This window comes from Dromaius novaehollandiae, chromosome 27 (genome assembly GCF_036370855.1).
Source record: "Dromaius novaehollandiae isolate bDroNov1 chromosome 27, bDroNov1.hap1, whole genome shotgun sequence".
NCBI lineage: Eukaryota > Metazoa > Chordata > Aves > Casuariiformes > Dromaiidae > Dromaius > Dromaius novaehollandiae.
Window position 1 is genome coordinate 4,274,591 of NC_088124.1, and position 125,090 is coordinate 4,399,680.

Sequence of the window (125,090 nt, forward strand, 5' to 3'; positions counted from 1 at the left end):
GACAAGCCAGCATTATCCAGGATCCGGTCAGGCCTGGGAAGCGGAGCAGGGCAGCAGCCCTCGTGCCTTCTTTGGAGGGGCGGGTTGCAGCTGAGCTCAAGGCAGAAACTCTGGTTATTCTGATGTTTCTGGACACTCACGCTGCAGCACGTTCTCCAGGCCACCTCCACCAGCTGAGGCGGATTCCTCTGCAACCAGCTCCCACGCACGACGCCCCGGCGACCTCCTTGGATCTCGCTTAAGCCTCCAATCTGAGCGGCTTGCTTTTTTCCACACGGGGGAAAAGGCTATTCTCCATTATCTGCCAATAGTCCAGTGTCACTATCACTGTGCTCATCTAGTGTCAACGCTTTGCACATATTTTATTCCCTCAGGAGCACTGGGGAGTGTGTGTCCTTTGCTGGATATTGAGACTATAATAAGGCAATTATCTTGTTTGCTAGCAGGATTGATAGAAAGATCAACTTATTAAGATTGGATAAAAGGCAAATTCTGGCTGAAAGCAAAGAGCAGTTATCAAAACGTCAATATACTGAGTGTTATCTGCAGGTCCCCACGGGGACTCGGGCTTGCCAAAAGACAAAGGAAGAAGGTGCCCTCTACAGCACAGAGAAACACATTCTACTTTTCTTGCTTTTTCACCCAAAAATTAAACAACGTTTGTATGTCCAGTCATTTAGTTTAAAGGGGAATCAAGGATTTACAGTTTCTGACAACAACAATCATGTGGGCTTGAGCAGAGCAGGATTCAAACAACATATTTGTCCCCCCAAGCTCCAAGCCCCTTTGAGCAGCACTCACCCAAACTGATCTCTAATGCAGGACTCCTCCTCAGGGCCAAAGCTCTGCCAATTTCCCTTTCTTTGCCTATAGCTTCTTTTCCGTGTTGGTTTAAAGCTTTCATCTCACGTGCAAACATGCTCCAGTCCAGGGAATCCTGTTTCCTCTGCTCACTAGATGACAGCAGACTCTTTACATCCCACGGCCAACTCCTCCGCCCCTCCTGGGACGCTGGAGCTGTGCACAACCAGCGAATGAGATGAGCTGTGATTAGCAGTTTCCTTGCCATCTTGAGGGCTTAAACCATCAACTTTCCACACAAGCCAACAAATCCTGTTAAAATAACAGGCCAAAAAGCCACTGAAGAGGTGGATATTCTACAAAATTCCCATCTCCCCAAACCCACTACCTCTCACAGAGAATTTCACAGGATCACGGATGGGATCTAAAGGAAAATGAGGCGTTCAGCCTCCCTCGTAACCCAAAGACTTCTCCTGCCTGCAGACACCACTGACCAGTGCAGGCTGGGGAGAAAAGCCTTTTCACAAAGAGATTGCAATCCCCTTAACTCCTCCTAGTCTACTCTAGTCTCTGCTCTACTGATGGCAAGCCCATAGAGAAATGACTGGTCCCAACCCCAGGGCAACTTACTACCCTGTTTCCTCGTTTTTTGCCCCAGTCGCAAGATACTGCTATTTATCTCAACAAATGGTTGCATATAACTTAAAAATGAATGTGAGGCTGCCAGGAGATTCCCCTGGTCGTTAGACAAAGCCTGTTGCTCTCACAAGCACCATGTCAGCTAAAACCTTCCTTGAAAGTGCCAAATCCCAACTTGCAGTTAGCAAGCAGAAATCTGGATTTTCCATGCCCTGTAACTCCCCTTGCACGCGCTGGGAGATATGCAGATGGAAAGGGGCAAGAGTTATCAGCCTCATGAAAAGAGGAGAGGGGTGAAGTTAGCTAGCAAGTGTTTCAAGCCTGAGACATTCCTTCATATAATATGTGACCACTTTCTATGCATCTTTTAGCGAACATCTTTGTGCTTAACTTAAGTTTGCTCTTGCTTAGAACAGGCTACTTGTAGGAAGTCTGGTTGTGACACCTGCTTTACCCTCTGTTTTGTTGAGCACGTTCTGGAGTGGAAACCTGTTGGAGTTTTTCTTGTTCTATTTTGTATCATAAAAAAATCAAGAAAAAATCACATTCGCTTTATCTTATTTTTACGGTGTTTTTATTTCTTTGCAGTTGCTTTTGGAAAGAAACCCATACTTCCATCATACACATTTCACAGCAGAGAGGCTGTAAATTTTGCAGACATGGAGGAAGGGAAGAAACTCCAGATGCTCTGACACACACAGGCACGAGGAGCTGCGATGTTGGGTGAGGGGAAGCAGCGACACGGTCAGCGTGGGAGCCGGTTCGGCTTATACGGCAGTGGCAAAGCCCACTCGGTTGTTGTCCTGGTCATAGACGGAGTAGTAAGACCTCAGGAAGACGTCCCCAAGAATCCACAGGGGCTGCCCACTCTCGGATGACAGGTAGGTAGCTTCAATCCCAACGACGCAATAGCTGCTGTCACTCTGTTGAGCAGAAATAATTGTTAAAAAGCTCCAGAGCTCTGGCCGCCACCCACCAGCCACCCACCAGGTGCGGGCGATGCAGGCACAGCTGTGGCCCGTGCACCCACATCCAGACAGCAGCTCTCCCTTAGCAGGAGAGCTTCTGTGCAGGGCAGATGCCACGGAGAGGGGCACACAGGAGCCAGGCGGGCCGTGAGATGACATACCTCGAGCATGTAGGCAGAGGGACTCAAGGGGAAGCTGGTGCCGCTGATGACGAAGGTGAGGGTGGGCAGGCTGTCGATGCTGCTGCAGCTAGCCACGTACTAGGGAAAGAGTAAGCCACAGCTAGTTTATATCTGGTGCACTTGGTACAGGAACAGCTCAGTGTTTCCCAGGATACCAGTGACAGGCTCCCAGAAGGAGCTGTGACTCGGGAATAGAACCAGAAATCCAGACATCCAAATTTTATATATTCTGTCATTTCCTCTGCAGAGATTAGGGCAAAACCTGGAAGATTTCCTAGGTCCCTCCAATCCCACTGCTGAAGGGCATCTGCCTGCCCCAGATGACAGACACATCTCCCTTTTCTGTTTCTTCTGCTGTCTAGCCTGGTCTCCTTACCTCGCCATCGCCAGCATCTTCAGCTCCAATGTACTCCATCAGCTCAGAAAAGATCTCCTGAGGGGCGGTGAGGAGGGAGGTTCCTGTATCGACAATTGCCTGGCAGCCCTCGCTGCACCAGCTGCTCAGTCCACTAACAGAGAAACTACAGAAACAGAGAACAAGCTGCAAGTAAAACATGCTCGAATCTGCTGCAGAACAAATGGAGGACAGGGGCACTGTGTATGAAGAATGCCTGAATGTTTCCTCCAACATCTGCACCTTAAAGAGGGTGAGTTTCTATGGTTATACATAGGCAGTGCCAAGAATAGACCTCAGAGCCCAAACTGTCCAAGATACGAAGTCTCTGAATCATGATCCAGAGTGACTGGACCTGACAGAAAAGTTCTTGTTGTAGCCCCAGGTCTAAGAACAGCTAAAGCTGTTACAGAGGAAACGCGAAAAAGTCCCCTTTTACCTTTCAATCCCAATCTGCCAGTAGGTAGTCTGGATGACGGGAGTCCAGGTGATGTCACCCGTGTACAGGCTGGAGTCGACACCTCCCAGGACAAGCTCACCCCCTTTGCTGCCCTCCTCCCTGCAAGAGCAAAGCACAAGCAAAATACCTGGTTATTTGCGATGATCGACAGCCATCAGCACCAGCCTGCTGGAAGGGGATGCAGACTAGCAAATAGAAGAGGGAGGGGTAAACACTCAATGAACAGGAGAGCAGGAACGAAGTGTAAATTGCCAGGTTCTCCTGAAGGTTTTGGAGATCCAGGAGGTTTGCAGTAAAAGGGAATAGTCTTGGGAAGCACAAAGGCAACATAAGGTAGAAGGAAAAAGGGGAAGAGGCATGTCCTTACCCACTCAGGTAAAAGCTGAAGATGGCGGCATCGAGCAGGTTTTCCTGCACCAAGCCCTGCATCACAGTTTCGGCATTCCCGGCAGAAATGGAAGGATAGGCCAGACCCAGGATGCCGTCAAACTCAGCATACAAAAAGCTGGTGCCAGGCTCAGTCTCACTCAGGCCAAACTCCTGCTTCTTGATGGAAAGGTCCCGGAGCTAGGGCACGAAAGAAAGCAGGCACAGGGCATTATTTGAGTGCAGCACAGGGCATCACTACCCAAGGACAAACAGCGGGTGCACCAGCACAGCCAGGCTACGTCCCGGGAGCACTAAGCTGAAATAGGTGCCTGCCCGACCAAAGAAGGGCTTTGCCATCCTACGACTGTGTCTGAAAGCCGTGTACCACATATACGAAATAAGAGGCTTTGCATTACAGCCAAGCAACAGAGCTCCCCCTTTTGCTCACAAGGGAGCATTTTATGCTTCCAGAAGTGACCAGCCCAGGTTTTCCAGGTACGTGCTCTGGACATGCACTTCACAGGCCTTGGGATGTGGACAAGGTGGCCTTGCTCAGTGCGCTGCTGCTGACCGAAACGCAGCAAAGCCAGAAGCGCCCCTTCCTCTCCCAGCTGAAGCGTCACTTACCCTAACAGTGTCGTAGCCAAAAATCCCCGTGAGGCTGCCGCTTCCATACTCTATGGAGAAGTACTCATCCTCAGTTGAAAACGTGGAGGACTTGCTGGGGTTGAACTCAGTGTGGCTGGCTAAATTGGAAAAGCAAAACAGAAGAGCATGAACTTGCAGCTCACACAAATGGAGGTTTCAGACTCACAGCCAGATGGGGAGACCCTGGTCAGAGACCATGTTCAGTGCAAGTAGCAGGGGAAATCAGAGCATAATTTGCCATCGTCCTCCTTGCACAGGAGTTACTCACTGCAGGCCTCGCTCGAGCAGTACACGGATGGCACCCACAGGTTGGAGGAGCCAGTGTCAAAGAGCACCAAGAAGTCCTGCGCGGGAGTCCCGATGCTGATCTCCCCAAAGTAGGACATCTAGAGGAAAGGGGACGTGTTTCTCAATCCCACATTACTCGTTGGCCAACGGCACTGCCAGGTGCACGTGCTGCTTCTCAGCCCAGGCAACCACCAGCGTTATGGGACCGTGGGTTCCCAATGACAGTTGATGGGACTGGAGGGATTGCCAGTTAATGCTCTTCCTTGATAATTGAGACATTCTTGCTCTAGGAGATTCAATTAAAATGGCCAGGTAAGTTTTGCCTGGCACACAGCAGTTCCTCTCTGCTTGGGTTCTCTAACCAAGAAAAGCAATTGGTGGAAGCCGGGATGGCACAGGCCTGTCTAAAGCAGCTGTGTTTATGAACTGCTCACAAGCATGCTCGTTCTTTACACAAGGCTGTGCGAGCTGGTTTCGGAGTATTTCCAAAACAGAGAATACAGCGCACAGCTGAACAGCTCCCATCCACATTAAAATAAATATTCCCTTTTCCTACAAAACTGTAAGAACTGCTCCTGAAATAAAAGTTGGGCTCAAAGTCTGACATGTAACTTCTGAAATTTCTCTCTCTATTCCTGCTCCATTCCTCTCATCTCTACACTTACTTTTCCTCCCTTATTTTTAGCAGCCAGTGGATACTCACCTCCAGGTTGTTAGACAGGGGCTCGTAGGCGGCAAAGTTACTGAAGAATTTGTAGGCAGGGTCATAGTGACCGCGTTCCTCCAGGTATTTGTGGAGCACTCCCTTCTCCTTCATTGCTTCCTTTATGGACTTGCCTTTCTTCAAAGGAATTCTGCATGCATGCAATTAGCAAAAAGTCATCGAGTCAGCAGGATATCAAGTGGCTCTTCACTTCCCATCAGACCCCCTAATTTTGACTCCTCCTATTCCTTTTCCCTCCTCTTTCTGGTCCTCCCCTGCCTGATTATACTCCTCTATGCAGATTTTCCAGTGTGGTGATTTGCACTGATGAGGGTGTCTCTAGAGGAATATGGTCTAGTCTGGCCACTGGAAAACTCCTGTGCTTTGGATCCCAACCCCTTCAACTAATGCAAAATGAGTTTGACTTTAGGTCTACCACGGCCATGACCCTTATCAGCGTGACCTCTTTGGGATACAATAAGCAGTATCAGGGGAAGCCAAGAATAATGGAAAGACAGTGAGAAATTGCTCAGCATTAATGTGAAAACCATGACCATCTTCTAAAGCCTAAGCCATAATAGTAAGTACTGGTCCAAGACAAAACCTAAGACTCCCAACACACATCTCACATTGCTCCTCTTTCTGACTCACCACCACATTGGAAACAACTAAAATGCTCATGTGGTTATTCCATACTTACCTCAACAACCCCTCAGAGAGGTGGAGACAGACCAAAGTGAGGATCAGCCACTTCATGATGATCTCTTGCAGGCAGTTTTCAAAGAGACCGCCAGGCACCCTGCTTATTCCCGGATCCCACGCTGATGCTGGAGCTCTGCAGCTCCTCCTTATATACCCAAAGATGGTCTTCATTGCCTTACGTCACTGCACATTCACATGCCTTGAGTTTATCAATGCATCCGTTTACACGAAGTATTTACCCCACCGTGCTAAGGACTATCAAGAAAATTCCAGGTCAAATACAAATACGAATGCTGTTCCATTTTCAAGGTATTCCTCGAACAAAGAAGTCGATAAAAATGACTTGATAAGAGTAACCCAAATCCACAAGAGTGAGGTTCGCTACTAACCAACTTCTTTTTGATTCGATAGAGGTATCAAGGTCTTTCTCAAAAGACAAATGAAAGAAAAATTTCATTGTGTTTTCCTGAGATAGGATGGAAAGAATAACACGGGTTATCATCAGTTGTATAATTCTGTTTCCATTCCAGTTCTTACCTCTAGCATTCCAGAAAGTCATGGAATGACCCCAAAGGAAAGAAACACACGGGCTTAGGCTGGAAGGACACTATACACACAGGCATGTTTGCTTAGGAAGACACAAATGGCCCCATTAGCTGTTCTTAAATTGACTCCTGCTGGGGAAAGAGTTTTCAGGAGGGATTTTTATAAGCCAAGGAACTAAACTGTGCATTTTACCAAACAATTAGCGCTCACGTGCTGTAGAGTTTGGAAGAAAAAAAAGAAAAAAAAAAAAAGCAAATCAACTCTCTGCACAGAGCTATTGGCAGAGAACCTGTGTAAAGGCCCCGCACCTGGAGTGGATCAGCATAGCCAGCAAGAGTGAAACAGCATCTTGTTCAACACTGGTTTCATGAGCTAAAGCACCTCATTCCCACCAACCCCCAAATTCTAATCCAAAATATTGCCATAAGTTCCTCACAGTGGAAACAGCATGGCTTAAAGGATGGGTACTCCAGAGAGCATTAATACTCTTACTATGTTTAACCTTTATTCATCAAGTTCCAAGGAAACTTCAAGTCTTCTCATCCACATTCTTGTAACCAACCGTAAGCAATGTCTCTGCCCCAGAATGAGGTTTCATGAAAGAGTAAGTGATTTCAGAGCCTCAGCTCCTGTATCACACAGGTCAGAGAGCCTCATCCAAACCTTTCTGCACCAAGTCCAACTTCCAGCTCAAACAAGCAGCAGGTAGAATTGTCCTGCAAAGATATACCATAGGCGATCAGCCAACAGAGAGGGAAAGGGGCCTGTCTGTGTACACATGCCCGTTTCTTTTTCATTTATTTTTAAACCTACTGCACTATTTTTTATAACTTTTCCTGTTAGCAAAATAAGACTGAATTGCTTCCTTTCTGTTTTCCTCTCCAGACTGTCAGCAGTACATTCTTCAGACTGTCATCATAACTAAGAGACACTCCCTCCTGGGATGCACATTTACCTCCATCCGTGGGAGCAGACAGGGGGGCTGGGGGTGATGGAGAAGTAATATGGTTGCACAGAGCTGTCTACCCAATCTGTCCTCTCCTCCCCCCTGTCCCGGAGACCTCAGCAGTTCAGTTTAAGAACACGTCACATGGCAAGTATTCTGTTCTCTGGCTTATTATTAAAAGGACAAACAATATCTTTTCACTCAAATGTAATCTTATCATCAAGGATCAGAAAAAACAGTAGAAACTGATCACCCCCCTGACCAAAACAAGAGAGGAATGGAAAGAACATGAATGACTGGAGGCATCCGGTGACCAATATTCCTGCACAGACCTAAGTTGTTTTTTATGGAACATGTGTCTCACCTTCAAGGTCTGTAAGAGCACAGATAAGGTACCTGGCTGTGCCCAGTCACGATGGGAGATGCACTGCTTACTAGCCACCTGCAAAAATAACATATTCTAGTAAAGAAGTGGAGGTGGAGGACAAGGGAAAGAAGTGGGATTCAGGGTGGGGGCCTGTGCAATGCTTCAAGCACCACATTGGGTAAGCAGGAATAAGGCAACCTGACCCAGCACTCTCATTTGGCGAGTGTCTTAATGCACAAAGATCCAAGTCCCTCAGATTTTCCATCCTGAATAACATAGGCATACTCGTGCTTACCCATTCTGACACTTTAAGGTGCTTAATTAACACTGTCAAGGTTTCCAGGAACAAAATGAGGGATAAAATTATCTAAACTGGGTTTTTTGGTGAATACTTTCCCAATCTCATTTTTTAAGATTATTTTGCTTTTTTGGCTTTGCTTAATGCTGAACAAAGATCTTCACTAAACCATCTACAGGAATAGATTAGAGATGTGTAATTTCCTAGAACTCAAGTTCAGTAGTATCCATTTTGTTTCCTTCTTCTTGAAGATCAAGCTCAGCTTTGCTTTAAAAACAGTTCTAATACCTAGGTTTATTTGCAAAAATCAAAAATGTGAGCACTGAAGGCTCAAACAGCAGAAGTCAGGTGGGAAACTCCCAACCTTTTAAAATTAGAGGTCATAATGTTTAAGCTATTTTTTGAAAGAAAGCGGAAGGAACCCGATGCAACTTTGAATGCTTGGTCCTCATTGTGTATAGCATAGGTTACACAGCGGATATACTCAGGTCCAGTTCACAGTTGATAAGGTGTTCAAATGCTAAAAATTTACCAAGTGATAGCTGGAAACCAAAGAAACTGACCTTGCAAATCAACCCTCGCCCATGCCCTCATCAGACTTTCTTTAATGGTGCCTGCTTGACTTGGAACAGCCTCTAAAATCCCACAAGCCAACAATTTCCCTCTGCACACACAAATTCAAGAATTATTTTGCTTGTGTGGCCACACTTTTCCTGCCTTTTGGGCATCTCTGTGAGCATAACACAAGAAAGAGCCTCACTTTTCTGAGGAGGCAGTATCATTTGCATTCTGTACTGCGCCTGCTGTTGAGAGACAGCAGAAGAGATCCTCCAGGTAAAAGCAGTATTAATGCTTCATTACCACTGAGTTTGAATCCTTTTCAATATGCCTAATGCAGTGAGACGAGCCAGACAGAAGAGCACAACCATTGCTGCAGGTAGAATACATACGGACATGGACTGAGATACACCAGTCGTTCCTCCAGAGAAGACAGCCCTAGAAAACAAAAGCTGCAAGCAGTCCAGACTGAAGTGCTCAAGGTCAGCTCTTCAGGAGGACTTCAGGGGTGGAGCAGCAAAACCTGCTGTGGGCTGGGTTGAAAGAGTGAGAGCTGCATGTGGGGTCCAGGATTGAAAGGGGGTAAATTGCAAAATGCAAGATGCATGACTCCTGGCCTAGCTATAGAGCTGCCAGGAACCACAGGGCAAGAGAGGGTCTATGTAATCCTATCCAGCTCCCTGGAGCTTTCAATTCTAAATAAAAACTAAAATGCACTTTGAAATGTGACAATTTTCTCTTTGCAACATACAGAAAAGACACCATCACCAGATAATCGTCATATTCTGTTTATTCTGTATACATTCGTAGTGCACGTTAATGTAAGACATGAGCACTCCTCAGGTAACATAGCACTGCTATTGTTCTTCGCCTTTAAGGTTACACCCGGATGAAATATAAAGAGGGACTGAATGCATATCCATAGAAACAACCTGAAGAAGCATTTACACAGCAAGATCAACCTCTATGGTCAGAGCAACTCCGAATCCCCGGTGGCCAGAGCCCCGAAGCACCTTTGTTTTTCTGCCACATCAGAAATGATCAGTATCAGAGACACCAGTACAAGTAACAAGGAGAATCACATGGGAGTAGAGCTTGAGATTACACAGATGCATCTGGGCCTTCCAACTTTAAAATCACCTTTACTTATGAAGGAAAAACAAATTAGATCCCTTCTTTAGAATTAGCCTTTTCTGTACCATGGCCTGTAAGTGCCAACTTCAAAGCTTTCAGGATTTCCCCTAACGTATTCACTCCCGGTCCTGTTCAGTAACAGGAGTCTAAACCTGTTCTGCTACCTGGGCATGGCACTTCAAGATGAGCCTAGCTTGATCGGAAAACAAGCTCCCCACAAAGACTGGCTGCCTGAGCCCGCAGAAGCTGTTACTTGAATTACTAGGAGGCAATGCATTCATTAACAATCACTCATTAATGATACTTCACACGGAAGACAGCAGCAGAGAGGGCTGAGCAGCATTACACGGAGGGACAGAGAGGAGACTTTGGGAGAAGATGGCTAAGAGAGCGCACAGCCCTGATACAGCACTCTCACCCACACATCAGAAAAGCATCGTAGTAAGGTCAGTACCATCCTCCCCATTTTGCCGTGGTAAAAGTGAGACACGGGGACAGGACGCGCTCTGCCCACCGCCGCAGAGCGGGCCAGGGCAGAGCCAGGGCAGCATCGGAGGTCGGGAGCGTGAGCGAGAGCTGGTGCGGAGCCTCCCCGCCGGCAGTGCTGCACGGACCGCTCGCACCTCCCAGCGAGGGGCACGCACACGCAGGTAGCGGCCCTGCTAGCTCAAGACAGCAGTCTGGGAGTTAGAGGTATTTAGTCAGTCATTTCTCACTGGAAACAAAGACAGCAACAGCTGAAGCTGGGTTTGTTTTTCCTCCCAGTGAGCAGCATGGCTTAAGTAATAAAAATAACACTTAGTACTTCAGTAACAACTAACACATTCAAACCTCTTTGCAAAAATATCAATTCTTTAAACCACACGGTTTGGCCTCTCCTTTGCCATCCTCTCCCTGTAAGGCAGGTACAGCTCACAAACGCTCAAATCTCCTTTCCCTAGGAGAAAAAGCAGGCACATAGAATGGGATGAAAGAAAAAACAAAACAAAGCAAAACCCCTTCCACGATAAGAGACAGCCGAGAGCCAGGAAATGCTATATCTCTAATAAGAGATTCTTGGAAAAGGAACAAGGAAAAGATCTATTTATGCAGTCACCAGAGAAGAAATATCGGAGGAGAAAGTCCAGTTGATTAATTCAAAAACTCAGACAAGAGCCACTTAAAGAGGTTAAGTCAAATTCTCTCTGCACAGCACACAGCTGCTCACCAAGACATCCCTTGAGCTTCAATCTTGCAAGCAGGGGAAAGGACACCAGCAAGGATGCAATACGGGCTCCACTGGGGCTACACAAACCTGCTAAGAGGCCAGGTATAAAACCTAACTAGGCCCATGCTGCCAGGTCCTCACCACTATCCAGGCTGGCTTCACGTCACTGCCTAGAGCTTTCCTTACAAACCAAAGAAAGTCTCAGCAAACGCAACAGCTGAACACTGCTCCTTCTTCCAAGTTACCATTCGTAGGCAGAACAGGTCAGCACAAGGGGCAACACTAGCGTGAACCATCTGCCTTCCAGAACCAGGCTTGGGAAAGCAACTGATCTCATGGTTTCAGTTCAGCTTCAGGGACTAACTCCAGAGAAAAGGGTTTCAGACATACACTTGAATATTCATTCCCTCCTAGTCAACTGTGTGGCATCACTTAGATGCACGGAGCCCTGGAAGAATCCCTCAAACTCACCACCAGCTGTACGGATGTGACCACAAAGGGTGAGGTATTCTGCTCTGCAGAGGTCATCTTGGTTGTGCGGGGCGTACCGTGGTTGAAGGGGATAGTGGGAGTCGATGGTTATCCCTAATTTAGTTCCCCATCTAAGAAGTAAGCATGCACATATATAATTAGTATGCATCCATTGGGAAAGTCCAGCATACTCGCATGTAAGGCTCAAAGCAACATCGCTAAGAAAGGAAACCATTATATGGAGACAAAGGCAGAATTACGTGATGGTAAAACGAATTCTAGCCACCTGATGGAATATTCTCTTAAAGAGCCAACTGCTCCCAGCTGTGACTCTACCAAATTTAGTGGCATTACCCCTTGGGTGAATTTGGCCCACAAAAAATAAATTAAGTAGAGACATGAAAGAGGAGAGCAATCTTTGCAAAGTGCCATAAAAACACCACACTTCATAAACATGATTTTCAACCAAAAGAAAATAGTATCAGGGAAAGACTCCAAAGAATTACCAGTAGGAATCACTATTCCTACTGCCCGTTACCCAAATCAAAGAGGAGGGAACTGAAAGAATGAGAAAATATTAATTCAAATACCGTAGCCTTTTCAACCTGCCACTGATTTCTTCTCCCTGAAACGGTTTCAAGTCTGACCACTAGAGGAAGCTGTGAGACTGGTGAGCACCGCTCAGGTTTTAATATTAGGGAAAAATCCAAGGTAACAGCATTTCTGTTCCTGGTGCTCCAAAAACTGCTGCCTCAGAGTTCAAATCTAACTCCAGAATTTTCTTCCCTTTTCACATCACCTGCAAAACTGAGCATTAAGAATTTTTGGAAGGATTCTGGTCACTTAATGAGGATCTTGCTCTTGTGAAGCTATCCACAAAAATGAAAAAGTAAGAAAAGCATTGGCACATGAACATGGTCTGCCCCCTGAAAGCCATAAATGATAAGTGGTTCCCTGCATGAGGTCTCCCATTTAATTGCTTTAACGCTAATCAAAACAAATCCAGTGCAAACAAATAGCTGTGACCAGCTTTACGTCCCCTAAGCTTTCTGGGAGCTTGCAATATCACACGAGCAAAGCCTGCCAAGCCAGCAGTGCTACTCCCTCCACTCAAGGCCACAAGGGAGAACATGAAGTAAAGCAGAGGACAGTGAAGCAAGACTACCAGTCTACTATTCACTGAAACAGCAAAATCAGAAGCAGCCAACACAAGCCCTCCTTTGACCTTACAGAGGAGAAAATTTAATTTTCTCCTTTTTTGAATAGGAGCAGCGTGCACCCCTATAAACAGAATAAGAAACGTCATAAAGGAACAACGGTAGCGTATTTGCTATGTACACACACAGCTATTTCACAGTGGTCTCCTTGTCACTACTGCTTTCTGCATCCTTGTGAGGCACTGTGAGCATTAGCTTCACCAGAAGAAGAAAGGGAGGCACAAGCCAGGCAACATAATTGTCCAGGGGACATGAATGTCAGTGATTTGAACGGTCAAGGCCAGCTTTCCCAAATCAAAGCTAGTTTAGAGGCACCTAAATGGGGTTCCCCTGGGACACACTGGGAAGCCCAGCCTCTGCAAGGCCTCTAGAGAGGAAACACCAGCAACCAAGCTGTGCTGCCCCAATGCCCTGAGCTCCCAACACCTACAGACCCTCACACCAGCCTCACCCCACCGGAGACCCGCAGCAACCCTGGAGGCCACCCGTGCCCACGGGGAGCAGCCCGTGACACCCCGAGGACAGGCAGCCCAGGCCTCTCCTACCTTCTCCCTGGATAGGGGAGCAGTCACCCAGCAGCGGCTTCCCTTGCATTTAACCAACCTGCAGACATAGCAAAAAGCCTCTTCCATGTGGGTGGCAAAGGGCCCTGACATCTTGCTCCATGTAAACATCAAACATTTCATCCTTTTTTTCTTTCTAGGGGGAAGAAGGGAATACATATTTTGCATTTCTCAGCTCAGGCAGTGACACTGGAAAGGCAGGCTCGTCCGGAGGCTCCCAGAGCGCTGCCCCTTGCTGTCACGTCAGGGTTCCTAATGCTGTCCCAGAGGGTGATACTTAGAGCTTATAAACTCTTTATTTAAATAGCTTCCTTAAAGTTTAATACAGTGGACTTCTCTTTTTTCAAATAAATAATTTCTTCTCTCACTTCCCTAAATGAAACCTAGATTTAGGGGGATACATTACTTGTCTTTTTTCCTTTAAAGTTATTTGGCATACATATAAAAATATATTACTCAGGTTTCCTTTCAGTTACAAAACACATAATGGTTGGGGTGCAGAAAAGAACAGAAGACAAGCACAAGGACTTCCCCACAAAAAGAAAAATCACTGAATTTCAGCAAGTGGTGTACTTTGGATTGCACTGCAATAAACAGCAAGCCAAGAAATGTGTGCTCTGCAGACTCAGGCATGGCATTAGTTATATTTTTATCACTTTTCTTAACTGAGCAGCACACGTCCTTGCTCCCAGAAAGGTCACATTCCAATATGACATTATAGCACTTCAAAAATCTGGAAATCAAGTTTCTGGACCTCAGAATCAGGTTACAATTGGACAGTCAGGTTCTCTCCTCTTTCATCCCAGAGGATCTCTGACTCTGCGAATTGTAAAACATTAGGAACAAGGCGGACACGGCAAAGCTTGGCAACCTTTCTGCCAGGAGTGGGACAACTCGCAGAGCACTGGATCTCTCAACTCGTATTCCAGGGAGGAAGGTGAAGAGTATGGACAGCAAAAAAGTGGGACTCCAAACCCCAAGCACTTCTGTCTCATAGAAACATCTGATAATGGCAAACAGTAATCCGGGAAGGGATTAGGCTGCAGCATGTCACCAGGCACAGAGTGGCGGTGGAGCATCCTGCAATGGGAGAGAAGCAGAGACCCTACAGGCACCTCACACGTAGGCCTGACAGCTCAGCTTGCATTCAGCCCTCGTGTCAATAGATAAACCCACATCAAAGGCCATAGATTTATCCAAGAGCCCAATTTAGCCCTTCCAAGTCTACAGTTGTAGGAAACGAATTGCACATTTAGTCAAAACACTGATCAAATATTTCACGTGGATTCAGCCAGGCACGTGGGGGTAGGCAACAACTTTGATATGACTCCAAGCTTGGCTGCTTTGCAACTCCGCTCGCACTCGCGTGTCTCCCATACCATTTCCCACCCACCCTGCAACAGTGAGCCCAGTTAGCAAGTTTTGGATTCACAGCTGCTCTTTTCCCCCTGTGCAGCATGGCAAAGCCACAAACTCTGTTCCGAGATCTGTTCCCCAACAAAGGTTGTGAGCCACTGAGAGGACGTGTTTCATATTGGCACCAGCTTTTGCAATTATCAATGCGATACAAAAGAGCATTAAATAAATAAATAAATAAATAAATAGAGAGTAAACAAATAAATAGCACAAATCAACAGCACTTCTGAACAGCCACCAAAAAGAATCTTTAAAAGCCAAAACACGTAACATACAACTGAAGATTTCTAAACCAAGCCTCAAACTTCTCTCATATTTGCAGTCTTCCCATCCTCTTTTTAAGCAAGGTCCCCTCAGGAAACCAGGTTTATGTGATCACAGTGTCTGTGCCCATGTCTGTCTGTCCTGCTCTGTTAATTTCTGGAGATGCCCAATTCCAATCAAATCTCAGAGAGGGACAGAAGAATCAAAGACTTCTATGGGCTTCAGGAAAATAGGCAAGAGAGCAGAGGGGAGAAAGTAGTAGTGACTTGAGAGGGAGAAAGACTGCACCATGAGCTCCCATGTCACTGGGGACCAGAGAAACTGCAAAGGAAAAAACAGAGTTTGGAATGATCCCACTGGAGAGGCTGCTTCCCCTGGAGCTCACCAGGAGTCACAAGGCATGAAATCCCCAAGAAACGGGCTCAATTTGCAGCCAAGCTCCTAAAGCAACTTACTTTTAGGAACACTCCTCCACCATGCTACTGCCCTGTCTCTACAGCCAGGCTGCTGGCACCGTTCAGGGAGCTGCCAGGAAAGCAGGAGAGCTAACCCTGTTCAAGGTTGTATCCTCACAGTGCCAGCTCTATTGCTGGCACCTTCTGCCCCTCTCTCCAGAAAGAAAATTTAACCCGCAAACAGTGTCTTCAAAAATCACACAAGGCTTTAAAAACAAACTACACAGGAAGAGTGGAGAGGGGAAGACTGGCAAACAGACCAGCCTTAACATCAGCTGTAGGAGCCATCCCATGACACCAGGTAATGGGGCGAACAGGAAAGCAGAAGGCAACAGCAAATGGAAGTCACACCGGGCAATACACTGAAGGGCAGATACCAAAGCCACAACACAGTGCTTGCACTTGGCATTCCCCCTTACAGAGGCAGGTCAGTGCTGTTATGTCGAGTTTTCCTTGAAGTCCCATCATCTCTTGGCAGGGCCCTTTGCAAACTGGACATGGCTGCTGTCTTTTTGAGGTCAATGACCGCATAGGAGTCCGTCCGGCGGGCTTCGTGGGTGGCAGGAGGTGGGGCATGGAGGACCGGCGGGTTCTGATGTCCCTTGTGCGGCTCAGCCTCCAGCTCCACCTGGATGTAGTTGAGCTGCCGCGGCTGCTCTGGACAGGGCCGGGGGAAGTCGAAGTTGAAGACGCTGGACATGCAGTTGCGACGAGGCTTTGGCAGGAAGCCACTGCGCCGCAGGCCGCTGCCCCCGTGCAGCGCAGTGTTTTCTGAGTTCATGTAGTTCTGCAGAGGATCGTCTTCACCAGCCTCAGGGTAGCTGCTGGGGGAAGGTGTCAGCCCATCCCCAGCGTCTGTGTCCTCCTCCCCTCGTCGGAGCGGCTGGCACTCCCACACTGGAGGCAGCGATGGCAAGTTCTCATAGTGCAGCAGAGCCGTTCTGCGATGGGAGCAGCCGGTTAAGCCCAGATCCTCCCGGGTGAATTTCAAGCGCCCACCTCGGCGGAGAGACGTGCTGCTGGGGGGCAGCAAGCCGTTGACATTCTCGTAGACGCACTGGGGTGAAGGACACTCATCCTCACACTCGTTGTTGTTGTTGTTGGGGGCACAGAAGTGCGTCCTGCACTCCCGGTGGTGCTGACAGATGCTATCCCGTTTCACCATGTGCCTGTAGGTGGATGTGGGACCTAACACAAACTTAACCTCCCCTGGCTGCAGAAAGACTTGGGGATTGCGGTCTTCTAGAGAGCAGCTGTGGTTCCTATGGGGGAAAGGAGGGTGGACTTCAGGCAAGGAGTGCATACAATGTCGGCCCCTCAGCTCCTGATCACCATTGGCTGTGTTCACGTAGGTGTGGGACTGCAAGGAGAGAAGCAGAGGGACAGTGAAAAGAGAAGAGACGAGACGAGAACACAGCAGGTGTCAGCAGCTGAGAAAACAACAGGAAAGGGAACGAGTTGGGTGACTGATGGAGTAGGAAGACAGCAAAGAATTTCAGAACTCGAGAAGATTTGGGGAAGCAAAAAGTCACTGGTGGATTTGTGGATTGAAGGAGGGACAAAAAGGAGTCCAACTATAGAAGACTCAGATCATCTGTTTCATGCTAGATACGCATATATGGGACAGAACAAAAAGCAAAGCCACCAGCAAAATATTTTACTGAGCAGTTTACACTGCAGCTATTGCTGAATTCATACCTACCTAGGTTTACCTGACCTTTGGGACCATAGGATTATGTATCTTAAAATTCTTAAAAATCTAAATCTAAAATTCTAAAAATCTTAAAATTCTAAAACCAAGGAAAGAGATCTGAACATCAAAAATAAAATGCAGAATCTCAACTGTTGCATGCATCTGCATATTGATTTAGAGGTTGTAATAACTGATGGACAGGGCAACATGACTTGGACTCACGTAGAAAATTAAGTGCTGCTGTTAAATAATTGCCAAGGCAATACCAGTGGATTAAGGAAGCCAAGTCAGTCCATCTCAGTAGAGTGTTCCAGTGAAGCATGAGAGAGCAGAAACCTCCAGGACCAAAATGAAGCAAAAGAAACAACAGATAATGAGGTACAAGGATCCCCTGAGCTTTGCTGGAGTAAGAGAGGCCTAGAATTGCACAGGACTGCTAGAGAAACATGCTTGTTGTTCATTGCTTACGATAACAGCATTTAGGAGATCAGGTTTACCTGCTCATCAGGCCCAATGAGGGCATGAGTAGAGTCTTCACCCACAGAAGAATGCCTCAGGCTGCTCACGGAGGGGGGGCGAGCTGTGGAGTAAGATAGGGTTTCTCCAGGGAAGCTGTGAAATCCATTGGGAAATCCTGGGACAGTGTACCCCAGATCTGGGAGAGAATTGAGACAGATAACCATTAGAGCATTAATTTGATACAAAATACAGAGTTGGCTGGTCTCTTAAGTGCACTCTGGAAGGCAGAATCAACATGTCTGGAGAAGACTTCTACCATGAGGCTCATAGTACATACACAAGGGCTAGGCCCCCTTGTTTAAATTTAGGTCACTCCTGGTAGAGGCAGGAGTTGAGCAAACCTAAATTCTTCCAGATGTGTTTTCCTTCCTGAACCACCTGATCCTCATAGGTGCTATTTAAAAAGGCCACTTGGCAGAGGTCCAGAGGAAAACCAACTGAGGCTGACAACTTGCTTAACTATTGAAGGGCTTTTTTTGCCATTTCCTTGGAAACAAAATACCACATTGCAAACAAGTGGGGTCTTAAAATAAACATGCTGCATGGGACGTACACAGATGCAAAGAGACAGGTCAGCAGCGAGCCAGTACACGGGAGAGATCCCGTGGGCTGGAAAGGGCAGCTTTTGCACAAGCAACTGCAGACTGCTCACGTCTCTGCATTCCCCCTCTTCTCCCCAGATATCAAAGAAGTCTTACTGTTGGGTGTCTGGGGAGTCCGGGAAAGCTCCCGCTCTGTGGGGTGACTGTTCCTGGTGATGACAACAGGCTCTTCCACTACGTTGATACTATTACATTGCATCAGGTCCTGAAGCAAATTAAAGATCTCCTCTGCTCTGGAACACTTAAACGCAAAAATTCCTACACAGTAATGAAGAGGAGGGTCAGAAGAGCAAAAAAGCAAATCTGCTTTAACAAGAGTATAATTCTGGACTATAAATAAATAAGCATGATTGCGTTAAACATGTTAAAATCAATCAACCCCTGCAACTCTCAGCCACAGGAGAACAACTAACAACTCAGTGGAATAATGAAAGATCAGACATTTCTGTAAGTCGTGAGAATGCTCATCCTTTCACTGGACAGGATAAAAATTTGTTAGGAGAATGTAAATCCTCATGCTTTAAGTCATAAACTGAACAGATATATGAGCAGGAAAAGAGTCTCCCTTTTGTTATGCGATGACTTGGTAGAAAGTGTCTTGCATCTTTTTTTAAAGGCCCATGGCACTAGCCACTAGCCGAATCAGGACACTGAAGAGCTGCTGGGACCTGGTAAGGCAGTTCCTAGACTCCTTACGAATACGCTGACAATTCATAAGGCAATATTTTGTAAGCCACTTTCTATATTCAATCGCATCCTGACGCAACATTTCTGCATAGCATAACCTATTGCTGCAGCAAAGCAAATACAATGCCACGACAACCACCTGACCAAATGGTGCACTGCTAGAAGAAAAACAGCACCTCAATTATCTTTAACGCGGATTGATCCTACAAGAGCAGAAGTGTGAAACGGACAAGTGAATTGGTCTTGTTCCATCTCTAATTGTCTATTTTAACTCACTTGGCACCCAGTCCAATTCCCACTGCCAGTGGAAAGTCTTTCCAGTGACCGATGGGAGCTGAATGGGGCCCTGAGGAGTGTGCACCTGAGGGAGGGACAAGAGCACCATATTTCAAAAAACATATCAAATTAAACAGTGGCTCCCCAGCTGAGCAGCCCAAACCAGACCTGGTGTGTGCGGAGCGAACCAATCCCAAGCTGGCACGCACACACACGCACATGAGCCATAGCAACAAGAGCAGCATGGCAACAACAGCTCCTACCCCAAAGAAAAATGTTTAAAATACTCTGGCCAAAATACAGCTGTATCTGCCTTATTTAAGATGGGGAGCTGCAGCAGGAAGGAATTCTCCAAATAAAATTAACTGAGCAGAAAAATTTCCTACAAGGAAAGGAAGAAACTAATCAAAATACAGTGGCATCCATCTGATTTTTGCACGCATTAAGACTGATGAGTTAGCATTTGTCTGCTAAAAGGTTTTCTAATACATAAAGAGCAAATAGCTCTGCTTTATCATCACTATCTGGATCTAAACAAAAAAAACAAGGCAGAATTCTAATTACTGATCTGCATCCTGCAAAGGCAAAACAGACCACCAAAGACAAGCAATTCCCATTGCTGGCAACCGATAAGCACACAATTCCAGGAGAGGAAAACCCCACTTACATAAATATTAAAAAGGAGCATACGGCATTACAGATTTGCACAGTACTTCACACAGACACTGAACAGTCATGTGCTACCCTTCTGGATAAGGAGGAGTTTACAAACACATTAATAGAATGAGGAAACACAAACTTTTTTTTCATTGGTCCCATGTGCCAAGAAAATGCTCAGTTTTCTAAAAGCAAGAGACACAGACTGGTAAAGGAACTAATAGGCACCATAGTAAAATTGGAGTCTATTCCCAGCTCTGCTGATGACTTGGCATGTACTCCTGGGTGAGTCACTTCCCTTCTCTATACACAGCATCCCCATGCATAAGATCTGTAAAACATAAAACTCCTTTGCCCCCATGTTACAAATTGCTGCCAAACAGTAAATACAAAGCATTAAGTAGAACTAGTACTAACTAAGGCAGAGAGAATACACTGAGAAATATAAGAATGCGTTCAAACTACTACTGCTACTGATGCGCATTTGGAAGTGCAGAAATTAGCAACTCCTAAGAGAGAGCTGGAAAAGATGCAGATCATGCCCTTTTACTTTCTCCCTGGAGTTAAAAGATGCTTAAGAAAGCTTTAGTCTTGCGAAAAGCACTTTCTAGCTCCTAGAAGGACATCTCCAGCAACCCCTCCTACCACAGCTAATCATGGTGAGCTCCAAAGCACGGAGCTGACAGTGTAACTAACATCCCGTCCAACACTAAATATGTCCCATCCACTTAAAACTTCAGCTCAAGCCTGTTGTGCCAGTTACCCTATGAGAGCCGATACACTAGTGAAATGAGACCACTAGGTTTATGCCCACGTCCTGAGCCTCAATACTGCTAGAATTAGTGTTTTAATGGGGAGTTTTAACTGTATGCATAGGCACGTTCCAGTATTCTGGTGGAAGAGAGGCTGCAAATGAACATGTTGATTTATTAGATGCAGGGACTTGGGAAGACAAGTGTCAACTCACTCAAGCTTCCTGGGAATAGAAACTTCAGAGCTCCTTCCTCCAGGAAACACAACACTCACCCTGCCCTGTCTGGCAGCGACGTCCACTCTCAAAGGAGAAGAGGTTGGAGTCATAGCCGTAGCGGCGCAAGCAGAGGTAGGGCCACCTGACGGCATCTCGCTTGTGAGTGTGCAAGATGAGCTCCGTCTGCGTCAGTTCCATAATCCCAGATCCCAGCTCGTTACCTTCATCGTCCACGTTCGTTACCTGCAGCGGTGACACTGCTCGCATCAGGGAAATCTGTGCGCTTGTACGCAAAAAAGTGCTACAGGTTTAGGCCTACCCACAAAGATACCACAATTCCCATGGACTCCCCCTTCGTTCACTAAGATGCATTTTTTTCAGTTGAGAGCATGAATTCATTGCTGGCAGAAGGCGCCAAGTCGGCAGCCTTGGAGACTGTATGCTTGGCAGTTCAGCTGATGTCTCTCAACACAGACGCTGGAAGACAGCCCTGAGCAATAAGAGATTTCTCTCCAGTTCTCCATTTCCTTGCTAAGGGAGAAACTCAGTGCAGAGGCAATATCTGAGACCTATTTTTCAAGCAAGGTTTCTTAATTTAAAAAAAAAAATAAGGCAACAACAACATTTTTGCAAATCTCATCACGTGAAAGACTTCATGTGAAAAGCAGAAGTTTGCTTTGCTTTCCTGCCTGGCATCCAACCCAGGCTGGGCTTTCCTAGTAGTTGCTGATGTCACAGATTCCCCTCTGAGGATGGAAGTCCAATACGTACCTTAAATTTGGTGGGATGGTTGTCTGGGATGCTGTCCCTGCACAGACAACTGCAGCAGCTCCCCATGACGTCAGCATAAGAGGTAATCCCTGGGAGCGGACACAAACAGAGGACAATCTTACCTTCAAACCATCTCCTCCATCCTCTCAGAACATACATCATTTACACCCTGTATCCTCCTTAATCACCCTGCATGTGGCCCAGTGTGTTTGAATCTCAACCTTTTTTTGCTTTGAAAACTCTTTAGTGTGTTACTCAGTTAATGGACATCATATAATATAAGGCTGACTAAGAATAACAGCTCTCAGGTGCTACTTTATTCGCTTGTTCATTAATTTGCAATACAGTCTAAAGGATTCCATTTCACCCCTTATGGGAGAGCTGCACCAACAAACATGTATAGTGTGAACCTACCCAAAGCACTCCTGTGGGGATTGAATAAAGTTTTTAACTTTTAATCTCACTTGGTTCTTACCATTAGACAATTGTTTGATCTTTTTGGAGGAGTGGGAAGAAATCCCACTACTGTCCCTCTATCTGCCTCCAGACTTCATGGTAACCAGGCGTTAGAGTCACCTAGAACACAAGGGAAACTGCCCCATCTTCCACCTGACAAGGAGAATACGATTAAACAGATCAACAGATAAAAGACAGAGAATAACAACAGGAATTTGGGGGAGGGGTGTCACTGAATTTCCCTCAAATATCGCACAGAAGGAAAGTGCACATCTTTTTAAATTAACTACCTGCATTTAAATGCATGTAGAAGATAATTCTGCATAGACCACTCCTAAAACACGCAGCGCATCTAACACAGACATCAGGTATGCACACTTGCACTGATATTGCACAGCCAGTGAAAATTATCCTTCATCACTATTCGTGCTGATTTTCTAGCAAATGTATGTCATCAAAAACTCAGCAGAGACACTCACAGGACTTGAAACCATTTGCATCCCAATGGGCAAAGTCTACAGAGTATGTTCAAAAACGTAACTTCTGAAAAACATGCAGTCTACAGCTAAAAAACCCTAAAAGTAAAAGACGTTTTACTTCTTAACTTTGAGATCCTGTCGAGGAGGGTGGTTTATCAGAGCTACCGTAATACAAATAAAATACCGAATGGCAGATGGCTTTAAAGATGTGAGGAATCACACACATCTGCTGCTTAGGAATGTGAAAACATCTTCATTAGATGGAAGGTCCTTAAGGGTCAGAGAACAAGCAGCCTTAAAAGCAAATGAACACAACAGCTGTTGTATGTTGAACTATGAAAAAGGAACAAATGCCAGAAAACAAAAAGATGCAGCTCTCTAGTCTTTTTCAGAGAGTGCAAGCACGCAGGAGCTAGACACTAGCAGTAAGAAAAACTGGCATCTCTGATGCAGTCTTAACAAACTTTGCATCAACTCTAGGGCGCTAGAATCATCAGCAGATAATACAACAGTGTCATGCTTTATTTGGCAAGAATAGCTAATGATCTCTCCATCTGAGGCGTGAGAGAATAAAGCCATATGGATAACCAGCCTGGCACTACAACAGTAAGTAAAATGAAAAGGCTATTGGAAATCTCTCACTCTGGCACGCCAGAGTCTGCCTCACCAGTCGCTCCAAATTAAACACTGAATCATGGAGTTGCATCTGTGTGCAAAACCACATTACACAAAGTGCCCTCAGACTTCCAGGCAGCACGCAGCCCAGCCGCAGTGTCGCGAAGGGATGGGGCAGAGCTGACAGGGAGCTGACCCAGGGGTCCCGTTTCGGTTTTTGCACCAAAACACAATCTAAATTACCTTTGAAGGCAGTGTGATATGAAATTGCCATGGCTTTGACCCCTGAAGAATTCCCAACCCTGTCCTAATCCTTCAAAGTCCTCCACAACCTGACAACTTCCTTCTGGGCAAGTTGGAGGAGCATCGTCCCAAATCAGCCGGCCGCCTGCCTTTTCACACACACCAGTCACCCCAGCCATAACAACGCCACACGCCCCCGTTCAACAGCGCATCCTGGTCAAGTTGTCCTATTTGTTTTTCTAGACTCAGTGTGGATTTACTCCCAGCTGACTTTACAGGCTTTGATCAATAATGTAGCAACAGATTCCTCTCCGTTTCATTTAATCTGGTCACTAGCGGCCTTGTTCTCCACGGTTTCTGTCCTCCCATTCCCACCCTGCTAATTCCCTTGGTTAAAAATAGCTTGCAGAGAACACGTTACCTCTGCCCCCTCTCACTTCTTTATTCCTCTCTCCCCCTGGTGCTTCTTTCGCCCCCCATCTCTCTAACCTGTGAAGGGTTTAGGAAGGAGTGCTGCGGCCTACCCTGAATTGTTATTATGGTTGGAAGTGAACAAATAAGAAAAAACACAGCGAGATCCCCAAGGACTCCCTTGGTACTTCCAGCTCCTCCTCACTCTTGAATTATTTTAGTCGCATCCCTTTCATACAAATACCAAGAGCCTCAAGACTCCAGTCCCTCGCTCAGTGCTTTCAACACGCACCTTTCTGACAGCTGCGTTCGCAGCTTCGAAGCCTTTACTACTTGAACCGAACACACGAGCAGCACCATATGCTCCTCTGCAAGCAAGAGCACATGCCTCCCAAGACCAGCAGCCCCACTCCCCTCCGCTGTCTCCCAAGCTACCGGGACCCACACCGAAATCCTCCTCGAAGTCTTCGCACCCCTCCTCGGCCCACTCTCCGAAGCAGAGCTCACCTCTTCCCATTTCATAGCCACGCTGCTCAACATCCTTGCAAACCTGCGGAGATGCCCTCCACACCTCCAGGCCCGCAGAAGACCCTTCCACGCCTCTGTGCTCGATTATCCTAAAACCGAGCAATGCAGAAGAGGGTCCGTCTAACCCCAGGTGACCCAGGCGCCTGGTCCGAGCACCCCAGTCCGAAGTGCAAAGCGCACGGGGGGCAAACCCAGGCCGACAGCATCGCACGAGGACACTTCGTCTGCGAACGCCCTTCTGATGCCCAGGATCGACAGACCCACCACGCCGCTCGGCAGCCACCGACACGGGGGAGGAGGGAGGGGGCCGCAAGCGCACGCGGCCCCGCTGCGGGAGGGCACCTCTGGGGCGACGGGGGCTGCGGTAAAGGAGAAGGGGGTGCAAGAGGTGGGGCAGCGCAAGGGGGCACCAGGACGGGGCCTGCGGAGGAGACGGGGGGCAGGGGGCTGCACGAAGGGGATGCCGGGGGCGACGGGGGGAGAGCAAGGGGCAAGGGGGGCGCACGGGGGGCTGCGCAAGGGGGCAAGCGGGGGCACGAAGGGGGCAAGCGGGGGCACGAAGGGGGCAACGGGGGGAGGGGGCGCAGTGGGGTGCGGGGGGGGGGTCAGGGGGGCAACCGGGGGCGCGCAGGGGGGAACGGGCACGGGGACAACGGGGCAATGGGACAGGGCGCCCGGGGGGGCCAGGCCCGGCGGCCCGGGCGGGGGTCGGTACCTGAGGCGCTGCCCGGCTCCGCCGTCCGGGAACCGAGGGCCGGGCCCGGCGCGCTGCGCCGGCCCCCGCTGCCGGCCGGCCCCGGCCCGGCCCGTGCCCTGCCCGGCCCGCCGGGTCTGGGACCGGGTCCGGGTCCGGGACCGGGTCCGGGTCGGGCCCCGCCACCGCCGCGTCCCCCCAGCCCGGGCCGGGGCCCGCCGGGAGCAGCGAGTCCGCCGGCCGCCGCCTAGAGCGTCTCCGGCTGGGAGGACCCGGCAAGGCAGGCGCGCGGCCGCTGGGGGGGGCGCGAGGCCCGCGGCGCCTCGGCGGCGGGGGCGGGGCCTGGGCGGGGCTTGGGGGGGCGGGGCAAGAGGGGCAGTGGGGCGGGAGGGGTGACAAGGGGGCAGCGGGGTTGCTGGGGCGTCCATGGGGCAGGAGGGGTGGTGGGTGGATCGGTGGGGCAGGAGGGGGTGCTTGGGATGGGGGTCAGTGGGGCAGGAGGGGTGCTGGGGGGCAGTAGGCGGTGCCGGGGGGTTAGTGGGGCAGGAAGGATGCAGTGGGGTGGGAGGTGGGAGGGGATGTGGGGCTGGGGGCCTGCGGGGGGGGCAGGAGGGGTGCTTGGGGTGAGTGGCAGTGGGGCAGGAGGGGTGCTGGGGGGATCAGTGGGGAGGGACGGGGTGCTGGGGGGGTCCATGGGGCAGGAGGGGGTGCAGGAGGGGGTGCTGGGGCAGCTAATGGGGCAGGAAGGATGCTGTGGGGCAGGAGGTGGTGTGGGGGTGGGGGGGTGCCAGGGGGCAGGAGGTCTCCAGAGGGCTGTGAAGCCGCCCCGAGCACCCGGGCCCCATTGCGCCTTGCGGCCGGGCAGCACTGGCTCCGCCGCCCTGCTCCATTTTGGGGGGCTTTGCAGGCCGCCGGCGGCCTGGCGTCGGGGGGGCCCGTGCGAGCGGCACTCCCCAGCACAGCCGCCTCCGGGGAGGCCGGGAGGCTTCGCCCCGACTCGCCCCAGTGCTGCGGCCAGAGCCGCTCTCGGTGGCATTTTGGGGACGCGTCAGGCGTCAGGAGACGCTCCCCGCTTTCCTGCACCTCCGACTCCGGTCTAGGCAGCAAAACACATCGCGGCGGGTCATAAAAGCCATCGAAACAGCAACGTGGGGCGAAGAACCGAGCAGGGACGGGCGCGGGCGCTCGGAAAACGAGAGGCAGCGAGGAAAACAGCCGTGGCGCGAGCGCGGGCAGGGTTAACGTCCCCCGCCGGCGCTTCCCTCCCCGCCGCCCCCGCCATTGGCTGCCGCTGTGGGTTTAGGCTAAAAAGCCTGTAATTAGGACCCCAGCTGACACAGCTCCAGTTTCCTGGGCAGGCAGATTAAAAAAAAAAAAAAAATCGTTTCCCTACCTCGGCTCGGATGTTTTCCTTTCGCTTCGCGGCGCTGCCCCTGCTCGGCCTCCGCTCCGGCACCTCTGCCGCGGCGGGTCGGGCCGGGCGTCGAGGCCGCCGGCGAGCGGGGCTGGACCGGGCGGCACAGCCCGCCGCAGCGGCAGGTAGGCGAGCGCGGCCCGCTCGAAGCCCCGCCAAAAGTAGGGTTTTTTTCCTTATTTTTCTCGTGCTGGTGGGTTTTCCTTTTTTTCTCGCGCTGCCCAGGCCGTTTCTCAGGGCGGCTGCAACGGTGGGATGCGCTCCGGGGAGTCGGGGGAGAAAATATTGGGGATGGGGGGGAACCAGGCAATTCTCATCTTATTGCAAACAGGAAGATGAGAGAAGCGGGGAAAATTTGAATTTGGGAGGTGTTTTGGCTGGTTCCTCCGTGGGAAAAATAAGCTGGGGGAGCAAAATAGCATCGCTGCCCCCCGCGCGCCCGCGGTCTCTGTGCGCAGCAAACGTCCCCGGGAGCGCGAGACGGCGCCTGCGTTGTCGCCGCCGGGTCCCGGCCGCGCTGGGCAGGTGGATGCGCGTCGTCCCGCTGCCGGGGCTGCTCCCGGTGAGCCAACCAAGCATCCCTGCGAATTCGGCCTCCTCGACCCCAGGAACCGCGGCGCCGGGAGCGGGAGCCCAACGCGCCGGGCCGGCTGGTCCCGCCGGAGCCGGGGACGGCGGAGGAGCCCGACCTGTCGGAGCTGCCTGGCTCCTTCGCAGGGCAGGTGCTTCCCGCTGCCACCGTCTGCTGCTAATTACAGGGAGCCGCCGGCAGCCCAGACGGCTGCCAACCCGCGTAATCGCATCACCCGAGCCAGCCGGGCTCCCCAGCGCGGCCCCCGCGGCCACCCGGGCTCTGCCCTCCCTGCCCTGCCCCAGTCACCCCAGCAGCCACCGGGGACCCGCTGGGATGGGGGCTGATCCCGGCTCCCACGGGAACCCCACGGGGCAACGGCTCCGGGAACCCACCCAGCAGCGAGGCACCGCGGGGAAGCCGGCCGCACGCTGCGCCGCGGCGGTGCCACATCCAAAGGGTCTAATTAAGAGCAAGCCAGATTAGACGCGTGCAGCTTGGAGGCTTAATAAGCCAGGCCAGAGCCAGGCAACGCCATCCAGCTCCTGAGCAAGGAGAAGCGCGTTGCCCACCGGTGCCGGAGACGGCAGAGCCGGGCCGGAGCTGGGCTCACAGAGGTCCCAGCTCAGCACCTCTGCCTCTGGGCAGCCGCAGAGCCACGTCGGGGCAGCCGGGACCCTCTTTAGGCTGCAGCCTTGGGTCGGACGTGCTCAGCCCTCCCCGGGCTCAAGGAGCAAAGTGCAACCAGCCTCGCAGCCGCCCCCCAGCAAACCACAGCTCTGCCCTCACCGGGGCCCTGGGAGCGGGGCATGAAGCCCTTTTTGTTTCATCCCGCTGACTAGCCAATTTGCGGAGTTAATCATTGACCCAGGTGCACCGCGGGAGAGCTGAGCCGCCGGGCTGGTCCCGCCGGAGCAGGCGCTGGGAGCGGGCTGCGGTCGGATGCGAGCTCCAGCGCCCCGGACGCGGCGTGGGAAGGGGCGGCGGGGCTGGAGGGGTGCGATGCGAAGAGGCGTTGGGGTGGGGATGGAGCGCGGGTGGGGGGTAAAACAGATGCACAGGAGCATGGTGGTGCCCAGTTGGCACCCAGACTGCTGCAGCGTGCCCGGCCCCGGGGGGCTCGAGGTGCCCCACGGCCCCTGCGCTTGCCCCGGGCTCAGCCCGGCGCCCTCGGCCCTCCCTGCCCGCGCGGGGCCGGCGCTGGGCCGGCATCCAGGGCGCCCCAGGAGCCGCCGGATCGCCAGCACGCCTTTGTTTTGGAAACCCAAGCGAGGAAGGAAGCGAGCTGCAAAAAAACGCCGCGCGGGGAGGAGGGGACAGGCCGGGTTTGCAGCGTGCAACCAGCAGCCGGGCAAGCTGGTGGCGGCTGGGCGAGCCGGCCGCCCCGGCAGGAACAGCCTGAACAATAGCAGCCCCGGGGGGAATAAGTGACTTTCCACTGAATTGGGCTAGACCTCCATCTCCTCCCACTGCTCCGCTCGGAGCCAGGCCACGAAAGCAGGGATTAACCAGGCCAGCAAAGGGCTGGCAGCAGCCAGGGAAAATCCCCCGCCGCGGCAGAGCCCTCTCCGGAGCTGGCTGAACCTGGCACCGGTTGCTTGCGGTGCTGCCGGGAGAGGGGTGACGCCGGGAGCGTTTCGCTGGCGGTTCGGCCGAGGGTCCCGGCCGGCTGCGAGCCCTCTCGCCTCTCTCCACAGCTCATGTCCCCGCCGAGCCCCGCATGGCCCCGGCGAGACGAGCCGCCCCGCTGCGGCACCGCCGCCAGCCCCCCTGCCGCCTCGTCCGACAGCGACTCCGGCTGCGCCCTGGAGGAGTACCCGGACCCCCCCGAGGTGGGCAGCACCCCGCGCGCCGGCCCCCCGGGATGCACCGCGGGCAGCGAGGGGCTCCGCGGGGCCGGCTGCTCCCCGGGATGCAGCTCCCGGCGCCAGGAGCCTCCTGCACCCGCTACCGGCGCGGGGCGCCTTAATCCCCCGAAAAATCCGCTCGTGTTTCTCTCCGGCCGCAAGGTCCCGGTGCGCTCGGCCGCCCGCTCGTCCCAGCCGGCCCCCGTCGTCTCCGGGAGCGGCCTCCGCGCCAAAGCCCTGCTGCAGCAGCTGCCGCCGCAGGACTGCGATGTAAGAGGTCCCTGGCGAGACGTGTGGCCCTTCCCGGTGCCGCCGGCCTCGCGCCCTCACCGCGTGCCGTCCCGCGCAGGAGCGGTACTGCCCCGGCCTGGCGGAGGAGGAGAGGAGGAGGCTGCAAGCCTTCAGCGCCCGGCGGCGGCGGGAGGCCCTGGGGCAGGGGCTGGCTTGCCCCGTGCCGGGTCCCTGCCACGGGTGTCCCTGCAAGAAGGTGAGCAGCCCCCCGCGCCGTCCCCGGCGGGCACCGTCCCCGCACGGCCGCCGAGTCCCATCCGCGTCCCTTGGCTTTGCAGTGCGGCCGGAGGCTGAACCGCGGCGACCCGGGGGTTTCGGCGTCCGGGCTGGGCGACGAGCTCTGGCACCCGTCCTGCTTCTGCTGCCACTTCTGCCACCAGCCCCTGGTGGACCTCATCTACTTCCAGCAGGACGGCAGGATCTACTGCGGCCGGCACCACGCCGAGCTCTTCCGGCCCCGCTGTGCCTCCTGCGACCAGGTGGGTGCCGCGGGGCTGCACCGCGCCGGGCTCAGCGCGGGTCCCCCGTGCTGCACCGCACCGGGGCGGCTGCATGTGCAACGGGGCAAGGGGGAGGTCTCCTTCCCGCGCCCCGCGGGGACCCCGCGCACGAAGCCCCGTCCTCCGTCTCGGCACAAAAATCCCAGTGCGTTGCAAGCAGTGGGGTTGTTTCGATGGGCGCTCGGAGGGCGGCTGTCCCCCCCACCCCGTTGCAGCTCATCTTCCTGGACGAGTGCATCGAGGCGGAGGGCCGCCGCTGGCACCCCCAGCACTTCTGCTGCCTGGAGTGCGAGGTGCCGCTGCGCGGGCAGCGCTACGTGCTGGCGAGCGGCCGGCCCTGCTGCCGCCGCTGCTTCGAGAGCCTCTACGCCGAGCCGTGCCAGGCCTGCGGCGAGCCCATCGGTAGGTCGCGGCGCCCGCGGGGGCCCCCCCGGCGCCCCGGGGCCGGGCAGAGCCTCCCGCTGAGCCGCGGTCGCCCGGCAGGCGCCGACAGCGAGGAGGCCACGCACCAGGGGCTGCGCTGGCACGCCCGAGCCGCCTGCTTCTGCTGCAGCCGCTGCCGCAAGCCGCTCCGCGGGCAGCCCCTCACCGCCCGCCGCAGCCTGCTCTACTGCTCCGAGGCCTGCAGCCGCCAGCGGGACACCGACGACGACGACACCTTGGCCCCGGACTCGCCGCCCGTCTCCCGCGCCGGCCCTGCCACCCCCAGCACCTCGCCGGCACCCGTGGCCGGGGGCTGCGGGCGGCGGGTGCAAGGCGCCGGTAGGGCTCCTGGCAAACCCCGGCGCTGCCCGGCCCCGGGGTGTTTTGCACAGGGGCCGGGCGCCCGCTGTGAGCAGCAGCCCCGCTCCTGCGGCAGGGCGAGCGGGGGGGAGCGGGGCAGGCTCAGCCCTTTCTCACCCCTCCTCGCTTTCCCTCTCCCAGAGCTGGAGCTGCTGCTGGATGAGGCCCCTGTGCATCCCGCCTTCAGGAGCGCGGACGACCGCGGGGCAGCGGCCGAGGAGAGGAGCGGGGATGTGGGGATGCAGCCCGGCGCGGAGGGTCCGGGCGGCCCTGGAGCCCAGGGCCACCCGGCTGCAGGGAGCCCCGATGCCGGGACGCCGCGGGGTGACAGGGACCTGCGCTGCCCCGGTGGCCTGTCCCCTGCCCGGCCCAGCCCACGGCCGGGGGACGCCGAGCTGCAGGATGGCACGGAAGAGGAAGACTCCTGGTGCCCGACCTGCTCTTCATCCTCGGACTCGGACGAGGAGGGTTTCTTCTTCGGGAAGCCCATCCCCAGGCCTGGGATGAGCCCCCCGGGCAGGGAGCGCCGGGGCCCGGGGTGGGCTGGGGGCCGGCCGGCGAGGCCGCGGGGCGGCAGCCGGCACTGCAGCGTGTCCTAGCACGGGAGCCGGGGTTTCCATCCCATCCCCGTGCGGCTTGGAACCGGCCCGACGCCGGTGGGGAGAAGCCGCGGGGATCCCCTCGCTGGCAGCTGCCGGCCCCGCGCCATCCAGAACAGGTAACGCGAGCGCGGGAGCAGGGAGCAGGCAGCCTGCGCTGGGGCCGGGCCGGTCCTTCTGCCCCCACGGCGGGTGCGACCCCCCTGCAGGAACAGGGCCCTGAAGCCGCGGCCCCGCACCGGCGCCGGGACCACGGGAGGGGAGGGGATGGGAGGGCGGCGGCACTGCTCCCGGCTCCGACACCGGCGCTCCAATAAATCTCGGCCGCGATCTGGACGCGGGAGAGGCAAACGAGTCTGGCCCGTTCCTCCCCCGCCGGGCTGGCTCCGGCGGTAGCTGGTGCTGGAGGCAGGCGCTGGCGCTGCGACGGGGAAGCCAGGGTCGCTGCTGGGGTTTTTTAAGATTTAAAAACTATGTAAAGCGCATGCAGGGCCCCGCGGCTCACGCATGGGTCTGGCAGAGAGCGGGGGGACCCTGCACCCGCGCGGTGCCTCGTGCAAGGGAGGGATGGATGCGACCCCCAGGGCGCAGAGCCACCGTGCAAGCCTGTCCCCCGCCTGTGCCCCCCAGCGAGGGGCGCTGCCCTCGCACCCCCCTTTGCAACCGCCGCCGCACTGGGGAGCAAAAGGCCGGGGGGGCAGCGCAGCAGGGCCGCACAGGCCCCGCCGCCCGCGAGGGAGCCCAGCGCCAGCGCTGCTCCGTGGGCACCGTGGCTTGCCGGCTCCCTGGCACCCCGGGCGAGCGGGGGGCCGCAGTGCCGGGCCGCTGTGGGGAGATGAGAGCTGCCAGGGGCAACGTGCAGCCAAAGCCACCAGCGCCCGGTCGCTGCCTAACGCCGCAGCCGGCCCTGCGCCCCGCTGGGGGCGTCGCCCCCCTCCAGCAGCCCGTGGCGGAGACCCCACCGCCGCTCCGAGGGTTTTCCAAGCCGGCTGCCGGTTTGCATTGCACGGGCACCCCGGCGCTCGGCTGCATGGGAGGGGCTCAGACCCGCAGCCGGCTCGCCCGAGCGCGAGGAAGGGGCCGAGGAAGCAGCGCGGCGGGGCTGCACGCCCGAAGTGCCCGGCTCCGCCGCACCGCCGGGGCTCTGCTCCCCGGGACGCTGCACGACAGCCCCTCCGCCCCCGCTGCGCCTCGCACGGCGCCCGAACCAAGCCAGGCTGCTTGTGCAAGGCTCTGCCGCGGGCACGTTGCACGGGGCTGTGCACCAGGCCGCGCTCCTTGCACCGGGCCGCGCTCCCGCCGCACCCGCGCGCCCTGCACGAGGCTGCGCTCCCGCCCCCCCACGTTGCACGCGGGCGTTTGCACGAGGATGCTGCACGCGCCGGCGTTGCACGAGGATGCTGCACGCGCGGGCGCGCATGCGCGGGGCGGGCCCGGGGAAACGGGATGTCACTGCGCATGCGCCCCCCCGCCCGCTCCGCGCGCCGGAAGTGACGGCGAAGGAGGGCGGCGGGCGGCGGCATGGCGGCGGCGGGCGGGCCGGTGGCGTCGCCGCAGGGGCCGCGCGGGTGGCTGCGGAGCGCCCTGCGCTTCGCCACCGACCGGAGCGACTTCCGCAGGTGGGCGCGGGGCCGGGCGACGCGGGGCCGGGGCTGGGGGGCGGCGCGGGGGCGCGGGGCGCGCGGCCCCACCTCCCCCCGCCTGAGCGCCGGCCTGTCCCGCAGGAACCTGCTGGTGAACCTGGGGCTCTTCGCCGCCGGCGTCTGGGTGGCCCGAAACCTCACGGACATCGACCTCATGGCGCCCCAGCCCGGTGCCTAGCGGCCGCGGTGAGTCCAGCCCCAGCCCCGGCTCGGGCTCAGACGTGAGGAGACCTAAAGATTATAGTGATCTGATTTTGACAAGTTGCCACCTCCTAATTTAATAGACGAGGCTAGAAAGGGTATTGCCTAACTCTCTTTAATTGCAGACCCAGGAAGGAAACGCACCTCTGAGGCAGGAGAGCTCGCCCTCCCTGCGAGCGACGACCAGAAGAGATGCGTTTAGCCGTCAGGCGTGCCAGTACCCTCGTGGTACCCCATGCCGCTCGGTGGTACCTTGTCCACTCTTGCCTGCCGTAGAGCTGCTACTCACACCTCAAAGCTGTTACTTTTGGAGTGATGATGAGGGGTGGAAAGACTTTGGAGTGTGAGAGGGAGAATTTATGTTCAGTTCATTGTGCAAGGTACCATGGGAAGAGTTTTCTCGTGTATGTGAAGCCCTCATGCGTGGAATTTTCTTCTGTACTGCCATCTCACTGTTTAATTAAACATTAAAGTGTGGGGAATAATGACATAACTCACTGGAATTTTATTTTTTAATAAGAAACTTCAGCTTACAAAAACAAAGTGTAAAAAGAGTAAAGATTTACAAAAATCATAAAAACATGATTTATATTTCACACCCGAAAGAGAAAGGAACAAGTCCAGTCCTGGGTTGTAAGCAGGACACATCAGCTATTCATTGAAATGAAAAACAAAACTGTAAAAAGCCCTAGGTAAACTCTAACCACCAGAAAGTTACATGGATAATGTCTGGACGAGATAAAGCTGGTACACTTACTGTAAAGGAATTATAGCTGGATATGGGAAGAAGCCATTTGGTGTTGCATAGCATTTTAGTGCCTTGGACTGAAGTTACAACGTGCCAGGATCAACTTATAGTCCAGCTGTCAGTGGTGAAGCTGTTCGAGGGACAGTGAAAGCACTATGTGAGGCTGACATGGGAGCTGCGTCTTTAACTTAATCAGATATGTTCTGCTACAGCTCCCAGAAGATGCTATTTCCAGCGCAGTAAAACTTCCCAGCCCTGAGCATTATGGCAGTATGGCTGCAGCATGGCTTCGGATTCTTTGGACAGTTATGCACAGCTTTTTAAGATAAGACATTCTTCTGACGTAGCACTGCCTCCATACATTGCGGCTCAGAACTGCCCCCTCACCTGAACAAAGGAGAAACTTATTTCATTGCTGACTAGGAAACTAATTTAAAGAGTGCTGTTTTCCAAACGGGTATTTTAACATCCTGTAAAGAAATTAAGTTCTGAAGCAGGAGTAGTTCAAGTCATGCAGAGACGCTTTATGCAGGAAAAGGGGATTAATTGGAACATTAAGACATATTATAGTTAATCTTAGTTTTGATTTAGAATACGCTAATCTCCTCCTGAGGCCTGGGTTCAGGCAGGGGGCAGTTCATGCAGTTAAGTACATAAGGCTGCCATAGGTGACTTACTGGATGTTGTCTTAACAAACCTTGACTAAAATAAAAGCTGCTGAACCTGCGATTAGGAGCAGTGCTTCCAAGTGCGTTTGCACTGAGCCACGAGACAGCTGGACAGATTGCCAGAAACATTCAGTAATTAATTGGATTCTCTCTTGTCACTTGCTGCTGCCTAGGAGTGTCCTTGAAGCAAAGGCAGTCTCATTTGTGAGCACAGCATGGCATACACCAGCTTAAGTTGTTAGTGACGTAAGTAGCAGAAACTTGAAACAGAAACTAGAGGCTGTTCTGACTTAAAGCCCCCACAGAAGTCACTGAAAAATCAGACACCTGGCCAAGCTCCAGCTTGGATCCTCACCCAAGAAAGCAAAGCAGAATGCTACTGTTGTTTTCACAAGGGCTGCAAGGGATTTCACGTTGAAGGAAAACTGTTCGTGTTCTGCGCAGCCTCTGCCAACAGTACCCTTCCAACAGTCTCAACTTAGAGCAGGATTAACTTTTTAAAGTGCTGAAGATTAGCTTTAATTCTGCTCTAACTCAAGTCAACAGTGAAGCTTCCAAGCCGTTAACAGAAGCAGGGTCTTCCTCCGCAGCAATCTACCCAAGCCTGTCGCACTGCAAGGGAGCTTGTCTAGGCAACACTCCCCTCTGAGAAGCTATTTTAACAATCCTGAGCATTTAAAGTAAGTTTGTTTTAGGGAAACAGGAAAGGCAGGCTTGTAAAAAAAGGTACTGGAAACAAACTTATCCACTTGTTCCTTTCCTATAAACTACTCACTTAGGTAAACATACAGAAGGCTGCGGCTTAAGGAATTTGCGACTGCTTAACCAAAGCTGAAGTGGGGGAAAAAATAGGACCTCATTCTGGGATCTCTCATGGGCTCTAGATTGCCAGTGGCAAGTTACTGTAGTCGGCACGTCTGATAAACTACCGAAAACCTCATTTACACGTGGAAATCAGTGGTTCACCTTGTAGCAGTAAGCATAGGTGCCTTAAGGGCCAGGCCAAGTAACTTCATTTAGTAAGTCTTAGGAGAGTGAAGGTGACACTTGCTATGAAATGTCATTCCTACATCAGAGGTATTGAGTTACACAGATCAGACACTACAGCAATTGTGCAAAAGAGAAGGAGCCACATGGGTGTTTATCCTAATTTGTCAGCCTCAAATTCCATTCAAGAGTGCACACCAAGAGCCTGTGGTAGCATTACTCATCTGCATACCTCAAGCTTGCCCATGCTATAATACATTCCCAAACCTTGTCTATCCACAAATGCTGCACAGATTTAATTTTACTAATGTAGTTGTAACAGTACAAATCATCCCCAGAGTACAGATATGGTTATATAAAGAAATAAGGCTAGCCTAAGTGGGCACTTAGCTCTGCCCGCGTTGAAGGAATGTGTGTGTTCCTCTTGAGCAGGAGCAACATTCAAAAGCCGCACATTCCCATAAAGAGACGCTCATACAGAAAGTGTCTGTAAAGCAGGAACAGAACGAGATAATCTAGTTAACAAACGGAGGCTTTTTCTACCCCAGTTTCCACAAACTTCTGGTTTGACAAGTTTAGGACCCAGCACCCGCTGTTTAGTATGGAAAAAACAATTCCTTCCTGACACCTCTATTGGAAGTATGTTGCCAAGACTAAAAAATACAGATCAAATCTATGTAAAGTCATCAACTGTATCCTTCCTTTCTCACTTCTAGTTATACGAAGCATTTACAGTGACACTGTGGGCTTTAAGTAGGTAGCTCCTTTTTAAAAAACTTGAGAGTTTTGTATACTGTTCCTTAGGAACCGTAATATTTAATGGAAAAGCACCATTTATTTTGCCAGTATGAAATTACTGATAAGAGAAGTTTGTGCCCCAAAACCACTAGGAGCTTGCTGCTAATGAGACTGCATTTGGATTTTGTCATCTGTCTCTGCCTGCAAAATATGCAATCCTCCCATACACAAGGTCCCCTCGTCAAACGCTTCCTGTGTCTCCTAAACTTAGCACAGCTTATTGCTGTGGTCAGCTTGGCTTTGTTAACTGGTTGTTTCCTTCTTCCCAACTCATTCCCTATCCCCAACCTGTACAAAATCAGTAGTATGGCAGTTCAAGAAGAACCCTAAAGGTACAGCAGTTTGCTGCAACTGCGATGCATTCCGTATCATGCACAAGCTTCAAAACAATAAATAGTTAACAGTGGTTAAAGTCAGTCTTGGGCCCATTGGGCTGGTCATTTTTTTTCCTTTTGGAAATATACATTGCAAACAACGCATTTTTAAGAAGACTTGTTCAAGAACTCTTTTCAAAGTATTTTGGCCCACCATACAAAGTTATCCTTAAAACAAGTGGAACCCTTACACACACGCACAAAATAAAATAAGCACAATGGAAGGAGTGGCCTAAAGGCATACCCCTAAAATCAACTAAGACAAATAATCACAAGTTGGTACAGGTGACTAACACATGTAGCTTTTGATCATTTGAGCTGTGCTGTGGTTTTACAAATTTAAAAGCTTGCTAGAATGCTTCACATTCCCATCTGCAATAAACAGGTATCAATATTAATGTAATAGACACCAAAAAACCCACTTGATTGAGGTTTTATATTCCCACAGGCGATACATTCCCTACCTAAGTCCTTCCTATCTGATCTCAAACCAGTTGAAGGGATTAGAGACACACAAAAAGGCAGTGTTCAGAGCAGGTGCTTGGGTTTTACACCTCATTCTTGAGGCAGAGACACTTAGCCACCTTAAGCAACTGTACCTGTTTCGTATTAAATTTATGCAAGCATTACTGTGGCATGCTTTTGCTTACACATGTGGAAGTGTTTGCTACATGGCTAAGCAGAAATCTGTGCAAACACTACCATGGTAAAGGGAACTATATTTTTTACTTCATAAATCAGCAATTATCATTAGATTTATACCGGAAGGTCCTTTCCAAAGCTACAGCTACTCTACCAAAAACCCTGCTGGAGTTTTTATTCCTTGCTCTATGCAGGCTCATTGTACATAAGGTACATGCTTCGACAGACATCATTTTACTGACCTGACTGGAAGGGGCCTGAGTGACATCAAATCTAAGAAGCCAAATCCAATCTGCCTTTGAACAAATTATTACTTGAATTATTACAAATACAGAGATTTCAAACATATTATACTAAAATACTAGCTTCTGAGCTTGCTGGTAAACTTTTTAATTCACATAGATATGAAATGTAAAAACATCAGTGATACTGAGAGTACTTGTGAAAACGCACAGATCTGTCTGTGGCTTCAGTCATGACAGGGGGATTAAAGACTTTTTTCCCAAACATTTCTGTCCCATGCAACATGTAACTGGATACAAGGCACCAAATCTAGGGGACTGTAAAAAATCAGTTCACAAAACTGTATTGGCAAGTATACTGATCTCCCCCTCTTCTCTCCTCCTTACGTAGCTTTCATTCTGCAAAGTATACAGTCAACTTCTGTAGTTTATCCTGGGGTAGTCTGGTAACAGCCAAAAGTTTCACTGATCTCCTCTCTCTCATTGCAATGTAATTAAACATATTCAGGCCTGGGGACTTTATAATCAATAAAAAAAGAGTTTCTAAATTACCACCAAGACAGTATTTATGCTAGAAGCCTTGCCTTCTAAAAGCAAAAATAACTTCTGATAGCGAGTCCATAGGACACACTTGATGCTTTTACCATTTCCAATTTTATTCCTACGCTCAAAAAAAAGTCTGGAAGTCCCAAAGTCAAGGGTGGTACTGCCACCCAGAAGAGGTCGATGTCAAGCATTTAGTATGTATTACTCCATTTACTGCCTCACACTGACAGCTCCAAAGTCAGACTGAGAATTGCTCTGGCCAGAACTAATGGGGGGGAGAGAGGAGGGGGAAGAACACCCCACACTACCAAATTTTTTTTTCAGTGCTTTGCAGTATGCATAGTTTAACTTGGGAACGTACGCAGTAAAAGGGTAACACAAAGGCAAATACACTAACTAACTTGCTAGTGGAGTAAAGTTGGCTAAAATATTTTCCAACTACTACAGCAGATGATCATACTGGCCATGAATTTATACATTAAGATTCTTCAATTTTAAAGACACAAAATTGAGTAAAGTCAGTTTAATTATGAGTTGAACAGACTAAGGACATGTTGAGAATAGCTCTTTATCAAAGGCCACATATTCATGAGCTTAAGAGTCTGCCAAGTGTACAGTGACCTCCTACACCTTCAGAAAACAACCTCCAAATGCCAAGAACCTAGCACTTGCTCTAAGTATCTCTCAAAGCAAGTGACTCCTCCTTACAGGACCAGATTTCCAGCGCAGGAGAGAATGAACAGTGGTGACAGTTTGGTGCACTGTTCTCATGGTATCAGATCAGCATTAGTAGCTGCTTCAGAACCCTGCATTTTGGTTACACATGGTACAAGGACCTTTTGCAAACAGTTTAGTCAAGTCAAGTCTTGGTACAGAGCAAACTTTTTTAAGTTTGTTGCTTGTCTTTTTTTCTTTTTTAATGGGTATTTAATCTGTTTTAAAAGTCCCTAACTGAGAAATTGCAGCTATATATACAGAAACAAATTCTGCTCTCAATTGCACCAAATTAAGGTTCTAATCTTGTAGACACTTCGCTTGCAACTCAGCTGTGGCCACTGAAATCCACGCATGAGTTAAGTTACATCATCTGCTTACGTGTTTGCAGAAGCAGCACCTAAATCTGGAATTATTCTAAATATGCGTCAGTGTATTAGCAGGATTTGAAGCCATGCCATTAGAGGAGGGACAAAGTTTGCCTAATAGGCTACCCTTTGTCAGGCATTCACTTAGGTGGGCTTCACTGTAATTCCAAGTACTATATTCATCTTACTGACTTGAGGTAAACTTCCAATCAGAATTTCTGGCAAACAGGACACTATAAAACAGTGTCCACCATGGAGGGAACATTGGGCTATGCTTATATAAAGAAGCCTGCAGTAGACAAATATAAACCAAACAGCATAAAAAATGCTATACGCTATCGCTTCCAAATAAAAGCTAAATATTACAGAAACCTCACAGTGTTGGAAAAAGCAAGTTTACTTTGAAATATAGTTAATTCCTTCCCTATCAGGGCAATCATTTTTCCGACTGCAGTATCTCCACATCTCAGCGCAACTAGGCTAATGTCACATGGAGAGGCCACTAATGTCAAAAGATGTCAACAGCAAATGCTACGAAATCTGCTTGGGAAATCAGATGCACCAGTGGCTAACGGTACACTCCCAGCTCCCCGTCCCCCTCTGCAACCTACTCAAAGTGACAACTGTATTACTACCTGAATTCAAATGTTAATGCAAAACACTCAGTCAAAAGATGAGCATTCATAGTGAAGAGTCTCGGCTCACTGCAGTAACAACTAATGCTGCATTATGGTTTGCCTTGATATCACGTTTTTATACAAACAGGGCTAGCATGGCTAAGAGATTGAGAAGGTGAACATGCCGTTTGGTAGTCATAGTAAACCATGACCGTCATTTAGAAAAACATAATCCTCTTAAAGGGCGGATAGGCCTGGAAGGACAGATGCACGGGAAAAACACCAGTTTTCCCTTCCACCTCAGAGATTACTAAAAAGGCATTGTTAAACACTATTTTTCTTTTAATTTTCCTTTTGAGACATGCAGTCATCACAAAGCATATGCTTTGCTCTAGCAATGAATCTGTCATGCTTGTAAGTATCTGATAATCACAAGTGCTTGATTTTGATTCTTTCATGAACGTCAACTTCTACCTGCGCTGAACCCAAATCAGCCTCCCCTGCATTCAGTGGAGTCACACTTACTTTTACTGGATTTTAATTTGGCCTGTTGCATTTTATGTTCTGGTTGCACAAAAAATAAAACTACCTAGTAAATACATAGATAAACAGACATTCATAGGAAATTCTTTCAGACCCTGCTACATTTAGAAAAAAAACCACAAAACCTGTCATCAGTTCCCATAGGACTGTTTCAAACTGCCTTGTCTCCAAAAATAAGAGTGTATGATTTCAAAATTATATTTAATTGCCAAAGAGATTGCCAAAGTTTTTGTAGGCTCAAAAAGCTGTACGTTGCTCAGACATACAGGAAATCTAAAACTTTTTTTGGACAGAGGACACCTAGTGTGACACTGTTCTCTAAGAAAGGACAAGACTGTTGATGGCTGTGCTCCTCTCTGCATGGCTGAAATGGTTAACAGCAGCCAGAGAATAAAGTCTGATTTGCCTATATGGCAGGAAATTAAAAGTTGCAGTACTGGCAGTGGAAAGAGAGGAATGGTATTTGGGAAACTTACCTCTTCACCCCTCCAACAATAATGTAGGGTTGTCAGTTTATGTCTGATGGGTAAATGCTGACAAGAATAAAAGGAGAAGAGGGAGGGAGAGAAACACAATTTCAGAACTTCTCTACCTGAATAGTAGATCAAAATTTTTGAAGAATCTCATAATTTTAGAGGACTTCACCTTCAACTGTTCAGAAAATCCCAACAAGATTGAAAGAGGTCATGCCTCTTTGCAGTCACATATTCAGATTTGATTAAAATATGAAATGTGAATAACCAAACTTCAAATTACAAAAACATCTGAGATGCAACTGTAGGCTGAGAAATGACTATACATGGTTGGCTTAGGCCCAATGTTTATCATATGATTCTCAGATCAAGATTATTACAAATACAGATCTTTTTTCTAGACTTCCAAACTCAACATAGAACTTGAGAATTAAACTGGATTTGTTCCCTCAGTAGAAATAAAGACCTCACAAACTAAATTCTATTCCGTACATCTGTGCAACCTCACTGCCTTCAGTGAGTTTGGGCCATATGTGACACTGGAGTTAATGAGCATTTCCATTTGCACAGAAGCAGGAACAGAAACCAGCTCTGTCTCCCATCGTTGTGGTTTTACTTCCACCCTGTTCTCCTAGGGAAAACAAGCCACACTTGTAAAAGTGCTAGTCTGCCAGTGTAAGTTGCCTCCACACCAACTGCTTCTACTATCAGAGCTGTGCAAGCCAGGGCTCAAACTTCATTATAGCCCTGATAAGCAAAGCTATGCCAGCAGAAGCCTGCGGTGTAGGCTTTGTTTTTATTGCCACTGTATCTGAGCACACACAGGTACATGCCTGTTTTATCACAGGGTGATTTTTTTTTTTATTATTATTTTTTTTTTAAAAAACACACTTTCTCCAAAGCAGAACTGTTTTTAAATCACATTCCAAGAGAATTTAGCTGCCAATTCAGTTCAGCCTAAGGAATAAACCATCAAGTGTGCACACAGCCCCAGTAACACTGAGAAAAAGAGCTGCTGACAAAGATTGCCAGTCACAGGCTTGCCCTCAACTGCTGGCAAAGAAACTGGTATCACAGAGATAGCTGAGGTCTGGGGAACATTTTCTCTGGTAGAAGAGCATTAAAGATTTCTCCAGCAAGAATGGCTTCTAGGACACCCAACTCCATCTATTCAATACATTCTGGAAACCATTCAAATAAATACACGGGGAGTGACTGTGAGATTCAAACCCTGGAAATCTGATTGACAAACAGAATGACAATTAAAGGGGAGGGTACTATACCTGTTCCTTCTGGAGGTTTATCAGCATTACTAGGTACTGAAGGTTTTGGGAAGCCAGCTGAATGCTTCTGTTTCCTGGTTGCACTCATTGTTACATGCCTTAATCAGTTCCTTTTTGAGAAAAGATTAATGATACTAAGCATCGAACTTTCTCTTTTTGTTTTGTGGGAACAATTTAACACCTTTAAAAACAAGATTCTGATTACAATCTTATGCAACAGAACTGCACAGCTTGATAGACTTTTCTGGACCCTGGGTGGCAAACATCATGATCTGATCCATTCCTGCAGTGAGCCTTTTTTCCTACAAAGAGGAAAGATGTGAACACCCATGGTTTTAAAAAACTGAGACTGTTGATTGAGTTATAGTGCTTCCCATCACGGGAACGTCAGTCTTCTGTCCTTATCGCTGTTTTTGGACGGCACCTGAGCTTGGAGTTGTTTTTCTGAGATTCCTGCTTTGCCCTGCACTGTTCTTTGAGTGTAAAAAAGAATGTAGGCCTGGGTTTTGCACACCTCCTCCACACTACATACATTCAGTTTGGAGTCGTTGCAGTGGACCCAAAAACCTAGGAATCAAAGTGAGAAAGAGGACATCAGTAAGGGAGACATCATTCCTTCTGATTGTATTTTGGAACTGTTCATAGCAGACATCCACAGAGAAACAGGGTTATGCAGGAGAAAAGGCATCTTTACCTTTTTCCTATAGATACTTTGGAAAGGAGTTTCTAATAAGGAAAACATTTATATCATTTCTGGTACTGTTAACACAGTTTAGAAATATAAAATCATAGTTCAACCAATTGCATATTTTGGCACAAGAATTTCACTAAGAAAATAAAAATTCCCTGGAGATAGCCAATTTGTACTCTTTCTCCGTAGGTTAGAAGGCAGAATCAATACTAATTCAGCTGCAGAAAGAAACTGCTGGAAATTCATAAAAACCCTGCGGATGTTATTCCTGAATAGTCCCTGTCCAGTTTCAAAATACTTTCTGTTTCTCTCATCATCCCAAAGATACTGAGAAAATACACCCAGCTGGAGCAGCTCCACAGAGTTACATAGCATAAGAAAATGAAGCATTCATGTTGTTAACAGCAAGCAATAAAAGGCATCCCAAAGGGCTACAAAGCAAAGAGCAGCAATCTGTGGTCTTTGTGCAAAAAAAGAAAACATGCTACTAGCAATACATTCTGGGAAACCAACTACTGAACATCAGGAAACTTGATTCCAACTTTGATTGTAAAGCTTTACAGTGCACTACATCTATGGAACAAAGTACAAGCTGCTGAATTTGTTTCCCCCGTAATAAGGCACACGCACCTCCCTCTGTGTTGTAGCAATATGCTGTGTAGTGTCCTGAGCCAAACCCTTTCCCATGATGCATCACCACAGCGGAGAGGTCATAGACAAAGGTCTCTTTGTCAAGAGAGGAGAGAGAGTCCCTGCAGCAGTAAGGTTCCATGTTTAATACCTGGTCAAAGAGGACATGGACCCCAATCTTCTCACGGTGATTACGTTCAGACCACCTGCAAACACAAGTGCATGAATAAAAGACTCAGGATCCCTCTTCTTGACAGCGACAGAGGGCTGCGGAAGCAAGGAACGGAAGATGCACAGAAAACTAGTCACTGCTAAGCAACTTTGAAGAGCTTTCATTGCGAGGGTCAAGTAGGCGCTACATAAACTTTTCCTTCTACTTTCACTCTAACATCCACTTCAGATATGTTTTGCATAAAGTGGATACTGTTACTGATGCCCCAATATATTTGTTGTAGTAGTTAGGATATTTTTGAGATTTATAATGGCCAAACACGAAGAAAGCCAAACATCTACTGTGACAGTCAAACAGTGTTTAAAATACTCAATTATATAAGTATACCCCCCCACACATTTCACAATTGCTTGCACTAATGATTTTAGAAACTTTTCATAGTGTTTATAACTTCTTCTGCTACATTTTATTCAATAGGTAAATGCATAATATTGGTTATTTAAACTATCACAGAGTTCCAACTTCAACCACCCCTTCTCTCAACAGATCAGTTCATCCTTCTCATAGCCACTGTTTTGAGTTATCTGCAAACTTAGAAATTATTGAGTATGATTCAAGGGAATCAGCATTAATTTTTACAACTTGTTATATTGTGCATGTACTAGAGAATGCACTAAAAACAGGCTGCTGATTTTAATTTAAGCTCTACTCTGAGAAGGTATCAACACATCTGGTTTGGGTAAAATGTTTATACATGTGCACCTCTCAGAGTGAAAGAAATTACTGGCCCACACTAATCAGTTCTTTCCAAAAAAAGAGCAGCAATGCAATCACTAGACACTGTGCAAGGCATCCCACTCACCTGAATCGTTTAAGGTGCAGTCGGAGGACCTGAGGTAGTCTGTAGATCATTAACTGCTTTTTAGCTTCACTCAGAACAAGAGGTTTAGGAGAAGACTTTCGCCGTTTGCCTACCAAAAGAAAAAAATCAAGGCAGAGAATGTTAGGTTGTAGATAATTTGCAGAAGCAGAAAAAAAGCACATTATGAACTCTTTTTTCCTTCCAGTAGCAATAGTCCAGCTCACTGTAACATGCACTCATAGGATGGAGACAGAAGTAAACACTACTAATGCATTCCTTCACAGAGAAGGAATTTCTTGGATCAAGAACAACATGTTTAAAAATACTTAACTGATTGTGTGTTCATGAGCATCACAAAAATGAAAAAGTTTATCAGCTTTGAGCTGCTCCTGCTGACATTTTTACTCTGAAAAATACAACAGATATAGTATATCTTCGCTAGCTCAAGAACATTAATACAAGTCAGAGGAGAATGTTTCCAGCAAGGTTCCAACTCTAGAAGGAGTTCTGCCTGCCCAACAAAGAAAAGCAACTGCTACGCAGGAACTGGAAAGGAAGAAAAAAGGTTCCTCTTCCCAGTGAGAGCCTATTGCTCTTTCCAGAACAGTGAACATACAACTATACCAGGAGGAAGACAGGTGGTTTTCAGAGCTTCTAATAAGAAATGTACCTGTTAATTAGATTTCTGCACCTTACTGCACCAGTTGGGAACAGATGGGTTGCTCCTCCTCTATCATGTCTGACAAGTAGTGCCCCAATAGTTTTTGGCACCTACAAGCAGGCTGGTTGCTTTTCCATACAATTTTTCATTTGGTTAATGTTTCCTTAGCTAATTAACTCTGAAGTAACTGTTAAACTTTGAGCTTTCACCAAGAACCACAGAAAACAGAGTTAAGATGAAAACTGCACTGAGTCATATTGATATTTTGCGAACACTGTTTGTGAATAACAATCTGTTCAAACCATATTTGGTTTTCCTTCAAAAGCTTCCACAAGTTAACAGTTATTTCCTAGCATTTTGGAAAGATGCGTAGTAACAGATTCATTGCAAGCTGATAAGCACAGCTCTAAAAATATTTGCTATTTCAGCTGTATTGGTTGCAACATAAGTCAAATCATTGGGAGTTTTTCTCCCAAATGGATGAACATTTGCCATAAATACCTGCATGAAACAAATTTCAAATTCAGTTTATGTGAGTAACTTAGCTGCATGATTATACAGAAGGCTAAAGTTATTGTCAGAAAAATACCTTATAATCAGACCTACTACAGGAAAACAGAAGTTATCTTCCAGCTGAGCGTAGCAAAACATGTATTCATATAAAAGGTAATACATTAATGAGAGACTTCCAGAATAATGTCAGTTCATTGCTTCCTGACAAAGTGCCTAAAGACAGACAGAAACTCTAACCTGGCAGCAGACCTTGAGAACTTTGCCTTTGTGGCTTCTGGTTAAAGGATTCGGTTAAGAATAGACAGCACACAGCATATAGATGACTTGTTAAACATGCCCAAAGAGTTTGATAAAGCTGTCCTCTTCTTATCATACAAAAGCTGAATAGCTTTCCCACCATACAGCAGAGATGAGCAAAGCATAAAGAATAGGGTTCCTTCTCTTACCTCTAAATCCAACTCCCCTCACCCCAGCTTCTTACTGCAGTTCCCTCTCCCCTCAAGAACACAAACAGAGAGAGCAGTCCTAAACAGTCTCATATTAAATCCTTAGCAAATCATGCTGCTGAATGGCAGAGATGATAAAAGAATGACATAGTTCCAAACTGGTGCCCAAAGGAGCAGAAGCTATTAACAGGAAGAAACGAAACAGCATGAGCAGCGAGGAAGAACACAGTTTTCATAGACACATAGGTCACAATACTAGCTTTCAGACACACAAAAGGCACATTGGAAACCTCCCATTCAGAAAAACAGATTGCGATTCTAACCTGCAAAGATAGCAGCAACATCTGACTTACTGTTGCATTGGTCGCATGCATATATCCTCCCTTCCAGAGCTTCAGTTTCTGTGAACTTGGCCAACATTTCTGTCAGCATGCACTCTGTCTGGTTAACAGGGACAATCCCTTTCTCAATAGAATGATAGCGCTCGGGAAATTCCAGGGAAAGATCCCAAAAGGGCTCAACGGTGTTGGATTTGTAGTTGCATGTTATACAGGTGACCTGGGAATGAAATGTTTATACACAGATGAAGTTATGTACATGTATACCTCCAGACAGACATCTACATTCACATCCAAATAGCAAGTTCATGTCCAAAAGGCAGTGCAGTTTCATGGACATAAAAATGGTCTGGCAGTCAAGAGAAACACCACTTATTTCCAGTCTGAAAGCTAAGTCTGTCTTGAGCAAATCACTTAGACTTCCTTCTCAGTTCTCCACCAAACAGAGACAATATTCACCTTTATGGGATTCACCTCCTCAGATGAAGGACATTACAGGTATAATACTACTTCAGTTGGCTAACACACATTTTGGAGCAGTTTTCTAATACAAAGAACACACATAAGCATTTATCAAGCAATCTTCCTTCCTTAGTTTCTTTACTTTGCTTGCATATTTCAAAGTGCTATCTATAGATCCTTAACTCTTCCATCTGCTAACTGTATAAATATTATTAGTGAATGGAGCACGAAAGGAGAAATTTGAAATGCACTTATTTTCTCATGTCATCCCAAATTACTAATAAATAAGACAGTAGAAGAGTTTTAAATTAAACTCAGAAGCTGCAGGTGAGAGCATTAAGAGGTAACAGAAAACAGAAAGCAAGTTATTTATACTGTATCACAGCAGTGGATAAATTACATTGATTCACAAACATCTTTGAGCTGTTAACAGAGATCTACCACTGAATCTGAAACACTGACCTTAGCCACAGCATATCATCTTCCAGAGCCAAGAGACACAACTGAATAAAGAACATTTAGTTAAGAAGTGCACAAGAAGTTAATGCAATGTAGAGATGATTCAAGAGAACCATGATTTTAGCCATACCTTCCCTGAAAACCCAAAAGCTTTAACTTGAAAAATACACTTTGTAATCTTTAAAATGCACATTAGTTCTTATGAATGTTAAGCTTGGTAAGACCAGCACTGAGAAAGATGATATAAATAGTAATGAGAATGCACACATCATATCCTTGTGGTTTGATCCTGCAAACCCTCAAGCATCTCAAATCATGCACACATTCCTTTCTCTTGGAAAGCAAAAGTAGTTGAGGGCTTTCAGAGACACATTGCGCTCTCAGGATCAGACTTCAGGGGAAAAATATGTTTCAGACAAGGGAATAGCACATGACTAAGAAACCAAGCAGTTTGACAGGGCTGACGCTTTCAACCCCTACAGAAACATATGTTAAACATGCTCAGTGTCTCAAGATGGTTTTCAAATGCCTGGAAAAAAAAATGTCACAGACAGCTTGTGCTATAAAGAATAAGATGACTGCCTTCTCTGTCCTTCATCATATTCTTTCTAGCCATGGAAAGAAAACCAGAAAAAGACAAAACAGATTACAAAGATGCTTTATAAATCCTGTAACAACTTAAAACTAAAGGCCTAGAACTTCTTCACGGGTGCAGATCTCACCCTACAGTGGTAAAAGTCAACTAAATTTATGATCCCATTAGACATGTGACATGTACCGAAAATGCTGACACCCCCCAAAGCAGTCTAACTGATTTCATTCTCAGGAGGCACTCCTAAAAAGTTCCTTTCATGTATCCGGTGGTTCCTCAAGAAACAGCCTTTGCTTCCTGGTGCTAAGAGCACCAATTGATTTCTGTGCAAAACCAGGTTCATACCTGACTGAGTAGCTGCCCGTGAAAAATGGTGTTCACCACCTTCAGGACCTGCTTGGTGAGCTTCCTTTGTGAGAAAGGGATGAGGATCCTGCGTTTCGTTCCTTCTGACTCCAGCTCCTGCTGCACTTTGTCCAACAACTCACATAGGAATTCCTGAGCGTCCTGCTGATCGTAACCGCGAAATGCTGGGATCAGGCTCCACACAGAGTGCAGCATGGCAAATGGGGACACGAGTGCCCACTTGCCAGACCACATCACTCTGAAGAGGGTGTGCAATTCATGGCAGAGGGAGATGTGCTTTGAACTTGGTTCCTTGGGTTGTATCAGTTCTAAACTCCTGCTTATTGAGGAGCCACCATTTAAGCCAGCTGGCAAACTCTGCGTGCCATATGATCCTACTTTGTCAGTCTTCCCTGACTCATTAGCAGCAGATCCATTTGCCAATTTGCCAGGCGTCCTAGACTTCCCATTCACAGTTTTGGCTAAGAGTTCTTCTGTTTCACAGAGATCAAGTGTCAGAAAACATTCTCTAAATTTCTGGAGGTGACTTAGCACTTGCAGAATAGAATTCATATAACATGTGTTTCCCAGGTTCCTTAGACCTGTCACCCCAGGAGTCATCAGAGGCTTACGCCGGATGGAATAAAATTGTTTGAATCTGCTGCTCTGCATCCGCCTTGAGGTAGGGGAAGTGGTTGCCGCCTCTCTGAATTTCCTCGGAATCAAGTTCTCTCTGTGCACATGAGACAGCAATCTCGCGCTCTTCCTTGGAGGGGTGTTTGCTAGCTCCTCCAGAAGTTGTCTCTTCATCTCCTGCCGCCGCTGCCTAGCTGCTTCCTTCTTTTTCTCCAACTCTTCCATTTGTTTCTTCTGTTCTAATTTTAGCTGGCCTCTGGAGCTCTTATCAAACCAGGTCCGCAGCGCTTTTGCGAGCAAAGATTGGCGCCTGTGCCAGAGAGCCGTAAGCATCTGAGGTTGTCCCTGAGGGGTCCTTTGATGGCTGCACGTGTCCTCTCCAAAAGCCATTGATCGCAATGTCCTACCACTTCTTGTTGACGGATCATGTTTTTGACTCCTAATTGCTGACAGAGAACTTCTTAGCAATTTCAGATCACCCTCCGGGTTATCGTTCAAGACATAATCTTCACAAAGGTAACAAAAGACATAAAGATCATTAACTTCCATTGCCAATGGATGTCTGGTTTCTTCAAAGTGTTTAAGTGCATGTTCCTCAATGTACCTCCCACAGGCTACATGGGAGCATTTCAGACAAGCCCAGATAGATTCTGTCGTCTGGCAGTCCACGCAGCGCCACTTCTGGGGGTTCAGGATAGAATGGTCCTGGGCGAGTCGTAGTCGCCCAACATGTTTGCATCTATCCATGTCTTACAGAAGTCTTCGCTGCTTTGACCTTGGAAGGTAGAAGAGGAAGGGGGAAGAAAAAAGAAAGATCTCAGAGCCATTATACATATTTAAAATGATCTCTTTTGTGCCAGATGTAAAGACCTATAAAGACATAGATGTCACATCCTGTCAATTCCAACTGCAGTACTTCTTCCACTGACTATATTATTTGCGTGCACAATTTTTTTTTAAAGCCGTTTTCAGTAATATTGAAAGATACTGGATTGACAAGCTCTGCAGACTAAAACTGTCTATCTGCCTCCTAAGGACAGCCCAGACAGCTGCCAGCAAGCCTTATCCAACCTGGATGACTTGCTTCGCAGAGAAAAGATTAATTCAGTCCACACACCCATTTGATCTTTAGCTGCCCTCCTGAAGTTGTTACATACAAAATGAATTTGGAATTGGAATGCATGCCATCAGGAACTACACTGAGGTTACCAACTTTTCACAGAAGCCACAAAAATATCAGATAATTCTCATAATCAGAACTAGTCTATATGCAATCTGCAAGTCCACAGGCTCTACATTCTACTCTAGAACTCTCCAATTTCCAACGCCCTCCCAAACGTTTTAATATTAAAAAAAAAAGCAGAAAAAAATGAAATGCATAATGCCATGTTATAGTAAACCTAATGTAATGTCCATATTCTCGCAAAATGTGTACATGTTTGCATGAACGCATACATAAACATGAAACATAATTGATTTATGAATTTTTATATTGTGACTGAAGAGAAATCAAAGCAGGGACACTAGAATTCTAAAGAGCAAAAAGCTTTCACTTTGCATCCAGCGTCCATATGTTTTATAAATGATATTCAGGTGTACAAAGAGCACAATTAAAGCTACATTCCTCATGCCAGCAATGTAGTTTCTTTTGTATAATCCCTCCAATTTTCTGATACAACTGAAAAAGCCGAGAGCACAGAAATAGCACCTAGATTCATTCACTCACACGCACTACTCACTGAGTCATGCCTAAACATTCCTTCCTTCGCAACGTAACATCCAGGGCCTGGAACATCCCCATTTCAGCCAAAGGCGCCTTGGCAGTTCTTCGAGAATTTAATTACTACTTAAATCTTCATCGTAAGGCAGCACAGCTTCAAAGCCCTAGAGAGAGAATATTCTTGTGATGCACATAAACAAACTAAGAAACCTAGCACGGTTGCTTTTGAACACGATTAATCCCCGCAATGTAAGAGCTACTGCAGCAAACACATTTATTACAGAGAACAGAATGAGCTGGAAGCCAAAACATGACTGCACCTAAGAACCCCAATACTTGGGCATAAAGAAACGTCAAATGGAAGAGGCACTCTGGAATTTTATTTTTTCCGCTTTCATTCTCTGATAATCTATAAATCTGCTGATCACATGTAGCCTCTTTATTGTAAGTCTTTTGTAGTGGATGACCCACCATATGGCAGAGAAAAAAATCTGAGCAAAAAAAAAAAAAAATCTGAGCAAAAACGTGCACCTCCTGTGATCACTTCCATTTTGGCTGCTTCGATAACTTGGTGAGAGAAGGGGGAGGAGACGGGAAAAAAAAAATCTGTCCTGAATTAAACTTCATTTCTAGATAATTTTTCAAACAATAAAAGAGTGAAGTAATGAATAGTTGTCAAGTGTGAACTGCAACAAAATAAGAACTACAGAGAAAAAAATAGGAAAAATCTGCATTTTGCCAACAGCAGAAAAAGCTGTAAATAAGTATCTGTTGTAATAATCCAAGAAAAGAGTAAATTAACTTGCTTATGCATCTATGACTACAGTACTTCAATATACTACAAAGTAGTGATAGGAGGGACAGCAGCACTATGCACATAGTGGTTACGGATGTCACAGATCTGGCATATAGAACACTTAGCTAAAGAAAAAAAAAATCACTTTATGAGCGGCAGAGTTTAACATAACTAAGGAAATAGCATGCTTTCCCAAAGCTTTACGTTAAGCATTGAACAGTTGACTATAAACAGTATGCAGAAAACATACCTGACCAAACTACAAAAACACATTTTTAGTTGCCCTAAAATTATGCAAATTTAATTACTTTTTTCTCTCTAGTGACACTGCTGCTAAAGATGGAACCTGTTAAACAAAACAAAACAAAAAAACCCAAACCTCTTCTATTCTTTAACTCTCCTCTCTTTTAGATTAAAGCAGGAGAGGTGGCCTCTTCAGAAATCATCTCAATATTGTGATTCTGCAATGTCTAAATAATTTTGTTGCTTATCTGAAACAGTTTTAAGATTTGCTGCACCTCTCATTTGGACTACATTCATTCATTCATTTGCAAATCCTAGAACCCGGAGAGGCACTTTTGGAAATCCTCAAATAAACAAAGGACTGACTGGGTCTCCTCCTTCCAAGTTGGAAACCTCCCTACCTTTCTCCCACCTTCCTCTCTGACCTTTTTCTCCCCCTTCTTTATTTTTCTGTTCAAGTCTTGATGCAAAATTGTGGAATAATCCTGTCTAGTCTTGGTGAGACCAAGTGGCATAGATTCCAGCTTGAAAGAGTACAGACACTATGGTAACATTGACAGCCTTCATTTACATAAAAGAATACTAATTATGTTGTATCATCAACATCTGTGATTCTGCTCACTGCCATATGCGACAGTGCTGGGAATTTAACCCTTGAGTCTCACCAGTGTATCCAAGATTGGTGCCATGTTACAAAAAAAATGGGACTTATAAATACCATTTTCTAAAGTCTGATTAAACAGCTGCCAAGTGCAGTCACTCACCAGCTCTGCAAGGTCTCAGGACACAGTATTTCCAAAAAGCACTGAATTTATCCTTAATTTCCAAGGTGGGAAGAAAAAAAAAAAAAGAAACAATGCTGATACGTTGCTAGTTTCAGCCGGGTAACAGGCTACAAGGAAATCAATCACACAGCAGATACAGTGCGTTAAAGAATCATATTTAACAATGAAGTAGGCTGTCAGTATATAAATTATAAGCTTTTTGTCTAATGCTTTTGCTTTTCCTGTGTGGGCCAGCAAGATTTCCTGTTTAAAAAAAAGGAAAATAATTTTAACAATTTTGGTCAGTTAACAAAGCAGCTTTGTTACACCTGAACTCAGCTTTTCTCAGTACAAAAGCATCTTTGATACTGCATGTAACATTCCCCACCTGTTTCTCTTTAGGTATCTACGGATACTTCCCTTACAAATCTAAGCCCTACGAACAAATGTTAAATACTGTTGCTGCTCTGCAAGTCAGAAATAAGCAGTGCTTATTTAACTCAAACCACTTAAATTATACATCTTTTCAACTTCCTCCTTCTGAAATTGCCCTCAAATAAGATCTCATACTTTTCATCAGTGTGGTTTTAATGTCAAAGCTAAGAAGGAAAAGCAGCCTGCACACACATGCAAGCCACCCGAGCATTTGCACTGCTCACTGCCTTTCGTGGGCTAGGTTTCCACGCATCTGCCTCGGGTGCAACCTGGGCTTCAGCCATGCGCTGCTTTTAAGAACCTCTTCTTCACATTAAAGATGCATGTTACTCACTCACTTATTTTTGACCCCTTCCATGAAAATTAAAATTGGCACTCTAGTATTGTGCAACACGTACTAAAGGCAGCTGGAGCGTCTGCAGGTTCAGCCCTGCCTTCACACGCAAACAGATTACTAAGTAAGTCAGTGAGAGACACATGCACACAATCAGAGAACAAAATTCGTTCCTCTGTTTTATGCAGGTAAACAAATAGTTGGCCACAGCCTACTAGAAAGGATAAAAACCACACATTACAGGAGAAATTAAAAAGCTATGAGTAAAGGAATACACAAACATGAGTCAGAAGCTGTAAACAGTTGCACAAGGGAGAAAACTCTTGCAGAGACTACAGAGATGGAGATATTTAGCATACTGCAACAACTGAACACAAATTTATATGGTTGATGCGACAGTTTAAGATGAGCCACATGCAACAAGAGAGTTTAATAGTGGAGAATTAACACCTTACATTTTAAGGTCTTAGAAAGAAACAAAAAGAACTCTTTTCTTTGCAATTACAGTATATATACGCAATTACAGTTGGGTTTATTTCTTGGTTTCACTTTTTTCCATCTAGATAGATGTCATCTTAAGAAATACCTATATAGTTCTGTTTTCCTACCTGCTTGGACTTCTTTTCTAGGGGGAAGGAAAGGAGACAAGAAGGAATAACTTAATTGCTCTGCATGGAAAAGAAATACCAGAAGAAGTGTTGAGCTGCATTCCAATGTAACAGCAGATGCATTAAAACAGAAATAAAGTGATAGGAAATAAAAGGAAAAGCATGAATGCTAGTTTAACCAACTCTTCACAGACCACCAGTAATGTTCTATAGATAATTTGAAAAATTCCTACCTTGCAAATCACTTTCAGTATTTACACACAGAGTCAAATCCTACCTTCCTTAATTGCACAACTCATAATCCTGAAAACACTTGTGGAACAATTCTGTAACAACTCCAAGAACCAAACACAGCAGAAAATTTGGCTCTTGACCCTAAAAGAGTTTTAAAATAAAACACATGACTATATTATGTTCCTTTGTATCATTGTTACACGTTTGGAAACTGATTAAAGACATCTGCACAGAACTGTTGACATTAGCTACTTTCTTTTGCTAAATAAACATGCATGATATGAAAATATAAGTTTAGGGATCAGGAAAGGTACTCGATTTTTAGCCTTGGAAACTAGATTTATCTTTCCTTTGTCCAAGGGTTAGCTCCAGAATAAATAAGGGTCTGAGATGTTGACACAAAATCCTTTAGCTGCAATCTGGAAATCATCTTTAAAGACAGCTAGGAACCTCAGACTGAATGAACCTTTCATTCATTCATTCCTCTCCTGGGAGTGGCAAAAGTGAAACACAGAAGCATTTCACTTGTCCATTGGGAATTGGCATCACATTAAATACAACACTTACATTTGCTTTTTTTTTTTTTTTGATTTTCCCCAGAGTGTGTTAAAACCAAATGAGAAATATTTCTTTAGATATTCTTGGTTTCCATCAAAACTACATATCCTACACAAATATACTACATTTGATCAAACAGATTTAAAAATCTCGGATGCAAAAAACCAAATATGTCCCACCTCCCCCCCCCCAAAAAACAAAACAATTTTCTACATGCAACCTTAGTTTTATAGTAGAATTTCTAGTCTGCAGCAAATACCCAAGAATGCCAATAAGGGGATATCAGAGAGAAACAGATCTAAGAATTGCATGCATCTACTGAAGAACATTGCTCATTTTCACCTACCCATTTGTGAGGAACCAATTATTCAACCAGATTTCTAATGAAAACATGTAATCTGAGCTGATCAGCATAACAGGCATTCACAACTGGGTTACTTGTGAAAATTGCAATTACAGCTCGTTCACCCTCCGAAGAAGAACAAATACAGCATGAGGATAATTTTCATCGCTGCCCTCTACAAAACAACAGAGCAGTGCATGCTTCCTCTTTTGGGGAAAAGGAGCAAGGACGCTTTCTGTTTTAACTCTGCTGAATGGATTACATAGTTCTGTTTTCTTGTTCATAGGAAAATAGTGAGGAAGCGAAAAGGCCAGGCTCCTCCAGGTGACAGTATCACTTCACTGCGGAAACTGATCTAGACTCTTTGGAGTTCTTTTGCTTCAGATGTTGGTTTGTAAACCATCTTGTGTTGTAGTCATTTATATTTGAACATTATGCAGTGAGCATACATGTGAGCAGTATAATTTGTGCTTCTTTTATTCTGCCCACCTTGGTTTTAATTGTTCAGTTAACAAATAATTTAGGCTGGTAATGGATGGCAACTAAATGGGCTAGACAAGATAGTGAACTGATCTGTGGTGGTACAATAACAAGATGATCAGTTAGCTGTATACGCAGAAGACGGAGGAAAAAAAACTTCCCACCTGCAACATTCATGTTCCTCTGCTAGCAAAAGACTTCCATGATGTTTGTCATAGTAAAATTCATATCCTGTATTTGGTTCTCAAAGCCACTAGTAGTCACAAGTAGTCACTTGTGTAATGGAGATTCTGCTAGAGGAAAGGAAGGGCTACACAACCCAACAAGGCTCCCAACCACATCACCTGAGCAGACATCATCTGCCCTTGAAGTCACTGCACTGTCCACAACTACGAACTCGGTAACTGGGCAAGTGGCTACTCACTTCAGAAAATACAAAACAAGCTCTCCTCCAGCTCCTCTTTCTCCAAAGGACAAGTAGTCGGGCAGGGCAGGGAGGGGTTTCTCCCTTCACTCCTCTAGTTCAAAACCTGCTGGTTTTAGACTTTCAAACGCATCTCTAAACAATAACAATAGCCCTAGAGAGTTTTAAAATTATAGTGAAAGCGTATTTGCTTAAAAACTGTCAGCTTTATATCCTAGATTTGCTGGATTCTCTCTATCCAAGACGACAAACTATCAAGTTAATTACAGGCAAATTAATAGAACTGACAAAAAAGAAAGGAAAACACACTAGGAAAGGTTACACACGGGCAGGAATACAGTGATTCTTTGAAAAGGCAAGCAAAGCAAGGAATTAAATAGCTGCTGTGAAGAAGTGAATAAAACACATCTTAAAAGACAGACAAATAAGGGCTCTGACTAGTGTTCACCCAAACCTTTAGCTGCGAGAGCAGAAGTGGTCACCGCTCTCACCTTGCTCCTGCCCAGGCTGCTCCTCTGCCGAGACGACTATTGTGCCAGCAGGAAGGGCCCGGCGGGATGGGTGTTCAGCCCTGCGCTGACCATTTTGAGCCTCGTGCGTTACTGTACCGCTGGCCCAGCACACACCACCATGCATTCAACACGCTATTCACGTTTGAGCCTATAATCATAAGGGAGCTCAACTAAAATGTGACTTTACTGCCAGCTTCCACAGTGAGTTCTGTTTTATTAATTCCTTTAAGTTAATTATAACTATGTCAATGTTACACCGTTTCTCAGAGTTCATACTGTATTGTAAAAATTTGCTCTAGGCTCCAACCCAGCATTTTGGGAATCAATTTTCAAAGAAATATTCAGTCATTGCAAAAAGCCCACTCAGAAGCATGGGGATTGAAAAACTCCTATTTACTGCACTAGCATCCTAGGTGGAAGTAAAGGCCACTTGTGCAGGACTTAGTCCCTTCTGTGAATCCCCTTGGAGAAGCTAAGGTTGATGGATGTTAGTACATAATCTGATTTTTCAACACAAATGAAAAGCACAGACTCCACAGTGTAATGAATACAGTTAACTTCAAACATTTCACACTCCACAACAAAAAGAACAAGGCTCCAATGGGTCCCAGTTTGTCCATATTGCCAACCCAGCCACGAGAATTGGTCATCCTCCCTGGGTTGTTCACATAACTTTAGGGGGAAAACTGGCAATGAGGATAAGCATTTACTTCACATTTTACATTGGCTGACTCAGTTTTGTCCTGAACCCTCCAGAACAGAGAGGGTAAGACCCTAACATCACAATGCACGGAACATAAAAATCAAACACTAAGTAGCTAAAAAGAGCATCAGAACACACCCATTCTGTGCCCATTTTACCCCAACTTCAACTCACCCACTGACTGGACCCATGGAATATCCAGAACATTTACAGGTACGATCTGGTAATGACCTAACCACCAAATCAATCAGACAAATTATTAAGGTTGAATACCATCCAGCACTCAGAGCTGCCTCCAAGGAGCAAGGATGAAAAAACACTTGCTTCTTCCTAAGACTCTGGAGTTTTGAGTACTTAAAAAAGTCTTAACGCCTCCTAGACTGTTTTAAATGTGACTGGTTTGCTGAAATCTAAGGCCTGATGTAAACTGAAGTGTTCTGTTAACATGCCTACACCGATCAAGTCTGAAAAGGGGGGGGAAAAAAGAAAAAAAAAAAAAAAAGAAAAAAAAGTTCCCCAGTTCCCATTCCTAATGCTAGTAAATGCCTCGGAATAGATATAATTACCTTATCCTGCCTTTTTGCGCTGTTACAGCTCACTGTACTTGGTGAACTGATTTAGGTGCACTAGCCAGAACCACCATTTTGCAGATATAAACTGCGTCTTCCCCTGAAAACTGCTGACAAACTCTAAGAAGTTTAGAAAATGCACCCAAATCTTTTTGTTTTATTAGAATAAATTTATGGCTAAAACAAACAAAGGACTTCGCAACACCTGTGTTCTCAAAAAGCAACAATTTGTACTTACAGGCCCACAAATAGTTTCAAACGTGCATCTGTCTTCTACCTACATTCTTTCCTGAAGAAGCTTCTGCTGAACTAGAGACTGAACTCAGCAACCATTAGGAACTTATTTCGTGGTTTATGGTTTGAAAGTAATCACAAAAAGGCAAACAGAAGTGAATTTCTTTAGTTCATAAGCCTTTTTAATAGCGCTGTCCTTTAGGACTAGCCAATTTACCCTGCTATTCAGGTTCTCTATCCATACAAGTTGAAGTTTGAAAGTATCTAAAATTAAAATATTTTAAAGATGAAATATGAAGACTCTTATTAAGCCAAACACACTGTTTCTTGAAGTTCAAGAAATGAATAAAAATAAGCAACAAAAACCTCAGTTAATGCCCCGAGCTACCTGTATTTTCAATGGGAAGACTGCATTTTGAACATAGCTTTAAGAATAGCTTTTCAGTGTGCAATAAACCAACACTTTTTATTCTTTAGGGTCACCATAAAACAAAACCAAAAGATACATGTCCTACAGTTCCCTGAAAATGTGGGAACTGACTACATAATGGTCCTGGATGTTAAAAAGCATTATTAAAATGCTACATACTTCTTAGTTCATGGCCTTCTGGAAGTTAATGATTCTTCATTTATTTCAACATATAAAATCTCCCCATAGGCTTCCAAGGCTTTATTTTTGGTTTGGCTTTTTGAAGTGTTAATAAGCAGGGAAACATCATATGGACACTGTATAAAAGAGGTACTCACTTTACATTAAAACAATTCACAGTATTTCCTCTAGTCCAGTGAAAGAGTCAATGAAGTAATTCCACTGGTACTTACATCTGTATAGGCTGAAGCAATTATAACAAATATCTACAATTTGAATCATCAGAATCAAACATGAAAAAATGTTTTACATTAGAACAGTCTGAAAGTAGATGTTAACTGCCCAATATAAAATAGTAATTTCACTTTATGAGTCGAGCAACCAGTTTTATAGAATCCATGAATTCACAATGAATTCTATTTCCATAATTGTGACAACATCAGATAGGGATATGCCATAGCATTTTAAAATTTTCTATGTGTTTGCCCCCTGAACATTTCCTGGAAAAAAATCACTGCCAGAGCAGATAATAACAGAGCTTTAAGTGATGTAAAATTAGTGGCACTGACTCCAGGTCAACAGAACTATGCAAGTTTTCACTGTATGAAAAACTAGATGACAGCTTTTACTTTCCCACCATTCCCAAACTTTCAAGATTCATACCGAAGCTGATATTTTTTTGCTTCCTTTCACACTTACCACTGCCCAATTCAGCAAGTATTCAAGTTTAGTGAGACTGCTCAAATGGATAGAGTACGTGCTTACGTATTCACGGGTCAGGACCTGTGCACAAGTGAACAAGGCAGTTTAAGAATAATTAACAAGGTACAAGTTAAAAAAAACAAGCCATGTTATATTTCAACATGGCCTAATGAAGAAGGAATACAGGGGATGAACGGCCATTCTTTCATGTCCCCACTCTCCCTACATCATTACATTTTTTAATCATGGCCTACTACGATTCACCCAAACAGCTATGTGTTTTTCTAGAATGCAGAAAGCATTATTTCTTTTTCGCCACACTCTAAACACTATTTTTCTAATTCAATGTATATCAGATTTATCACCACCTGTCATGTAAAGAATACATTCAGAGTTGAAGTTAACAGTAATAGTTCAGACGTATTAAAAATAACTCAAACCCCCATACTCAGCCTTTTGTAAGAAAAATTCTAGATAATTTCCATCTATCTTCATAATAACATCAGCAAAATTAAACATAACTTTCTTCTGCTAGCAAAGATCTTGAAGTCAGAACCAGTTACATTTTGACCTATACTGGGAAAATATCTTGCTCCAATTCCTAAACATTTACAAAAACTGGTAATTGCTTCTTACTGTAATGTTAAAATATATACAATTTTAATAATAAGAAGCCCCAACACAAAACCCCTTCATTTCACAGGTACAAGATGAAGTTTTATAGCTACAGCACATCAGAGAATTGTCTTGGTGTTGCTCACACACACAAAACCGATGGCTGCAGCAGAGATCAATTTAACAGCCCTGGTATTCAGAAGCAGCCTAACAGTCTCTTCGAGAATCTCTTTGTGATAGACACAAAGACGGATTATACCAGAGAATGAATACTTGGTAAGTTATGGGTAGTTCTCTGCTGTTCTTCCTCCCCCATTTTAATTCATATTCATCTTGGCAAAATCTTAGACAGACTATTAACTAATCTAAAACAACATCACAGCTGATACAACATATAAAGCAATCAGTCAAATGAACATGTCAGTGCCATCTACTGAAGCAATAAAGAACAAGACAACCCCAGCAGGCTGTGCCTTATTATCCTCACAGCCATAATGAATAGGCAAATAGTATTAAATATAAGTACAGTATTCCACAGTCACATAGTCACATTTTGCTCTGCTCCTTCTGTATGTTTGAGATGCACAGATTAAAACAAGACAAAAAAAAAGGAGGGTTTCAAAACATCTCTCCATCATTTTCTTTTCCTTCACTTGCCAATCAGCTACTACTAGTCTTTCAAAATCCTAAGCGAGTGAAACAGAACAGCAGCCAGAAATTTTTTGTATGGGTTTTAAAGAAATGCTGTTAACTTAGAAATAAAGTAAATCACAGGGTCCAATTTATCTGAAGGCAAAAAGGATTTCGGGTTTTTTTATTTGTCCAGCAAATAAAAACAAGACAACAGTCCCAGATGTTCAGTAGTCCTCAGTGCTTATTTGTAGAGCATCTGTAAACACGTCCGCATCCCAGTACAGGAGGCTGCTGCTGCTTCCTCAATTCGAGGAGAAGCCAACGATCTGACCTGGCCTTCACTGTGACTGCTGGGTCTGACCCAAGGTCTTCGCGGTTTTCTTGTCAACAAAGAATTAAACAGAGAGATTTACATGTCTTCTTGCTCTGCTCAACCAATGCTCCTGTTCTGCGCATAGAAAAAAACCTATACAGCTAACACTCCTTCTCCTGGATGGGCAAAGTGAGATGGAGAGAGGCATTAACACAACTACGCAGCGCATTTTCAATCTCAACCTTCTGTACGGCCAGCCTGCCTGCTCACACACCAGGTTTTGAGCCTCTATCTGCCAGTACGTAAGAAACAATTTCACTTGTTCACAAGCACTTTTTTTCCCTTCCTGATGGAATTACTCCTCATTTGCATATTATGAATCCCATTCTGGCTGAAAACCTTCTCCATAAATTACAGGCAGTATCTGCTATTGTCCTCACCACAACACATCAACATACCAGAACAAGGTAGGAAACAAGGAACCTGATTTGCAAAATATTGTTAATCTTCTTTAAGAATTTAAGATCAACAGAGGTCCAGTTCTATAGCATCTGTTATTTTAATAAATTATCCTACTAAGAGGTTAGAGCTCATCACATCAATTTGTCTCGAGATGAGATGGCAAAAGGACAAGAAGAGACAGAAAGAGGGAAAGGTGAATTTGGTTTTGATGTCACAACCCTGTGTCTCAAAAAGCTGTTTCTAAACCCATCTAATTTTATAACAAATAGCAAATCATTTTCCTTCTTCACTGACTCACTCATGTCTACAGCATCCAAAACCATGGGTCAGGTAGCCAGGCCATAAAACCAGCCTTAAAAGTTCTGAAAAAGAGCACAGCAAAATTTAAAGAAGATTTTTTTCAGTCTATCTTTAAAAAACTGTACCTATTTTTATTCTCTAACATGAATATTACTTTTTCCTCAAAATAAAGTAAGGATTGTGAGAAGGATCTTCATCCTCTCTCACATTCAGGTGTATTAACTATTCTTAGTTAAATAGATTTGCTTCTAGTCTTAGTCTGATGACAGATTAACTCATGACTGGTAGGATTATAGACTTACCTCTGGAACTAAATCACTTTTGAATCTGAGTTATAACTATTAGTTCTTTAAAGCTTAGCTGAACAGCTTTTGGTATTTCCTTTGTGTTTTTGAAAGAATGATTAAGCATCATGAAATCCAATCTAAGGGCTCTTCCTAAAAACTCCAGTGAATAAACAGCTGATTTGTCTTTTTTTTTTTTTTTTAGACCAGCAGAATTTTACTTGGACTTTTTTCAAAAACAATGAATAGAATTTAAGTCTAGAATACTTACCCTTACATTTTTTTTTGCGTTTGTGTGGCTTTTAATTATATTGAAAAACAATTTGCTGTTCTCCTCAGAGAGAAAAAGCTATCCAGATCAACCTGCTTCTCGTTACTCAGCGTGGTGCTTTTGTTCCCTTTACATCTCTCTAGCTGCAAAAGACACGACCAATTCTATAGAGACCGAAAGTGAAGCGCTCGCACACAGCAACAAGCTAATGACTCTTCTCTACTGAAGACACCAATATATATTTAAGCATTGCTTATTTTTAGATGAAATATAAGATATTCCATATAGTGACATATAAAATTTTAGTGCCGTCAGCACATCATTTTTTTGTTTAGAGATCCCTACACATGCCAACAAAGCAATGCAGAAGAAGCTATTAGACAGCTATCTAAACAGGATCATTATTTTGGTTTCCTCCTTCCCTGACATTCCCTGCAGTGACATTAGTAAGGAAAGTGAGAGGTGTCCTTTCCATATACTTTTGATTTGGGGGAGAGGGTGGAGATATTTAGCCATCGCTCCCTTAGTCTGATTAGAACAGGAGCCAGCTTGATTCAAAGAGCTGCCTTAACTCATTGCTTTTGCCTTCTACATCTCTATGACAAGAGACGTGCGATAGTGAGCACAGAAAAAGCTTCCTCTAAAAGGCAAAAAAGACGACAACTCTGTAACTACTGAGGATGGACACTGGATGGAAAAGCTGGAGACACCCCTCCTCCGGAAGCGTGGTGCTGTAATTACGTGATTTAGTTGCACCCTGATGAGACAACAGGTCTTCTAGGGTTCCCAGCCCAAACAGTAAACCACTGACCTATACCCCAGTCAGATGATAGAGGGGTTTATTATTCTTAAATATAGGACAATTCAGGTTTTGGTTAATCCATCATTAAGAACTTCTCTGGCTCCTACTAAGCCAGCTGCAATTCCTCAATGATTGAAAAAAACCCTAAAAACCCAAAAGTTGACAGTGTTATCCAGTCCTAGCAACACATCTGTAGATAAACACACACGTGAATATATAGACATACATACACTAGAGAAACTAGTGCCCATATTTCAAAGAGGACTAAACCCATTTTCACCTGTTCTGAGGTCCCGTTCATGATCGAATCTTAAAGTACTACATATTTCTGCCATCTTCAGGCAGAGATGGTCACTGTTCTCTTGTAACCGCTTTGCCAGGCTTTCTCCTGTAAAGCTCTCATCCTCTGCTATGGTAAATTGGGTAAGGGTCTTGAAATTTTGGAAAACTGGCCCAAAGCAGCAACTTCCCCTGCTTTATATTTAAGGTACTTCCCCTGCTTTATATTTAAGGTGTGTGACTACTTCCTTCACGTTTTCCCAAGTTTATGATTTGTCAAAACTTGTTCAAGACAGCTTGAGCATTAAGGCTTTGGTTTGTCACCAGCTCTCAGACCTACTCCTCCACCCAGAAAGCCACCAGCTATTGGCAAGTATGGAAAACCCCAGTGAATATAAAAGCAAACCCCAGTTAGTCACAGAAGCCATTAGCTCCTCATCTGACTGAATTATACAAATCTGCATGCAGGGGGAAAAAAAGGCATCCATGCCAAACTGTATTTGCTAAAGAGCAGGGTATGAAAAAACTATTTGCTCTTATAGATCACAGCTCAGTACTTATGCAGATAATGCTCAAGCTAGAACTCAGCCACAAATTTGTGCAATTTTCTTAATACAGCACTTGTTATTCAGTTGGAATGCTTTTTAACAGGCAATACAATGTGAAATTCCGAACTACCTAAAACTAGTTGGTAAAGTTAGCTTCAGAATTGGTCGAGAGAACAACCCACTCCCATCACACCCAAAGAATGAAAGGATTTAATATACAATTCAGTTTTGCTATTTGAATAAAAGGAAAGCACATTTGTCTTGAACTTTTTGGAATGGATTCAGGGTTAGGGCTATTGATCCCTTCCAGGAGCCTGGGGAACAAAGCGGTAGTAGGACAGAAACACAAGCCAGCATTGACTGCCCTTCTTAAGACACTCTTTTAGTATTTCTAACTAAAAGCTACTTGTCACTTCATCTGCATATCCACCTATACAGGCTGCAAAGATCCTTGTTCCATACCATTTTTATTTAAAGTTCAAAACCTTGAATTGTCTTCAGAGGCTTTTCATTGCATGTGAGAGAGAGAGAGAACGTAATTATAGGACAGTATTTCTTAATCAAATCTAAGCCGCCCACTGAAAGTGAATGGGAAAATATGGTTGCAAGGCAATGCTTCTCAATCAAATGGACGGATTTGCCTTTCAAAGTGAATAAGGGAATGTGGCTGTGGTCACCATTTCTTAATCAGCTCAGCTGATGTCCTATAGAAGGTCTCAATGGAAGAACACAGCTGTGGCCCATAACTCTTGACTTGATCTTCCATGGTTTGACTGAAAAGACTGAAAAGAACATAAATGCACTAAAGCTTTTCTCCACTAAATTGGTTCTTTCAAAACCGTCACTGGGTTCACCCAGAGAAAAACAACTTTCTTTTTCAGTGCACTTGGTTAGAGCTTGAGTGTAAAAGTTTTCATTATATACTACAGACTGAGGTTTACTATAATACATCAAACTATCATTTTCACTTAAAGACAGAGATGGAGCATGTTATTTATCAATCCTAATCTTCTATAGAGATCCCTATGTCTTAATATGTGTTTTTTCTTTAGTTAAAGCACCTTTTCACATTTCAGTCAGGAAACTTCAGTTATGAAGCAGCCAAAAAGCATGTTTTTGGTCAGTCTGTTTTTTTAAGAGTACATTTGTTACACAAGATACATTTCAAATGCACTCATACTAACCCTGAGCTATCAGATCCACATATTTCAATTTTCTGTCTGCATTTGAAAATATGCCAAGGTAGTGAGAAAAGGAAGAGAGCATGCGCACGTTGTGGGGAGGAAAGAGGATATACTGAAAAGAGCTTCTGTGTTTTAAATATATACATCTATTTTTCTTCCACTTTTTCACTAAAGTTCTTAAAAGGTCAGACTTCTCTGTGAATTACATTATAATTACTTAATTAAGGAAACTTAGCTACCCAGTCTTCTTTAAAACATCTTTTGCATTCAAGGTAAGCCCCCAACAAGTTTGCCATTTTCTCAGTTTTCATACTGATCTTTGACTGCGGTGGATAGGAGGTGTCATGGTTAATATATGCTCATTACCACCTGGTGAGCAAAAGCTGATTAACAACACTTAGCACAAAGCAGCCAAGTTTATTTTGGTGCTACCTATTTTATGCAGAGTGGAGATATTAAATCACTTGTTAACACTGTAACAAAAAGTACAGTTTTCCTTCAAAAACAAGAGAGTGCAGCATAACAGAATGCACTTTAATTTGCATTTTGCTCTATATTGTGTGATATGAAATACTGCAAATACACAAATAACTACACACAGAGCATTTAAAACTTATTTCACTGTGACACTGGCAAACCTAAGAGCCTCCAAATCTGTTTTTCCTTACTTTCCCTTTCTTCCCACTTTAATCTTTTTTGTTTCAGTAAGGCATCAGAGCTGCTCCACAGCACTGCTGCCAGTTACACAGAGCCTGCATGCTGGGGCCGCATTTCAATGGCTTGCGAGCTACATATGACTTGGGAGACTCGCATTAGCCATCTTTGATCTAAACTGTTATAAAAACAAAAGTGACAAGAGTTAGCATTAGCACACGCACGGATAGGAACAAGCAACCAGGACATTCTCATCTATAAATTGAATTAAAAAAAAGTATTAGTTTCTGTTAAAGAATTAGTTGAAGTTGCTTAGCACTGCTCATGCGCTCCAATGCAATAATTTGCTAAGGTTTTCATACTAATGAGGATAGTCTTCCATTCACATGGGAAGGAGAGCAGGGGGGGCTTTTCTCTATACAACATACCCACATCAACTTAACAGTCTGTTCATTGTGGTTAAGTGTTTAGGAAAGGTGAAGTGTTGATACACAGAGCGATTAACAATAGGCTGCTGAGACCAGAACATCTCCGAAGGTTTCATTCCCCAAAGGGAAAGAAAGAAAAAAATCCTTGATGAAATATTCAGGATGAAAACCACAAGGGCTGTTAAACAATGTGAGAAACTTTCAGTGTCTCTCATCCACTAGAGAGAATCCTTGTAAAGAATTCATGCTCAGTATTAAAGTATCAGGTAGACTATCTTTCAGAGCGTATAAGACAATACAGCTCAAATTAAGCTGTTGCTAATGAGCTAGCGTATCTTCCTCTCCCATTTTATCTTAATTACTGTACAGGGAAAGTCTTCAAACATCCTAGTATCTTTCTATTCATTTCTAAGGAACAATTTTAAAACAAAAACCTTAGTTTTGTTTTGACTCATAGTTTAAGTCAGCTTCAGAAACCCTTTTACACTTCCCCAAATCAAAAAAAATACATGCAAAGGGATTCACGTATATCTTACCGGAGAGAAGCTGAATTTTGTATTTCCATGCTGGCTGTCCAGCTATTCTAATTCTATCAGCTAACATCTTCTAATGCCTGAGAAAACAACTAAATTTCACTCAGAGAACCAACAAAAAGTCCTAAGAAATTTCAGTGCAGAAATAGTTATTAAGGAAAAAAAAACAAACCACCCAATAAAAATAGGATCTTAAAAGACCCACTCAGGCATTTATACCACCTTTGCCATTAGCGATAATATTTCTTGCAGCTCGTTCTTAGATGCTGAAACAATAATTATCACAAAACAATTAACAAGTAAGTGCATTTTAGCCCTGAGGAAAACAAGCTGCAATGCCTGCTGAGGACAGAGGTGAATTCCAAACACGCAAACATCAAATGAAGGATTATCATTAGCGGGAAGGAATCCACTACAGCAAGAAACCGGACTCAGGACCTTCACATCCCGAAGCAGAAAGGCTATTCACCAAGCTAAATGCGAATCTTCTTTTTTGTCAGCAGTATTCCTACGATTAACAATATAACATATAAAAGATATAGGCGTTGCACGAGCTGTTCCCTTCGAGCTCACCAATCCAAGTACTAATCAGACCAAGTGCTGTTTCATTTTGCAAGCCACAGCACATGAAGCTTATTCACGATTTATCCGTTCTTACAGGCCTCCAACATGTCTTGTCAACCACAACGTTTTGTACCACATGTAATCTGAATCTCCACAATAACTGCAGTGACAGATTCATTAGTAACAATTAATCTTCAGACGCAAAACGGCTAAGTAAATCTACAATGTTAAGTTACTAGTTTTAACACTCTATAAACCGTTGCATACATGACTACTGTTGAGCCATGATCCTGTATAAATAAATTCCTTAAAATAAACAGAACTTGCACAAGACCAAGAAATACTCCAGACCTGAAATGCTGCCAACTTCAAAACGTCTTTTTCACTGGAAGTCAACTAGTATTAACCCTAAGAACGATTAGGGCAAAAATAAACAAGTGTTTACAGCTTGCAGCAGCATGTTTGAACTCATGCCTAGCTCAGAAACACTAAATACTGTTCACAGTTGGCACATAATTGTCGCATACTTGCACCTATGCTATTTTCAAAGCAATTAAAAAAACACCACAAGCTTCTGTTGCCCTTTGTTTTTAAATCACACCAGTATGTTTGACAGTCGCTAAACAACAGCAACCCCCAAACGTAGCTGGTCAGCTCAAACGCAGCAGCAGAAATCCAGCGAGGAACACCAGCGCTGCACGTACAGCTAGCTGCACGCAGGGTGCATTTCCAGCCACTGCTATAGGAGTTACACTCATCTACGCCCAGGGTGAGTTTAATCCATACCGTTCACGCACAGGGAGAATTTTCATATTCGTGATTCCATCCGTTCGCTGATTTATCTGCTCTCATCCTCTCGGTCCCGCTCCCAGTCCTCACTGTTCCTTTCGATTCTTCCTCCTATCCCCGCTCTCACGTCTCGCTTGTGCTGTTTCCTTTTCTCAAGAAGCACTTCAGGTCTCTCATCCACCAACAGTCCTCAGTCCTCCTCCCTCCCCAACGCCTTGTTTTTTGCTTCCTCTCGCCCCATCACACCTTTTAATCCGCGCTCCCTGTTTTTTGCCTTGTTCACGTGAGAACGATTGATGCTACTTTAAGAGAAGCTGCTGCCAAAGCCAATTGGAGTTTGTCTCAGCTAAGGGGCAAGCGGTGCATACCAGATCTTCCACTGTGAGCTCGTCAGCTTCCAGCGAGCAGCTTCTCTGAAGCAGCACTATGAAAGGGCCAAATTTTGCAAAATTGCACCCAAGACAGCTCAGTGACTTCAACAGCTTGCAGGATCCCTCTCTGATTAAAACTACAAGTGAAAAGTAAAGACTCGTTTCACGTACATATTTCAAAATAACTGGGCACTTTCACTGTATCTGTCAATATTCTTCCACTAACTATATTTGGAGATCAGGAGCTACTTTGACGCACAAATCAGACTTGTTTTTTGCTGTGTGCTATTTCATGTAACACTCTTAGCAGGTATGTTTCTTGAGATTAGCAGCTTTTCTAGGATTTACTCATGTTTGTATGGGTTCATACACGCGAGCAGTATTTTGGGGGGGGGGGGGAGGGAGAGACAGGGAAGAGCATTTGCAGGAGGAGATTCAAATTGCTGTCATTCCCCCTGCTTCGAATTATGTTTAAAAAGCAATTTAAAAGTCTGCTTTGCTTCTCGAGGCTGATACTAACAATTGAGAGATCTACACACAAGATGTCCTTAGTCTCTTCCAACCCCCATAAATTTCTGTCTTTGGGAAGATACAGGCGGTATCAGAGAAGGCACAGAAAAATATAAAGCTTGAAAAAACAATCAGTTAACAGTGGTGTTTCTAAACTCATTTTTCTCTCTTCCACTCTTCCTCCTCTCCACCCCGCTCTGCCTTGGCAAAATGCATTCGCGTTTTCAAGCATTTTTTTTTTTTTTAATCAGAGAAAATGCCTTGCTCTGCCCCACCGTAAGAGCAAAAACCGCGCTAAGTTACCACAATTTGCAGAATTCCCCTCAAACGCCGCGACGCGCGGCGGTTTCGGCGGGATGGCGGCGGGATGGGACCGGCGGGGGGACCCGCGCCGTGCGCGTCCCTCCCGGCACCGCGGCTCTTCCCTCACCGACCCGAACCGGCACCGGGCTGCCCGGAGGGAGGCGGGGGGGTCCCGGGCCGCCCCCCCCCCCCCCCCGCCCCGCACAAAGGGGAAGTTGCGGAGCCGGCGGCGAGGACCGAGGGCAGCGCGGGGCTCCCGCCCGCAGACAAAGGCGGCCGCGCCGCGGCCCCCGGCCGGCCCTCGCCGAGGCCCCGCGGGGAACGGGGGGGGGGCCTCAACACCCCCCCCCTCGGCCCACACAAGGGAGGGGGGGAGCCCTGTCAGAGCCCCCCCTAAGGGTGATCGGGGGGGGGGGGACCCTCCTCAGACACCCGCCAAGGGAGGCCGGGGGGGGGGAGGACCCACACAGCCCCCTCAGAGGGTCCCCGCCGGGAAAGGGGGGGGGGGGAGGGACAAGGACCCCTCTCAGCCCCCCCCAAAGGTGCCGCTCTGGGGGGCGAGGAGCCCTCGCAGCCCCCCCAAAGGCGTCCCTCTGCCGGGGGGGGGGGGGGGGATGAAGGGCTCTCCTCACCCCCCCCAAGTGTGCCCCTCGGGGTGGGGGGGCGGTCTCTCAGCCCCCCCCCCCCCCGCGGCTGCCCCTTGGCGAGGAGCGGACCCTTCCCACCCTCCCCTCACAGGGCTGCCCTGGGGGGGGGGGACCCCTCTCACCCCCCCGGTGCCCCCGTCACGCCCCCCGCTAAGGCGCGGGGGCGACCCCCCCCCCCACCCCTAGGGAGCGGTAGAGGGCCCGCCCCCCCCAGCCCCCGCGGGGGGCGGAGGCCCCCCCCCCTCCCGGGCCGCCCCCCCCCAACGGCCCCTTTATTTACCGCCATCATCAGCACGCGCGAGCTGTCACCGAGCGCGAGACACCCCAACCGGCGCCGGCCACGCCCTCTCCCCGCCCATTGGCCGCCCGCCTCGCCCCGCCCCGCCTCGCCATTGGCTGCAGAGCACGCCACACAACGCTCGTCCCTTCCTCCCTCCCCCCCTCCCGCCCCGGCCGTTCTACACCCCATTCACGGGCGCTGCTTACGCGAATTCCGTAAGGCGCGAGGGTAGCGGCAACGAGCGGAATCTGCTCCCGTCCCTGACGCTAACGGCGCGGTCCGCGCACCGCCGGACGTCGTTTGCGCAGCCTACGCCGAGGAAGGAGAGGGGCTCTGGTGGAGCTTACGACCTTTGCGTAGCCGCTAGGGAGAGCTCTTCAATGGCTTACGGCTGAGTAGAGAGAGGGCAGCGTTGAGGGGCGGGGACTTCCTGGGCCCTGCCCCGGACGGTGACGTAGCGGGGCTTTGTGAATCCCAGGCTGAAGTTTGGTTGAGTCACAGGAGGGTAAATAAGGATGTTTCGGAGACAAAGAGACTCTTAAAGGGGCAGCGCGGGAGGCGGCGTGTCACCGCGGGGGCCGGGGGAGGTGGCAGGGGTCGGGGGGCCACGGGAGGTGACAGGGCCCCTGAGGTGACTGGGGGGAGGGGCACCCCACAGGGCCAGGAGGTGACAGTGGCCCTGAGGTGGCTATGGGAGGGGATGACACCCCACAGGGCCAGGAGGTGACAGTGGCCCTGAGGTGGCTATGGGAGGGGATGACACCCCACAGGACCAGGAGGTGACAGTGGCCCTGAGGTGGCTATGGGAGGGGATGACACCCCACAGGACCAGGAGGTGACAGTGGCCCTGAGGTGGCTATGGGGGGGACAATGACACCCCACAGGGCCAGGAGGTGACAGTGGCCCTGAGGTGGCTACAGGGGGGTGACACCCCACAGGGCCAGGAGGTGACAGCGGGCCTGAGGTGGCTATGGGGGGGACAACGACACCCCACAGGGCCAGGAGGTGACAGCGGGCCAGCAGGGCCACAGAAAGCAGCAATCGCAAATGCACTGCTGCCCACCACCAGGCCCCACGAAGGTCCCCACGAGCTGGCCGTTGCTCAGAGGCCTCAGGACGAAACGCTGTTCCCCAGGGCGCAGGAGCCACCGCAAAGGAACGGCAACACGTTGTACCAGGGACAAAGGGACATCGGCACTGAAGCCAGGAGATGAAGCCTATTCTCCACAGGGGACAGCCACACTGTGGCTGTGACAGCGCTGGGACAACTCACCTCTCGGCAGCCCGCAGGAGGTAACCGTGGAGGACCTGCTGGGAGACAAGGGGTCCTGCTCTCTGGGCAGCACCGAGTCAGGGCAACGCTGCAGGCGAGCAGTTGTGGACCGTGCAGAACTGTGACGACACGAACCGCAGGTCAGTGGTGTCACAGTAGCCACCATTGTCCTAGGGCACGCCCCAGGCATGTCACAAGAAATCCGTGCAGCGGCAGCTACGCAGGCTTTTGGCCATAATAGCCCCTGCCAAAGCATGGCAATGGGAGTGCACCACTTCCTCTCATGTGCTGGGATCAGGGTGACAGTCCAGAACAAACAAGACATGATTCCTTTGCACAGGGATAAAAACGTGCTTTCCTTCCCCACAGTGCTCTCCCAGTCCCATTAAGTTTTGAGGCAGAGCACTGCAATTTGCTGCAGCAGGTATAAGCCTGCTTTCTTCTGCAAAGGCACAATGACACCCCACAGTTGTGGCCGCCTCACGAGCTCCTTTGAGGCAGCACGGTCACCCTTGTGTTACACAGGAGCTAGAAAGCAGCCTTCCCACAAATTCCACTTCCCACTAACTTCATTATCCTTTGTCTACACCTCCCCTTTTTGACCAATGCCTGGTCTCTTTTGAATCCCTACCTGCACAAAAATCCATACTGTCATGCACTTCTGAACTCTTCAACAGCTCCCCGCTGGACTGAGCCCTCAGTCTGTAATGGCTGCTAAGAATTAAAACAAGGCCTTTATGTCCTTACTCCCTTTGTAAAGCTTAGAGGGGTGCAGCTGCTACGTTAGTGCTTCCTCATAAAAATGCCACAGCACGAAACAAAGCAGAACCCCACAGGATCCCCAGTGTGGTACTGAGACTTGGAATCTCTCTCTGCCACTGAAATGGCATATGACCCTGGTAACATTACTTAACATCTGCTTAGCTGGGGGGGGGGGGGGGGGGGGGGGAGAGCTATAATACTGGATGTGGGTTTCACCCTTGCCTGAGGCCCCTAATTCCCTCTAGGTCAGGCTTCAAATTGAAAGCAACAACACTACCAGTGATTTTGAGAAGTGCAGAAGCACAGGAAAAAAAAATCCACATAGAAGAATACAGCTTGGCAACCTTTCCCTTTGGGTTTTATATTCACAGGGAAAACACTGGGGAGCAGCAAGAAAACAACCTTCCAGGCCATGCCTTGACAGGCAAAATGAGGGTGGTTTTCAATTATGCTGGCTCAATCCATTAATGTAACACTATTGAAAGCCCCCTGAAGACTTGTTAAGATGCAGACTAGTGTGTTTGAAGCCACGTTAACCTGCTATATTGATGCTGGGGGGGGGGGGCAGAAAGGGAGACAAGATTGAAAAATAGTCATTTTGTCCATCAAGAAAGTAAAAAGCCCCAGAGTAAAGCCCCTTGTGTGGGGCAGGTGATGCCCTCCTTTACAGAATGCAGTTACATCAACAGACGTTTTTGCTAAGACATAAGGGCTAAACTCTATCCGTCCTTACACATGTGGAAACCTACTGACGTCAATGGCTGTAATGGTGTAATTGAAGGCAGAATGTAGCTGAAGGGGTCCTGTTTTATTACTCAAGGAACAGTACAATGTATTAATAAGAGAACAGAGGTCCCCAGAGTTCCCAGCACACATTTTATGTTTTTAAGACACATGACTGGAGTTTTGACATCTCTGGTTACAGAATGCATCTTTTGGGAATTAATAAAGTATTAGCCACATTCACCATGACCAATCTGGTCATTAAAAGGAATATTTTTTTAACCTTAAGATATAAAAGGGAAACAGGACAAAAATAACTATCTCTATGAAAATTAGAGTTTATTTTCATAAGTTTTCCCAGGCACATTTAACTGTGTAAGGATATCAGGTCAGATTCTCCAACCATCACTGAAATTAACAGTCTCATTGAAGTCAGTGTGCAAGTTATGAACTTGAGCTAAGAGGTGCAAAATCCCAGTACGTTCAGTAGGCTGGAATTTCTAATACACTTATTGTGCATTATGCCATTTATTATGGTTCATTAGCCAGATCTTTCTGGACCTGGTGCTGATTAAATTTATTAAATGCCCACACTAAAAGCTCTAGGCACTCTAACAGTTAATTAGGTTTACAGGTATAAAAGATAATCATAAAGAAATCATATCTAAATAACTAGTTCTCTGACAGTTAGCAAATCAAGGTAACATAACAGCTTCTTTTCCCCCCAGCACTTCAGGAGGAGAAATCTATTTAGGTGAACATTTCTGTTTTGCTTGCTCTTCAGATTCTTCAAGTCTTATGTATAGGCAAGGGACCAACAATATTTTTTGAGAGGAAAATGCACACTGCTGCTGCACCAGGTACCCACTGTCCTCCTTGCAAATCTCCCTTCCTAAAAGCATCTTTATACCTTCTCCACATCCTCCCTTTTTGTCCAGGACACAGGCTGGGGAGTTGGAACCCTGCTAAGGCCCTTGGCACAGCCTTCCCAGGGAATGCAAAGGAAGTTCAGCACAAAGGTTAGTGGCAGAATGAGCATGTTTCCTCTTGTTTTGAGAGCAAGGGGAGCGGGGAGAAAAAAAGAAGGAAAAAAAAAAAAGAAAACATTACAGCTACAAGCCAGGCAGATACTGAATGTGTAAAACCAAGGGGACAGATGGCTCAAAAGGGATCTCATTTCCCTGGTTTTCCTGCTGTAAAAATAAATCACTACTGAAAAATATTCATGCCGTATCACATAGTTAAGCCTTATAATAAATCTTTAGCTCTTATTCCTCAAATCCTTCCTTACTCAGTAAATCTGCTGAAGTCACCAGGATTCCTCAGGTGAGAAATGATGTACAAGAATGGAACATTTATTAGATACCTTTCAAACAGTGAGATAAAGTGGCTGGTATTCAGTTTCAATGCATGAGAGGGCTCCTGCCAGACTTATTTATTTATCACTAGGCTTCACTGGAACCATCTGAGAGGTAGAAGATTTTAATACTCCCATCAGATGCAAAAGATGAAGGCAAGCTAAGAATCTACCCATAATATGAATGCAAGAATTCCTGTAGATTTTGCCACAGGGAAATTAGTTTGCTTCAGGGGTATAAAGCTCTTGAACCAAATCAAAGATAAAACTCTGCTAAACAATTGTTTCCACGCAACAGAAAATCTCAAAAGCAAAACACAACAACACAAACAACACAAAACAGCACAACACTTGCTGTGCAGAAAGATCCCATCTCCTCACAAAAATACAGCTTTTATTTTGGTGAAAAATAACAAGATGCTTTCACATGGATATCTAAAAATCTCTCTCATGTAGTGGTTTGCAGTCAAGGAAACTCTGCCCTTGCATGTATTTGGCTGGAATTTCCCCCTTTTCCTCCTTCTGCAGGCAAACAATAATCCCCTGCATGAAGCACTGCACTTAGAACCATCACATGGGCCACAGGCCGATCACAGGCATGCTCAGAAATAGAGGAGAACAACAAGAAATACGCGTAGCATTCAAGACCTTTGCTTTGAGATAGGGGAAAGAGATTAAAAAACAAACAAAAAACAACCCCCCAAATCCAACCAAACAAAACCTTGGGCTGACTCCAGGGCTGCTTTCTGGAGAGACTCCTGATCCATGGAGGCAGGCAGGAAAGAGCATGCAGTTGCTTTGAACGGGGCTCCAGGCAGTACTTTCATCTGATTCCTGCCACAGGCACCTGCTGCTGCTTGCGGATCTTGTTGAACAGCTCCATGTACTGAACCACGGTATCCGCCGGGCTGTAGACGCTGTCGTGCTTGGTGCCAAACACAGACGGGATGCCAGGAGTGTGGCTCCCCATGAAGCTCTGCATGAACTCCATGAGCAGGTTCCAGCAGTCGTTGGCTATCACGCAGGGGCAGTACTCAACCTGGCAACAGAAACCAGAGCGCTGAAGCTCACAGGAGGGGCAACAGCCACACAGGCAACAACACGCTTTCCCTTCACCTTGCTAGAGATGCGTATTTAGTCAATGGCTTCAAGTCAGAGACCAACTTTTCAGTGCTGTGGTTACAGATGGACATATAATAGTTCTCATAAAAACAGCTGAGAGGAGAACATCTAGCATAAAAGAACAGGGGGATGGACAAATGTAAATGAACAGGACGTGCTAGGAACAAACCAGCAATCCCTTCTGAAGGGAAGAAAGGGGAAGGTAAAACACACCCTTTCACTGTAGGTTTACTGCCCGTATTAAATCCCCAGGAGAGGAGGTCTCGGGACTTTGGTTCAAATGTCACGTTAACGTTACCACATTGAAAACCGAACGTCATTCCCACAAGCTGGTAGGTTCACAACTCGCATGTGTGGCAGTGACATCTTTCAGGTGTGTGTTGAAAAACTTTGGGATTTAAGGATTTGCAGCCTCTTATTAGATAGGAGCCTGCTCCCAAATCAGGAGTGGGTCCTAATGCGAACTCTGAAAAAAACTACAAAATCAAAACAAAAGCAACCGGACCACATAGCAAGTCTGGTCCTAAACTCAAGCAAGAGTAAAACAAGTTTCTGCTTAACCCAGGATTAATAGGAATGCTGATGCTACTACAACATCTGTGTTTGTTCAACTGAAGAAAAAATATGCCATTTCTCAATCCCCATCACTGCTGGTTAGTAACACCTGCCTGAGTAGATCCATTATGATTATTAATTATGCATCAGGTAATAGGATTTGTGTTTAGAAAGGCATAAGCTCAGCCCTCTAACCTTTAAGCATCTAATGCTCAGCTATCTTAAGAGTGTTAGGCTTCAGTGTATCTAGATATCTGAAGTCTGACCTACTCTGCCTCACCCTTCCCACACCAGTTTCTTGTCTTATTCTGTCCTTTTCAGCCTTTGAGTCACACATCCATTCGGCCAGCTGTCTCCCTAAATGCCTTCAGAGCTCCTCCCATGGCCCTTCACGTGTACTGAAGGATCTCCCTTTGGAGTGCGCAAGCCTTTCTTCAGCCCAGCTTCCACCCTGCGAATACCCGATGGCAGCTGGCATAGTGTGACTGGTGCTCTCAAGCCTAATCAGCAGTCAGGCTGCTGAGCAGAAACAGCGGAAGCTGTTTGATGACAGGCTTTGAGCCCACTCTGCACCTCACAGTGCAGCAATCCAGGTCAGCACGCCATGGGGTAGGGCTGATGCCTGCAATGCAAAGCTCTGAAGAGGAGAGACCATCTCTAGGCCACGTGCACGCAGAACCTAGGGCAGGAGGCCCCTGCTCTCCGCCGGGCTGCCTAAGCCCAGCCGCTGCCTGCTCGAGATGGGGAAAGAAAGCAAAACCCAAATCAGCATTAAATTATCAGCTAAACAGGTTGTTTTGTGCCCCTTGGTATGTTTAATAACCTGAAGTGTGCTACTAGTGTTGTGTCTCAGGACTTTAAGCAGCTTTTTAGTTTGATGGCATCCCTTCAGGGTTTTGTTTATTGACACTTCAATGACGGGCTTTTCCACAGCTGCAGCTGAGCCCCAAAGTATCTGTCTGAATTAAACCTTGCCATGAAAAAGAGATAAATACTCTGTCTTCCACATACGTGAATACATCTAGTACAAACTGACAGCAGCTAGCATACAAGTTCACATTTGAGAGGCTGGTCTACAGGCCAGGCAGTCAATACACAGAAGGAAGAGGGGCTCGAGATTTCTAAATGGGATTTCTCTATCTGCAGTTGTATTTTATATCCTTCAAAGACAATCCTTACCTCCACGGATATCCCACGGGCACTGGGCCCCATTGTAACTGTGCCCACCTTCACCAAGAAGTCACAGTACTGGTAGCGGGTACCTCGGCTCTCTATCTTGTTCGCCTTGGCATTTTGGAAGAAGCCTTTCAGCTTCACCATAAGGATATCAAAGTTGGCATCTGCTATGAGGCAGGGACCATTTTCAAAGAGAGCAAAACAGCTGAGGGGATATTCGGAGTTGTGCATCACATACATCAGCTTGCCCGTCTGCCCTGAAACAAGAGCAATGGTGCCTAGGCTGTAAAAACAACAGTTCTGTGCATGTACGTGCTTCAAAGAAAGAAGCATCTCTTTGTTTTCCCTCTGTCCTCCTTGCTGCTTCAATTTCAGGATCCTTGTGTTAGTTACACACACTTTATGTTACCTGAGTGTTCAGGAGATAGGTTATATTTCCCTCTTAGGGTTTAAAACTAAAAGGAAAAAGAAATCTTATGCAGCCACTCCTTGCCCAAGGACAAGACAGCAGTGCAACTCAAGGGCCAGGTGCTGACTTGGATGTTAGATCCCCAGCAGGCTGGGAGGGTCAGCAGAGAGCACCCGCTCCCCTCCCAGAACTCAGGGCCGTCCTCTTCAGCCCTGCAGTAAGGGGAGGAAAGCTGGGCTCTGCCTCATCTCCCAGTCATGACCAGCCCCGCAGAGCTAGCGAGGGAAGGAGGCGCCTCGGCACGTTCTGGAAAACAGGGCACCCAGAGAGGACATGCCTCACTTGTACGGCGATTAAGTGGAAGCGGATTCTCATTTATCTGAGTCAGTTAAAAAAGCCTTTCCACAGTTGTGGTTGTGTGAGCTCCAGCTGCAGCAAAAAGCCCTCTCATAGCATAACCCTGCAGGCACATCAGCAAAACCCAACAGCCGGGCAGCCGGAGCAGCACCCCAGCTGCACCAGTCTGCCCGGGAAACCAGCCGAGCGGAGCCGTGAGGCTAGAAGGGCTCAGTGCTGACCTCTGCAGCCACAGAAACACCGGAGGGATGTTCACACCGTTTTTTAAGTGCTGTTAAAACCCACACACTTGGGAGGGAGGAGGAGGGGAGAACACTGCCCTCAGGTAAGCACATTAAGTCACATCTTTCAGCTCTCCTGCTAGGCCCTGTGATGTCCAGAGGGAACGCTGAGTCCTCCGAGCACATCCCCTGGACACAACTGGGTCATTTCACACCTCCGAAATTACCAAAAGCTGCTCACCGCCGCCTGCCTGCCCTGGGGAGCCCGTGCTCTCCTCCACCACCACCTCCAGCCTGCAGGTCTGCTGCCACCTCCTGCCCCGATCGCTCACCCTCCTGGAGAAGGGCAGAGCAGCGACAGCAGCAAGATGCTCTCCGGAGACTCCCGTGCCCAGCAGTCACGTCATCCCCTGTGCAAAACGCAGCCTCCAAAACAACTGACCAGAAGTCATGCTTTAAGAAGCCTTTAGGGAAAAAAATACTGCCAAACTGGCAGCGTTTTTTTGAGCGTTTATCTTATTCCACATGCACAGAAGAGAAACGCTACGCAGCTGCTGATGCTCCAGTAAGAATCCTTCAGCGCTCGCCACTCAGCACAGCTATCCTCAGTGCAGGAAAGGGCAACCGTGGGGCACGCGTGCAACAGAGAAAAGAGCACTAGCGAGACACAGCGCGCTCCGAAGTGGAAAAGCGCATTTAGCCATTCAGCGCGCCTGTCACGGGCGGCCCACGGCACGCAGCACCCAGCCGCGGGGCCAGCGGCGCTGTCGGACCGCCCTTCCCGGCTCTCAGAGATCAACACGCAGCGGCGCTACGCTCCCAAAGTCGTTCATCTGAGAGGGGAAGGTGGGAACTGCAGCATGACTCTTTCAAGGTAGGGAAAAGCTTTCACGAGCAGCGAGTCCACTGCCTGTTCCACGCAAGAGCTCAATGCAATAAAAACAAGGACGACTTGTGGAAAAAGCCTCGACTCCGTGGCAGGACAGAGCCGTGATCTCGCACGTATCACTCGCTCCGCAGGGCGCCTTGCTGTCACCGCGGCCGGACCTCCCTACCGGCACGCCGGGCGCGAGACGAACGGAAAGACCGGGGAACGCTCGCGGGAGGAGAGAAGCCTCCCGGCCGGCACCGCATGAGAGCCCGTAACCGCCTCCCTCCCTCTTCGCGCCATCGGCCCCTGCCCGACCGCGGCCGCAGGGGCGGCGCTGACCTTGGTTGCCCATGGTGGAGGCGGCGGTGTGGTAGGTCTCGCAGTCCACGCAGAAGGTGCCCTGCTTCTCGGCCCCCAGCAGCTCCAGCTTCCTCGTGAGGAGCTCCACCGTCTGCTGCACGCTCTTGCCCTCCGCCACCGGCACCTGCGCCACGCTGCGGGGGTGGGTGTCAGCGCTAGGCCTGGCACTGGGCCGGGGGGGAACGGCACCGGGGGGGGGAGTGGGACCTGCTGCATCCCCCCGTGATAGCACCCACGGCGGGGACGGGGACCTTCTGGCGTGGCCTCCTCATGATGCCACCCCCGGGGGGGACCCCAATGTGCCCCCCGTGACAGCACCCACGGGGCAGGGCGGGGGGGGCCCTCCACTGTGGCCTACCCGTGGTGGCACCCAAGGGGGGGAACCTCCATCACGGCCCCCCCCCAGGAGAGCACCCCCGGGGGGGCCCAGTGCTGCCCCCCGTGACAGCCCCCCCTCCACCACGAGGGCACCCGGGGGGGGGCACGCTGTTACCCCCGTGACAGCACCCACGGGTGGGGGGGGGCACCGCAGCCCCCCGGACGGCACCACGGCGGGGGGGGGGGGAACCCGCCGCTGCCCCCCCCGCCCCGCCTTACCACGTGACCCCCATGGCGCGCGCAGCGGCGGGCGCGGCGCGGCCCGGCAGCACGGCTGCCTCGCGGGGCCGCGGGCGGGGCGGAAGTGACGCCGAGGCGGGGGGCGGGGCCGCGCAGGCGCCCCTGTGCGCGGCGGGCGGGCGGGCGCGCTCCCCCCTTCCACCGCCATGCCGAAGGCGCGGCGCGGCCCCGCGGCGGCCCGGGCGCAGCCCCGCGAGCCGTCGCTGCCGCTGGCCGAGCAGATCCTGCGGGCGGCGGCGCCGCGGCCCACGGCGCGGGCGAAGCGTCGCGACGCGGCGGCGGCGGAGGATGATGATGGCGGCTACGTGGACTCGCGGCTGTCGCGGCGGATCCTGGAGCAGGCGCGGCGGCAGCAGGAGGAGCTGGAGGCCGAGCACGGCCCCGGCGCGCCCGCCGCGGCGCTGGGTGAGCCCCGGCGGGCAGCGGGGCGGGGGGGGAGGCCCCGGCGTGGCCCCGCGCTGACCAGGCCCCGTTTCGCGCAGGCCCCGCGCCGCCCGGCCCCGACAGCGAGGAGGAGGCGGAGGAGGAGGAGGAGGAAGAGTGGCCCTCGCTGGAGCAGGCCGCGGCGGGGCGCTGGAGCCAGGAGGTGGCCGTGGACCCCGAGGATGAGAAGGCCATCGAGATGTTCATGAACAAGAACCCGCCGCTGAGGTGGGCCGGGGCCTCACAGGCCACCGGGGCCTCGCACGCTGCCAGGCCTCGCACGCTGCCGGGGTGCTGCCTGACTCCCTTCCCTTCCCCTCACTCGTTTCCTTCTCTCCCCCCCCCCAGGCGCACACTCGCGGACATCATCATGGAGAAGATCACGGAGAAGCAGACGGAGGTGGAGACGGTGATGTCGGAAGTAACGGGCTGCCCCATGCCTCAGCTCGACCCCCGTGTCCTGGAGGTCTACAGGGGCGTACGAGAAGTAAGGGCGAAGTGGCTCTGCTCCGCGCGGCTCCGGGCAGCGAGGCTGCCTGGGAAGCTGCCCCGCGGGAGCCCGCAGTGCCACAGTCGCTGTGGGGCCCTCCTTCCCCTGCCCTCGCAGTAGGTACAGTGATTAGGACGTTCAAGGAGAGAAGCTCGGCTGGGGGCACATTGGCACGTTCAGGAGCAAAGTCACTAATTCACTTGCAGTGAGACACCGTGGGAAGCCCCAGAGAAACCCCAACCCACCCCACGACAGGAGGGTGGTGTGATTAGTTAGCATGGCTCTGACAGCACTGCCCTGGGTGTGCTCTTTCTCTTCAAATAAATTAACTGCAGTTTATATAGTATCACTCACTGAAGGCCCCAGAGAGTTTCTGAATGACTGAATCTCAAGGTCCTGAAACAAATCCTGACAAATCCCACTGGTCCTGCTGTCAGTTCCAGTATGTCACCGCCAGGCTCGCATCCATTTCTTTTCTTTTTTCCTTTTTAAAGGTGCTGTCCAAATACAGGAGTGGCAAACTCCCCAAGGCGTTTAAAATCATTCCCGCCTTATCCAACTGGGAACAGATCCTCTACATCACAGAGCCAGAGACCTGGACAGCAGCTGCCATGTACCAAGCAACCAGGTAAGACTGTGTCTGGGAATTGCTGATTTGGCGTTTTTGCTTTGTCTTTCTGCCAGCTAATACCAGACATGCAAAACGCTGCCCTACGTCCTGCTTCGCTATCCCTTCACCTGCCCGGGCGGAGGGAGTGGTGGGGGGGATCCCATAGCTAATGCCCTGGCACAGGTGTCTTAAGGGAACTGCCTGCAATTACGCACTCCCAGGACCTTGCTCCAGAGATGGACATGTCACACCTTGCTTTGTGCTTTGCTTTTCCCAGGATATTTTCATCCAACCTGAAAGAAAGGATGGCCCAGAGGTTCTACAACCTGGTGCTGCTGCCTCGGGTCAGGGACGACATTGCTGAGTACAAGCGCCTCAACTTTCACCTCTACATGGCTCTGAAGAAGGCGTTGTTCAAGCCGGGAGCCTGGTTCAAAGGTAGAGCCTCCCTGCAGGGTGGTGGTTTGTACACATGAGCCTCGTGTTCTGCAGCAGCTGGGAAGCTCGGCAGGGGCACACGTTGCACGCTTGCTGTTGGCCTTGGAACAGCACACGATGCTGTGCGCGGTGCGACGGCTCTTGTGGCTGCAGCAGCCCCAGGGGTCGGGGGAAGGAGGGGGATGGAGAAGAAGCCAAAGAGATGTAGAGACCCCCTTTGGCCCCTGCGCACCACCCTGTGCTGAAGGGTGATGAGTACTGGAGGGTTACTCAGGGGCTGCCAGCAAACGCTGGCTGATACTTGGTTTGTTTTGGAGATCAGACTGGGGCCTGATCTCTCTATTGTCGGGCAACCTGAGGATGTTTGGTGCTAGAGCCATGGCAAAGAGGGCAGAAAGATGCTGGGACTCCTGTAACAAACCGATGGAGGAACCACTAATTTCCTGGGGTCAGATGCATCCTGGGATAGGAGAAGGCAGCTCTGCCTGCCATGTTTAAGGTCAGCAGTGTCTAACACTTCGTCCCCTGCAGGGATCCTCATCCCCCTGTGCGAGTCGGGGACCTGCACGCTGCGGGAAGCCATCATCATCGGCAGCATCCTCACCAAGTGCTCCATCCCCGTCCTTCACTCCAGGTAACGCGGCAGCCAGGCCCTGCTGCCCTGGGGTGCTGACGAGGAGGGGCAGGGGGAGCGGTTCTCCCTCTGGAGGCCGGAGCGATGCCATGGATCTGGCCCTAGGCCTCTTGGAGGTGGAGAAGGTTCACCTGGCTCTGCCTCCTCTGTACCGGTTCCAGGCTGCCTGCAGTGATGGGGCTGTCGTCTGTGTGTTTGGGGTCCGGCAGGGGCAGGACACGAGGGACAAGCTAACCCGGGAGAAAGGGAGCCCTCACCCAGCCGTGTCACCGGTGCCCCATAGCTCTTGTTTGGGCTGTGGGTGCTGAGGCCCTACCGTCCCTGCCCTCACCTCGGTGCTCTCTCCATCCCCGCAGCGCGGCCATGCTGAAGATCGCCGAGATGCAGTACAGCGGCGCCAACAGCATCTTCCTCCGTCTGCTCATTGACAAGAAATACGCGCTGCCCTTCCGCGTGGTGGATGCGCTCGTCTTCCACTTCCTGGCCTTCCGCACGGACCAGCGGGTCCTGCCCGTCCTGTGGCACCAGAGCTTCCTGGCCTTCGCCCAGCGCTACAAGGAGGACCTGTCCTCGGAGCAGAAAGAGGCCTTGCTTGAGCTGCTCAAATTCCACTGCCACCCACAGATCTCGCCGGAGATCCGGAGGGAGCTGGTGAACTCCAAGACACGGGATGTGGAGGGACAGCAGCCGGTGGCTATGGAGTGAGCAGGAAGAGGTGGGGAGGAAGGGGGAAGCCGCAGCCCTGACCTGCTCCGGGAGCTCGCCAGCCGGCCAAGGACACTGGTGGATGCAGCTGGGAGCTCAGCTCGTGAGCGAAGCCACGGGGAGGTGCATGGGAGCTTCCGTCTCCGGGATCCTGCTGCTCCAAGCCGGGCGCTGGGAGCAGGCTGTGTCCGGTGCCCCAGACTGCATTCCTTGTGCTGCTCATCATGGGACAGGGCTGTCCCCTGTCCCACACTGGAAGTCCAGTGGCCACCGGTCCCCAGGAGAACAGGAGGGTTTGGCCTGTGCCTCTTTTGGAGAATAAAGCCCGAGCTGTGTCCGTCAGTCCGGGGGCGGTTCTGCCCCCCAGTCAGGCCTCTGTCAGCTGCGCCCACGGCGTGGCGCTGCCTTGTCCCCGTGCTGCCACGTCCCCGCCACCTTGGCCTGTCCCCAGCAGGTGGCAGAGCAAAGCCACAAGCCAGAGGCTTGGCGTGGATCCGAGCGCCGGCGCTGCAGGTGCCGTCCCAGCCGCGACGGGAGGAGAGGGCCCTCGTGCATCCCCGGGTCCCGCCCTGCGCCCTGCGGCGGGGGGCTCAGCCAGCCCTGTAGGCTGCAGGGGAGGTGGGTGTGTGGGGGGAAACAACTGCTCTGAGGGGCAAAACGCTCCCACGGGTGCTTGAAGGTTGCCCGAGGGCTCGGCTATTACAGGCGGCAGCGAGATGCAGAGCTGCCTGTGTCATGGCCACGGTTAGCCTGCGCCACGGCCCCAAGCCGACAGCGTGGGCACCAGGCACGTGGCCGGAGCAGAGGCCAGGGCAAGAGCAGCACCGCAGTGCTGAACACATCGGGAAAGCCCCGTGGGGCCGGTGCAGAGAGAGACTGGGGCACGGGCAGCCTTAACCGCCCCCCCGTCCCTTTACTGCTCCCTGCAGCGGGTCCCTTACTGGATGCCCCATGGCCTGGGGCCTCTTTCCTGCAGCCTTGCTCCTCAGCCAGTGACCTCCTCCTCCTCCCCCCAACCATCCTTCCTCCAGAATGCCTGCCAGCTCCCTTCTCCAGTGAAGGGGGTGGTTTTTTGAAGCACCTCCCCAGCTGCCCCACAGTGGGTTTGCTCCTCAGCAAGGTCTGTAAAGCCCCCAGTCACTGAGGCTGCTTCCTTCAGCCGCCCAGCACAGCTGTGAGCCTGCCCTCATTCAGCAGCCTGCCCACACACACTTCACCTCCCTCCACAGGAAAACCCAGCTGGGTTTCTCCTCCTCTCAGCCCCTGAGGTTCTGCACTTACCTGGGGAATCGCTACGGGCCCCAGATGATGCTGCGATGGTACGAGGCCTGCTCGCTTGCACGTACCTGGCCTTGCCCCTGAAACCAGCCCAAGTCCTGCTGGCAAGACCCAAGCGGAGCAGCCCCTGCAGCTCCCTCTGGCAGCGGTATCTTGCCTGTGCTGAGAACGGCCTCTTGGCTTTGCTTCTCTCCAGAGCTGGCACTTCCCTCCTTGGTGACAACCAAGCTACAGTGGGAGCAGAAGCCGTGTGAAAGTGGCATGCGAAGCCCAGCTGCTGTGGGCTGCTTGCTCACCGCAGTGCACTGTGCATTTTCCCTGGCTTCCTGATTTTATCTCCTTTAACAAAGCCAGACGCTGATGAGAGAGCGATATCCTGGGCTCTCGCACCGTGCATCCCGCCTGCTCTCACCATCCTGCAGCGCAGCCAGTGTGGTTGCACCGTGTTGCTCTGCAGAGGGAGGCTTCAAAGGCACCAGCTCCTCTCCAGCAGCCGCGGGGCCTGCTCCACGCGCGGGCACCTTGCCCGCAGGAAGGCGTTCGGTGCAGCGCTGTCTGTATCTGGGCCTTTTTCACATTCATCCACCACCATCTGTGAACCGCACCAGGGCTTCAGCAGCCCTGTGAGGAAGCACGAGCAACACCTACCTCAGGCGTGGAGCCAAGGCCTCGCCAAGTCTCTGGCAGGTGCTGCAGCATCTCCTTTGGGTCGCTCGCCTCCACATCTCAGCAGGGTTGAAGCTGGCTGATAGCATCTTCTTGGCTCCCTCACTGTTGCTCTGCTCTCCGCAGCCCCGCTCGGGGGTCCTGACTGCAACATTTCCACTGCTTCCCTCTCCCCCGCAGCCTTTCCTTGAGCTCTTGCACCACCACCACCACCACCCGCCTGCTCATTCCTACTTCCTCCTGCTCCTGTGGCGTGGGAAAACCAGGCTGGAGGCCTTCAGGACCAGCCAGCTCCCCGCAGCTGACAGATATCCCACCCGAGAGCAATGCAGGGCAGAGGCAGCAGCTCCGCACAGGAGCAGGAGTCTTCACTGTACCCAGGCTGCCCCAGGCACAACACAGAGCAACTTTCAAAGAGAAAAACCTTGATACAGTAATACTTGTTTAAAATACTTTATTGCAACATCGTATGACCCTCTGATTCTCCCAGCAGTGGGACTCTTGCATGTGAACACCAAACCCGTTTACTCTTAAATTAAAAACTCATTTTTATATATATAATTTCTTTCCTTTTGTACAGACAGGCTCTGCATTCCCCCCCCCCCCCAACCCCACCCCACCCTTCCTGCTAGCAGGAGTCAGTGGCAGATGGCTCTTTTTGACAAATCATGCTAGTGGAAGAAGAGCAGCCCCAGCTTTTTCCACCAGATAAGACTTTTGTTTCCAGTGGCATCCAAAAAGGAATATTTCCACATCCTTTTCCACATCCCCCACAGGAGGACAACAGCCACAGATCCATGTGTCCAGAGGTCACCAAGCAGCAATAGTCTGCCTGCCATCCCTGCAGAATCTCTCTGGCTTCTCTTTGTTAATACAATACTACAATTTAATGGTTCTCTCTTAGAAAAGCAGCATTTTTTTTTTGAAACACTTTTATAAAACTAACAGACAGGATCAACAACAACACAACAAAAACGCAATCACTTTTCGACTGAAGTGTGCAGCGGATTTTCCACCCTACGAGGCTACAACTCAAACCCACGTGGACATGCAAAACAGCCCCCTCCTCAATGTGATCCGAGATCCCTGCCTTGGAGGAGCAAAGATGCATTTCAGACTATAGCAGCACATTCAAATGTATTTCTTGAAATCACGTCTGATGTCCAACCTACCTAAAAAATAACCAGCTTCCAAGTGAGAGTCCCCATTGCCCAGGGAGCTAAGGAAGGGGACAAAAGGCAATAAAGGCACTCTTTTGGAAGGGGAGGAAACCGGCATCCAGGCCCCACAGCAAGAAAATGCAAGTCTTCCTCCCTCCCTATTTCCCAGCAGTTAACAATAAATTAAGCAGCCTCAGTGGGGCAGCAGAAAGCCAAGGCGATTTACAGTGGTTTGCGCTCCAGAGCTGCACTGTCCCCGCTGCGCACACTGCACCCAAACCTCACCCGAGAGGCTGCTCCCTGAGGCGAGAACTTCTCCTACTGTCCACACAGCCAGAGGCACTTCCCCAAAGCAAGCCAAAAACCCGCAAATCCCAAATCTAATGGCAACACGAAACAAGCCACATGTTTCTCCTCCAAGCAGAAGCAGCCACGCCATTCACCCCCCTAGGAGCCACAACTATCTGGTACTAAGCAATTAGGACCAAGGGATTGACGAGTGCCCGCTCTCTCCTTCTGGACACTCGTTTCTCTCTTGTCAGCCAAGCAGTCCTGTAGCACCCCAGCCTGGGAGAAGGAGGTGGAGGGTTATGGACATTTTGGTTGTGTAAGACAAGGTAAGAGGCTCCCTCTACGTGTTTGATGGCCCGCACAGGGCTGGAAGTGGTCATGGTAACAGTACCAAGGAGACAGCAAACAGTGGCCACCCAGGCTAAGAGGAATGCAAACTGAGAAAACTTTTTACAACTTCATTTTGGATTCTGCACCCCCTCCCCAGCTATTCTTGAGTCCCACCACCATGAAAATGGTTGCCTCATCCCTGCCACCTGCAGAAGCCAGCAAGCAGTGCAGGCAGCGAGCTCTGCCAGCTGGCCTCCTGCACCCACCTCGATGGCACATCGTGAGGGTCCCCCAAACACCTTTCTGCTGTCCCTCTCCAGCATTACCAGAGTGGAGATGGACAAGCATGGAGCCCTCTCTCTGTGCACCTAGCAAGGAGACCAAATCCTCAGCAGGCTTCAAATGGACAGGGTTAATGGAAGGGTAGGTGGAAGCCAAAGACCTTTCGGTGTCCAGGGCAAGGTCCTGTTCTCATGGGGCTGGGCAGCTCTCGGGAAGGGGAGGCTGGTCACAGGTTGATGTCTGTGACATCTGTAGGCGTGCTGGTGGGTTGGCTGGCAGGGTAAGCAGCAGTCTTGGTGGCTCTGTATTCCTGTTGGCTTTGGGACACCTGTTTCAGGCTCTCGGCTAAGGCTGCCTCGATCTGCTCCTGACAGGCCTTCAGGCAGTCCTGTGGGAGAGGAAACAAGACAAGAGGCCTCAGTTCTCCTCTGTTGTTCAGAGGTGAGAGCGCCTTATAAATAGCTCTGAACAGCTGCTGGACTATGTCTCTGGCCCCTGGAGCATCTAAGCACACAGAGGACAAAGCAGTCTTTTTCCTACAAGAAGCATCTCCAACTCTGCTATGCTTTAGGCCCCTCCCAAGGAGAAGGCTCTGCTCTGGCTCTCTTTGGCTTCCCTGCTCTGCTGCATTCTTGCAAAAACCAACATTGCTGTCCCTCAGAGCCCGGCAGAGCTTCTCAAAGCATCAGAGTATTCACTTGGAGGCAACGTGATTTCAGCATCACGGTAGTCAGCTGCTGATGATGACTGACAGGAGACAGCAGAACAGCTCTGTGCAGGCCAGTATCAACCTTTCTGGCCAGGGCCTCCTAGATCCACACGAAGGCCTGCTCTTACAGCAGGCACGCATGCTCGTGGGGACCTCGGGGTTCCACCTGCCTCCCTGCAGGCTCCACATCCAAGGTCTTCTTGGAGCTCTGCACGGTTGTGCGTCTCTACGGTCACCCAGCCACGGCAGAGAGAAGCTGCGTGCAGCTCCGAGTCCTCCCATCCCTGCCCGCATCCAAGCGGATAGCCAAGAGGAACCTCTGCTGGGTGCCCTGGCTCACACGCACGCGCTCCAAGTTACTCACTCGGCTTAGGGATCTCGAACGCAGCCCTGCGCGGCCCCAAGGCTGCATCTCCGAGCAGGCAGACGGTCCCTCCCAGACCCCAGGCAGCCCCTCAGCCACGCGCTCCTGGTGACACTACCCACCGTTGATGCTCTGCATCATTACGAGAACAGCTCTGCAGCTGAGCAGCTTCTCACATGGTTCCTACCCTCCTGCTCTCCCCTCAGGGAGCCCCACATGACTCACCCGAGCCTCCTGGGGCTCAGGGAAGCCAGGGCTGAGGGGACACGCAAGCCCCACAAACAGGAAGACGCAGAGGACTGCGAGCAGTGGCCTATTGCTCATAACAAAGGCAAAACCCCTCCTTCCCCCCCACCCCCAGCTGTAAACAGATGAGGAAACTCCTCCAACTTGACACTAGAGAGTCGTGACGCATCAAGCGCTGTGGGAGGCCTCTCGCCTGGGTCTCGAAAGGGCACACCTCAGCCCAGCTTCGCTGCTGCGGCCGGGCTTTCGCGGAGGGGTAGAGGTGGCATTTTGCTCCTCAAGGCCGGACCCGAGCCGGACACTCGTGTCTGCTCGCTGGATGCTGTCACACATCGAAATCTCTTACCAGGAATCCACCACCGGTTCTTAGAAACTGTCAGAGGATGTGGCGAGCAAAAATAGCAACGCCCACCTCCCCTTCCCGGAGCCATTTCCAGTAAGCAGAGTCTCTAACCCTTCTGCCCGCAGCGAGCTTGCTGCAGGGCCTCGCGCAACGGCCGGCCCAGGGCTCGCTGCAGTGAGGGGCGGAGGGGACGGCGCGTGAGCCGAGGCTGCGGGCAGGAGGGGCCCTGGGGTCGCTGCCTCAAGTTTGGCACGATTTAATGGGAACTGCCACCGCAGCATGGCCTCACCGCGCTGACCCTAATAGGAGCCGAGACAGGCACGTGTCTAGAGAGCCACAACCAGGCTCTCCGCAGGCAATTTCGGAGATGTTAAATGGCTTGCTCACACGGCGCCAGGCTCCTCCGCCTGCTAGGGAAACCTCGGGGCTTGCTGGGTGCTCTGCAGAGCAGTTGTGCCTTAGGGCTCTCCAAGACGCGCCAGGAAGCCAGCAGGGCCTGGACCTCCCTACAAGGGAGCAAGAACTGGTCCAGAGAGGGCCGGAGCAGTCCCGAGTCTCAGCTGAAACTCGGGCACAACCAGCAGGGAAGCAGCCCCAGCGCGGAGGCGCTTTGGCGTTTCCAGGCTGAGCCTCGGCAGCTGTAGGAAGGGGCTGGCTCCTTGCTGAACCAAAGGGGAAACTGAGTCACACCAGGGAAACCACGAGGCCAGTTTAGGCAGAGCATCAACACCGCAGTCAAACGCAGGAGACCGAGGCCAGGCGCTTCCCCAGGCGGCCTGCTCCCACGGACGCACACCCGAGGCTTCCTTCTGTCCCAGGAGCCGCCTGGGCCCGCTGGGGACAGGGGCTGCTGTGCGGCCCCTCGCACGCGGTGGGCTGCGGGGCAGGGAGGATGCCCTCTCCCGGCTGGTGCGGGGAAGGACTGAAGAGCAGCAGGGCTACAGGAAGAGGAGGGAGGAAGGGAGGGAGGTGGGCTGGAGGGCAGTAGGGGCCTGGTTTTGGCTCCCCTCCCTGCTTCCCACCTGTTCCTCTGCCGGCTCCAACCCACTCTGCTCCCAGGGTAGGTTTCAGCCCCTGTCCCACTCACCGCAGCAGCTTGAGAGCAGCTGGCTACACTGATTCACTCTTTAAAAAGGCTCAAACAAAGTAAATAAGAAGTCGTACAAATAAAATAGGACACCCTCCTGCCGCATCCCCTCTCTGCCCAGACAATGCCAGGTCCCGGTCTCCCCCCGCCGCGGCACAGATGCATCTTTTCCAATTCCCGATGCTGCTGTCAGGGGACTGTAACTAACCCCGCACCCGGCTGCCGGCATCAGCGCTCGGGCAGAAGAAAAGATCAAAAGGGGCCTTGGCAGAATAAAGGCTCCCAATTTCTTTGCTGCAGCAGGAACGACCTGGAGACTGGGAGCCTGTCTGGGTCCCCCTTACCTAGCTGAAGGGCAGAAGAGGGGCAGGCAGATCTCTGTCGTCAACCCACATCCCCAGCCAAGCCCCTGTGCCAGTGTCCCGAGACGCCTCGGCCCCCGGGCCCCTTCCTACCCAAGTCTGGGCACCTGTAACCAGACACCGGCCGAGATTAGCAGATGCTGAGCCCAGTTTCTCCCTCTGCCCCATCCCACCGTGTCAACCCGATCCTGCTAACACCTGTCTGCTCAGGCAGCAGACGCTTCCCTTTGTGCTGCTTTTCAAAGGCCTCCCGAGCTCTCCCCGCTCTGCGCAGACAGCGGCCGGGGCCGTCGCACGGCTCGGTGGCCGGGGAGCCGACTGCAGCGTGCAGCCATCAGGCGCTCGCTACGGGCTGGACAGGGCAGCAGGTAGAGGCAGGAGAGAGGGGGCTCTGAGACATCCTCTCGCGGCAACCTCAGCCGATTGCTGCCAGCTAGGGAAGAGCCACAGTCCCCAGTTCCAGCTGGGAGCAAGGCAGATTAATTCAGGGAATTCATCCTGCATTGCCACAAGCAGCACACGGATCCACCCTCCCCCTGCTCGCAGGAGCAGCCCCTCCAAGTCTCCCACACTTAACTTGCTGCTGCTCCTCACAAGGTTACGACAGACTCTCCGTAATGCACCCCGGCAGCTCCGCGGCTGGACCGCGGCCTCTGAACAGAGCACAGCAACGGGCCTGACCGAGGGTTTCACCCCAGGACCCCACCACTGCGTTTAGAGATGCTCACTAATCTCTAGACACCATTCAAACCCAGGTCAGCATCATTACAAGCAACTTTTCCCCCCACAAGAACAAGCTACAGAGAGAGGAAAGGCTTGTGCTGGATCCAGTACTGGAACTGCTTTGCTGCTCCCCAGTGAACACTCACCACCTCCGTGCCAGTAATGCTGGCCAGCAGCTCAGTGATCGCCTCCCCGGTGAAATCATTAACAGAGACTGTCAGGCCGTGCATCGCTGCTCCAATGCTGCCTGTTGCAATCATGGATGGCGGGTACAAAGCGAAAGTGTAATCTAGAGTCAGGACAGGAACACAAGAGGCAAAAATAACAAGCTGTTAGCAAGGATGCGTGCGTACTATGAATTCTTGGGACTGTGATTTCCCTGGAAAACCAGTGAGGGCCAGACAGAGGGTCCCTCTGGCATAGTGGGCAGAAATGGAGTGAAGCAACAGGAAACACAGGCTGTGCATCAGTTACAAGCTCCATTAAGCCACTTCTCTGGGCTAGTCTCACCAAAAGAAGCCCTGAAGATGATGTTGCTCTAGTGACTCAGAGTGAGGCTGATAAAACCTCAGATTCAATCTGCCTTTACCCTGAATGCCCTCACAAAACATCAGCTCCTGCTCCGCAGTCACAGCCTGCAGAGCACGAGTGGGGGCATGGCTGCTCTTTCCTGGCGTCCCCCAGGCACCCGTGAAGAGCCACTAGCCCCATTATCCCATTTTGTCAGAGACAGAAAACAAGTCACGGAGCAGCAACATGCTCCCATTTAAATGAAGGCAAATGTTCACCTCCCCAAAAAGCCAGGTCACTGAAGACTGGCCCAAGGTAGTCACCAGCCCACCCTTCCCAGCATCCCAGCAGGACGGTTCCAGCAGAAAGAGGCACATACCTGTGGCACACAAGGCAATAAAGGTCTGCGCATGTTTCTTCACCAGCTCCATCTTGTCCTTTGGCAGTGGGAGGTGATGGAGGATGTGAGCCAAGAAATCATTTGCTATCACTGACACGAGGTCCCACTTTAGCTTCTCCAGGACTAGAACCTCCCAGTCCTGCAGTCAGAGAGAGAGCGAGCGCACAAGCACATTACTCAGCTGGCCTAGGCCAGCCAGAAACATTCACCAGATCCAAGGGCAGATAAGCACAGAGCTATCTGGGCCAGTAAAACAGTGCAATCCATGAGTCAGGGCAGATGGAAAAGAGGGAATGTCCCTGCTCTGTGACTATGGCACAAATCCAACCTTGAGCTGTTGCAAAGCTTAGAGTAGAGATCAAAAGAGGAAGCGATAAATCTGGTTTCTCCTTTCCAAGGTGCAGTTGGATTAGCCTTCAGTACTCCTCTGCTTTGCAAGGCTGCTGCAACAGCCCACATAGGAAAAAACAGACCAAGTAGCAGCAGGCATGCTGTTCCCATACTCCTCCACTCCCGAAAAGGAGAGGCAGATGGCTGCAGCAGGTCCACACTCCCAGGAGCAATACAGCTTGGAGCTAACAGAGATGTGCTCCTCTAGCTGTTACAGCAACAGGAATACAGAAGCTTCCCTCTCTCTGTGCCACCCTGAGCTGCTCAGCGCAGGGACTGCCTCCCACAGCGGCTTCATGGCCAGTGAAAGGCAGGAGGCAGGATCTGCTCTGCAGCCAGGCCCTTTGCTGAAGGGCTGATCCAAGGGAAGGTGGGGGAACACAACCGAGCTTTCAGGGCTGCATCTGAACAGCCCAAGCTCCTGTATGTTGTTAGCAATGACATCTGGGATCCCCAGCACGCTTGGGGCTGCGACTAGGTGCTGAGCAAGGAGGTGCTCAGCCCAACAGGCAGCGGACACCGGGCACACAGCCCTCAAGAGGACGGCACCTTCCAGCCCCAGGCTGGCGTATTGGCAGAGCATCTGCCACGCATCACACCTTCTCTGCCAAGAGAGCTTCTAGCCGTGCTCAGCAGAGCATCCCCATCAGAACGGGGGAAGAGCCACATTCGCATCCACCTCTCCCAGCGACCTCCAAGCAATGGCTCACCGCTGTTCCCGAGACAGGTGCCAGGTGGCTGCGGATGTCTCTGCCCCACATCGCGCTGTTCTGCCTACGCATCTAACAGAGATATTTCTGTAGTGTCTTCCCCTAGCTGGTGTCTGTGCAAGCTGGGGAACAGATGGTGGGAAAGGCCCAAGGGCCCCCGCTGATTTCAGATGGGGCCAGGGCCGCTCCTCTCATCTGCCCAGGCTCTTGCAGGCTCTTTGAACTCTGGGCATTAGTCCCAGATCCAGCAAGGCACTTGGAGCACGGAGCAGTCAAGGGCAAGCATTTGGCAGAGCCACACCTAAAGCCCAGGAAGTCCTGCCGCAGTTTGCGCAGGCCTGTAGCAAGACACTTGCCAGGGAAAGCGTAGGAAAGGACAGCCCCACAATTCGAGCTTTACCACGGGATTTGGCACCTCTGCATGCAGCTCCCCACTCCGCCATGAATTTCAAGGCGCAAGTGACTTAGCTAGGGCAAGAGTTTGAGGCAAACTCACTTAGAGGCCACAGGCGGACTGGTCTCACTGGGCTAGGTGGCTTTGATGTTACGTCTGCGTATGACTACGTCACTGACAGAGCAGTCTCAGGAGAGGCGAGAGAACAGCACATTCCCAGGATCATTTCCCTTCCCATCCAAGTAGGAATGTCATAGGCAGCCCACACCCAGCGCTCGAGCCGCTCTGCTGCTCCCAATTCCCCCATGGCCCAAGCCGCGCTCAAGATCTCCGTCTCCTGTGCCTGGGGCCACGGCCCTCGGCTTCTCTCCAGCCTCGTTCCCTGGATAAGCAGCAAATCGGGTGTTGGCACCACGGTGCAGGCGTGCCACCGACACCGCAGAGGACACCCCATGTCCCACCTCCCCGCCGGAGCAGGGTGACGCACCCCTGCCTTCAGGGAACGCGCTGCGGGGGCCGAGCATCCCTCAGTTACGGCTTTGGAAGGATGAAGCTGAACTGGGATTTTTAATCAGATCCCTCCATATCAAGGCCTAGTCCTACCCAGCAGAGTATCTTTCTTTTTTCAAGTAGCCTAAAATTACAAGGTCAATTCTGTCCACAGAGGTGCTGAAGGGGTGCTAAAACAAACAGATTTGAAGAAGTGAGATTGATTTTTCATAAGGGCAGGTCTCCATTTTCTCGCCCTCTTTTTTTAAACCCACTCTTTCCCCTTACACAACAAAACCAGTTTTGAGTTGCTTAAATGAACAGCATTGCTCAACCTGTTCCAAATCCCCCATGAGGCCAAACGCGCTGTTTGCCACTTCACAGCCTGTACTTTTCCAACCAGCAAGTGCTGTTTTGCTCAAATACAGTTGCTGGCCTCCCATATGGATGGCCAGCCTGCTTTCTCTCCTCCTAGTCCTTCTGTATTTTTAAGCCAAATTCACAGGGTAAAAAGCAAAGAGAAACCTAGCGATAAACTCTAGACCCTCAGGATCACAGCACACGTCATTCAGGGTGCCTGATACAACAGGGCGATTGGAATAGAGGGGAAGAGAAGGAGATGAGGCATGGATAAAAAGAGGAAAAAAGACAGTGTTAGCCATCACTTAAACCAAAGTAACACTGCCAGGTGACACAACGAAAGACCCATGGGAGGCAGAGATCTCTGTACATTGTCCCCACCTGTCACTAAGCTGAAACCCACCAAGGGGAACAGCGACCAGCAGCCTCGCCAGCAAGGCTGGCTGCTTGCCCAGGCGCCAGCCCAGCTTCTTGGGAACAGGGGCACAAGGTCCCGCTGGCGCCTTCAGCGGTCACTGCCCCGGGGGCGGGAGGCTGGGACGGCTGGAGCCCGACTGTCCGCATGAGCTGGGAGCACGGTCCCCATCAGGACCTGTGTCCCCAGATGACGACCCAGCTGCGAGACCTCACCTGGGACATGCTGGCTCGTGCTTCCCCGGCACCGATCTGTGACCACAGCCCGTCCATTTGCAACATACAGACACGGCTCTTTTTCAGCTACTACAGAGGTTCACCATGTTCTTGAAAAACCTCATTGCTACGACAGGCCTGATCCTGAGACACAGCCGGCACTAGAGATGCCTGCTGAAGGCGACAGGAGCTGAGGAGCATCACCGGCTCACAGGGCTTCGCGCAGGGAAGTCTCTCTCCTGCCAAACAGCCCTGCTCCTCGTTTCTCTCCTGCTCACCCCTGGGACTTGCCGCCCTCTGCGCGGCACGTCAGAATCTCTGAATCACTTTATCTGTGGAAGAAGCAGAACAAAAGGCTGCAAGAGACAGACAAGCAGGTTTGCGACAGCAGCACCACTCTGTGTAGCAAACATCCTTTTCCTGGCATTTTGTTTAGCACCTAATTGAATCAGTCCCTGCCTGGCTAATGAAGGAGAGGAAAAAAAAAAAAAAAAAGTGGAAAATGCTCCTTTGTTTCTCCAGCCCGTGGATCCCACCCTCCTGTTGGAAGGGCTGCAAGCTGTCAACACTGCCAACAAGAATCCCATCAGGTCCCTCTTCTGCAAGATCCCCCAGCGCAGAGCTCCCCGTGCCAGGCCAGGGTACCTCGCGGGAGAAACCGTACTCTAGCTGAGCTTCCTCACTGCAGATTTGTTCCCTTGATCTCTCCCGGCTGCATGCCACACAACTTAAAAATAAATGAATAATAATACAAAAGCAGCAACCACCATTCCCCATTACCTCCCCTGCTCTTACAAGGTGATCTCGGAGCACAGTCCTCTTGCCACAAAACAGCCTCCTGCCCCTGCTTGCTGTCTCTGCCCCCTCTCATGCTGACAGCCCAGTCACAAGCAGAGATGGTTTTACTAAACTTACAGCTCTATAAACTCAGACTGGGATGTGACAGACACACTGGCTTTTCTCCTTGTTGTGCAGTGACAGTCGCTCTGTAAATCAAGCTCTGCCCTCACCCACACCTCCACCATGCCTACAAGGAGGCTGCGTAAAGCTATCTGTCAAGGCTGCACGGGGAGCAGAGAACCCAGCTCCCTCCCCACAGCAGCCCTGTCTCTGCAGGAGAAAAGGAAGTTGTGCTCGATTTTGTCACTCGAGTTGATAAGGTGCCATTTTACATTATCACAGACTCGAGACACCAGCGAAGCAGGAGCAGGCTGCGCTCTGTTGTGCTCGTGAGCTGACTCAAAAGGACGGTGGAAAGAGTTGCTGATGTTGCTGTTGGCCACCTACCCCACCCAGCAGCTGAGACACAGCTACAGAAATGAGCAGCCATGAAAGTCCTTCTGCAGAAAAGAAACTTGGGGTAAACGGTTGTTTCCATCCCCTGACCAGACTTCAAGGCTGGATGTCAAGAGTAAAGAGGCCAACTTCAAATGCGGCAATGGTCGTAACCATTCCACCTATGCAACAAACAGAAGCCAAAACACATGCAGTGAGCAACTGGGAAGTCAGTGCTCTACCCCAAGCGAGCATCCCTGTTCCCTTTCTCTTTTTTTTACTCCTCATCACCTGCTGTCACTACTGCTCCCTCCTTTATCTGCCTAGTGGCCTGATCCTGCTTAAGGTCTTAGTCAGGAAATATCAGGCAGTTTGCAAAACCAACCTCTCGATCAAAAACCTCAGAGGCAAGACAACGTACTAGAGACAAACCAGGTAGTTGCCAACAAGCCAAAGATGAAGGTGACCTACAATAACTGCTCTCCCCAACCCTCAATCCTCAAGCAGCTGAACACCCTCTTGCACAGGCCAGAAAAGCCTCTATGAAAAAAAGGAAAGGTAGGTTAGATAACGCCCTCGACGGAAATCCAACTTCCTCCAAATGGACAAGTCCCTTGTTGCATCATTTCCTTCTCCCCAGAATAACTTCATCAAGATTTTGTTTTAAATGTGCCCCTTCTAGACTGCTGAGCTGGTGCCAAGCATCCCTTCAAGAGAAGGAAGCAAACCTGCTGGGAAAGTGAGCCAGCTTCCTCTAAGAGGCCTGGAAGGACAAGCTGGGAGCTAAAATGGCTCTGATCCATGAGAAGAGGCCAAGATGTACCATTGTCCAAACCTTAATGAAGAAGCTCTCCTTCCCCTCCCCACCCTCTTCCACTGCAAGATTGTGAAAGAAGAGAAGTAACATTACCACGATTAGCACACAGGAGGAAAACAGCAGCTCACTCTGGTTTTGTAATCAGGGCATTAACTCTTGTTGGGTTCCAAAGTGAAGACAAACCTTTCAAGTATCTCCAGATGTTACCTCTGCTCCCTCCTTACACTAGACAGCAAAGGCACAGTGAGGTGGGACCTGCTCCAAAGCCAAGCATCTACAAAAAGCAAGCCTTGTGGCGGGCTGGGAAATACCACCTCCAGATCGCAGCCTACAGAGCATCTGCTCCCCAGGTGTTCGCGGGAAGAGTCCTCCTCAGACCCCGCCCCACTTCATGTCTCATTTAGGGCTGCACCTGGTCCAGTATGCCTTCTGCTCCATCATTTGGCTAGCACCAATTACCAATGTCTCCAACACCTTCAAGCTAACAGGATGCTGACTGCTCATGACCATTGCTTTGGGAAAGAGAAAAGGTTCTTATTTGCCTGAAAAGCCATCTTTGGCTGTCCCAAGAAAGGGCTTTTGGCCCCCAAGGTGAAGTCATTCTTGCTCACTTCAACTGCGTTATTCTGAAGCACAACGATGGAAGAGATGCACGCTAACCCTTCGGCTTTGCTTTGTGTTGCACTGAGAGTATCCCAAGAGCCTAGCAGGGGAGGAGAAAAAAAATAGAGAAAGGAGAGCTCCAGTACTGGAAACCGGCACAATCACGAACAAGCAACCAGTGGCAGAGAACGCTTTATTCCTTCATATCCACTGCAATGTTAGCAGGAGGGAGAAGGGAAGATGTGGCGCTGCTTAGCCAGGGCTTCCTGTTGACAAACCTTGAAGAAAAGACTCAGAGTGAGGAGGCATTAGCATTTCAGTGCAAGAATGAAGAAAAGCCTTTGGGATGGTCCATGGAAGAAAATATGCTCTGCCAGCTACCCACCTGCAGACCTCTAACTGCTCTCCTTTCGAAAGTGCATGCTACAAAAAAAGCTTAAAATTCAACTGGAGGGAGAAAAGAAACAAACAACCCCCCCACCCCCCAGTCCCACCCCCCCAAAAAACAGCAAATAAATCAGAATGAAGTACAATTGAGCCAATTCAAGATCCTTGGAAATGCACACAATGTGCCTACCAAGTACCGTTCCTCATGGCCAAAGACCCAGCCTGCAGAAACCATTAGAAATTGCAGTGATGTCCACTAATTTGCACCCAGAAAAGCAAGTGACTGCAGGGATCATCACAGCAGGATTCCCTTTTAAGTCTGGATCAGAGAGGGTAATAGAGGTGAAGCATGGGAGAAAGTTTGTCCTACTGCAACCCACGTTCCTGTTGGGTAGCACAGCTTATCCATCACTCTGCAGGGACAGAAAGCTGACACTGGCCCACGACATGCATTTTGATCAGCTTCACTCTGGGGAGGGCACATAGAGCCCTGCCCTCAACTTTGAAATGCGGCCCATTTGCCTACAAAAAGACTGCTGAGTACCTTCTGCTCAGCTTGTTGCCTCTGCAATATCCCCAGCTTTTGGTGGCCCAGGAGAAATGTGAATGCTAACCAAGTCCCCCGCTATTTTTTCCCCCCTCTCCCACCAAATGTGACTCATTATCTCACACATAAACTATTAGTGGATAAGAAAGTGCTCTCAGGGGTGGGGTTTTGCCAAAAGCAGGACAAAACCTTTGCATGCAGAGTTTGTGCCAGCCTCTGGCAGGAGAGTCTTGCAGCAGGACCGCACCTCAGGATCCAGAGAAGCAACAAGCACTTATTTCCTGTGGATTCCTGTCGCTGGCCATTTTTTAGGTAATAATCCATCTACTTTTTCCATGAATGCTACTTAGACAACAGCCACCTACAAATAACTACAGGGAAAGCAGTACGGAGGCGAGGGGATTTTCCCCAACCTCTGTTGGCACTTGGAAAAACCATGTTCATAGCAGAGTTCCCCAGTGATCAGAACTGCCTTCCGATTCACACCTGAAAGTTTTGTGGGTTCATTCCCCACCCTGGGGACAAATCACACTCAGATCTTCTCACCCACCCCCAGCTCAAAAAATATATATATATTTAATAAGGCGATGACTAACCCTGAGAAATTCTAATAGACAAACCGTCTCCAGGGATGTTTGTTACTTGAAGTGAGGTGACTGTTTCCTCCTGAGGGCTCTGTGACCTAACAGCTCGGAAGGCCCCCAAGAAAAGGGGTTCTCCAATTTCCTCTTCCATTGGCAAAGGTGAACTCAGAGGTTTGGATCTTTTCTTTGCTTTGAATAGCTTTTATAGGACAGCAAAAGAAGAGAAAGTTTTGCCTTTCAAAGCCTGCACAGCTGCTGCCTCAGTGTCCAACTGGGTGAGTGGCCCTGGTTTAACTCAAAGCCTCGCAGCAGGACCTGAGCAGCAGCAAGTCCCCAGCTATTTCCAGCCTGTTTCTACAGGCCCCATCACCTTGGCAGCACTGTCAGCCTTGATAGCATAACCCAGTAAGCTGAATTCTGGGTCACAAAAGCTCCCACCCATTTTTCTGGTTACTCTCCACTTAACACTTCACTTTCCTGCTGCTGTGGAAACACGACTCCCACGTCACGCCTGGAAACCGAGTCCCCGGCAGCAGGGCCAAGGCAGAGGCGCCCGCCGGCAGCCCCAGCCCCCCGCCGCGTGCTCGGCCGGGCGCAGACAGGGGCCTTTGTTCTCCGGAGCTGTCACTCGAGAGCGAACCAGCGCACGCCAGCGAGCCCAGCGTGGCCGCTCCGTGCTGGGAACCAGCACTCGAGGCGCAGGGAACTCTCTCGCTAACTCTGAGGCGATGCTGCTGCTTCCCAGCCCAGGCAGCGAGGGCCTGCACGGGGTGAGAAGGTCTCCAGCGACAGAGCAGCAACATCCACCGGGGCAAGGAAGCGAGGAGGCTGGCTGGGGAACACGGAGGAAGGCGTGTGGAGAAACAGGAGAAGGAAAACAGGAGGAGATGCAAACACAGGTATGTTGCCAAGTAGCAGCATGTAGAAGATAAGAGCTGGGGAGGGGGCGGAGGGCTGGGAGACAGGGGTGGTTACCAGGAGCTGCTGAGGCGTGATGGAATTGTCTGTGTAAATGCAGAGTTTCTCCACTGTCAGGGGCATGGTCTCGCGCAGCTTGGAAGCCAGGAGCATGCAGACGGCTCCCAGAAGCTGCAAGTGACTTTTCCGCACGGACACCGAGGACAGGTAGCGATCCACATAATTCATGGCCAAGGGGAAGACCTCTTCTTCGCACTTCTGCTCCTCGCACACCTGACAAAACCCAATTACACAAAAGGAAGTTTTAATCTGTGCAGGACTCCCCGGATCCTGCCTGCACCGCAACTTCAAAGCTTCTGGTCACAATGGTGTTTCACACTTATCTGAAGGGCTTTGATATCACCTCCAGGCTAAGGAGTAAATTAGCTGCATGTAACTCCGTTGAAGTCAGATTTACACACTAGCAGAAACTTTGACCAGAGTCTTAAGACTTCATTTTCCTGTGGAAAGCAGCAGAAGTGGTATGTAGTTAGAAAGCGCACACTGACAAGTTAAAACCAAAATTGCTTTTACGTGCCCCATTTTTAATTTCCCCTGCTGGGGATGTCTAGAGTCAGACAACCAACAAAGCTGACCATTTTCTGCTCTGTGGGTACTCAGCACCTCTAGAGAAAATGATCATTTCTAGCATATCTGCAGCTGGAGACCTAATAATTGCAGGAGCCGTAGTCACTTCTGGCAATTCCACCTTAAGCGGCCCAGAGGCACAAGAAGAATCAATGGCAGAGCCGGTGGCCGAGTCCAGAAAGTCTTTCTTCCCCCTCCTCTTTCTCAACCACATTTGTACCACAGCCATAAACAGAATCCAGGAGTTCTCAATTTCAGTCCTCTGTTCTAATCTCTCAACCAGCATCAAAGCCCTGGTCATATTTACTTCCTTCTTTCATGCAGCCATAAAAATATTGGGGTTTCTCCTCACACAGCAGCAAACACCACCATTCTCTTTCAAACAGTAATTCTACCTGTTCCCTTGCACAGACTGCCGAAAACCCTAGGGCAGAGACTTTTTAGGAAAAGAGAACAAACTCCTCAGCGCAAGGCTGACAGTTATTTTGTGCATTTTTCCTTTCTTCTTCCACAGTTTTTTAAAGAGAAAGACAAGCCAGTTTTAGGTGCACGTTCTAGTGCCTTAGAGTTCAAGGTGAATTCGGCCCGATCTGAACAGGTCAAACACATGGCCTCGTGGCTGTGACTAACTAACGCAAGCCTCCAGTTTTGCTTTGTGCACAGTCAGGACAACTGTTCAGTATCATTTACTTTTCGACTGCCTTAAGTGCTGCTTTGGAGCCTGCTCCTGCGAAGCTCTAATCTAACTAACTTCCTCAGAAAGGGAATTGCAGAAAGGGACCAACGATAACAGGGAAACCCTTTAAAAAAGGCAAGTTGTTCTGTTATTTCTTTTGATAGAAGCAGGCAGCTTCCTGCAACAGCGGCTGGAGGGGAGAGCAGGAGCCAGGCTCAGTCCGAACATCATTTCTCCCCTGCTGAATCTGTTATTTCTTTTTCTGTTGAGACCGTTCACTCTGACCATTTCAGAGAGAGGCCCACGAGATTTCTCTCGTCGAACTCTTTCCCACAGAGAGCTGCATTCATTCTTAACTTAGGGAAGTAAATGCTAGTGATATTATTCTCCCCCTTTAACCAGGCATTTTCAGCCCCACTGAGGAAACTCCAGTCTCCAGAGTCTCTGGTGTGCAGCAGAGCACTCTGGACGGCAATTTTGGGGAGCAGGGTGGGAACAGAGGGTCTCACAGTGAAGTGGCAGCACCTTATGGGGGGGGGGGTGAGCACAAGCTGCTGGGTTCAAAGGGGGGCTGCTCCTCCCACGGGGGGAATCGCATCTTCTAGCCCAGCCAACACTCTCACGGGTAGGACAGACCACAGACTGCCCGCGGGCTCCCCGCAGCCACCTCCAGACCCCTCCACGTGCAGCCTCCCCCCCTCCCCACCGACATAACCCCCCCCCATACCAGGGCCCTGACCTCCAGCACATGCTCGTCCCAGGGACCTGGGGCTCTCCGGCCCCCAGGACCTCTCCCCGGATTGTCCCTTGCCCCCTGCATGAGGCGACCCCACCGAAAGCCCCCCCCAGCCAATGTGGGACGGGCACCGCTTCCCCCCTCCACCCCACGCCGCCACCAGCTCTCCCCTGCCGCAGCAGCACAGCTCACACTTGCAGCGGGGACGAAAGGGCACGAAAAAGAGCCGGTGGCCGGACGCAGAGCTGGATTTTGACGCGGCAGAGGAGGAAGAAGCGGGGACCCGGCTGGGGGGGGGGGGGTCCCGTACCTCCAGCATCCAAAAAGCCAGCATCTTCCGCATGTAGGGCTTGATCTCCTTCTGCACGCAGTGGAAGTAGAAAGCGTGGGGACTGTAACGCTCCTCCTGGCTCAGCAGGTTCTGCAGCACCCGCCGGTCCCCCAGGAGCTGCGGGTCCCGCTCGGCCCTGGGCGCACGGGGGACCCCTTCCACGCAGAGCAGCTCCATGTGCCCGGAGCCCGCGGCGAGGAAGGGGGAGCGGGCAGGGGCGGAGCGCGAGCGGGGCCGGAGGCGAGGCGGCGGGCAGCGCGGAGCCAGCCAGCCCGCCGGCTCGGCTGCGGGGCGCCGGGAAGTCGCCGCGCTCCGAAGGGGCGGGACCCGCCGCGCGCCGGCGGCCGCCGCGCTCCGATGGGGCGGAGCCCGCGCCGCCTCCCGCCAATCCGCGGGCCGCGCTGCAGCGCGCCGCCGAACGCGAGCGGCCGCCGCGCTCCGAGGGGGCGGGGCCAGAGCCGCCCCGCCCCCGCGCCGGCGCGCCGGCGCGCCGCTAGCACGTGGGGCGGCCGCGGGTGCGCTGCCATGTTGGAGGGAGCGGCGGCGGGGATGGTCCGCGCCGCCCCCCGGTATCGCCCCGTCTTTCACCCCCTTTACTTCCAGGGGCGCTCCCGCGTGTCCAGGCGGTGCCAAGCTGTCAGAAGAGCCAGCTGCGTGCCCAGGGCACGGCCAGCCACTCCGAAAGGGACAGTCCTGCAACTGACAGGAAGGTTTCCACCTCCATCTACCTCTTCCTTCAACTTCACTATTTATTTATTTATTTTTTTAATGCCCAGAATCCTTCAAGGCTATGAAAATAATCAGCCCTGTGCATGCCCTGAGCAGGTCCGTACTGAGCCTGATTTCTTCTAAAAGTTACCCTCATGCTATTACTGGTGTGGCTCCACTGAAGATAGCAACCTCAGTGTCTGGGGAGATAAGGGCTTTTCAGGCATTGCTGCTTTTTCAAATAATTAACAATAGTTTGGAAATACTAGCCTTTGCAAATGGTGTACTGAACAGCTGTTTACTCTTCCAATTTTTCAGGGAAAACACAGTCTTCCAAATAAGCTTGTACTGTGACTTCCGCAGCACAGTACCCATCCTCAATGGGAACACTAGGCACAGCTCTAACGGACACGATAACGAAGAACTGGCCCTGTAATGCCAGGTAAGCAGCACGGTGCCAGTGGGGCTGAGGTGGCTCACTGCAGGTCCGGAAGTACGTGCTTAGGTTTGCTCTGGTACCTGAGCCCACCTCTAGTTGCTATAGTTGCTTTCTGGTATGGGGATTAAAGGCAACTGGATATAATTCTGGCCACATTGCTCTCTAACGTGTTACTGGCTACAGAAACTGAGATGTCCTAACTTTGCTAGTCAACTCAGTTCAGTCAGACTTTCCTTCTTTGAATATGCTTGAGGGTACATCTTACATGCCCAAATTCCAGTTTCTAAAGCTTCCTAATGTCCTCTTTTCAAAATATTTTATTTTCCAAGCAGAGCATGGAATCACTCCCACTTTCTGGATTACTTGTGTGTCAGATGTAAAGACTTACAGTCACTTTTTATCAACAGAAGACCAGGAAGACCCAGAAAACAGTCTATAAAATGTACAACAGATTCTGTGAGTGGAAGACCGGGGTAATGGATTGCCTTCAAGTTTACACATGAAAAATTCCTCATTAAATTGAAAACATACGGAAGAAACCTTAGGTCGGGAGGTCCATTTTTATGAAAGTTCACACAGGTCGTGAAAGGGAATGTATCTGAATAGGATGACTGGGCCATATAACCCTCTGTCACTGGGATGGTGCTGTACTGTGGCAATTGCAGCAGCAGTAGAAGCAAATGATTAACTATAATCATAAATGTTCAAGGTAGGAAATACCTTCTAGATTACATACTTCTCTCACTCTGCTAGTTTTTATTATTCCCTGCCAATTTTGACTGCCTTATCATCTGGCATGAAGCATCTCAGTAGTACAGACACTCCTGTAACACTTCTTTGCTCAGGGCAATATATTCTACGTAATAATGCAGTGTTACTGGGCAAAGACCATTTTAGGTGTGCTGAGGATGATAAAGGGAATCAGACTGAAATAAGCTGAAATTCAGCTCATAGCAACACTCCCTACCTGGAATCGTAGGAGAGAGGGCTATTCGTGTTCAGAATGGAATGGAGAAATGGAATTGGTAGAAATTGAGGACTTTGGGGGACGCAACTGGAACATCTCTTGTGAGTTCTGCTGGAGTACTCCTCAGTATATACACTTATACCCATTTTTGAGTTAAGGAACAAAGACCCGAAGGAGTTAGCGACTGAGTGATCTGCCATATAAGTTACTCCCCCCACAAGTCACTTGTGTGTGTGCCATTTCGACACATTCAGTAGTTTTTTATATTTTCAGTCATCTAAAAACACAGTCTTTTAATCAAGAACAAACATACGTAGTTAATATTCAAGCATAAGCAAAACAAGACTGAAGTCTTTGTTCTCTGTGTTCAGGTGTTGTTTTTTTGAAAATGAAAAAAATTTTTTGATCGGGTTTAGAAGTTCAAAATACTACTCATGACAGTGGACGCAAAGGTCACGTATATAACACTCAATACATTTCACGCACTGGAATCCTATTTCTACACTTGCACAGATGGCTTTCATTTTCTGCAAGGTACATAGTTCACTGCCCATTAGATCTCTTTCCCTCTCCTGACCTTTCTTGAATCAGCTAGAATACTGGCTGTGTAGACATGTTCTAGCTACATATTCTTAACGGTGCCATCATCGTTGATCTGTTGTGCTGAATGCCTTGGGAATACCATGCAGCACAGTGATAATGAACTGAAGAAAAAGGAAGAGATCGATCCCGTCCCTGTGTTAAAATGAAAAAGAGGAATTTTTTTAGGTGAGATGGGATTCCCAAATCCATTTCCCAACTAACTTTCTTTCACCTTCCAAACAAATCTGGTAATTGTGGAGGGAAGAAATAACTGAAGAATCTACGGGGAAGATTTCTGTGGACCAGGCGGCTGGTTTTAATCTGGGATGATCTCCCCTGCTCCACTCCCCCACTCTTCCATTGTGAGCAGCATCCCCCACTTTGTACAAGGACAGCAAAGGGCCTCATGTCCCACATTTTTAGTAAAAATAGACAGCAGCTATTTTCTTTAATCAGGCAAAGGGAAACCACAGCACTGAGTTCTTCATCCCTCTGATTTCTGGGCTGTGTCTTTTGAAATTGAAAGTTTCAGGCCCTACTCCAGACTTCATGGGCTTTCTCCCATTTCCCAGTGTCGGCACGGTGGTTCTGACACAGCCCGTTCGGCTGAAGCCGGACTCGGTGGCAACCATGGGCCACAGGACACGGAGGGGGGAAAATGAAGCCTGTTGCATAAGAAAATGTTCCTTCCAGATGATGACTTGGCAGAACTGGTGCTTCTGCAAGCCACATTATCAGGCTAGAAAGGCAAATTACAGACTGCAGGCATCCTGAAAAGCCTATTGTGTGGGTGTGCGGAGGGAAAAGAGAAAATTCCAGGAAAACCAAATTTTGGTCACTGTTGTCCATAGATAGTCAACTTCCTGGCTTTGGCAGTAGACAGCACAGCAATATTAAAAAAGGAAATTCCTTCAGAGTAAAAATAAAAAACCTGATGGTTTCTAGGCTTCCAGGATCTCAGACCAGCAATGTTATTCTTTGCTGAATCATAAAAGGGGCTCATTTTTTTGGTATGATGATGAATGAAAAAGAGTCACCAGCAGCTGGAGCTTTTAAAGGAGCAATGTAGATGCAGGTCTGATTCTCAGCTGATGGTCAGCTGGTATCATGCTTAGGCTTGGATCAAGATTAAAGCCATTTATCAGGCTCGTTATTCATCAGGGCCATTTCTGTAAGCTTGTCTCTGAAGAAAGGTTTCAGCTGGCAATGTCACTTTGCATCAGCAGTGGGCCTGGCCCTAGAGGATGTCAGCAAAGGATCAGTATCTCTTCTACACTGCTTTCTGATGTCGTATATTTTATAGCTGTGTTTCACCCAATTTTGATCTACTATGAGCTAAGCCGTCTTCTTTCTTGGTCATATTGTAACTACAGCATCATCAGTGACATCAAAATAAAACTGCTTAACGTACATGAAGGACCTGAAAATGAAATCCGGTGAGCAAGTAACTATATAATTTGCTGCAGGAAATCCCCCAAATAAAACGAAAAACAGGTACCATTTTGTGCATGTGAGAGAAAGCGAAGACAGTATTTTACCCTCGCTGTTTAGAGTTTCAAAGCACTTCACAAATCTTAGTCTGTTCTATTTCACATCCAGTTTCCCCTAAAGCAGAGCAATATTGCAGCCATTCCCAGCAGGAAAGAATAAGGGCTCTGGCACGCAAGGGCTGGCAAATCGTGCTCTGGTAGTTTGGTGTCACTGTGGATACCAGACGTCCCTGCCCCTGTAGAAGGAGGTGGCTCAGCTTATGGTCCCTCACACACACAAGCTGCTGATACAGACGGACTGGTGTCAGCAGGTCGGGCTTTGGAGCACACACCTTCGTCTGCTGCACTGCAGCAGCAGGGCAGATGGCTGCGGGGAGACAGCACGTCGGCCCATCGCAGACGTCTGCTTTAGCGCGCGTGAATCAGAGCCCACAGGCACGAGGAGCTAAGTCACCTTCCCAGCCTCATTCAGTCATTCCCTGGTTCAGGGGGCAGGAGAGTCGAGGAGGTCCTGGTCCCAGTCCTGGTCCTGGTCCCGGTCCCGGTCCCGGTCCTGGTCCCATGCTTAAACACAAGACAGCTGTCTCCCCCCATAGCTGGTTCTCTCTCTTTTCTCATATCTTACTCTTTCTTTACTTAGAAAAATACTTCCATTGACTTGAAGGGAGGTTTGGTTGAGTGCAAGTTCAGCATTGCAGGATTTGACCCAGGGGATATGTTTCCTAATAGCTTTCCTATTACTGGCAACCACTGCATTCCCTTTCCTCGGACTTGGGCAGACTTTTGAGTACAACTAATTAGTTCAGAGTGATATCATCCAAACACTGAATCTCAACACGCTTAGATATATCCAGTTATGATATATATGAGCCTTCTGAAGAAGAAAACTTGCTGCTTCAAAGGTCAAAACACAGCTTTTCTACTAACGTAATAAATATCCTTATTAGAGTGGTTCTTGGTACAGTTTGGACCAATTGTCTATTTAAAGCAAAATAAAAGTGTGACTGTTGATACTGCTTGGGTTTATGCTATATCCAGCACTTTTATATCTGAGTGTGCCTGCTCCTGGGATATATATCAGTTTAATAATATTTGTTCCTTAACTAAGATTATTAAAGGAAAGCAATCGCTGGATGTAGAGGAGTCCTTCGCTTAAGTAGCTTGCAGGACAGAACAAAAAAGTGATTGGAAAGAGGTGTGAACGGAGGCAAGAGACATATTTGTACATAGGGATTTAGCAAGTAATTCACTATGTCTTTTGGAAAAATCATTTAGAAGAAAATTTCCAAAAGTGGCTATGGCTTTGGAGTATCTTCATTTCTGAGCACTTGAGCCAGATTTGACACCAGTGGAGCCCGGCCAGTTTGCACGAGCTAATAATTTGGGCCAACAGAGATTTAAAACTAGTTTCACCTGACTTTTTATGAAAAGCATTAGAACAATTTTGCCTTCATCTGTCATTTTAGCAGCTGCTTTTCTGCCTTAGTTCCCTTTTCCTAGCGAAATCTAAAATTAAGTCACATTTTCATTGACTCAAACTTGTACCGTAGTCAGCCATCCCCAGGTGAATGTTCAGTTTTGTTCCCAAATCAGGCATTTCAGAAACCAGCCAAATTCAGCTGGTAAAGACAGAAAGAAAGATTGTAGAAAAAAATGCAAAGCTGAAACCAATAAATTTCAAAAAGCAAACTGTGCTTGGAAAGCCCCCGGTAGAGATATATTTAGTCCATTTCAGGGGATTATCTGTGGTTGCCAATTTATGCAAATTGTTAAAAAAACTGCCCTGAAATTTTACATATAAAATACTTCTTTTTTACAACACCCTTCCCTTGTCCATCCTTCCTGCCCTCTCCGGCCCTGCCCAGAATTGATCTTGTTGCCTACGTCTTGTGCACCCTGTTCTGTAGATGAGTTGCGTGTTTGGGTTTTTCTAAGAATTTTTGGTTGCATGATATTTTTTCATTTGATGTGGCAACCCCAGTGCCTAGTGCCTGTTTGCCAATGCAAACTGCCACTCAGAGCCAGCTCAAAGCTTCTTAGCAGCGCGGGCAGAAAGGGAATTTGTGATGGCTGTAGCTAAGAAAGCACCAGTCGTGCCGGGTGAAGTGATGAGGAAGGAGGGATTGGCCCAGCTGGAACAGGAGCAGGGAGAAGGAAAAAGCCTGGAAAGCTGAGCTTGGTGCTCCTGCTGCAAGCAGTTGCAGGGAGTATCCGCTGTTAAATTGTCTGCAGCGTGTCCTCCCTCTGTGTCCCAACCCTTCTCCGCATGGGAGCACCAGCTAGCTTTTCCAGGGTCCTGCCTAGGCAAAGTGGGCAGCGAAATCACTGCAGTAGGGCTGGAGTATTCAGGAGGCAATGCAGTCTGCCAAACCAAGCGCGGGACTGACGGTCAGGACAGCTAGGTTTTATTCTTGACTTGGCCTAGTGTTCAGCAGGGATAGGCACTGGGCAGGTCTCTGCATGAGTCTGGATTACAAGGCTGGGTCTGGGTCCCCTTTATGGGAGCAGAGAGCACCATGTGCAGGACGGGGTGCTGCTGCCCAAGCGACGGGGTGGAAGGGTGCTTGGAGGGGCCGTGCTACCCGCTGCCCCGTGCTGAGCTGGAAAGTCTGCGGACAACCTCTGGGCTGGGGCCAGCGATGGGAAAGCAGGACTTTCATGAGATCAGGGGAGTCTGTGCTAGATCTGGTTCCTCAGAGGGAGGGTTTTGTGTAAAAGAGAGGACTATGCTGTGCGTATGTGTGTCAGAGAGAGAGTTTTGGGGGGAGAAGAAAGAAAACAGTTGATACCCCACTCACTTCCCCCACTTGTGGTGCACCTGGCTTGCTGGTTCCCTTCCAGCCCGGGCTGAGTATACGCTGCAAGGGCTTTGAACTAGACGTAAACCCTTCCAGGCGAGAAACCTTTACCATGAGCTTGCTGGCTACACTTGGTTCACCCTTGGTGTAACTGAAAGGAAACATCTTGCATCAACGCTGCATCAGTCTGCCAGAATATGCCCATGCAGCCAGCGTGCGCGGGGCTGTGTGTTGTCACGTCCAAGCTCACCAGACCCCATCACGAGTACCTGCACGCGCAGGGCGCCCTGCGTACGCTCCCGGGACGATCAGGCCCGGCACGTCCGTGCTACGCAAGCTCCCCTTCGCACAGCCCGGGCAGGGTTCGTGTGAGTGGAGCTCTGTTTCCTCGCGTCCTGCTTGCCAAAACATGTCCCATACTTGGCTCTTGCACAACCCAACATGGACACTTTAAGACTGAGCTGCAGCCTGGAAAACTTCTAGTAATATGGACAGAAAGTGCAAGGCTGGGAGTCTACGTGTGCTGCTGCCTCTGCTCCTCCCTTCGTAGGGGAAAAGCGGGGTCTGAATTTTACTTGCTGGCTGCTATATTTGTGGCAGGGGGGATTTTTGACAGCACAGTGGGATTATTAGCAGCTGCTGTGTCTGTGCATACTTGGACTTTCTGTGCATGGCAGACCCTCAGCTCTGAAACCCTGGGGACAGTCCCAAGAGTCCAGCATCTTTGCTGTCAGCCTGGCTGCACCACTGTTTGTGTCCTTCTCTAGTTTAGGCAGCGAAGAAGTACGCTCATCCCTCCAGTTCGAACTGCAGATCCAAAGGAGGAAAATAACCTGGCGCTTCTTTAAGGACCTACAAACCACAGTGACTTAAGTAGGGAGGGAGGGAGAATGTTACACCCCTGTATTAAGAAATGGAAATAAAATGCAATCTACACCACAGCACAGGCTATAGTTAGAAGATAACCTCCAGCTTCTAAGGCAAGTCTCCTTCTCTACTCCAAAAGAACACCTTTCCCCGAAGACACAAATGTCACTGTATTGCTTGTGATCCCCATATCAGTTATTTCTGTCTCAACAGATTCATAAAGATCAAATCCTTTGAGATGCTAGTATCCATAATAAAATATGGATGTATTCCTCCCAGCAGTTCTGGTAGTTATGTATTATCTATTGTATGCTTCTGCATTCATATCATCAGTAATTACTGACATTGACAACCAGCTAATGAGATACACTCTGTAAAAGGCATACATACCACTGGACAAGAGTATCCCCACTGTATGTGGGCAGAGCTTTGGTGGACTGATTCCAGCATTCGTGGTAGCCTGACGTTAACCATTCCAGCCCTAAGCCTCTGCTTTGCATTTGCTCTGAGCCTTACAGCCTAGGAGTTACTGCTCCTACCTGTCCACCCTTCCCCCTTGCAGCATCGCAGCAAGAAGATATTTATCCTCTCCTAAGCCATCATAAGCTGAAACCATAGCGGTTTACGTGGCTGTGCTCAGCTGGGAGAATTGGTACTGTGTCCTATTCAACCATTCCTGCTACAGAGCCAGGCCTTAGCCACCCCAGCTGCACCCACCACCGAAAGCAAGTCAAACACCCCAAACTGGGCCCCTGGGAAAGAGTAACATGCTACTGCACTGCACCCTCGTCCTCCCCTCCCCTTGGCCCCAGTTAGCAGCTTGCGCTCAGGCCCAGTACGCGTGAGGCAGAATTACTGTCGTTCTCACTTGACTACAAGAGCCTGGGCAAAAGAAATTCAGACCTACTGCAATGCAACACCAAAGCGAGACTCCTGGCAGGATATTGTCTGTAGCAATTAAAATATGAGCTTCCTTCCCACTACGAACTGACAAACAAATAGGTTCCTGCAAGCAGGCATGAGTGCTTCTGAATTTATTTTTGTAGCTCTAGAGCATTTTTTAAAAGGTGAGCTGGCAGACCATGTCCCCAAAACAAGTGGTAATGTCTGGATGGTGAACGGCCCGCTGCGTGTGTTGGGGACTGGGCCCAGACCTCCTCCAGGAGCGGAAGACCTGAAAGCAGCCTTTGGGGGATATACTGGACCCTGAGTGGCTGCCGACACAAGAATTACCATATGCTGTATGGCCTACACTAAATAACTCATCATTGCTGCCAGTATTTTGAAACTCCCCCAGGGCTCAGAGCTGGCACTGCTGCAGCTGAGGAGGGCACGGGCACAGCCAAGGCCCGCTCAGGCACGTTCTCGCAGGCTTAACGCTGTGACACAGCTCGCTCTCTCCATGCATCGATCCGTGTGGCACTCGTGCACATATTTTCCACTGCTCAGCAATGCAGGGCTGTAAAGGTGCTGAGCACTCTCTCGCTGCTCTCTGGGTGATTTCCCAGAGCCCCACAAACACGGGGACCTTCCAGAAGAAACTGCCATCGTTGACTCCTCTTCACCTCTTCAGCAGGGGAGCCTCCTTGCCCTCGCCCGTCTTCCCCGCGCCCGTCCAGACACAGAGCAATGATAAGTGCAGAACTGCTGAACTGCCCCATCGTCAGAGCCACTGATTATCTGCACAGCGCGGGACAGGCAGCAGTGAGCCTGGGGCTTGCCAGGCCTACTAGGAACTGCCATTACCATAAAAATGTCCCCTCCTTCCTAATATATTTGAGCCAAAGCCCATTGCAATCAGCAGAAAGATGCTGGCCCAGCAGCTTTAGGAGAGGCTGGGGATGCTGGAACTGGCGATGCTCCATTTTGGACCTGTACAGTGTAATGTGCAGCCAGGTAAACGGCTGTCGCAGGGGCACTGCAGGGATTATCCAGCAGTGCCAGAGGATGTGATCTCTCCGGAAAGGAATGGTCCTTTCCATCTGAAAACCTATGAGGGAATCACTGGATCATGTGACATAGAGGAACACATGAGGAACGTGGGGACACGGAAACGCAGGTCACCGCGGCCCAGCGGGCGCAGGGCTGCGTTGGCTTTGCTGTTTGGTGACCTGGAATGCCCCTGCCTTTGTTCTGCCAGTGCGGATTTTGAGCAGAGATCTCTGGAGTCTCTCCTCTGGCTTTTCTTCTGTCTGTGTTTTGGACTGGTTCCTCAGTTACAGCCTGGTCTCCTGGCCAACCTGAACTTGTTAATGTGACCCGAGAGAGAAGAAAAGGAGTGATACCACTATATCACCCAATGCTCCAGGGCAAGCAGGAGAGAACGGAGAGGCTGGAGAGTTGCAAACAGCACGTAAAAGAAGCATGCAGAGAACTGGGCAAAGCAAGCAAGATGAACTGCATTACTCTGTTCATCCTGTGACAAATGTGTAAGGCTCAGCTGGCAAGGTGACAGGAGGAAATGGCCCCATCAGATTCAGCCAAGGCACTTTCATTTCCCAGGCTGAGCTCGGAGTGGCCCACACCATGGAAAGCAGAGTGACTTGTTTCTCCTCCCACCTGAGCCCCAGGGGCTTCTTGCATTCAGAAAAGGCAAACATCAGATTGGCAAGAAATTCTGACTGCTCAGCCCAGGCAGAGACAGAACTGGGAAGATGCATGCATGCTTAGAGGGCCAGAGAAAGACAGAAGAGGGAGCAGGAAAGAAAAAATCAAAGCTAGATCAAGGGCTGAATTCTCAAAGGCGCTCAGCAGCCAGCAGATCCCTTCGGTCTCAAGGCGGTGGTGGAAGAAGCAAGGTCTGGATTATTCTCAGTGACAATGGAGCTTTTTTAAAAACCTGCTCCCTCCTTTTCTGTATCCAAGATGAAGATTTCACAGAGACATGATTCTGTTTGATTTAAAGGTATAATCCTGTGGTCCTCGATGTAATGCACAGTTCTGGCTTTCTGACTAGAGGCTTCATGAGACTCACTGTCCTCCCTTAAAGCAGCCATCTGGGAATGCACATCATCCCCAGGGCAATCTGAAATGATGTGGCCATCGTCTCCTGGAGGACCTGGCCTCGGTTGTGTGGTCTTGCCCTGTTTGGCAGCTGACAGGCCATCCATCCTCATAGCACAAAATGCAAGGGTAGCGATGTGGCAGGTGGCAGGTGCCTTTCGACAACAGTTTGAGCACTCGGGAGAGACAGTCAAACACCCGACACAGCAGCTCCGCTCCTGGGAAACGGTGACTAAGGAGTTCAGCTCCCATCTTGATCCCAGCAAGGCTGGGGAGTGCTGTCAGTTTGTAGTTGCCTCGAAGAGTCACCAAAAGACCCCAGGCTTTCCTTGCCAGAAAAGGTGGAACTCCTGATTGCTACAGATCAGGAGAGAACAGGAGGCTTGACAGGGATATAAGCAATTTCAAAGTGGCGGGAGAAGACAATAAAGAGACCGCACAGCTACTTAAATCTCTCTGTGCTCTGCGATTCAAAGGCATTAGCTAAGGAAACCAGTGACTCCAGGCTGAAGCTCCCCTTGAGGAAACAGCTACTGAAAGAGGACTTATCTCCCTGCCCTATCCTGGGAGTGGCCTCTTGGGAGATGCTGGGGTGACCCTGGGGCATGAGAGGACAAAACATGACCCTCCTTCAGCACCCGCTCGGGAAAGATGTTTCCTCCGTATTGGCTGTGCACAGCGAACAGCCAGGCAACAAGGAGACCCACCGGTGCCGCCACCCCCCTGCGAGGCCCGAGGCTCCCCCGTGAAATCCGTTGGCTCGCCTGGCTCTGCTCAAGGGCATCAATGCATCACTTGCTATTTTGGACAGACCCCCTTTCCTGCGGTCACGCTCCAGGGCTGAAGGGTTGTACGCAGATTTGCAGTTACCACTTGGCTGCCTGGTTCAAAATGCAGCTGTTTGGTCACTCAGGGGAATCAGTCAGTCCCCTCTCATACACACAGGATTAGCAGGTAGCTCCCTTGTACCCAGGAAAGGATGAGGCAACATTCTGCTGCATAAAGCACAGCTGAATACAGAAGGGCTTAATTCTGGAACAAAAGCTGTGACCAGCGCAGTGGAGGCAGGAGCAGATTCTACTGGAAAAAAACCCTCTTTGCTGGCAACTGTAGTGAAAGGAATAAGATCCGAGTCTCCTTAGCAAACTGCTGGGTCTGGGAGTGTTTGAAAGGTTTCCTAGAGACAACAGTGCAGTGCATGGAAATGTTTTCCATTTGCAGCAGCACTCCTACCTCGTCCCTCTCAGTGCACCAACCCAAGCATGACCTTTGGGGGGTTGACAGCTAACAACCAGTCCTGGCTCCTGCCGCTTCCTTTCGAGCCTGCGATGCCAACTTCTTGTGATTCCTAAGGAAGATTACAAGCCAGAAGAAGGGCTTGGACAGTCTCTGGGTATCAAGACTATCTTGTATTATAAAAAGCCTGAAAGGAGATGTTAAACCACACCAGTAAGATTTCTTGTGGGAGGTAAATTATCCCTAGTCTACTTACTGCCTTCCTCTGAGTCAGCTAATAGTGGCTTCTCTGGGGGACAAGACACTGCTGAAGGAGCCTTAGGTCTGATCAGCACAGCAATTTTCTAATTATCTATTATATTTTAAAGTATCTATTTTTTAGGTATCTTAGCAAGTCTCCCAGAGAGAGAATGAGGAGCATTATCCCCCTTCCCCAGCCAATATGGTGTGCAATAAAAATGTGTAACAAATATTCACAAAGGAAAGAAGAGGTATGTATTGGAAAGAGCCAAGAACTTGGCATCAAGGCTCCAGGGTTCATTTCCTCGCTCTTTTGCTGCCTTGCTTGGTTGCCCAGGCAGACCACTCAGCCGCTACATGTCTCAGTTTCTCTCCAGCCAAACGAGATAATGGTGAAAATGCAGCAGAGGGAAGTACATAAGTCTCCACTGAATTCAGTGGAACTGGTGCCAGATATTCCAAAGTACACGTGTACAAGTGGAGTTCAGGTAAATGCATTTATTCTGCACTTACCTGGCAATGAGCCTGCTCTATTCATATTTAGCTGTTTATTCATTAATGGTGTTCATTCATTAATGGTGTTAAAGACCTTCAAGATGTTAGAAAACTCCCAGAAGAAAGATGCTACAAGATTATCTTTTCAAAACAACTCTATAAACATTTAGGCAAAGGATCTGATTCTCCCCGAAAATGACATCCTGTAACGGAATGGCTTGGATCAGACCCTTGGAAAGGGACCTGGTAACTAACTTGTGCTAACTGCCCTGTTTGGATAAGGTTAACTTCAGCTCTATCAGGGACAAGATCCGCTTGATTGCAAAGTTGCACCAAGGGTAGTGCCACAGCAAGGGAGTGCGCAGGAGCAAGTGGAATCAGGCGGGGTTCTCCATTTGCTCCATCTCCATCTCTGGATAACAGCTTTACTCCTTTCACCATGCAAAGGATATTGCTGTAGCAATACCATTTAAGTAACTATATTTAAATTAGTATATAAGTAAAATAAACCAAGTTACTATAAAGCACCTCATGTGGGTACAACAACTAGGTTGCCAGAAAACCTCCCAGAGCTCAGGGAGGATTTACACGGGTGAAGCATGGACTAGACCTACATCTCCTGAACCTCAGTGCAGCGCAGCGGTTACCAGCTCAGGCAGCTGTTCTAGGGAGCAAGCAGGTACACTGAGTCAGTGATAGCAGTAATAAAGGAAATGCTTATTACCATGTGAAGTGCAGGAACCGAGACTACTGCAATTAATTAGAAAAGGAAATCAGAGCTGGGTCACTAGCGCCTAAACATAGAAGAGAGAAAAACGAAGCTGGGGAAAAAATAATAATGATATTCTCAAGGCCCCACAAAGATAACTATCACAGGCTACACCCCAGCTGACCCCACGTTACCCTGGTACATGGCTACTGAAAGTGCAACTCCTCAACTGGCAGGGTGGAGCTGCAAACATCTGTACCGGGGATCTGTCCCTCCGCCCGCCACAGCAACAGCTGGAAACGGCTTGAGAGAAAGAAAAACCTCAGCAAAACAAGAAACTTTAGAGGATGTTTTTCTCCAAAGAGCTGGGAAAGTGCTTTATTTTCTACCTGAAAATAAATATATATGTATTTTGTGTTCTGTTCAGTTGCTCCGTGTCACCTTGTTCATCTCAAGGTCATGCTGTCCTGCCTGTATACTGTGCTTTGTGGTGTGGAAGAGGCAGGATTTGGCTGTGATCACGATAAAGGGGAATTTTTACTGAGGCTACTGGACATAAACACACCCTGTGGTCCTCTCTGTCTGTCTAAGCCTCGTTTATGCAGCTCAGGCTTACCGCAACGGGTCTCCCTACGCTGTGGCATGGATTGGAGCTGGGCAGGAAACATTTTTCCCATCCCACAAAAATGTTCCTGTTGTGCCTCAGGATGAACCCAAGACCTTTCAGAGTTTCTAGCCTTGCTTTTTGAAGACATGAGCCATATGCAATCATGCTACGCATGTCTGTAATTCTCTCCCATAAGCTCTCAATCTTCTAGGCAAGTTCAAGGCCAAGATCTGCCCCTCCAGGCAGTTCTGAATCCACGCTCCTCCTGCCCAAAGGGGATGGCTACAGGCAGTGGTAGTGGGGTCACCCTTTCTCTTGTCCCAACATATACTTCGGGGCAGGTAAAGAAAAAACATTTTCCTCGGGGGAAATCTCTGCATTAGGGAATTCCAGCCCGCTCCAGCAGGGGTCCAGGGAGCAGGAAGGTGGGCTGCTCACCCCGGATCATTGCCCAACCGCCTGCCCTGGCAGAGCAAGGTTGAAATGCGGCCGGCCAGCCGACCCTCAGGGACCAAGGGCACCCTGGGCTCTGCAAGTAGCAGGGTGTAGATGGTGGCAGCTCTTCTCCAGCACTCCAGCTCGCAGGCAAGGAGCTTGCAAAGGCCACAAATGCTCCCTCGTTCCTTTAGCAAAGCCCTCCCCGCTCACCGTGCCCGGGGCAGTGCCCCATCACAGGGCATGCAGACCCCCACCCCTTCCTTTCTCCACTGCATCGCAGAGACGACTTCCCTTATTTATTTTTTCTCTCTCCGCTGCCATTTTGCTGGTCTTTACCAGACCATTGCAGATGGCGTCTTCAGGCCTCAATGCCTAATCGTGCATCCCAGCTTCTGCATTATCTGAGCCCTGGAGGCCACCCTGCGACACGGGTCCATGCCAGAAAGGTCAGAGATAAGCAAAAGGTCCTTTTGTGCTCCTGTCTCCCTGCCTGTCTGGGTTTCTTAGAATCTAGCTGCCTTCAAAGGGAGAAAGAAAACAAACAACTGCACGTGGACAGTGACTGATAGTGCCTCGGTGAGCTGCTGGCACTCTGTCTTTTAATGCCTGGGAGAGGAGGGGGAGGTTGCTCTGAGGTATTGGCAGCCCCATGTGCCTACACACAGAGAAGGGCAAGAGGCTGCGCGGGGGGAGAGCTGGCTGCACTTTCAAAGGTAGCTGCGCAATCAAAATTGCAGGGCAAACAGCCGATCAGCTTGCATGGGAAGGTTTGTACTGGCACAAGAGAATCCTCCTCTGGCCCCTAAGAAGCAGAGTTGCATTGCATGAGTGCGTGTGCACTGCTGCAGCCTGGCCTGAAAGTCAGGAGCGAAAGAGCATTGGCAGAGGATGAGATCCCTGCTGGTGCTGAGAGCTGGCACGAAGCCCCAGACCCACTCCCATGCCCCAAGTGGAGTTTGGGACAGGTGGAAGGGGACAAGCTCTCCACATGGCAGGAGGCTGAGCACTTTGCTCGTGTCTAGGCGGAATCGCACAGAGAAAAATCCATTGCTGATTATCAGCCCTGAGCTGGGGAGGGTCAGTTATCGAGGAGACAGCACTGGAGGGGTCTGTGAACTGGATTACTGAACCGAACTGGGTGAGAATAACCCCCTGCCTCTAGTCAGTGATAAGGTAGAGGTTACTTTGATGATGGCAGGACGGAGGAGTAAGGCTGTACTAATCACACCTCCCTATGCTTATGTATTTTAAGATGTGCTTAACTTTATTTTCATCACAGCTGCTGGGAGTTTTGCTCCCAGCTCAGGCCAATAATGACAGCTTTGGAAAATCCCATCATTGCGGTTTAATGACTATGAATTAGTTAATACTTGTAAAGTGCTTCGATAATGTAGATTTGTCCAGCAGGCAGTGCAAATACTGCTACTGCTTCTGATGTTGATGTAGGGAGAAGATTAGGAAACATGTGGGATACGTGTTTAGCTGATAACTGGAACAAATGTAGGTGTCCCTGCCAGTTGTACTGCCTAACCTTTCGCCTCTCACCGAGGGTGGAAGCGAAGAGTGAATCACTAAGAGAACAGCTGGGTGAATTTGTGTTCATCCCTCTCTGTAGGACTGAGGTCCTGAATGATGCTTGACAAACTGCTTCCATGCAGTGTGCCTCAGTTTCCCTTTCTGTAGAGGCTTGAGGCTGATGGGAGGAGACATTCATAGAACTCATTATTTTTTATAATTGGTGCATTTTCTTATGTTCTGTTGTATTTTTTTTTTTTTTTTTAATTCTTGACTGGGCATATAAACACCAGCTGCCCTAGGCTATAGTGCAGAAAGTCAAAGGCGTATGTCGTTGATTTATGAGGCCTCCATTCAGTTTAGTCCGCCTCCCCCTGTAGTTCCCATGGGAAAAGTTGCTCTTCACTTCCTATCCAAAATCTCTTGTCTGGTATGGCTGTGAGCTGTTAGAAAACCACCACTTTCTACCCTTGCTAAAATTTTCTCAGCAGGCAAAGTGAGTTGGACGTGCTGCTTCTCTGTTCTGCTGGGCTGAGTTTGCTGAAGAAACAAAGACGGTGCCAGGTTAATAGGAAATGCAAACACTACAGTTTTGCTTTTTAGGGTGGTGACCAGGTTAAAAAGCCTGGTTATCCAAAACAATGCGGAATGCGGAGGAGGAAATCAGCATGTGCAAATGTTAATGGAAAACATCCTACATGCACAGAGCACTCCTGCCGCTGTAAACGCCTGCTAGACCACAACCTACAGAAACATTGAAATATCCAGTCCCCCTCTGCTCCCAGGAGAAAGACTAGTCCCAAAGCCAAAGGCTGGGATAGGACCCAAGAGAGCTGGGTTCAAGCCCAAAGGCTTGTGTAAATCAGCAAGTCTGTCTTTGCCTCAATCCTCTTGCTTTAAAATGGACACAATACCTAAGATATTTATCTTTCCTGTTCTATCGCATCTTCTTTAGACCACCAGCTCCCAGCCCTGGTGACGATGGAGAGGGCTGTGCAGAGATGCAGCGTCTCCCCATCGCAACACAGGAAGGTGCTAACGGGGTTGCTTTAGCCCCTTCGTTCCCCTGGTAAATGCATCCTGTCTTACTGTCTGCACGTACAGCGCTTGGGAGAACCATGCTGCTGAGGCCTGTGGTGCTTACTGCAAATATAAGTGATTTGTAATAACCTCTAATACTGATATTTGCACTTTTTCATCTCACAGGGGAAAAACATTTTTTGCAGAGACCTCTCAGCCTCCTCCCAGGGCAGCTCCTTTCTCCTACAGTAGTGATCTCCTCCGTATCACTGTCAAGGTTGTTACGCAACGATGCCAAATATCTGCATGAATTGTTTCAGGACAGAGATTATAGTACAGGCGAAAGAGAGGGAAGACACATTCATCAAAATGTCAGCTATTACTGTAAACATATCAAACCAGAGACACCAGAAACACTAACTGCATGCCCTGGAACCTCCTACTTGGGTCATCCTGCTGAGAGACAACTCAATCGAGACCAGGTTTACTCAGCTCAGTATACCAGTCTGATGTCCATGGAAGCTGTAATCTTTCATTTTCAGACATATACAGTTTGATGTTACCTCTGATCTTAATTAGCTAATAAACTCTCCAAGTAGGGACTGCGTGTTTGTACTTCTCTGAACCTGACAGGGCTCTGCTTCTAGGTGGGGCTTCAGATTTGCTGCAAGACAAAGACCAGACTCCCATCTTCTGCATTTGTAACTCCTGGCTGATTCCTCCACTGATGTGAGCAAGAGGCAGTGCTCAGCCCTTGCACACCCAAGAACATAAAGGTTAGCGTATGACTCGTGATGGCAGGGCTCAGCGAGCTGCTCTGCAGGCCACCATTCCCGTGCGCCAGCAGCTGAGACAGCTGGACACGAAAGGCTTAGACACTGGGCTAACGTTTGCCATCAGTTATGCCCTTGAGACCCCATTGATTTCAATGGGCTCCCATGTGCATCACGAAGCAGACCTCAGCCCATTCAGCCCCATAGTATGCAAACTTATTTTTACCACCATTTAGCTGACACATATGTTAAAAGTATGCATAAGTGTTGATTAACTTCCTGGGGGGTATAAATTAAGAAGGAGAAAATAGATGCTCAGCAACGATCTCTGCTCACCTGCAGAGACTGATGGTTGGATGCACAGCTGACAACTACAATGGTGCCCTAAAGACAGACCCATTTCCACTCCCCATCTCCTGTCACTTCTTGCACCTGCAAATCTGGCCCAGCCAAACCCTTGCAGGCACAGCAAGGTGCTCAAGAGAAATGCGTCTGGCTGCACATGTGGATGCTTTGAGCTAGACCTGCAAACCACTGCTTTGGAGGTGCTAAGCAGACAGCGTTTTGAAAACAAAGATTATGCTGGCTGTCCTTAGCCATCAAAGAGGTTTGCTCTATTTAGGCCCAGTTTGTGTGTCCTGTGTTTAACCCTTCAGTTTTTCTGAGCGCTGACAGAATTTCAAAGAGCTTTAAGTAGCAGCAGAGCTGAAAAACAAATGCAACCAAGGCAGTAAACAAATGTGGCACAAGATCTTTGCAAAGACAAAGTAGCATGAACGTTACACAAAGCATTTCAATATTTATTTCCCTGCATGCACTGTCACAGCCACATAAGCATGTAAGATTTTTCCAGTCCTCCTGGTACTGTCGCTACCAGTCTCATACTCCATGAGTTGCTTGCATGTTGGCAGCACCTAGATTCCAGGTGGGACGGAGACTCCCTCTGCTAATCTCCACCCTCATTCTGATGGCATTCATGATTTGGGGGCATCACAAACAATACAACGATTCCGCCGCATCCTCCCTGTATTAATCAAGGCACATGAAACAGAGCGAGTAACCCATAGATCAGTGCCATACCAGGCTAGGGCTATAGAGATGGCCTGAACAGCCATCGCTGGCTGTCTCCTATTCAAGATGACAGAAAAATGCTGAGATGGTTTCTGAGTAAAGACCAGAAGCCTCATCCCCCCGCAAAAGAATTTGGGGAAATCTCTGCAAATCTCTGAGACTTTCTGGGGTATTTCCAATGGAGAGGCTGACCTGGGCTTTGATTGTTAACAAAATTAAATACTTCAGACAGAAAAAAGGGCAGATCTCCTGTATTTTATTTATTTATTTTCTGGCTTAGGCTAGAAATCTAAACAGGGCTGGTTAGGAAGGTACTTTCCATAATCCTTGTGTCCATCTGTGCTTGCCTGTGCACAGCTTCTCCATAGAACATATGCGCACAGAAACTTGAGCTGTCCTGAAGAGAGCAAATCCCAGAATACTTGTGTTTGGGATGGACCGATTTCAAATGAAAAGCCCTTGCAGAAGCAAGCCCAGCAGCATTAGCAAAGCAACACTGCGAAGCAGGTTTGTGTGAACAAACCCTGGGCAAGGGCAAGCGGGTGCACGTGCGTCTGCACAAAGCAGGGGAGCTGCCCGGCTCTGCCTTCCTCGGGCAGGCAAAAGGCCTCTCGAAGCTGCCTGTGGACAGCAGTGCGGGATGGAGCCATCCGCCTGGGGATGAGTTGCACCTCACTTCTCACCATGAAGATACAGACGGTGTTAGGCTACTAGCCTGCAACAAAGCCAGTTTGGGCCTTGCCTGATCTTGGGTTGTCAGCAAACTCCAAAAGCAGACATGGAAGGGTGCAGCTCTCATCAGTTGGGCTCACCCTCATTTCAGACGGGTGCTGTTTTGCACAGGGAGTTTGCACTTGTGCGGTGACACAGGCCACTAGCCATGGATCGCTCAGCTCTCCACACAGGCAAGATGAGACCAGTGATGCTGCAGCTAGTAACCAGGAGCCAGTTCCCCATGCAGCGTGGTCAGCCTCAGCTGTGGTGCAAAGAATGAAACGGGGCCCTTCAGCTAGCCAGTCTCCTGGACTGTCCCTGCCCTTACACCTCCCGTTTGCCCCAGCTATGGTTGCTCTACTGCCAGCAGATTGGCTTGTGTGGCTTCTACCCCAACTAAATGCAAGGCCAGAAGGACACAAGCCAGCACTCCTGCACCAGCCTTCCTGCATCAGCTCTGACTTCTGCTCTCAAATAGGAAGTTGATAAAAACCTCACTTGGTTGCAGAAAGAAAAATCAGATTTCAAAACCTTTCTCAAAAGGGCTCCAAAGCCTAGCAGCCCTCCTGGCATTAACCCTTTCCAGAACGCAGGCCTCTTCCCAGCTGCACCTGGGCCGAGGAACGGCTGGGGCTGACACCAGGTACCCTGGTCGCACCTTGCTCAACTCTTTTGGGGCTTTTTTCTGAGCTGTTGCTTGCATTCTCTTGTAACGTTGTTTTTATCTTAGGGCCTATCGCATGTCAAATCTGCTTTCATTGATAACCAGGTTGGGGGGTGGAGGGGAAGGGGGGGGTAGGAAAAACTGCTGTCTCAGTTAATGTGCACGCTCACTGCAAAAAATTAGCAGAGAGAGGAAGGGGAAAAAAAAGAAATAGTGCTAGGCTGCATGGCAAAACCCATCAGTGCCTCAGCAAAATGCTCAGCTCCTGGCAGGAAGATCCAGCTCCTTAGGGTTTACAGGGACTATCTCACTTCTGGGTTCCAGCTCCAAAACCCTGATTTTGAGGGAGACATCACAGCAGGGCAGAGTTTTACCTCTCTGTTGGGCCTTGCACATTTTACACTTGGCTGCAACATTCCTGCCTACCATCCTAAGCGAGAATCACTTCTGCAGCTGGGAGGAGATAGAGTTCAGCAGGGGATCCCAGTGATCCCTGCTCAAGGGACCACTAAACCCACAGGACATCTCAGCACGGGCTCTGTGGGAAAACCACCACTTTGTTTCCTAAGAGGATCAAAATTGCAATGGCTCTTTGTAGAGTGTTGGCCCGATGGCTCCACTTTGGGAGGCCATCATTTTAGTGTCCTTCCTGCTAGATATGGAAAGTGTCACTTAGAAGAGACAGTTTTCACCTTTTTTGTCCTTTTATGTTCCTGCTCTGGTCTAGGAAGATGGTGCTTGTCCCAGCACAGGGGGCAGAGCCAAGAGGCCTAACCGCAGCACCAGAACGCACACACCACCAGATCTGCAGGCTGTTACTCTACGTGCATGGACCGTCCTGCCCCTCTGCCCTGTCCCTGTTGTGCTTCCACTCCACCCGTGATCTGGCAGAAAGCCTTTGCAGGTCCCAACCATCTGCCTTTCCACCTTGGCAGGATCTGGGCAACTAACTTCCCCCCTGCACCCTCACTACCGGCTGTGGATTTCCTGGCCCTCCCGCATGCGCAGCATGACCCAGAACGGGGCTTGCTTTCTTGAGGTGAGCAGGTGTTTGGCGTTTCTCACCCCCTTCCCCTCCTTTCTTTGTGTCCTATATTGGTCTGTGATTAAATCGAACCTGTTCAACCGCCACAGCCAGATGCGGGACCCCATTCATTTGTTACAGAAAAAAGGAAAGAAAAAGAAACAAAAAGAAACAAAATTGCACGCAGTGACAGTTGTCTGCACGTGACCTGCAGCCCTTTGTATACCCTGAAACCACAGGATCTTTGCTTGGGCCGTGGGAACTTGATGCATCAGACCCTCAGAGACCCAATCTTAGATATTCACCCCAAAAGATCTGGCTGCCCCCAAGGCTGAGGAAACACATGCTCCACCAGACCTCATATCCTCCCCTATAACCCTCCCTCTGAACCTAGTACAGATCTCAGTCCTCCCTGGACAAGGAACCTTTTCCAGCACTGACCCAGCCTCTCAACTCCATGGACCAATATAACTTGCTACTCAGCCTCAGTGAGCCCCTTCCCTCTGTCCCACCGAACTAGACTGTTTCTGAGCCACAGAAAATTTGTTCCACATCTGCCCCTGCAGCAGACTGCCTTGCGCCCAGCCCAGGCAACTTGTCTGCCATGTGAGCCTGTTACCCTGGACCTGGAACATCATCTCCGTTACAATTCACTAGAGGTCCCAATGCCACCATCCATGGGATGATCCGTTCTTGCTGTGACACCAACATCCCCTGGGCCTGACAGAGGTCCTTATGGTCAGATCCAAATGACAGTCATGCTCTAAGGAAAATTTTGTCCAGGGAGAGTGGGCCAGGGTCAATAGTTCCTATTCACAAATATTTCACTTTATTTTTTTGCCTCTTTAAATTTGCATATCCTAGGATGGAGAGTGCTCTGGGATTTCCCAGCCCACCATCATTAACTGGGACCTTCAAGGCGACCAAGACTAAGTCTGCAGGGAGTTGCATGGCAGCAGGTCAGTGAGCAGAGCAGAGCTAGCAGAGCCATTAAATCCACTGGAGCAAGTTAACAGGGGTTATAGACAGAAATTCAGACCTAGAGAGGAAGAGACGGAGACATGAGGGAGGAAGGGAGGGAGGAGGAAGGAAGGGAGATTATATCCGTCCCCATGCCCAGAGCAGGGAGGTGAACAGAGAGAATAAGCAGTGAAGCCTATCATTGTCTCCCAGCTGGTGCAGATCCCCAGAGACAGACTGTGGGTCGCAGCCTGTTGAAAATAGGGCTGTTGTCTATGTGAGGCTTTATCAGCTGCTGTTTCTTCTTTCTCTGTCTTGCTCCAAACTCTTGATTTCCAAAAAGGGTGGGAGATGTCACAGAATCAGCAGCACATCCTGAACAGCTGCTGCCACTCTCTATCTCTGTCACACTCCTTGCATCTTTCACTGCTGCTTCTGAACCTCTCCAGAAAAACTGCTGTGCCTGCCTGGCTCATACAAAGGGCCTGAGGAGCAACATTAAACCTCAAGTTTGGAAGGCTGCAGATTCCTGGTGGAATTCAGCTCAGGGTTCCCCTTAGGTCTGAC

The 125,090-nt window shown here is 49.3% G+C and overlaps 7 protein-coding genes and 2 long non-coding RNA genes across 28 annotated transcripts; 4 read left to right on the plus strand and 5 right to left on the minus strand.

The window, feature by feature from the left end:
* Nucleotides 1-1,991: 1,991 nt before the first annotated feature.
* LOC112990287 (gastricsin-like) lies at nt 1,992-6,310 on the minus strand. The gene is made up of 9 exons (XM_026111915.2): nt 6,153-6,310; nt 5,453-5,603; nt 4,730-4,847; nt 4,441-4,559; nt 3,812-4,011; nt 3,424-3,543; nt 2,967-3,111; nt 2,570-2,668; nt 1,992-2,363 (listed from the first exon to the last, which is right to left on the minus strand). Exons 1-9 carry the CDS (start codon nt 6,206-6,208, stop codon nt 2,208-2,210), a joined length of 1,164 nt encoding a protein of 387 aa, XP_025967700.2. The 5' UTR covers nt 6,209-6,310; the 3' UTR covers nt 1,992-2,207.
* A 3,331-nt stretch (nt 6,311-9,641) lies between these two features.
* On the minus strand, nt 9,642-26,678 carry FRS3 (fibroblast growth factor receptor substrate 3). 8 transcript variants are annotated; one of them, XM_064498122.1, is made up of 8 exons: nt 25,219-25,481; nt 24,483-24,592; nt 22,247-22,380; nt 21,772-21,860; nt 21,057-21,243; nt 18,507-18,668; nt 17,787-17,944; nt 9,642-16,956 (listed from the first exon to the last, which is right to left on the minus strand). In XM_064498122.1, the coding sequence occupies exons 4-8, from the start codon at nt 21,835-21,837 to the stop codon at nt 16,012-16,014; spliced, it is 1,518 nt and encodes a 505-aa protein (XP_064354192.1). In that variant the 5' UTR covers nt 21,838-21,860; nt 22,247-22,380; nt 24,483-24,592; nt 25,219-25,481; the 3' UTR covers nt 9,642-16,011. The 8 variants fall into 8 exon arrangements, 7 of the variants coding, with proteins under 7 accessions (XP_064354192.1, XP_064354193.1, XP_064354194.1 ...); XR_010385257.1 differs by lacking the exon at nt 25,219-25,481 and having other exon boundaries at nt 9,642-12,410; nt 12,907-16,956; nt 22,247-24,963; XM_064498123.1 differs by lacking the exons at nt 24,483-24,592; nt 25,219-25,481 and adding an exon at nt 26,591-26,678.
* Nucleotides 26,608-31,582, plus strand: PRICKLE4 (prickle planar cell polarity protein 4). 2 transcript variants are annotated; one of them, XM_026111700.2, is made up of 8 exons: nt 26,608-26,736; nt 28,880-29,014; nt 29,192-29,299; nt 29,379-29,516; nt 29,599-29,799; nt 30,036-30,222; nt 30,304-30,582; nt 30,745-31,580. In XM_026111700.2, the coding sequence occupies exons 2-8, from the start codon at nt 28,883-28,885 to the stop codon at nt 31,200-31,202; spliced, it is 1,503 nt and encodes a 500-aa protein (XP_025967485.2). In that variant the 5' UTR covers nt 26,608-26,736; nt 28,880-28,882; the 3' UTR covers nt 31,203-31,580. The 2 variants fall into 2 exon arrangements, with proteins under 2 accessions (XP_025967485.2, XP_025967483.2); XM_026111698.2 differs by lacking the exon at nt 26,608-26,736 and adding an exon at nt 28,043-28,179 and having other exon boundaries at nt 30,745-31,582.
* Nucleotides 31,583-33,544: 1,962 nt separating this feature from the next.
* On the minus strand, nt 33,545-70,185 carry USP49 (ubiquitin specific peptidase 49). Of its 12 annotated transcripts, none has more exons than XR_010385256.1 (10): nt 69,875-69,949; nt 59,102-59,185; nt 50,596-50,740; nt 48,221-49,631; nt 46,378-46,582; nt 44,405-44,513; nt 43,371-43,576; nt 42,050-42,616; nt 40,770-40,826; nt 33,545-34,181 (listed from the first exon to the last, which is right to left on the minus strand). XR_010385256.1 is itself a non-coding variant. In XM_064498114.1 (9 exons), exons 5-9 carry the CDS (start codon nt 49,601-49,603, stop codon nt 42,426-42,428), a joined length of 2,094 nt encoding a protein of 697 aa, XP_064354184.1. In that variant the 5' UTR covers nt 49,604-49,631; nt 50,596-50,740; nt 52,380-52,431; nt 59,102-59,185; nt 69,875-69,949; the 3' UTR covers nt 33,545-42,425. The 12 variants fall into 12 exon arrangements, 7 of the variants coding, with proteins under 7 accessions (XP_064354184.1, XP_064354186.1, XP_064354187.1 ...); XR_010385254.1 differs by having other exon boundaries at nt 33,545-35,936; XR_010385252.1 differs by having other exon boundaries at nt 33,545-40,826.
* Nucleotides 70,186-70,315: 130 nt separating this feature from the next.
* LOC112990303 (uncharacterized) lies at nt 70,316-73,999 on the plus strand. The gene is made up of 3 exons (XR_010385258.1): nt 70,316-70,379; nt 71,010-71,287; nt 73,571-73,999. It is a non-coding gene; the product is annotated as an uncharacterized LOC112990303 (long non-coding RNA).
* A 364-nt stretch (nt 74,000-74,363) lies between these two features.
* Nucleotides 74,364-79,786, minus strand: MED20 (mediator complex subunit 20). Its single transcript, XM_064498128.1, has 4 exons — nt 79,658-79,786; nt 79,040-79,194; nt 76,846-77,099; nt 74,364-75,028 (listed from the first exon to the last, which is right to left on the minus strand). The coding sequence occupies exons 1-4, from the start codon at nt 79,669-79,671 to the stop codon at nt 74,813-74,815; spliced, it is 639 nt and encodes a 212-aa protein (XP_064354198.1). The 5' UTR covers nt 79,672-79,786; the 3' UTR covers nt 74,364-74,812.
* A 38-nt stretch (nt 79,787-79,824) lies between these two features.
* On the plus strand, nt 79,825-83,320 carry BYSL (bystin like). Its single transcript, XM_064498126.1, has 7 exons — nt 79,825-80,083; nt 80,161-80,329; nt 80,450-80,588; nt 81,086-81,219; nt 81,479-81,639; nt 82,171-82,273; nt 82,630-83,320. The coding sequence occupies exons 1-7, from the start codon at nt 79,825-79,827 to the stop codon at nt 82,976-82,978; spliced, it is 1,314 nt and encodes a 437-aa protein (XP_064354196.1). The 3' UTR covers nt 82,979-83,320.
* Nucleotides 83,321-85,359: 2,039 nt separating this feature from the next.
* Nucleotides 85,360-102,543, minus strand: CCND3 (cyclin D3). The gene is made up of 5 exons (XM_026111728.2): nt 102,183-102,543; nt 99,891-100,106; nt 91,709-91,868; nt 90,966-91,108; nt 85,360-87,373 (listed from the first exon to the last, which is right to left on the minus strand). The coding sequence occupies exons 1-5, from the start codon at nt 102,378-102,380 to the stop codon at nt 87,212-87,214; spliced, it is 879 nt and encodes a 292-aa protein (XP_025967513.1). The 5' UTR covers nt 102,381-102,543; the 3' UTR covers nt 85,360-87,211.
* Nucleotides 102,544-102,701: 158 nt separating this feature from the next.
* On the plus strand, nt 102,702-103,889 carry LOC112990172 (uncharacterized). The gene is made up of 3 exons (XR_003261010.2): nt 102,702-103,028; nt 103,230-103,353; nt 103,683-103,889. It is a non-coding gene; the product is annotated as an uncharacterized LOC112990172 (long non-coding RNA).
* The last annotated feature ends 21,201 nt before the right edge of the window (nt 103,890-125,090 follow it).

What these genes read in the sequence shown, in the direction of transcription:
- LOC112990287 (XM_026111915.2), bottom strand. Translation starts at nt 6,208, where the DNA reads ATGAAGTGGCTGATCCTCACTTTGGTCTGTCTCCACCTCTCTGAGGGG. An exon ending in CTCTCTGAGGGGTTGTTGAG is followed by an intron (nt 5,604 to 6,152) that starts GTAAGTATGGAA and finishes GCATGCATGCAG; the next exon opens with AATTCCTTTGAAGAAAGGCA. An exon ending in TTGGCTACGACACTGTTAGG is followed by an intron (nt 4,012 to 4,440) that starts GTAAGTGACGCT and finishes TTCGTGCCCTAG; the next exon opens with CTCCGGGACCTTTCCATCAA.
- FRS3 (XM_064498123.1), bottom strand. Translation starts at nt 21,837, where the DNA reads ATGGGGAGCTGCTGCAGTTGTCTGTGCAGGGACAGCATCCCAGACAAC. An exon ending in ACCATCCCACCAAATTTAAG is followed by an intron (nt 21,244 to 21,771) that starts GTACGTATTGGA and finishes TCACCGCTGCAG; the next exon opens with GTAACGAACGTGGACGATGA. An exon ending in GACTCCCCAGACACCCAACA is followed by an intron (nt 17,945 to 18,506) that starts GTAAGACTTCTT and finishes ATTCTCTCCCAG; the next exon opens with ATCTGGGGTACACTGTCCCA.
- PRICKLE4 (XM_026111700.2), top strand. Translation starts at nt 28,883, where the DNA reads ATGTCCCCGCCGAGCCCCGCATGGCCCCGGCGAGACGAGCCGCCCCGC. An exon ending in TGCCGCCGCAGGACTGCGAT is followed by an intron (nt 29,300 to 29,378) that starts GTAAGAGGTCCC and finishes CGTCCCGCGCAG; the next exon opens with GAGCGGTACTGCCCCGGCCT. An exon ending in GGCCTGCGGCGAGCCCATCG is followed by an intron (nt 30,223 to 30,303) that starts GTAGGTCGCGGC and finishes GTCGCCCGGCAG; the next exon opens with GCGCCGACAGCGAGGAGGCC.
- USP49 (XM_064498116.1), bottom strand. Translation starts at nt 49,603, where the DNA reads ATGGATAGATGCAAACATGTTGGGCGACTACGACTCGCCCAGGACCAT. An exon ending in ACGGGCAGCTACTCAGTCAG is followed by an intron (nt 46,583 to 48,220) that starts GTATGAACCTGG and finishes TTTCATTCCCAG; the next exon opens with GTCACCTGTATAACATGCAA. An exon ending in TTGCTACAACACAGAGGGAG is followed by an intron (nt 42,617 to 43,370) that starts GTGCGTGTGCCT and finishes TTTGATTCCTAG; the next exon opens with GTTTTTGGGTCCACTGCAAC.
- MED20 (XM_064498128.1), bottom strand. An exon ending in CTCCACCATGGGCAACCAAG is followed by an intron (nt 77,100 to 79,039) that starts GTCAGCGCCGCC and finishes CTCTTGTTTCAG; the next exon opens with GGCAGACGGGCAAGCTGATG. An exon ending in CCCGTGGGATATCCGTGGAG is followed by an intron (nt 75,029 to 76,845) that starts GTAAGGATTGTC and finishes TTCTGTTGCCAG; the next exon opens with GTTGAGTACTGCCCCTGCGT.
- BYSL (XM_064498126.1), top strand. Translation starts at nt 79,825, where the DNA reads ATGCCGAAGGCGCGGCGCGGCCCCGCGGCGGCCCGGGCGCAGCCCCGC. An exon ending in AACAAGAACCCGCCGCTGAG is followed by an intron (nt 80,330 to 80,449) that starts GTGGGCCGGGGC and finishes CCCCCCCCCCAG; the next exon opens with GCGCACACTCGCGGACATCA. An exon ending in GCCGGGAGCCTGGTTCAAAG is followed by an intron (nt 81,640 to 82,170) that starts GTAGAGCCTCCC and finishes CGTCCCCTGCAG; the next exon opens with GGATCCTCATCCCCCTGTGC.
- CCND3 (XM_026111728.2), bottom strand. Translation starts at nt 102,380, where the DNA reads ATGGAGCTGCTCTGCGTGGAAGGGGTCCCCCGTGCGCCCAGGGCCGAG. An exon ending in TATTGCCTTGTGTGCCACAG is followed by an intron (nt 91,109 to 91,708) that starts GTATGTGCCTCT and finishes TCCTGACTCTAG; the next exon opens with ATTACACTTTCGCTTTGTAC. An exon ending in GCATTACTGGCACGGAGGTG is followed by an intron (nt 87,374 to 90,965) that starts GTGAGTGTTCAC and finishes CCTCTCCCACAG; the next exon opens with GACTGCCTGAAGGCCTGTCA.